This window comes from Carassius carassius, chromosome 25 (genome assembly GCF_963082965.1).
Source record: "Carassius carassius chromosome 25, fCarCar2.1, whole genome shotgun sequence".
Taxonomy (NCBI): Eukaryota; Metazoa; Chordata; class Actinopteri; order Cypriniformes; family Cyprinidae; genus Carassius; species Carassius carassius.
In genome coordinates this window covers 26,198,811-26,342,989 of record NC_081779.1, presented here as the reverse complement: position 1 = coordinate 26,342,989, position 144,179 = coordinate 26,198,811, and the positions used below count along the sequence as shown (strand labels likewise).

At 38.8% G+C, this 144,179-nt stretch overlaps 2 protein-coding genes and 1 long non-coding RNA gene across 10 annotated transcripts; 2 read left to right on the top strand and 1 right to left on the bottom strand.

Moving 5' to 3' along the window:
• The first annotated feature begins 13,077 nt into the window (after positions 1-13,077).
• On the top strand, positions 13,078-16,719 carry LOC132104779 (CCN family member 2-like). The gene is made up of 5 exons (XM_059510322.1): positions 13,078-13,192; positions 14,044-14,260; positions 14,402-14,653; positions 14,856-15,067; positions 16,083-16,719. Exons 1-5 carry the CDS (start codon positions 13,136-13,138, stop codon positions 16,386-16,388), a joined length of 1,044 nt encoding a protein of 347 aa, XP_059366305.1. The 5' UTR covers positions 13,078-13,135; the 3' UTR covers positions 16,389-16,719.
• An 11,628-nt stretch (positions 16,720-28,347) lies between these two features.
• epb41a (erythrocyte membrane protein band 4.1a) lies at positions 28,348-119,046 on the top strand. Of its 8 annotated transcripts, none has more exons than XM_059510030.1 (21): positions 28,348-28,501; positions 61,460-61,842; positions 64,002-64,463; positions 71,918-72,022; positions 72,505-72,547; positions 72,656-72,731; positions 78,727-78,945; positions 79,197-79,284; positions 80,584-80,736; positions 81,332-81,429; positions 81,519-81,694; positions 86,273-86,517; positions 86,813-86,887; positions 88,408-88,446; positions 90,902-90,964; positions 94,311-94,481; positions 110,029-110,157; positions 111,519-111,617; positions 111,993-112,073; positions 112,327-112,443; positions 116,670-119,046. In XM_059510030.1, exons 3-20 carry the CDS (start codon positions 64,056-64,058, stop codon positions 112,423-112,425), a joined length of 2,367 nt encoding a protein of 788 aa, XP_059366013.1. In that variant the 5' UTR covers positions 28,348-28,501; positions 61,460-61,842; positions 64,002-64,055; the 3' UTR covers positions 112,426-112,443; positions 116,670-119,046. The 8 variants fall into 8 exon arrangements, with proteins under 8 accessions (XP_059366013.1, XP_059366008.1, XP_059366007.1 ...); XM_059510025.1 differs by lacking the exon at positions 28,348-28,501 and adding an exon at positions 37,089-37,161 and having other exon boundaries at positions 61,442-61,842; XM_059510024.1 differs by lacking the exon at positions 28,348-28,501 and adding an exon at positions 40,629-40,785 and having other exon boundaries at positions 61,442-61,842.
• Positions 119,047-129,558: 10,512 nt separating this feature from the next.
• LOC132104777 (uncharacterized) lies at positions 129,559-130,356 on the bottom strand. The gene is made up of 2 exons (XR_009423598.1): positions 130,166-130,356; positions 129,559-129,877 (listed from the first exon to the last, which is right to left on the bottom strand). It is a non-coding gene; the product is annotated as an uncharacterized LOC132104777 (long non-coding RNA).
• Positions 130,357-144,179: the final 13,823 nt, after the last annotated feature.

Sequence of the window (144,179 nt, the reverse complement as noted above, 5' to 3'; positions counted from 1 at the left end):
TGGTCTGTATACGTACTGGATCAGGCTGACTGCAGTGACCCTCTGATCTGGATACAGACTGGATCTGGTGACTACTGTGACCTCGGAATAAGAGAGAAACAGACTAATATTAGTGTAGATACCATTCTTTTAATGATGTAGCAAGTACATCGGGTGTTATGGGAAGTGTTCCCGGTTCCGGTTAACCTAGTGAATGGCTAAAATTGAAAGGAAGATGCATTTAATAGAGACATCATCAGCAGTATTATCAAAAATGTGTTAGTAATAAAGAGACTTGGTTAAGAGATGTAATTAAATATATATTTAAAAATACAATCTTTATTTTGTTTCAAAATTCATTTGAAGGTGCAGTGTAAAATTATGACAATATATTAATAATCATTTAGTCATGATTAATTACAGAAAATGTGTAATTAATGCATTTTTATTTTATTTTTTTTTATTAAATGACAGACAACACAAATGTTAAACTTTCATAGACGTTGCTGTTGGTAATATTAATTCATTTTACTACTGAATATGCATTTAATTGTAATTAATTATTTTATAGACCCCCCCCCCCCCCATAAAGAGATTGGAAATTTTCAATTCTATAATCCGGCCCTCAGATGAAATTAATTGAATAGCCCTGATTTAAACCATGCTTATGCACTTCCATTAATGCCAACAAAGTGTTCTAGTCTATGCAAAATAATGTTGTGGTCAATAGTGTCAAACGCAGCACTAAGATCCAATAGCACTAAAAGAGAGATACAACCACGATCAGATGATAAGAGCAGGTCATTTGTAACTCTAAGGAGAGCAGTCTCAGTACTATGATACAGTCTAAATCCTGACTGGAAATCCTCACAGATACCATTTTTTTCTCTAAGAAGGAATATAATTTTGAGGATACTACATTTTCTAGTATCTTGGACAGAAAAGGGAGATTCGAGATTGGTCTATAATTAACTAGTTCTTTGGGGTCAACTTGTGTTTTTTTAATGAGAGGCTTAATAACAGTCAGTTTGAAGGTTTTGGGGACATATCCTAATGTCAATGAGGAATTAATAATAGTCAGAAGAGGATCTATGGCTTCTGGAAGCACCTCTTTTAGGAGCTTAGATGGAATAGGGTCTAGCATACATGTTGTTGGTTTAGATGATTTAACAAGTTTATACAATTCTTCCTCTTCTATAGTAGAGAATGGGTGGAACTGTTCCCCAGGGGGTCTATAGTGCACTATCTGATGCGATACTGTATTATTTTATCTATAATAGTATCGATTTTAGAAGTAAAGTAGTTCATAAAGTCATTACTGCTGTGATGTTGGGAAATGTCAACACTTGTTGAGGCTTTATTTTTTGTTAATTTAGCCTCTGTATTAAATAAATACCTGGGGTTATGTTTGTTTTCTTCTAAAAGAGAAGAAAAGTAATCAGATCTAGCCGTTTTGAATGCTTTTCTGTAGGATTGGTTACTTTTCTGCCAAGCAATACGAAATACCTCTAGTTTTGTTTTCCTCCAGCTACGCACCATTTCCCGGGCTCCTCTCTTTAGGGTGCGAATATGCTCATTATTCAAAGGTGTCAGACTGTTTTCCTTAACCTTCCTTAAGTGTAAAGGAGCAACTGTATTTAAAACGCTGGTTTTAATTTTATTTTATTTTTTAGGGTTTGGATATGCTAAGGAATTTGGATACATCAGGAAGATAACTTACAAAGCAGTCTTTTGTGGTATAAGTGATGGTTCTTCCATACTTGTAACAAGAAGTAGAATTTACAATTTTAGCTATATGAAGTTTGCACAAAACTAAATAATGATCTGAGATATCATCACTTGGCTGCATAATGTTCAACACTATCAACATCAATTCCGTGTGACAGTATTAAATCTAGAGTATGATTTCGGCAATGAGTAGGTCCTATGAGATGTTGTCTAACCCCAATAGAGTTCAGAATGTCTATAAATGCTGATCCCAATGCATCTTTTTCATTATCAACATTTTATTAAATATCAAAAATCACCAACTATTAAAACATTATCTGCAGCCAGAACTAACTCGGGCTTCCCCTGCAGCCAGAATTAACTCTTTTATTTGTTGAACCTCAATTAAGTTGTTACTCTTAAATTGGTTTGGACGTTTTTTGTATTTTCTAGTTCGGGGAACAGACACAGTATATAGTGTGATATCTAGGTGAAAGACTCTCTATGTGCTGAGAATTAACTGATCTCTAAGATGTGAGGCAGCTAGCAGATGGTCGGTTTAGCCAGTCTGTCTGCTTTCTGACCTGGGCCTCAGTTAGTCAAGTATAAACTCTAAGACTATGTGCCATATTTCTAGAGAGAAGAGCGGCGCCACCCCAGGAGGGATGAAGACCATCTCTTTTCAACAGGTGAGGTCTCCCCAAAAGCTCGTCCAATTGTCTATGAAACCTATGTTATTCTGCGGGTCACACTTAGACATCCAGCCATTGAGTGATGACAATCTGCTATGCATCTCATCACCACGGTAAGCAGGGAGGGGCCCAGAGCATATTACAGTGTCTGACATCGTGCTTGCAAGTTCACACACCTCTTTAAAGGGATAGTTCACCAAAAAATCTAAATTATGTCATTAATAACTTACCCTCATGTTGTTCCAAACCCGTAAGACCTCAGTTTATCTTTGGAACACAGTTTAAGATATTTTAGATTTAGTCAGAGAGCTCTCAGTCCCTCCATTGAAACTGTGTGCACAGTATACTGTCCAGAAAGGTAAGAAAAACATCAACAGAGTCAAGAACCGTTTCTGTCAGACACGTCCAATTCGAGAACCGAGGAGCTGATGATACTGTGCATGTGTAATTTAGCTTGAAGCGGACCAACACACAGAGCGTCTGAACCGAACTGATTCTTTTGGTGATTGATTCTGAACTGATTCTGTGCTAATGTTATGAGTGCGGGTAAACTGAAGGCTTGAATCAAGGGCAATCATCGCCAGCTGTGAATGTGCTGTTATTTCTCAGATGAACTGTAGAGAACAAGCAAAGTTAAGAAAATTGTTGTTAAGTTGACTTAACTTGTAAAACACTTATCAATACTCAAGTTTTTATATTAACTTCTAGTTACATAAACTAAGAGATAGAGAGTTTTATCAGATCAAAAAATGAGCTAACTTGCTGCATACTACACACTCATGAGCAAAGCGAGACTGTGATGCCAATAAGAAAATTAACATAGCTATCAATGTAAATATATCCATAAGATAATTATAATGTAAAAAGAGCAGGTTGACACACATTTACCACATATTCTTTAATGAGTGTCTCCATGTCTTCATTGAGGGAGATACTTGAGCCCCTCGGGATGTAATTGCAGTTGATTTTAGTCTTCATTCTCAAACATGCAGAACAACAAGATCCCAAAAACACAACATTAGTCATTGATTTACTCAGACATAAAGCTAAAGCAGAGTAAAAAATCTCACTCAACTAATGCTGCAACTATACAATAAACCGTGTCAATTGGTACATTATTATATTACAGTGATTTGTAAAGAAACATTTAAATTGCATGCAAAGCTGTTTTTATATTATTATTTTTTTTAAATACATTTCTTATGATATTACTTTTCTTCTCCAGTTTGCTGAAATACAAACATTTAAACAGTGGATGTCATTACTCATTATTTAAGACTAATTTATTTAAAATTACATTACATTATATATTAAAGAACAGATTAAGTAAAAAATATATAATGAATGTCATCTAGTGCATATATTTAGAAAAATTACACTTTTTATTTAATTTTTTTCTAGTTAAATAACAAGTTTAGAGTTTATGCTCACTCAGTGGCTTTTCAGGGACATTGTTTTGACATGTTTGACGTCTTGAAACTCTGAGCGATTACATTAGATGTGATTCTGTTTCTCTCAACACTTCTGACGATGGTTCATGTTTATTTGCTGTGGTGACTAGAAGTAAAGAGAAAGAGATGATCATTCATGTGAGTTCTGCACTGGTACTGAGACACTAAAATCATCTTTTACCTTACATTTTACAGCAAAACAGTATTTATTTTTTTAACTTTTATAGATACAATTGGCAGAATCTTAAAACTGACACTTTGTTTCATATCACAAGTAACAAAACTTACAGTGATTTATTGTGTTTCATTAAGTTTTGTTCATGCATCAAGTGAAAACAGCATCTAGCGATTCTTAGGATTTACACTGAGATCATTGTAACAATGAGAAACGATTAAAATCTAAAAACAGATTTCAAACCAGCCCCTAATTAGTACCATTAGTTAGCTAGTGAAATAAATAAACAGTCCGAGCATTGATATTAGCAACTGCACTAATAATATACACTGAGTACATATAAGATATATCTTACCTTGCAAATAGATTATGATCCAGGCTGCTCCGATGCATGAATGGTTCTACTTGCGCTGCTTTTTTTGAATTTGCACGTTCATTTAGAAGGGTATAACAGCAGCCTGGAGATCTCCAAATAGGGACGGGAACTCCAAAACGGGGTGGGAGCTCCAAAATAGGGCGTGGCTTGCTCCCATTGAGAGACAGGCACATGACACGCATGCACAATTTTTCCCCCAATCCACTTCAGTTTAAACTCCGCCCCAAAGCTGATTCTGAAGTTTTTATTGGTTGTGTCAGTTAAAAGTGTTTCCTACACTATACAAAAATGCTAACCCCTAAACCTACCCCACATCTTACCTTAACCAGAGATATTGACTGAATGGCGGGATTGGCGCTGAATAGTGTGGTAAAGAAAGTTCAGGAGATAAACAGTTAATAAGATTATGAGATATGATACTCACCGGACAATGACACCTTTTTAGTTACACCCAGCATAACTACCCCCTCCTAGCTTGTAAATTTCGTGCCCCGGGATGGCCCCGTTGCTTGGAATAAAACGATAGTGTAAAATCTTTCCCTTCCGCTGGGACGGCTCCTGAGTGATTCCCATTTACATCATGAAGAGGTTCAGACTTGGGTCCAAGCTTTGGGCTCTGCTCTCATGGAGAACATTTAATTATATAGCATATTTTATTTTAGATGAACTAGAAACAATGTTTAATTTATAAAGTTTTATTTTGAAATGTAAGTCAGTAACAATTGGCTGAAGCCAGAGCCAATGGTGAAAGTCTTTGCGAAAGGAGGCCCAGCCCCATTTTGGAGGTTCTGCCCACTTTTGGAGTTCACGCCCTATTTTGGAGATCTCCGGTCTGCAGTTATATCTACAGGTCCTTCTCAAAAAATTAGCATATTGTGACAAAGTTCATTATTTTCCATAATGTAATGATAAAAAATTAAACTTTCATATATTTTAGATTCATTACACACCAACTGAAATATTTCAGGTCTTTTAATGTTTTAATACTGAGGATTTTGGCATACAGCTCATGAAAACCCAAAATTCCTATCTCAAAAAATTAGCATATTTCATCCGACCAATAAAAGAAAAGTGTTTTTAATACAAAAAAAGTCAACCTTCAAATAATTATGTTCAGTTATGCACTCGATACTTGGTAGGGAATCCTTTTGCAGAAATGACTGCTTCAATGCGGCGTGGCATGGAGGCAATCAGCCTGTGGCACTGCTGAGGTGTTATGGAGGCCCAGGATGCTTCGATAGCGGCCTTAAGCTCATCCAGAGTGTTGGGTCTTGCATCTCTCAACTTTCTCTTCACAATATCCCACAGATTCTCTATGGGGTTCAAGTCAGGAGAGTTGGCAGGCCAATTGAGCACAGTAATACCATGGTCAGTAAACCATTTACCAGTTGGTTTTGGCACCGTGAGCAGGTGCCAGGTCGTGCTGAAAAACGAAATCTTCATCTCCATAAAGCTTTTCAGCAGATGGAAGCATGAAGTGCTCCAAAATCTCCTGATAGCTAGCTGCATTGACCCTGCCCTTGATAAAACACAGTGGACCAACACCAGCAGCTGACATGGCACCCCAGACCATCACTGACTGTGGGTACTTGACACTGGACTTCAGGTATTTTGGCATTTCCTTCTCCCCAGTCTTCCTCCAGACTCTGGCACCTTGATTTCTGAATGACATGCAAAATTAGCTTTCATCCGAAAAAAGTACTTTGGACCACTGAGCAACAGTCCAGTGCTGCTTCTCTGTAGCTCATTTCCTGCACACGCCAGTGCACGGTGGCACTGGATGTTTCTACTCCAGACTCAGTCCACTGCTTCTGCAGGTCCCCTAAGGTCTGGAATCGGTCCTTCTCCACAATCTTCCTCAGGGTCCGGTCACCTCTTCTCGTTGTGCAGCATTTTTTGCCACACTTTTTCCTTCCCACAGACTTCCCACTGAGGTGCCTTGATACAGGACTCTGGGAAAAGCCTATTCGTTCAGAAATTTATTTCTGTGTCTTACCCTCTCGCTTGAGGGTGTCAATGATGGCCTTCTGGACAGCAGTCAGGTCGGCAGTCTTACCCATGATTGCGGTTTTGAGTAATGAACCAGGCTGGGAGTTTTTAAAAGCCTCAGGAATCTTTTGCAGGTGTTTAGAGTTAATTAGTTGATTCAGATGATTAGGTTAATAGCTCGTTTAGAGAACCTTTTCATGATATGCTAATTTTTTGAGATAAGAATTTTGGGTTTTCATGAGCTGTATGCCAAAATCATCAGTATTAAAACAATAAAAGACCTGAAATATTTCAGTTGGTGTGCAATGAATCTAAAATATATGAAAGTTAAATTTTTATCATTACATTATGGAAAATAATGAACTTTATCACAATATGCTAATTTTTTGAGAAGGACCTGTACTTGTGTTCATTACCAAAGCCGCTTTACACAGCTCACTGTGCAGCACCGCCACCTACCTACTGGAGTATAGTAAACGATTCCATTTTTATGTAAACCAATCTCATACAATTTAACTAATTGGATCTGACTTGTTTCAGAGCCAGATGTATTTAAATCCTATTCATAATGTTTAACTAATTAAATCTAATAGTTTTGACAGTTGACATGACATACAAGAAAAAATAAATAAATTGTGCGCACAATTTACTAATTCATTCCCGCACAATTTAGCAAATCGAGGGAACGAATTAGCAAATTGTGCACACAATTTATAAATCGAGTGAACGAAATAGTAAATCAAGGGAACGAAATAGTAATCGTGTAAATGTTTTAGTACAGTGAGGGAACGTATTAGGAATAATTTTTCTTCTGCTTCTTTTTCTTCTTTCTCTTATCTGGGGCCGGGTTGTGGGGGCAGCAGTCTAAGCAGAGATGCCCAGACTTCCCTCTCCTAGACACTTCCTCCAGTTCTTCCGGGGGGATACCAAGGCGTTCCTAGGCCAGCCAGGAGACATAGTCCCTTCAGCATGTCCTTGGTCCTTGGGGAAGCGCCCGGAACACCTCCCTAGGAAGGGGTCCAGGAGGCATCCAGAGCAGATGCCCGAGCCACCTCAGCCAGCTCCTCTCGATGTGGAGGAGCAGAGGCGCTACTATGAGCTCCTCCCGAGTGGCCGAGGTCCTCATCATAAATATAATTCTTATTGCTAAATATTTCATTGTAGTTGAATACTATGAAGTAATTTGAGCATCATAAATATCACTTACTCAAGGAACCTGGCCGTTTTTCTATATTATATGTACAAATATGTACATATAATATAGGAAACCGGCCAATTTTATATATGGCACATATATAAAAAATCTATATCAAAACCTATATTAAAACATATATGTTTAGATAGATTCTTTCCATGTGGGTTCTTTCACAGCTTGAGAATATTTACAGCACTCCATAGTTACATTTCTGTTTTGAACTTATGTACATATTTCATGGTCATACCGTAGTATCCCAAAGCCAAAGCACAATCCCCAACCCACCACACTGGAGGAGAGGAAAGAGACCACAGCACACTGTGTGCAAATATAAGCACATTTTAGTGGGCTGCATGTTTAAAACTATTATAGAAGTCTGCAAAGCAAACATAGCTGAAAAGCTTTAACATATTGTAGAGTAGCAAGACATGTTCTGAGGTTGTTTTGTGGTAAATTTGTTTAATTAGCACGAAATTTGAACAGTTCTAAGTAGTTTCTGTGCCAATTTAAAAAGTTGTACACATCAAGAAATTGTCACAATTCGCTAGCAAGGAACGTGGAGACTGATCCAACTAAACTTTAATTCCATTAACAAAGGGAGACAAACTCAAGAACTAAGGACGACGTTTAACAGCGGCCCGAGACCTAGGGACTGGGAACACTTTAAATACACAAACATCAATGGGATACACCTGGGTGCAAATTAACTAATTAATAAGCTGGAAACAAATTCACACAACAAAGAAAGGAACAGCAAAGACCAAATAAGGACATGGAAACACACAAGGAGAAAACAACACAAAGAACGGAGTCTGACATAACAACCCCCTCTGGATGGCGTGTCTTCTCATCATATAACATCTAATTGGGAAGGGAAGGGGGGAGGGGGGACCGCGTTGGTGGTCCACTATCTCGTGTCTGTCCTGAGGGACCTCCAGGCTCTTAACGGGGGATCAGGAGCCCTCCCTGGGCTTAATGAGGGATCAGGATAGTGCTTATGTGGTGCTGGCACTGGAGGGTGCTCGAATTCACAGCAAAGCACTTTTGGGGAGCCGAATTTGATGCAGATTTGATGATGGAGAAAAGTCAGACTATTGATTCCCAAGTTCTTGTTGAATGGGTAGAATGTTGAACTGACATGACACTATTTACAACTATTTGCTTTTGGGCCATTCATTCATGCGACAACAGCATTTTTGGGGGCCTGAAAACAGGTCTCAAAATGCAAGTTTCTGAAAACAATACTGTTATCATCTCTATGTAAACTACAAAAGCCCACATTTTTGAAATTGGTAATGTCATGCTAATGTGCGTTACATGTTTAGACTATAGGTATGTGTGCAGGCTCGTAGTGTTTCTTTACAAAGTTACATCACCATCTACTGTACAGCATTTTTAGTAGTTTTCACCGATCCACAAGAACCAGGTCATTTTTACAGTGTTGTCGCTACTGCTCTATTGTGTAGTGGTTAGCGCTCCGGGCTTCTAGTAACACACTCTGGGTTCAAGTCCCAGCTGTGACAACAAGACTGAGCAATAATATTATGGAACCAGTAGAGGCTGAACAGATTCGTGGATCAAGTAAGACATAGCTGTTATGCTGTTAACCAGATTGGTTAAGCTTATTATTAGCTTTTAATTTGCTTATTATTAGCTATTAGCAATACCATTGTCCCAGGACTCCAATATTCTAGCGCCTTAGCATTATGATGGTAAGCCTAGTACCTGCAAGGGTTTCCTGACTCAAGTTTCTCTCATCTTTAATAACTTTCACTTTTGCTTATGAGAAGACTAAGATTGCTTATATAATCTCCCTTTTGTGGGATCATGCAATGGATTGGGCCTCTGGAGACAATAGTCTCCCATTTGCTTATATCTACAGGTGTTCAAAGACACTCTTCAGCAGGTGTTTGACCATCCAGTGAGTGGCCGTAGGGCAGCAAGAAGGCTACTAGACCTATGTCTTTAAGAACCGACTGACCAGTCACCTAAGGAAAGAGAGAGATGCATGAGAGAAGGTTTTTTTTTTTTTTTTTTTTTACTGTGGCTCACTAGGGGGTGAGGGGACCCTAGTGAGTGGGCCTGCATAGTTTGACACTCCTCACTCCCATTTAATTTTGTCAGCTACCCTCACTTAGGGGGATACTAAGGAGAAGATGATTACATTGAAAGCATTTGTGGATTCAGGTGCAGCCGACAATTTTTCTAAAGAACCCCTGATCCTGGATTACCCCTATTTGCAGTTTCACAACCCTCAGTTTCCTTGGTCCTCGGGAACTCCTGCACCTCTCCTGCTTCCTTCCTGGCTTGGAGTAAAGAAATTCAGGTAGCAGTTGGAGAGGTGAGTGCTTGTTCCTTGAATAACCAACAAGATTTGACACCTATAACCCGTAAATACTATTATTTGAGAGAAGTATTTAGCAAACAAAATGTTACCAAGTTACTGCCTCATAGACCACACAAATGTGCTATTAACCTTCTCCCTGGCACACTCTCTCCTAGAGATCATCTTTATTCCCTCTCTGCCCCTGAAAGTAAGACCATGAATGAATATATTATAATTATATATAATATCTTATTATTCGCTGGACTCCTGAAGCTTTGAAGTCTTTTTACAGATTAAAGAAACTGTTGTCTTATGCCCCAATCTTAGTACACCCAGAACCTGAACATCCTTTTATTGTTGAGGTGGATGCACCTGAAGTGGGAGTAGGAGCAATTCTCTTTCAGAGATCATTCATTGATAACAAAGTTCAACTGTGCTCATTCTTTTCCAGAAGCCTGTCTTCAGTTGAAAGAAATTACGATGTGGGATACTGAGAACTTCTAGCTGTAAAACTTGCACTAGAAGAGTGGCACCACTGACTGGAGGGGTCCAAGCATCCTTTCACTGAGTGGACAGACCACAAGACAGTGTCCTGCTGGTCTTCCACAGCTCCTGCCCATCCCACAGTGTCCCTGGTCTCAAATATCCATGGATTGTACTACTAGCATGCCAGTATCTGAAGGTAACACTGTTGTTAGAGCTGTAGATCTTTGTCGGGTTCGGGCTTAATTTATGTAATCTTACGTGGGCTCGGGCTTGTGCTACGGTCATGTGATGTGATTCGGTTAGCGCGAGAAAGTTACGAAAATGGAGAAAGATGCGAAAATGGATGCTTAGTAGGTGTAACGGAGGCTTGCCTCTGGTGATTACGTTTTGGTTGCACCAGCAACTAAAGCAAAGTCTTAGTTGTGGAAAAGTTTTGACCATGTTTATAATGAGAATAATAAGTGAATTTTGATGCACCATCAGTGAGCGCAGGAACACGCTGAAGACATCTACAGTGGATTCAATAATTTGTGAGTAAAGGTTTTTCAAATAATAACTAAATATTCATTGATTCTTAAATGCATAATGTAGACAGAGTACATACGCTAATGTTGGCATTATTCTTTTATTAAATGTCAGCTGCGAGGCAAATCAGGCGAAGCCTTTATCTCAATTTCGTTATTGCCAAATACCCATCTTAATTTAAAATTTATCTTAATATAATTTGTTAAAAAAAGACTAGTTTTTATTGGTGCGTCGGTCTATTTATAGGCTAAATGAGCCTATACCTATTTAGAGTGCTGAGATGTTAAGATGTCACAGAGGACTTATTTTATTTCTTTGTTCCAACTTCCAAGTGGCCTAGTCTATGTTAGTTATGAATAAATTGTGTTAAAACGTATAAATGACTCATTCTTGACAAAAGGCAAAGGAGCTGTGTGCGTGCGCACATTTGAATAATGTCGGGCTGTAAACGGGTTTGGGCTTTTAAAAAGCTGTCAATCAAAATGTACTTGTCAGGCTCGGGCCGAAACCTGTCGGGCTCGGGTCCTGTCGGCCTAACTTTTAAGGCCCGATTACATCTCTAACTGTTGTAACAATCATTACAAGAAGCAAACTGACAAGAGGAGTGTGACCCCACTCTTTAGAATAGGACAAAAGGTCAGGATCTCAGCTAAAGACTGGCCTTTAAGAGTTGAATCCCAAAAATTTGCCCAAAGATTTTTTGGCACATTTAAAATCACCTTATTGGTCAGTCCTGTTACATACATACCAGTTTGTCTTACCTAGATCTATGAGAGTAAGACCTACTTTTTACTTTCTCAATTGAAACCTGTAATAACCTCCTTCACCAGCTCCCGCCCCTCACCCTCCTCACATTATAAAAGGTGGCCCCACGTATACAGTGAAGAGATTGTTAAATTTAAGATGGCATGGCCATGGTTTTTTACTACTTGGTCAACTGGGAGGAATACGGGCTTGAGGAACATACTTGTGTGCCAGCACAACACATCTTGGACCCAGACCTGATTCAAACACTCCATCGCCTGCATCCTGACCGTCCTGGGCCATCTGGAGTTGGCCGTGAAGGGTGGGCCCTGTCACATGATGGTCTGTCCAGAAGAGGGAAACAGAGAGTGCCTTCCTCAACATCCTCCTGATTTCCTGTTCATTATTTGCTCAATTATATCACACTTGTTAGAGAATGTGTGTGTTTAAGACCTGCATTAGGTGTATTTGAAGTTCTTATGATTAGGCAGATTTATAGTGAATATATGTTCTATTAAGACCCATGTTTGGATAACTTAGAAAGACTTTTACACAGATCTTACTGACCTGCATGGGAACTATTCTTTAAGCTATTGGACATTTTGCCTGCAAGTCATTGTGGATTTGTACCTTCTTCAGCCCAGCTTTTGATGCTTGATTTTTTTTTTAGAACTTAAGGACTTACTTTGAGCATGCCTCAGAACCTTAGGAGATTTACATGCTTCAGGAAATAGCTGCAAGGAGGAAAAAATAAACAATTTCATTCTACCATGTTTCTTTCTCTGTACCTGGCACAGATGGATTTCATGAGCTTGTTTTGGATTTCCAATAAACTCAACTTCACATTGTCCTCTTTGTAATTTAGTCTCAACAAAAATGTAATCGTGGGCCGTGTCATATCCTCTGCCCTGCAGGCCTGTCAAGCATGACATCATGTGGTGGAAAATAATTTTGTATCAAAACAGTCTGTGTATATCAGTTTTGTTTTTGCTGTTAAATGCAGTGCCAGTCCAAACATGAAGCGTGCATGCATAGTTTTTGCAAATAACTTATGACATCTAAACAGTTGCATTTCAACAGTATCTGATGAACATTCTTATCTATGATCTGCCAAAGCATGTTGGACCGTCCCGATTGACTGGCCCACAATAATATTCAGATAAACAGTCAAACCATGTGCAGAAACCAGACTCCAGCCCCCCCCCCCCATGTGAACGCTCTGGAATCTGTAGTATGATTAATTGAAAGGCTGGTCGACAGCATCTCTTGAGTTTTCAAATATTATGGGAAACCATCTGGAATTGAAATATTTTCACCCCTCTGAAAATAGGGGTCGCGTGGCATAGCTTGACTCCGGTGGGCTACACCCCATTGTGGCAGTATTTAAAGAGGGGCTCTCTGCTCTCCACTCCACTACAATCCTGCAGTCTGACAGCAATCACACACACCAGAGAACCAAACCTGTGGAGTGTGCGCTTCTCTTGGAGGAAATGGCTGGAACAGTAATCACCAGATCATGCATCGTTTTCTGCTTGCTTATACATACGGTGAGGGAACACAACAATGATATATTGAAAGTAAAAGCTCTATTGCTATTAGCACTGTGCAGAATTTACAATAAGTTAGTTGATTTGATTATGTAGATTAACAATGTATTATTTTACTATCATTTGAAATGACATAACATACATAGTAATTAATCTGTGTGCTACTGTTTGCAGAGTGAGGCAGTTAGCCATAAGTGTAGTTTTAGGTAATTGGTTCAATTAGCTTTAATTAAGTGCATTCTAACAAAGTTTCCTATAATAACGTTTAATGTCAAGATTACACACTATACTGGTTTGTGCATGCATTTTTATGTGCATGCATTTATGTATAATATAAGTTGTATTTAATAAACATGTCTAATTTATCAACATTATTTATCTAAGTTAGAAATAAAACCAAGATTACTTGAGTAAGTTTTACAAGAAAATACTACTTTAGTTTTTCTACTTCTACTACTGTAAATATATTTAAATAAACTCACAGTTACTACCTATTTGTGAAATTTACTTGCAATTTCTGAGTGAAAATTGTTTCAGTGTTGCAGACACACTTTTAAAACCTTTCATATATTTCTACACCTTTCATTATTTCGAACATGTTTTATGGGCTGAAGTTATGCTAGCGTATTTTCAAAACATCACTAACCCACTTACTGGCATTAACTGTAATGCATATTATCTCCCCCTTGTGGCTATCAATAATATTGCATATCGATTTTCTGATAATGCAGTAGCAATTAATTTGTCCCAGTCAGACATAGACATTTTAGAATAATGTTGGGAGTTGATAAAAAATTATTATTACCACAGATTAATGAAAGAAAGCTAACATTGTGTCATCTTCAATGCAGGCGCTGTGTCAGGACTGCTCTCAGCCCTGTGACTGCCCGGCTGAGAGCCCTTTATGTCCTGTAGGCACCAGTCTAGTGCTGGACAGCTGCAGCTGCTGTAAGGTGTGCGCCCGACAGGCAGGAGAGCCCTGCTCTTTCCTGGAGCCATGTGACCATCATAAGGACCTGTATTGTGACTATGGAGTGCTGAGTGACACTGAGACAGGCATCTGCATGGGTGAGTACAATGTTGCGCTTTGGAATGTAATGAGGAGAGAATTGAAATGTTTATGTATGTATTCCACTACATCTTTTGTCCACAAGTGGGAGCCTCTTAGTGTTGTCTTAAATTATCTTATGGCTGTTTCACGTCTTGCAGCTCAAGAGGGTCAGACGTGCGACCTTGGTGGTGTGATTTACCACAGTGGTGAGACATTTCAGCCCAGCTGCAAACATCAATGTGTCTGCATAAATGGGGAGATCGGCTGTGTACCAACATGTGCAAGCAACATACGGCTGCCCTCTCCAGACTGTCCCTACCCAAGACACGTCCAGATCCCCGGCAAGTGCTGTGAGGAGTGGGTGTGCGACCAGATCCCACAGGAAGACACCTTCCAGTCAGTAATGGCTGGTAGGTCAATCGGCAAGTCAACTTTTCTTTCATTTTGCTTCACTATGTTGAAACAGCTGGCCTTTGAAATATTGTCCTTGATCAAGATTGTCTTTTACCAAAACAAACTCATTTTACTAGCCACACTGCATGAAAATATTATAACATGCTTTGCAAGTTGTCACTGGTGCATGAATTTAACATGCACTTCCTCTTCTTTCAGCATATAAAGAACTGTCTGGTCCGGATGTCCAGCCTGAGAGCGCGAGGGACAACTGCATCGTTCAGACCACTGACTGGAGCGAATGCTCTGCAACCTGTGGCATGGGGATGTCCTCTCGTGTAACCAATGACAATGGGCAATGCCAGCTGGAACTGGAGACCCGCATGTGCATGAACCGCCCCTGCAATGCAGAGCTGGAAAAGGACATCAAGGTAAGAGAGCACTAAGTTAAACCAAACATATATTGGCCTTGTTCTGCTCTGGATTGCTAACAGACTGTGTGACGTAAATGTCATCTTGAGAACTGATAATTTAAGCACTCAAAAACGTCAGTACGCATTGCCAAATCAATAGAGTACACTTCTAAAAAGGTTAGCACACTCAATTGTGGGTTATGGAACATGGAAAATGTATTATTATCCTGGCCTTAAGGCAAGTAACTATAGCTCCCTGAAGATGGCATGTGAAAAAAAATATAAATAAAATGTTTTAATCGATTTAAATTCAGTCAAGTTCTAGTTTTTAACCAGTTGAGTTTGAGTGGGAGACATTTATTAATGTCTTTTAATTTTAATTTGTTACTTATTATTATTATTTTTTATTATCCTTTTATGTTACACGTGACATGGATTTGTGTATTAATTTTTAAGTCCAAGTCCGAGTCTACCCTATTCTGTCCAAGTCCAAGTTAATTTCAGTTGTAGTTCCCCAACTCCAAATGAAACTAATTAGTTAATCATGCTAGTTAAACTTTCACCATGTTCATAGCTATTTAATGGCAGAGACTTTTGAAAGTACAGCCAAAGGTTTACCTTCCATGTCTGTGTTTTGCGTGATGTAAATCCACTGATATCCTAGTGCACCATCTGCATGCAGTCTGCACAGGCAACAGAATGCAAGTGATTTCAGATCTTAAAAAGAAAAAGCCCCTAGATCAGGGTTGTCAAATCCTGTTTCTGTAGGGCCACTGTCCTGGAGTAGTTGGCATAGTCACCATTTACACAAATATATGATAATGGGTCGATAATGGTATCGTTTTTAAAAACTCACACTTTAAAACCAGTTTTCAAAAGTTACAATTTTTAGACCACCAAAACGGCATCGTCATGTAAAGGAACCGCCAAAACGTTGTTTTTAGTTTTAATTTGTTTTTGGGCTTTTTTTTTCTCATTAAACCAATCAAAAAAACATGTAAAATATGAATAGCCCTCCTCTTTCTCTTTATAGAGAGGGAAGAAGTGCGTGCGGACCCCTAAGAGCCAGCGCGGGATGCGTTTCGAACTGTCCGGATGCCACAGCGTCAGGCTTTATAAGCCGAGGTTCTGCGGGGTGTGTACGGACAGCCGCTGCTGCACACCTCACGCCACCGTCATGGCCGAGGTGGAGTTCCGCTGTCCTGAAGGAGACTCCTTCAGGAAGAAGATGATGTTCATTAAGACCTGCTCCTGTCATCACGAATGCCCCCGTGAGAATGACATCTTCCTCGCCTCAAACTCACGGAGAATGATCGGGGACTATGATAATGACATGTGAGGAGCTGTCCCGTGTAACACACACACACACTCAAACACACTGACGATCAAAAGGCAGCTCTGTGTTTTACTGGACCTTGAAATTCTCACGTCACGTGATCCAAAAAAAAAGAGATTGTTTGACATGAAGTGGGCATTGATAATGGCCCCACAAACGTTTCTTCTCGTTTTGTGTTTTCTGAAGCTCTGAAACCATCAGGCTGTTTGACTGGTCCTGCTATAGCAGACCTGAAGCAATGACAACTTTGTGTTAATAGAATCCTTTACTCAGAAATTACAGTTCTGTTATCATTTACTCGACTGCATGTTGTTTCAAACCTATTAACGCTTATTTTTTTGGAGAATCTTGATTCAGGTCTTTTCCATACAGTGAAAATTCATGCCACATTTGTAAAGCTCAGAAAACGGAGCACAAAAAGCACCACAGAACCAAAACCAAACTATAGTCCATACCAGTGTTTCACTGTATTCTAGATTCTGATCTCATGCTATAATTTGTTATAAGGAACAGACTAAAATTTAAATTGATAACAGTTTGGTCACTATACAGTCGTGGCCAAAAGTTTTGAGAATTACATAAATAATAGTTTTCAAAAGGTTTGCTGCTAAACTGCTTTTAGATCTTTGTTTCAGTTGTTTCTGTGATGTACTGAAATATAATTACAAGCACTTCATACGTTTCAAAGGCTTTTATCGACAATTACATGACATTTATGCAAAGATTCAGTATTTGCAGTGTTGGCCCTTCTTTTTCAGGACCTCTGCAATTCGACTGGGCATGCTCTCAATCAACTTCTGGACCAAATCCTGACTGATAGCAACCCATTCTTTCATAATCACTTCTTGGAGTTTGTCAGAATTAGTGGGTTTTTGTTTGTCCACCCGCCTCTTGAGGATTGACCACAAGTTCTCAATGGGATTAAGATCTGGGGAGTTTCCAGGCCATGGACCCAAAATTTCAACATTCTCGTCCCCGAGCCACTTAGTTATCACTTTTGCCTTATGGCACGGTGCTCCATCGTGCTGGAAAATGCATTGTTCTTCACCAAACTGTTGTTGGATTGTTGGAAGAAGTTGCTGTTGGAGGGTGTTTTGGTACCATTCTTTATTCATGGCTGTGTTTTTGGGCAGAATTTTGAGTGAGCCCACTCCCGTGGATGAGAAGCAACCCCACACATGAATGGTGTCAGGATGCTTTACTGTTGGCATGACACAGGACTGATGGTAGCGCTCACCTTTTCTTCTCCGGACAAGCCTTTTTCCAGATGCCCCAAACAATCGGAAAGGGGCTTCATCGGAGAATATGACTTTGCCCCAGTCCTCAGCAGTCCATTCACTATACTTTCTGCAGAAGATCAATCTGTCCCTGATGTTTTTTGTGGAGAGAAGTGGCTTCTTTGCTGCCCTTCTTGACACCAGGCCATCTTCCAAAAGTCTTGACCTCACTGTGCGTGCAGATGCGCTCACACCTGCCTGCTGCCATTCCTGAGCAAGCTCTGCACTGGTGGCACTCCGATCCCGCAGCTGAATCCTCTTTAGGAGACGATCCTGGCACTTGCTGGACTGAAGCCTTCTTTACAAGAATTGAACCTCTTTTCTTGAAGTCCTATAAATTGTTGATTTAGGTGCAATCTTAGTAGCCACAATATCCTTGCCTGTGAAGCCATTTTTATGCAACGCAATGATAGCTGCACGCGTTTCTTTGCAGGTCACCATGGTTAACAATGGAAGAACAATGATTTCAAGCATCACCCTCCTTTTAACATGTCAAGTCTGCCATTCGAACCCAATCAGCCTGACATAATGATCTCCAGCCTTGTGCTCGTCAACATTCACACCTGAGTTAACAAGACGATTACTGAAATGATCTCAGCAGGTCCTTTAATGACAGCAATGAAATGCAGTGGAAAGGTTTTTTTGGGATTAAGTTAGGCCTAGTCCACATGGACACGGGTATTTTTATAACCGGAGTTTTTCCTCCTGCGTTTAAAAAAAAAATCCCGTCCACATGAAAACGCAAAAACATGCTATCAAGAGCTGTCAAGAGCATGCCACACCAGCAGGCAGCGATATAACCCAAATTGTAAAGTCACCTTGGCCAATCAGAAGCAGTCAGCAGCGCACAATCTGACGTCAAACACAGCGGATAACGGCGCACACTCTGACGTCGCAAGGCAAAAACCCCGGTTATACTGTCCACACGACAACACTGCAACCGGCGTTTCTGAAAATGCTCACCCTGGCCGTAGTTTTCAAAAATGTTCGGTTTCGGTGCCCTGAAACTGCGTTTTCGTGTGGACGAAAGGCCGAACCGCGTAAATAAAGTCACGGTTATAAAAATACCCGTGTCCGTGTGGACAGGGCCTTAATTTTCATGGCAAAGAAGGACTATGCAATTCATCTGATCACTCTTCATAACATTCTGGAGTATATGCAAATTGCTATTATAAAAACTTAAGCAGCAACTTTTCCAATTTCCAATATTTATGTAATTCTCAAAACTTTTGGACACGACTGTACACTGTCATTGTACAAAAAAGCTTGTGAAGATTCCTTTAAAAATTATCCTTTTGGCATGGTTTAGTCTGATGTTAAACAATTATATATATTGATGACTATTTTTGGGTAAACTATTTCTTTAATACATTGTATACATGAAGTAGCCTACTTATAATTAAATCATTCATATAATGAGTTAATTTCAAGAACGTTTTCTTCAATACAAGAATAGACTGAAATGACAATAATGTAATCATACATTTGATATGTAGTTTTCAGTTTAATTTATCAGCTGGGTTATAACAATTTACAATTATTTTTACTTTACAACAAGGAACAATATTTAACAACTGACCTTAATAATTTTGTATCTGCTTGAACCCAATCTGTCAAGTATGAAAATCACTAATGAGTCCTAAAGTATTTTGGGAAGAAACCACTCCATCAAATGAGATAATGATAATGAGATGTTGTTAACTGTTTATTTAATAGGAAATGAGTGGAAAGGAACTGAACAATGACGAATACACCTTGTGTAAATACTGTAATAAGACCGTGTACAGATTGTACTAATTTATGTAAATGTCGTTTAACTCTTAAATGTAGTGTTGTATGTGTATGGTATTACTCTGTGTTCATTCTAATTACCTGGCAATGATACCAGCGAGTTATTTTCTGATGCACTTTTATTTTCCAATAAAGAATTTATATTTATATATATATATATATATATATATATATATATATATATATATATATATATATATATATATATATATTGAGGATTATTGATTTCAAAAGTCACTTAATATGGCAAGAATTAAAAGCAAATGCACATTTAATGAGATTAATAAATAAGTATTAATAGACCATTTCACTACTCGTTCATGTAAGGAAGTGACATCTTTGGTAATTGGTCGTTTCCGGTTAGCTGGTTAGCTGACAAACACACACACACACACACACACACACACACAGATATTCTAAACATTGGCGGGAGACGGTTTATACCTGGGGTCTCCAACCTCCTGGAGAGCTACCGTCCTACAGATTTCAGCTCCAAACACAATCAAACCAGCTAATCAAGGTGTTCAGGGCTACTTGATAATTACAGACAGGTGTGTTGGAGCAGGGTTGGGACTGAATTCTGCAGGATGGTAGCTCTCTAGGAGCAGGGTTGGAGATCCCTGGTTTATACACAGTGATATTGCGACAGTTCATTTATTCTTGCGATTAAACTTGTCCAAATTAAAACTAGGACCATGCTGTTCAGTGATTGGATGCTCTCTCAGGCCAGGAACTAACTTGCTGTCAGAAATTAAAGTGTTTAGATTTCCAAAAAACAAAATGCAGCATGACGCTTGGATTGCAATACTGAAGAGAGAAGGCTGGTCTTTGCACAAATGTCATTTATTCTGAAGCAATAGTCTCATCCGTGCTCTATCAGGTATTACTTTAATCAGCATATTTGTGATATTTGCCTTAAATTGATTGCTGTTACACTTTTTAACTTTATGAAGGACAATATTTTCCTAAACTGATTAAATGTACATGTCACCATTTACATCTAATTCTTAAATTTGATCGATACATTAAGGTAGAATAATAAGACACTTTATGGTTGTTACTATTCAAATGAAATAAGTATCAACAAACTCCATCTGTCCAAATGCATAAATAATGTTATTAGATTAATGTTTTACTTTTTTGACATATATGAAATGTTGTAAAAATGAAGTGATACTTTTAAATATGATATTGATACCACTAGTAGCGGTGGCAAGTCACTTTCTTAATGAGTGAATCATTGATTCAACCGATTCGTTCAAATGGCTGATTCATTTAGTAATTGAAGCAAGTAACCGTTTTTGTAAATAGTTCACTAGATCATTGAATCGTTCTAAAAATTCTATATATTATATAAAAAAAAAATATATAATTTTTTTTCTTAGTTTATATTTTTGCCTTGTTTCAGTCCAAATATCTTCACTGGTTGAAGATACACTTCATAAAAAAAATTCTTAAATCAAGAAGCATTTAAAGTTAAAACTTAGCAAAATGAACTACTAATGTGGTAAGAAAATGTATTTTCCATTTTTTTTGGGATCGAAAAAGCGTATTTTTCTTTCCTTATTGGCAGATTTTTTTTGGCTTGTCCTTGACTTTTTTTATTTTATTTAAACACAGCAATACTTTTTACTTGTTTAGTAAATGCTTCTTGATATAAGAATTATTTTTTGAAGTGTATCTTCAACCAGTGATGTGTGAAAGCTGTAGCTTATCCCAATAATGTTTTTCTACTTTTGTTTTTAGGCAAGCCATCAGATGACCCTCTAAATCCAGACTTCATTCCATCAAAGCTTCCACATAGACCCGATCGCTCCAAAAAAATGGACCGACATCAACGGTCTCTGAGATGAGGATCAGCGGAATATGAGATGAGCATTACAGTTCCGCCTATGGAGGAAGTAGAGTGCATGGACACAGATGTAACAGAAGTAAAGTCCTACAGTGAAATGTGTGTTGGAACAGATATCACTATGAAATATATTGAAAAGATGGAGAAACTGAACACATCTTACAAAGAGCAAGTGAGAAGCCTAGAGTCAAAAGTTCAAACACCTGTGAGAGGAAACTAATGTGGATTTAAAGGATAATCAAATCATTCACTTTTACACTGGCCTTCGCTCATCCAAAGTTTTCTTCAATCTCTTAATGAAACTGAGACTTGGCCTCACTCATAGAGATCTTTCCTTTAGGTTTCATTGCAGTTGTGCAACAATCTTTGCCATATTTCGTGACTGGTTGAATGTAATGGCACAGCATTTTACCTCTCTAATTCATTGGCCTTCAAGAGAAGAAATTAAAAGAATCTTCCTACCCTCTTCAGAAGCCCCCCTTTCAATTCAGTGAGGTGTATCAGACTGCAGTGAGATATTCATTGATCGACCAACATCACCCAGTGCAAGAGCAATGACATAATCCAACTATAAGTCCCACAACACCATCAAATTCCTGGTTGGCATTAGTCCAACAGGGTAAATCACATTTCTTTCCAAGACTTGGGGTGGGAGAGCCAGTGACAAAACAATCACCAAATCGTCTGGTTTAATTGATCTTTTGGAGACATTGTCATGGCTGACAGAGGGTTCAGTTTCCCTGAGTATTTTGCTGCAAAAGGGGTCCAGCTACTCATACCAGCTTCAACTCGTGGAAAGACACAGCTTTCAGGACAGGAAGTGTCCGTGTCAAGTCGCATGTCAAGGATGAGGATTCATGTGGAAAGAGCTATTGGTCGCATTAAAAATTACTGTATTTTGCGACAAACACCTCCCTTAAACTTAGTCAAGAGAAGACCAAAAGACACGGTGGCAACAGTTGATGAAAATATTACTAATATGTTCTGCATTATCAAATTTGGAGAATTCATTAATTCAGTAGAAAAATATATCACAGACAAATTGTTATAAAACCTTTATTTTGATAAAGTACAGCATTAATATAAGTGGCAGATTTAGCACATGAGAAGTTCCACTGTATGTCATTTGTAATTTTTTTATTTATTTTCTAACTACGTACAGTTAAACATTTGTTTGTTAACCAGATTTTTTTCTGTCTTGCAATAAATTAAATGTATTCAAAATTAAATGAACTTTTAACAGTTCTAAACAGTCCTAATTAACATTATAAACTAAAGAAGGCTGTGTATGACCCTTTATGTGGCGAACACACTGAACAAAACCACTGATCACCAGGATGCCTACACATTTCAGAGGAAACACCTTTTGACAGACAGAGCACTGTGAGACAGATCTTTTCGACATTTTTACACAAGCAGGAAGCCTCTGCGAGTTTCTTCAGTTTGTGTGTGCAGATTTCTGTGAGAATGTGCTGTCTGTAGAAGAGATCAAGTTTTGGCCTGATCTGAGCCCAGTACTCTTCAGAGAACTCTTCTCAGTGTGGCACTCCTCTGTCGTCCAAATTACCAACAAACTATGATGTCTTGAGTTCACACACTGCCATTTGCCCCTGAACATGTGCATAGTATGCATGGTCTTTTTTTTAAGCTCAAAATTTGTCCCTAGACTTAAAATCTTTTTTTTTTTTTTTTTGATAGCATCAGGTATGGACATATTTGCATACTTTAAGGGGCATTTTATTTCAAGTGTAGCAGGTGGACAGCACTTGCAATGGACTATTCCATCTGGGCTGGCTCTTAAATGTGTAAACTTTGGACTACTAACCCAACTTCTTCAACCCTCACGCTGTCATGACAAGTCATCTGGTTTGAAGTAAAAGCTTCTCTAGCTAGTTTTTCATTGTTCTTACCCCAAGTTAAGGGTGGTGCATTTCTGTTGGATGTGTAGCCCTTGATTTTATATGTCAAGCTAGCTTTGTTAAAGTGACTTGCAGTGATTCGGCACTGTCTCTGCTTGAACCAGTGTTCACAAGAGGACTGACCCCTTGTACTCTCTTGGAGGTGCATGCAATTCTGTTCACTAAATTAGCAGGGATGGTTTGCAAGATTTTATCCAGCTCATTTTGTAGTTTACCTTGTGACAGTAAACTGTGCTTGTCATCAAACAACTGTTTAAGGGGCGCATTTTCAGTGCTGTCAGTACAAGGCGTTTCACTCTGAACCACTTGTGATTTCTCATGAGGATCTGCCTGAACTTTAGTGAGAATATCAACCCTGTCTGTGCTCTCCTGCTCTCCCTCAGATGCAGTGTTTGTGTCACTACCAAAAGTCATAGTAGTAAACAGTGCACAGTCTGGGATCTCATTCTGAAACACATTGGAGTCATAATCTAATTTATTTACAACAATTAATTCAGTTAGCAACGCAATTTGTTATTAACAGAGACTTTCCCAGCCATACAAGTGCAATGCCTACTAATAACCTCCCCGGTCACCTTAGCAACGAACCAAGCAGAATACTTTTTTGACAACATTTGACTTGCTCCAACCTTGCCAAACACAAGATAAACGTTGTTCACATTGTATGAACAAATGCTCTCAAATTTTCAGCTAAGGAAGTAATCGTAGGCATCCAGATAATCCATATAATATGCTCTTTAAAATACTATGAATCTGCCTTTTCTTTGTTCTTTGTTGTTGCAATTAAAAAAAGAACCTTAACATATGTTAAAATAATTAAATTAATAGTTGCAAAGGATTTTTTTATTTACTTGTTTTGCTAATCTTTTGACCTAAATAATCAAATCAGACTTTTGTTTTTGTACTGACAATTTGGAGGTTTACTTTAGATAAAGAAGAATTAGCAGGAATTCTATTCATTACTGTCTATATTTCATTCTGCATCTATAGTATATTTTTTTAGAAAACGTGTTAAGAAACAACGATTCTAACTAGGAAAAAAAATTGATTATTAGAATAATGTTTAACTTTTTGATTTTGTATTAGAATTTATTGTTACATATTTATTGAAAGGTTCATGCTTTCTCTCTCTCTCTCTTTTTTTAATACCTAACGAATTTAGGAATGGTGGAAATTTCATACTAGCAGAACATTTTCTTTCCAGATGAAACTGTGTGTGGAAACAGAGAGAGATGGTGTTTAATTTATATTTCTGGCAGAGGCTCAGGATGTTCTGCTGCAGTTGTTGTGTTATTGAGGCTGTAAATGTAAATTCATTTGGTGACCATGTTTTATTTTTCCAAAAAGAGGACAGTGGGGGTGGGGTTCAGGAGCGGGGTTTGCCTAAAACAGCTTACATAGTTTTGATTTTATAATAAAAAGAAGAAAACAAATAGAATAGAAAAAGAATGCTAGTGTTAGAGGGTGATTTTTTAAATAAAAAGAAAATAAGTAAGAAAAAACAGACAAAGAAAAGAGAATCCTAATGTTAAAAGCTTTTTCATATTAAAGGAGTCATACCCTCGTATTACCTTGGATACCTACTGCTGTATTATAGTCTTTCAGGCCCTTCTAAAAAAGAAAAGTGGAAAAAAAATAAACACAGAGCTCCTCAGACCCTTATTTCTGTAGGCATTATTGTCTCGCGAGATCTGATGCGATATTTTGGCTGTCGTGGACGGTCATTATAATAATGCAAATGAGGGGCGCGTTGATTGGTTGCAGGAAGGGGGGGGGGGGTTGACAACGCAGGTAACGCTTTAGCATATCATTACAAACTGACATCATGGCGCAAGTTGTGAATGAACGCGACCGGCTTCCCGGCCAGTGTATAAGTATGAGGTGCCGTTTAGGGCTTAAAACAAACTTCATTCACGCACACATATGAAACACGCTTGCATATATACTAAGTACTAGTCACACATACATGTATATGAACTATCCACGCACATAAAGTTACTCATATGAAACGTGAGCACAGCACACACACACAAATATAAGACGTGAGCACACACACACACAAACTAGACGGCGCCTCATATATAAGCGTTAGGCAATAAATAAACAATAACCGAATTCATGATGATCTCAGTCATTTGTTTTTTGCAAAGTATGTTAGCAGCCATTCCCCATACCTCGAAGCTAATACTCCCGCCAGAGTTGTGCCTGGACGCGTTCATTGAACGATAATTCATGAACTCGTTCATGTTTTGGACTGAACTGAACGTACTGCGTTACTGCCTGATGAACGTTACTGTGAAGTCGTTCATTCTGGTGTCTGTGAACGCCACGCTCTCTCAGTTTAACTTCGTTCAGTAGGATGCCAGATTTCTATAAAGCCTTCTAGGCGAAAACCCACCTAAAACCCACCGTAAACCGGCCTTAATATGTAGCGGAAAAAACACCCAATCTGGCAACACCAGACTCTCTTGTTCAAATTCGTTCATCAAAATGAACAAATCTTTTTTCGAGTCATTTCGTTCACTTAAGGGGCTTTAAATGTTACTATTAACTGGCAAATTCCCCGAACACATCAACCTACGCAATCTTGATCATATTCTGAATTAAGAAATCATTATAATGCAGTCAAAAGTCCGTTTTTGCAGTCCGTTTACAGGGAACATAAATAATTACTTCACCTCCGGTCTTTCGTTTATTTGTCTAGTGACAGACGCAATAGCATACAATAGCCGCATTAGCAGTTAGATGGTGTTTGTTACACACAGTAGAGCAATACAAACACAGTCTTACCGTTTCAATTGCAGGCAATTTTGTTGGAATGGCGCTTTTCCCGAGCTTCGATGCCAACTTCGCCTGATATTGCCCCAAATTTGTGAAGGATTTCGGCGTACCATGTTTAGCACAAACACGTAACGATAAGCCAGTGGGAAGGGTTGAAGGAACGGCGTCATTAAAAATGAATTTAATCCACTGGTCTCTGATAGCTAGGTCCGTTCTTGGTAGAGAAAACACATTTACATGTTGATTCTGGCAGTCAACCACAGAGCAACTCACGTGTGCACTTATGTTCCAGCATCTTTCGCGACTGAATATGAGGGGGAGAAGGGAAGGGCGAGCTTCCTGCTGCGGTGTCCATATATGGTATATCCTGCCCCGTCTTGACGTCAAGACGGGGAAGAAATCAAAATCTCGTATTTGAGTGCGCGTGCACGTGGGCTATTTTACAAACCCTGAGGTAAACAAACGCTTCACTTTTAAATATCGGCTTCCCGGCCAGTGTATAATCGTTAGGCAATCATAACATACATTGATTCTCGTGGAAAAGTGCAAATTGTGGGTCATGACTCCTTTAAATAAAACAAAGGGTTAAAATAGAAATAGAATATAGAGTGCAAATGTTATAGGTTCAAGTATTTTTTTATAAAAATACTGTTAATGCTAACATTAGAATAGAGAGTGCTTAACTTAGAGGGTCAAATGAAGATGAAAGATGTGTTTTTTTGAAAATGATTAAAAGGGTGGTTGACTTTTTTTCTTGGGTTGATTGTGTTTATGGGTTGTAGTGTAACATGTATTATTAATGCTTTGTTACAAAAAAAATTCACATAATTTACCTTTTTATTCCACACCAATCTGTCCCTTCTCTAAGAAACACGCTGATCATTTCCTGCTTTTATGAAGCCCCTCCCTCAGAAATAGGTGATGGGCTCTGATTAGTTAGCTAGCCCAGTGTGTTGTGATTGGCTAAACCACCTCTAGTGCATGTCTAAACATCCCGCCCCTCACCTTAGCTGCATGTGCTCCGGTGTATTGTAAACAACGACGCCAAAATTATGCAATATTATAATGTTTAAAGAAGTGTACTCACGGGAGTGAAATACATGTTTTGGGAGCATGCGGCAATGGTCAGAGATTCAGCGGGAGCAGGACTAAGAAAACAGCCAAATCTGGGACAATTTGGGTGATTAAGAAATCCTGGCCAGACACATTTGTTTTTTAGGTCCAAAAAGGGGACATGTCTGGGGAAAAGGGGACGTATGGTCACCCTACATTTACACCAGTCCATCTTTTTAATCTTGGTTACACTGAGTCAAAACAGAAGCGAATGGGGACAGTTTGGCCAAAACATTTCTTATTGTGTCAAAAGATAAACTACACTAAACACACTAAAGTTTTTTTTTGTAATGAATATAATGCTACAAGTAGCTTTACTTGTACTGAATGCTGAATGTTACTTTAACTTGAAAGTTTACCCAAAAATGTTAATTCTGTCATCATTTACTCATCGTCATGTTAATCCAAACCCATAAAACTGAGCTGAATGGTATAGATGTGCACTAATCAATGTATTTATCAATAAAATATTAAATTAAATCCCCATATAAAGTGTGTCTCTTCAGAAGACTTTGATTAAACCATTTTATTCTTATGAAAACTTTTACAATTGTATTTCTATAACTATTTGAAGATTTTTAGTCCACACGAATCAATCATTTAACGTTAAAGTGAAAATCAGTTTGTTTGTAAGAAACAAATCTATTGTTGTAACCTTTGCTTCCGGTCAAAATATGAATCCATAATCCATGCAACACTTCCTCCGGTGAAACAAACAAAACAAAAAAAAGAAAAAAAGAAAGATTTATTTGTTCAGAACTGTATTCACGTGTAAACGCTGATTGATCTGTGCTTATTTCTCTCCTGTTTCAGACAAGATGACTTTTTCACTGGAGAAAGCAATATCATGGACAGACGACTTTTGGATTACTCACATAATTAGCCTACTGGATTATTGTTATGTTTTTATCAGCTGTTTGGACTCTCCATTCTGACGGCAGCCATTCACTGCCGAGGATCCGCAGATGAGTTTTCATTTTCAACTATTCCATTAGTTGACATTATTTCATAACACAAACACGAATGACTTCTGAATTAATAAAGGCTTCATTTCCATTATACAAAAGATCATTTTCTTTTGTTTGTACAAGGTTTTGTAAGAGAAGCCCCACGGGTCCCTTTCTTAAGTTTCCAAAGGTTAAGTGTCTTGATCGAGAGCTCTTTGGTAGTCCATAGATTAACCCTGCTGAGGTTTGAACCCACGACCAGTTTCCAGATCTTTTACAACTACAGTTACTCACACAGCAGATCTGAACATCAGAGAATCATCAGAGAACTGTGACGCTCGCCTACGAAAGAGCACAGCGTCGACTAAAAAACAGTATTATTGCACTGGAAACCCACAGAACGCGGATAAAGGACAGCGCCTTTTCTTCGCCTCAGGTAAACACTTACTCTTTCTGGGTTCGCCATTAAGCCGGCCGGTCAGAATAGTGAAATATATCCCTGACTAGCGTTATTGTGGAGTACAGCAGAGGTGCGACTGGTTATTACTGAGGTGTACTGCTGAGTTACAGATAATGTTGCTATAGTTACAGAAGTGACCGTTAAGAGCGGTTCGCGCCTTCAGCTGGATCAGCGCGCGCATTTACCGATACAAATAAAACACATAAAAAAATTGTACAGCTCTATTTATTTGCGGAATCAGATAGGCATGAATATTCCGCTCATTGCTAGCATGGTTATTAGTATTGCATTATTCTGGCGTGAGATCTGTCATTTCGATGCGGTGCTGATTCGCCGTTGCCATTCTATGTTTTTATTTGGTAATGTCCGACCATTTCGATCAGTTTCAGTCGTGTAAAACAGATTTGATGCACATGGTTCCGCTTCAATCGGTGTCAGCGGCTGTGAGTTATGTAATATGCATTATTATGGTGTTATTTATCGTACTGCAGAGAAATGAGCAATCTCTCGCCCATCTCCCCCTCACTTAAATGTCGTGCAGATGTAAACATGTGCTTGAGTGGAAAAGAAGAGCAGTTTCATGTAAATGAGCAGTATTTAGATATTTTTGTTTTACATCTCTTTTTAGACATTTGTGCATGATCACGTGTTCATGGTAAAAAAATATTTGTTTGAATCATCCAAGTGATTAGAGTGTTGAGTATTCTTACATGACCTTGCGACATGTCATAGACTCCCAGATTATAAGAAAATTAATCTTCTTAATGGTGTGAATTGTGTTAGCATTATAATATACAGATGTGGCTGAAACTATCACTTTGGCTCACCGACCCCTGAAAAATGGGTTAAAATCAAACCCCTGGAAAAACAAGCTTTTTTATGGAACACGTGTACACTACAACAATTTTTGAAACTCCATAACCCTTTGAAGTGTGTTACATCACAGGAAAAATAGGGAGAAAGGGAGAAGAAGGATGTACTAGATGCATTATTAACAACCAGAGAGTTCACTAAGAAACAACACATTCAATATGCTGGGTTTATTCAGAGGGATGGATATATAGGTCATATGTAATGTATTAAAGTGAAGATTAGGTTCTGGGCATACACTAGCCTGGAGGTTTATTATGCTCAAAATTTAAATTATAGAGGGGAAAATCTCAGGTGGGCTTTGCTTTGTGAAGAGTGGCTGGAAGTGTTGGCAAGTCTGTATGGGTTATTTTTATGTAGATATTTTAGTGTTACAACTGTTTTTAGTGTTAAGCTTGAGATCAACAATGTGCTTTAGTTTTTTTGATGTGTTGTTGTAGTGTATTGTGTGCTTGTTTGATGTGCTCAGTATGGGATTTCAGTATTGTTATTTATGAGTCCAATTATGGCCATGTCGTCTGCATATCTGAAGATTTCATTGAGCTGTGATGGGATGTGAAGTGGTTTGTCTAGAGAGAAAACAGCAGATATGAATGTTAAGTTCTTAAAGCTGAATGCTGTGTCATATTCACTGCTGTTCAGGGTTTGAAACTTTAATCATTAGCAGTTATTTTTCCATCATTTTATGTATCATATTTTACCATCTTTCATTTATATACATGTAATGTAGTATATGAATTTATATTTAAACCTAACAGATTAATACGTCTGTGAAAGTTTTAGTTCTTTAACAGAGAGGCCCTGAAATCCTGCATAAAAGCAAATACACATCACTTCATTAGACCAAGAAGCATGCATTTACAAAATACAGTGCCCTCCATAAGTATTGGAACAGTAAAGACAAAATTGCTTTCTCTGCTGTGGAGTCAAGACATTTGAAAATATGATTAAAAGATGAATATGCGGCAAAACATTTTATTATTAGGTCTTTCGACACATACATGTTTTACCAAATAAAAAGAACAGCACTTTAAGAGTTCATCCCACTATCTGATGTGAGCATAAGTATTGGAACAGTTGAATTTAAGGCAGATGTCAAAGTTTAAAAGCTAATATTTAATTAGCATGCAATCAGAGCAGTGAGTCTGCAACCCATAGACATCACCAGAAACTTGGTCTTATGCTTCGAAATGCTTTTCTCCAGCCTTTAATGCAGTCGATTCCAACTGTTGCTTGTTTTGGGGAGTTTCTGTCTTTAGTCTCCTCTTAAAGGGATAGTTCACCCAAAAATCTATTATGTCATTAATAACTCACCCTCATGTCGTTCCAAACCAGTAAGACCTCCATTTATCTTTGGAACACATGTCCATGTCCAGAAAGGTAAGAAAAACATCATCAAAGTAGTCCATGTGACATCAGAGGGTCAGTTAGAATATTTTGAAGCATCGAAAATACATTTTGGTCCAAAAATAGCAAAAAACAGGATTTTATTCAGCATTGTCTTCTCTTCCGTGTCTGTTGTGAGAGAGTTCAAAACAAAGCAGTTTGTCATATCCGGTTCGCGAACGAATCATTCGATGTAACCGGATCTTTTTGAACTAGTTCACCAAATCGAACTGAATCGTTTGAAATGGTTCGCGTCTCCAATACACATTAATCCACAAATGACTTAAGCTGTTAACTTTTTTAATGTGGCTGACATTAAAGATCTTAATGTCATCTGAGTTAAAACAAACCAATATCCCGGAGTAAATCATTTACTCTAACAGTACACTGACTGAACTGCTGTGAAGAGAGAACTGAAGATTAACACCGAGCCGAGCCAGATAATGACTAGTTCACGAGTCAAGAACCGGTTGCATCGGTTTTCGGATCACCAGTAGTTCTTTCGGACAGATCGATTCAATAAACCGGTTGAAGAAAACGGTTCACCGGTTCTTTTGCGCTCGACGTAATGGCGTCATTGGCGATGATTGCCCTTGATTCAAGCCTTCGGTTTACCTGCGCTCATAACATTAGCACAGAATCAGTTCAGAATCAACCACCAAAAGAATCAGTTCGGTTCAGACGCTCTGTGTGTCGGTCTGCTTCACACTGAATCACACATGTGCAGTATCATCAGCTCCTCGGTTCTCGAATCGGACGCGTCCGACAGAAACGGTTCTTGACTCGAGAACGAGTCAATCTTTTGTTCATTATCTGGCTCGGCTCAGTGTTCATCTTCAGTTCTCTCTTCATAGCAGTTTAGTCAGTGTACTGTTTGAGTAAATGAATTGCTCCGGGATATTGGTTTGTTTGAACTCAGAAGGAGTGTCAGCCACATTAAAAAAGTTAACAGCTTAAGTCATTTGTGGATTAATGCGTATTAGAGATGTGAACCGTTTAAAACGATTCAGTTCGATTTTGCGAACTGGTTCAAAAGGATCCGGTTACATCGAATGATTCGTTCGCGAACCGGATATGAAAAACTGCTTTGTTTTGAACTCTCTCTCATAACAGACACGGAAGAGAAGACAAATGCTGAATAAAGTCGTAGTTTTTGCTATTTTTGGACCAAAATGTATTTTCGATGCTTCAAAATATTCTAACTGACCCTCTGATGTCACATGGACTACTTTGATGATGTTTTTCTTACCTTTCTGGACATGGACAGTAGACCGTACACACAGCTTCAATGGAGGGACTGAGAGCTCTCGGACTAAATCTAAAATATCTTAAACTGTGTTCTGAAGATGAACGGAGGTCTTACTGGTTTGGAACGACATGAGGGTGAGTTATTAATGACATAATTTAGATTTTTGGGTGAACTATCCTTTTAAGATGGTGAAATTAATGGGATCAGATTTAGATCTGGAGATTGATTTGGGCAATCTTAGACTTTACATTTCTTTGCCCTGATAAAGTCCTTGACTAAACTGGCAGGGTGTTTGGGTTCATTGTCCTGATTCAATTTGAAGTGCTTTCTAATGAGTTTGGTGGCATTTTCTTGAATATTGGTAGCCAAGATGATTTTGTACCCTTACAAATTCATTCAGCTACTGCCATCATACATTAAGTCATCATTTAAATGAAGAGGTCCTGTTCTAGAGACAACCATGCATGCCCATGCCATGACACCAGCTCCACCAAACTTTACAGATGAGGTTGTATGCTTAGGATCATTTGCAGTTCCCTTTTTTCTCTCCACACTTTTGCTTTCTAATCACTTAGATAAAGGTTAATCTTTGTCTCATCAATCCATCAACTGATCTCAGCCAATCAGATCATTGTTGGTTGCTGATGTCACCCGTATAGTTTCCAAACTCTTGATTTATCCATGCCCTTTGTTTTTCCTATAGTTCTAATTGACTTACTCTTTTCTTTTAGCATCCAAATTGATCGCTTTTCTTTCAGAGTCAGCTTCCTTGTCTTCATCCTGGTTTGTGTGTGTCATCATTGAATGCAAGACTTAGAATGCAGAATCAATGGATATAACTGATAAGACACATTCCCTGCCTTAAATATCTGAAGAATTAATGCAACAGGACACAGCTGAACACATAGAAAGACCTGTGAGGCAACTGTTCCAATACTTATGCTCACATCAGATAGGGAGATGAAACTCTAAAAGTGCTGATCTTCTTAGCTGGTGAAACATCTTTGTGTTGAATCACAATAATAAAATGTGACATTCTGTAGTTTTGTCTCATATTCATCTTTTAATCATATTTACAGATTTCTTAACTCCAAAGCAAACAGAACAATTTTTGTCTATACTGTTCCAATACTTATGGAGGGCACTGTAAATTATAAAAATGTAATAAAATAAATAAATAAAGCATTATATTAATTCAAAATGAGCCAAATAAAATAAAAGATATGTTGCTTTTCTGTTTAACAGTTAAAATTCAGTCAAAATTTTGTGATCCTTATTGTCCAAAATATGACTTTCTTTCTCCTGTGGAACACAAAATAAGATTTAAAATAAGTAACCAAACAGTTTTGCTGACCATTGACTTTTATTGTAAATAAATAAATAAAATAATAAAAAACGGAGACATTTTAATATCCTCTTTTTCAAGAAAGCTGTACAGATTTGAAATTTAATGAGTGTCAATAAAATATGCAGAATTTTCATTTTGGTATGAATTAATATGATTCCTTATACCTGTGGTTACTAGGTGCTAGTACACCTGTAATAAAAAAAAAAATTCAACAGTTGACAAGACTAAAATTTACATAAATTACTCTTACATCAGCATTTGAATAATTTTTTACGGTTTTTGGTTTAGGTATTTAATGTAGCATTCATACATTTTAAGTGTTACTCTAGTATGAAAAAGAAGCATACTTAGCATAGAGTACCTTTAAAAACTAGTGCTTATTGAAACAATAAACTTTAAATAAACATACTTGCAAACTCAATGCAATGTTTTAAGACACTTAATTTCATGTTATTTACAATTAAATAATAATAATAAAAATGCTATATAGTTTAAATTCATGTTAAATGCAATTAGTTGAACTTTAGCTGAAGAGTCCTTTTCTAACCCACTTAAGTAGTTTTTAAGTTCATCTTCAAATTTAATTTTATAATTATTCTAAATGGTCTGAAATGTGCACTGATGAATGTACTAAAGCATTTATGATACGTCAATACACTTTAATGTAATTTTTACTGAAACTTGTACATTTTGTATTTAAATATTATATGTGAATACACATTTATAATGACAAAGTTGCAATTTAGTTTACATTTAGTACAAGTAGAACCCTTACCTTGACTATTTCCACATAAAGTAAAAACTCAATGCCCCATAGACCACTGTATAGTTCTGATGTAAAGTTAGATGAAATAGCATTGTGTGAGGAACAGAATTTGAGTTATTTTTCTCTAAAAACCTTCGATTTATGTCATCTATATACCATTCGCTCGATCAATTCATGTTCTTCTCTATCTTTTGGAAATGGAATTCAGGGGAGCATGAAAGGATCAGAATAATGAAACACGAGGGGTTTGGTTTAATTATGGGCAACATTAAATATTGAACATTACTAGTGAGTGATAATAGCAAGAGAGAGTATTTATAGAGAGCTTGCTCATATTTTCAGTTTCTCTTTTCTCTCTGCTATTTTTTCAGTCTGCTGAGGTAGAGAGAACTATCAAAGTTGACTGAGTTTAGATTAGAACTTGGAAGGAACAGAAAAATCCCTCTTACATTCTTTCCTTTAGTACAACTGACCACACTTTAAATTGGCACAAATTACTTAATGGTTTAGTGCAGTGATGTTCGACTAGGGTGCAGCAAACTTCTAAGGGAGCCTAAAGATAACTTTTTCACCCAAGATGACTAGTTCACCCCAAAACAAACATTTGCTGAAAATGTACTCAACCTCAAGCCATCCCAGATGTAGATGAGTTTGTTTATTAATCAGATTTGTATAAATGTAGCATTTCATCACTTTTTCACCAATGGATCCTCTACAGTGAATGCATGCCGTCAGAAGGAGAGTCCAAACAACTGATAAAAACATCAGAATAATCCACACCAATCCAGTCCATCAGTTAATGTCTCGTGTGTCACACCCCTGGACTCATTATGTGTGTTATTGCCCCTGTGACCCAGTTCCTGTCCCCTGTGGTTGGTTAATTTGATTCCAGGTGCGTCTAATTTTTTCCCCAAGTGTTCCATGTCCCTGTTATATTAGTCATTCCTCTCACATGTGCTTCCCCCAATTATCTTATACATAAAGGTCCAAGTCTGTTCAGTTTGTGTTTGTCAGGTATGTTAGTCAGTATGTGTGTCTTCTTCCTGTGTTCCATGTTGGATTTGTAAAAGTTGGATTGATAAAGACTCTCTTGATTATTTTCGACTCCATGTTCCTTCCGGCAGCGTAACATGACAGAAGACCCGAGCTACAAAATTGAAATTGTGTTTCTCCCCTCCATTTGTTTTCTGGTTTTACTCAGTCCTTTTTTTCCCCATCGCCCCGAATTCCTCCTCCTGCTGGAGCAGGAAGGACATTCTCTCGAGTACCATACGAGGCAGTTCCTGTTGCTAGCTAACATCACCAGCTACCCGGACGACGTGATCTGCGCTATCTATAAAGCTAGCCTGAACGCCGAGTGCAGAGCATTGTCGTTTGAAGTTGGTCCTCGGGAGGAATTCAACGCCTTCGTGGAGTGGACTCTGGCGAGAAACCGGTAGCCATTTACTGTACCATCTGCCCCATTGAGGATCTTGCCAGGTCCACTCCAGACCCAGAGCCCAGCCCACCTTCTCCCCGATGTGCTGAGTGCATGCCCGAGCCCACCTCTGACGGAGAGCCAGAGCCCGCCGCAACCGATGAGCCATCGCCGCATGGACGACAAAGCTGAGGATCGCCGCGGAGTCAGACGCTGTGACGTCAGACCAGGTGTGTGAGCTGTATGGGACTGCCATCCTCCAGCATCGCCATGGTCTGAGTCTCCCTCACATCCGCCTCCAGCCTTGAGGCCTGGACTCCGCCTCGGCCCCGTTGAACCGTCGGCCCCACCATGGCTCCTAGCTCCCTCCTCTCCGCCGTGGTCCAGCAGTCCACAAGCTCTGCCTGGCTCCCTCGTCCCTCCAGCTCCATCTTGGTCTGGCGTCGACCATCCTGAGCCTAGGGCCTCCACTCCTCTGGCTTCGCCTTGTCCCTCTGGCTCCGTCAGGCTCCTTCATCCCCTCAGCTCCACCTCAGTTCTCTGTCGCTCTGGCTCCAATGCGGCCTCCTGGATCGACATCATCTCCTTATTGGTCACCGGCGCCATTGGTTCCACCTAGGACCTCTGGATCCTCCCCTTCACCCTGGCTCTTCGGCTCTCCGCCTCGAGCTCCTCCTCCACCTGCTCTGCCGCCTTTGGTCACCCCTGGAGTCGGCGGCCATTCCTCCTCCATGGCTCCCCCCACTTTCACCTTCACCTTGGGCCATCGGTATGGCTGTGGCCTGGGTCCTGCTGGGCTCCTCCTGTTCCAGGTCCCTCTTGTCTCCTCCCTGGCTCCTTCCTCCATGGTCTCTGTCTGCTGGCCCCCCCCGGTTGTCCGTCCTTCACCGGAACGTCCTCCCAAGTTTCCACCCATGCCTCCCTCTGTTGTTTCTATGGTGCGAGGACCAGTTGAATTCCTAATTTGTTGTTTCTGGTCATAGGAATTTCATGTAAATTAATAAATAGTAACGCTCCATAGGTATTTCTACGATATAAAAAAAAAAAAATCCAGTTACACCAAACTATATTTTATGGTGTAGAAATTGAGTAAAATTTATATTATCCCCCCAAAAATTCCAATAAATCCCTAGTTACTGGAAAAGTCATGGGGCCTTTGAATATTTTTGTATATCCATGAAGGGCTTTGGAGTCAATGTTTTTTCATACAAAACTGAATTGAAATGTCATTGAAATCAAATATTAAAATAATATTTTAAAAATATTAACATAAACGCAGGCCCAAGAATATCCAAAATGTAAGAATATTCAAAAATGAATGTCTTTTCAAGTGTCTATTGAATTTCAATAGTTTCATTGCACAAATATATACAGTATATATATATATATATATATATATATATATATATATATATATATATATATATATACTGAAATATGAATAATGATTAAAAGAGAAATAAACAAAAAACAAGTATACTTTAATATGTTATGTATTTCTTATAACATTTCTCTGCCTTTCTTTCTGTTTTGACATTCTGGGCTGGATCCTCCTTCATTGGCTGCTGATGTCGCTGGAAATGACGCGGTGTGATTTGTGGTGAGTCTGTCAAATTACTTCTAAACTTTAGGCTTCCCACAGTGAACTCCAATTTCTTTAATGCATTGTGTAAAGCAGCATGAAAGAAAAAATGTGTGCTCTCTTCTGCACTGATTTCATAAAACTTGCTATAAGACTTGGTGTCTGAGCAAGACAGCTGGAATCAGACCAGTGTATCTGTGCTTTCAGAGATGAGGCCTTAAACACAAAACCTCAGGCTGATAAAGAGACGCAGGTTATCAGCACATCACTGAAAAAAAGTAGCACACGGGTCTTCAAGCTAAAATCTCTGCTCATTTATGTCTGCATAATGATGATTGACCAAACGGATGATTATAAAAGTTTGCATTGCTGTTTCAGATGACGTGTAACACAGCTAACATAAAAAACGTAAAAAAAAAATGTAACAGGTTAAATGTTGATTTATTAGTAACTCAAACCCCTTTACTCTCTAATTAACCATTGGTTGTGCGCATCCACCATGTTTGTAGTTTTTTCTAAATTCTAAAATAAGTCTAAATAGTATCAGCAGATGGCAGCAGAGAGTCAGATGAGGAAATGGGGAACAGGTGGCCACTGGCTTTAGCTGCGGATTTACAACATGCCAACAAAAAAACAACCAAACACAGCCAAGAAAACATTATTCATCCCAGGAGGACACACTGACACTCCAAAACACCCAGCGGAACACATCCGCCGCTTTTTTTTTTTTTTTTTTTTTAAAAACACACACACACACACACACACACACACACACACACACACACACACACACACACACACACACACACACACACACACACATATATATATATAATATTATTATTTTTTTTTATAATGTTTTGTTTTGCCAAGCTGGTAAACTTTATATTTAATTTACTGACTTACAGATATGACTAATAAAAATAGCATTACATTGATGTTTCTTGTCATGTCTCTTATTATTTCTACTTACACTGTCAGTTAATAATCTGTAGTAATGTTTTTATATATATTTTACATTAACAACAGTACTGTGAAATATGTATTGTGATATATATTGCTGAAATGTCAGCATAATTTCTCCAGTCTTCAGTGTCACATGATCCTTCAGAGATCAGTATAATAACCTGATTCGATGCTCCAGAAACATTTCTGACTATTATTAGTGTTGCTGCTGCATTAAATGTAATACATTTATTCAACAAGAACAGACTTAATTGATCAAAAGTAACTGAATAAAGACATTTACAAATGATTTCTATTTCAAACAAATGTTGTTTATTGAATTTTCTATTCATGAAGGAATACTGAAAAAAAATATTACGAATGCCCCAAAACTATTAAGCATCTGTTAATCATTGTTAATAATTTAGCGCAAATCAGCATATAAGAATGATTTCTGAAAGATCACGTGATGCTGAAATTCAGATTCACAACGGAAATAAATTATGTTTGAACATATATAACAATAGAAAACAATAACTAAAGCAAGAAAATAAATATTTAACAATTGTATTTATTTAGCAGATAAATGCAGACTTGGTGAGCATAATAGACTTCTCTAAAAAAATTATTTTCTACTTTTATGTCAGTAATGATAGTGTTTATAAAGTGTTATCTGCATCACTATACTGTCTGTAAATGTAATGAAGTCTCTAGACATCCTGTGAGGCTCAGAAATGGGTTGTGCTTGAAACCCAGCCAGTGTGCTGGCGATTTTTGGCTTCACTAACGATCCCCAAAATTTCTTGGCCACATTAGTGTAAGTGCGTCTGCCATGACATCATTCATCGTCTCCTATGGCCTGTCAGGTTAGAGGTATTTGACTAATGATGTGGTGCTTGACAGAGCAGTAATTAGGGCTTTGGTGCCCAGCTGGTGCCACTAGCACAGATGTGAATGGAGAAGGTCTGGGGGCAGGGTGGAGATGCAGAAGGTTCTGGAAGGAGGGGGTGGGGTGTGACTGTTTCCCCTCTGTCGCACCCATCTCTAGGGACTTTGTCTGTCTGCGTGGTGCTGTCGTTTTGTTTAAGCAGATGTATGGTAAAGCACCTGCCCTTTAAATTAGTGAAGGGAAGGGCCAAGGGCCAATTCTCCTGATGTGGGAAGCCACAGAAGATAAGAATGTGACTGACAGAGATTCATATACTATGAATTTATTATCCAGTTGTTTTCAAAAAAGGACAACGTTTTATGAAGTCCCACTAGCTGCCTAAAATCATTAATATTTGTATCTTAAGTGGAAAAGAGCTCAAGGAAAGAGCTTCTAAAATTGTTTTTTTTTCTCATTGATCCCATAGAAGAACCATTTTTGGTTCCCCGATATCCTTTCAGTGTATCATTCTAAAAAGAACCATTTTTTTCTTAGTGTAAAGAACATTTTAACATTCTAAAGAATGTTTAGAATCCTTCTGTTTAGAATCTTTTGTGAGATTGAAAGATTCCATGGATGTTAAAGGCTTTTCATGGACCATCAATGCCAGTAAAGAACCTTAATTTTAAGAGTGTGAGCTGAATGCTTAAAATATACTTCCACAGCAAAACAAACAAATGTGCACACATAAAAGTGCTCATGTACTTTTTGTTTGTGTAGTCGCTAAGGCGGCACCATCATGCATTATTTACTAATAGTGATGGATGATGGCGTATTTTGAGGGCAGAGGGAACACACCCAACCCTCCAGTCACATATGTATCTTATTGTGTGCTTGTACAAAACACTGAGATTTACTACAATCCAGTGGAGACATTATATGTCCTTTAATGACAAGTGACAGCTGATGTAGCTGAACCTGATTTATGCCATTTTTGTGGCCATAATTTATTTAATGATTTTCTTTAAAAGGAATGGTAATAAAATAAAACAGTCAAACCAAAATTTATTCGGACATCAAAGCTCAATGAAACACAGACACACACACACACACACACACACACACACACACACACACACACACACACACACACACAATAATAATTCTACTACTACTACCAATAAAAACAATTTTATATATATATATATATATATATATATATATATATATATATATATATATATGTATGTATGTATATATGTATGTGTATATGTATGTGTATATATATATGTATGTGTATATATATATATATATATATATATATATATATAGGATGTTGCTGAGATGAAATAATGAAATCAATCCACTTTAGTCAACTACACATAACGCTATAAGATTTGTGTTTTTTTATTTTGTTTGGGGGATAAACATAAAAAAAAGAAGCTGTATGTTTTTCAGTCTTTTTTCCTCTTCTGGAAACAAAGTAGCATCTGAAACGAAACAGTTACAAAACAAATCCAGTTGATCCCGACTAACAAGTCTCCTTGGTTACCATGCTGCTACAGCCTTAGCGCCAGGGACCGAAGCTCAGTGTTCTCGAGTCTGATTGGCTCATTCCTACCTCTGCTCGTCTCCCATTGGTCGCCTTAACAAATACGCTCAGCTCATTGCATAGCGAGCCCCACCTTTCTACTAGAATCTAAACACCGTTTTAAAGAAGCTTGGATTATTTTGTACACGAGTTTGCTAGCGTGATATATTTGTGGAAAAGCGGCAGCTGGATATTTTGTTGTGGATTATTTCTACCCGTTGATGAACTGAAGGGAGAGGTAAGAGAGCAATCTTGCTGCCGGGTTGTGTATTGTGTGATGCTCGCCAGGACGGGAATCTGTTGACATGTTTTTTTCCTCACATACGCATTCCATTTCCAGACATTCCACTCGCGCGCACCTGCTCACCTCTCAAAGAGCGTTGTGATGGACAGCTGGCAGAAATAAACCACACGAGCTTTAAAGTTACAGCCGTTCCATGAGCACGAGCTCGGATTCATTGCATTGTTTAATCGCTCTGTTGGCGGGCTGTCCGCATCTCACAGAGATGTGATGCTTAATAACAACTCAGTTCATTTGTGAGCGCTTTGATTAAAAATAGTCGCGAAATGTGTCGTTTCTGTGCCCTTCGGTCGTGTGATAGGAAACTGTCCCGAGAGGCAGTGAGAGAATAAAGCGTATGTTTACTTGAAACAGGTGTATTTACTATAAACACTGTTGTTTTGCCATTTCAGGTTTATTAAAGCTTGTTGATCTTAACACGGTTGTAACTCGGTTTGATAGGGGTGGAAGAATTAGATGATCTAACATCAAGTTAAAAAGGCGCTCAAGTCACCTTTGTTCTCCTAGTGTTTCTTTCTTCGATGGAAAATGATTTGTCAGGTAAAACGTGCTTCAAATGGTAACATCCAAATCAAATTGTTTTATTCAATATTATTTAATAAACCTGGCTGCATTAGGCTACACCAACAGAGTTCATTTCTAAATGTCAGATCATATTTGGCTCAGTTTCACTTCAGATTGGTGGTCTACAGTAAAATGAAAGAAACATCCTTTTGCAGCATCAGTCTGCCAGAGCTGCTCACACAGTCTTGAAGTCATCAGATCACATGCAGATGATCCTGGAAATGCATTGCATTTCAAACCCAGAGGCCATGTTACTATGAAAGCTACCTTCAGTTTATTGTTTCTGTGCTTTGGCCTCAGTCTGCGCCCATTCAGAAATGTTATGCAATCAAACCCCATTTATAAATTGAAGTGATGTAAGCCTTTCCTGTGTATCTGTATGAAAGGCAGAAAAAAGGAGACCGAGATGTTTAATAAAAAAGCACCTTTTCCTTTTGACTGAGCAGCGTTCTCTCTTGAACATGCTCTTTGTTGTTGCTCTGAGGTGCTGCAGATGCACTCAGGAGTTTGTCTGTTTATAGTGCAAGAGTACCGTCACGGTTCCTTAAGGTCTTTCCGGTGTTTGTGTTTCTTGAAGGCTCAACAACTTCTGCATTTCAGCTCAGAAGGACGTTTAACACACCAAGGGTCTGTGCATTTATGGACGCTGTTATGCTAAAATGTGAAATTTGTGAGTTTACGAGCCCGACACACCTGGAGTGTTAATAGTTGACGTGTTATTGTTTGGGGCCCTGGGTCTTTAAAGTATAAGATGGTCCTGTTAATGCTTTCTGTTTCTCATTGTTTTTCTAATTCAAGTTTCTTAGTACATTTTTGAGTCATTTTTTCTTCTTTTTTGTTTAATGTTTTCTTCTTTTCCTCTCTTTCTGCTTTCCCATTGTGTCTTTCTGCTTCTCTATATGTTTTATTCTTGAGCGACTGCCCCCGTAAGGTTCGTGTCCATGGAGATCAGGTGCATTGTGGCGGCCTGCGCGAGCGACCATGTGGTCATTGATTGGTTTGATTGTTCTGAGTTTATCCCCCTGAGCCCCACTGTTTGTGTGTGTGTGTGTGTACGGCCCCAGACACTTCGCCTTTGGTTGTCCCAAGAGGAAACTCCCAGTTTTGTTAATTTGGTCCTATATGGTCTGTCCATTAGTAGTTTGCTGAAAATTATCATCTTAATTTGGTTTATCGGCCCTTTTCTTTGACTGAACACTTGTGTATTAAATCTAGAGGCTCTCAAAAAGTTAAAGTGTGTAATTTTTGCACCATTAGTGGCAACAAATGGAATTACAAAAACAAATACATTATCACTTTTATGATAATGCAAGAGTGAGTTAGAGTGTGATAAGGTTGCTTAAGTGTACATGTGTAATTATAATCAGGCTACAGCAGGTCATGTGTAATCCAACACGTGAAAGATCCTGTCTGGCCAAAAGATATTTTTCTGAATATTTTTTGAATATATTTTACAAAATATACAAACATGGCCAAACATATACTGCTATAGATTTTATATTTCAAATGTATTTAATTTATATAATTATGAACTATATCATATATCATAATACATATACTATAAATATGTTTATAATATTCCCCCATAAAAAATAAATAAAATCAAAAATATATATATATGATTAACATTTATTCAAGATTTATCTTAAGAATTGTTTATTTATTTATTCATTCATTTTTGTATGTATTGGGTGCATTTTTTTGTCCCTTGAGATATTTTGTAATAATATAGCATTTTATGGTTTCAACAAAGCAGGGGTGTTCACAAAACATATTTAGCATATATTTGAATATATTTTTGGACAGAATTTATTCATTTATTCTTTTTTCTTGTATGGGATTAAATACTTTTGGGGCAACTAAGATATTTTAAAAAGGTGAATCATCGATTGCTTTAGTTCAACTGAGACTTTTAAAGAGTATGTAAACGTATTCATGAAGTCAGCTTGCTAATAGTCTCAGCACATTATACAAAAAAGGATTTGGAAAATCAGAAAAAAATAGACACTTAAGCTTTAAATGGTCAAAATATATACTGTCTTTCTCCATGATCCTCATTTCTGTCGTCCATGCAAATAGAAATGCCTCATGCAAGAGTTTTTTGGGTGATTCATGGCTGGCTCTTGTCCTTGAACTGAAGCGTGAGCAGAAACCGGGCGTCTAAAGGTGCAGACCAACATAAGAGTGAGATCCAGATGCTTGTTTTCCCTTCATTAGACAGACAAAGAGAGAGACAGAGAGAGAGAGAGAGAGAGAGAGAGAGAGAGAGCATTTCTCTCTAATCCCACACAGGACCCCGATTAATTTTAAAGCCGATTTCCAGTCTTAAGCTCACTTTATGCATCCAGTTACAAAAGCGTACAGCACTTAGGCTTTCCACTACTCTGTTTACTCTGTCTTGCCATCGTTACGGTCACCGCAGTCCTAAAGTGCCTCTGTTGGTGTGGCATCAGTGGTAGGTGTGATTGGAGGTGTAAACAGTGGAAGAAACAAATAAGAGATGATGCACCCAGAGGAAGGAATATTTGTTGCACATACATTCAATCGAGAGCCAAAATTGTGTGCATATGTGTTTTAAAGGAATAACCTAGTTCAAGTTCAACCTAAAAATGAATGTTATGCTCATGTCAAATCCTGTATTACTTTTTCTTGAGGGGAGCACAAAATCAGGTATTTGGCAGAATGTTCACGTTGCTCTTTTCCATCTGATGAAAGTGAATGGATACCAGGGCTGTCAAGCCAAAAAAAGACTCTTGCACTAATTTTGAAATGATCTGAATGGCGTGAATGTGTTTGTGTATAAATGGTGTTCTGTCACTGTCAGCATTCGGGTTGTGTACACCTGCTCCTGTGGGGTTCCTGCTTTCCTTTTTATGCCCAATCAGCAGCTCCTGCTCCTGCCAGCCAATCACAGAGCAGCATTCCAGAGCTGGAGCTGTTTTTCCTGCAGATTTAACCAGAGACTTCCAGCACTCCTCCTCACCTTCATTTCTCAATCGTTAAAAAAAAAAAAAGAACCTTGTGAATTTTAGTTTCCTTTTAATAGTGAATATACATTTTCTAATTTCCACTTTTTGTATAGTGATATTTAAAGTATTTTAAAAAAAATTGAAATGCACTTTAAATTTGGAAAAGATGAAAAGTGTGTGGATGTAATATAATGAAACTCCATGACAGATACAAATAAATAATAGTCCTATAGCCTCACCAGAAGGTAGTGTAATTTAACCAGCATTGCCTTGTCTGTGGAAGTTTCAGTGGTTTTTACATCAAGATGCTGCTCAATGATGTGGCATCTTGAAACTTAATGATTTGTGTTGTGAGTGACGACACATTGACATTTCTTAAAAAACAAACAAAACAAAAACTTACCGACCCTAAACTTCTAAACCATAGTGTGTTTGCTCAAATATTATGGAAAAATATGATTGTTTCTAGTTTCCAATCCATTCCCACTGATGTTTTCAACACTATCACAATTCATTCTCACAGTTTTGGATTCACCAGATTTCACAGCAGTGTTCATTATATAATAGAACACAGAAAGATTGCTATTTTCAAGATTGCAAGGCAAGATCATTGTGCAGAACTGGCCCAAATGAGCAATTGTCAATGCACTGGACTGGGACGCGAGTCTGCTCTGTGACTATATAATATATCGTATGAAAATGAAAACAACTTCCGCTTTTACACATCTTTGTTTTTGAATGATCAATCTGTACTTCCTGGGACATTTCCACAAGAATCTCCTAATCAGCTTGACGTTTGTAAAAAAAAATACATTTAGTCCAGAAGTTAAAGTAGCTCTGTTTGAATTAATTACAGTGAAGCTGCACTACTGAATAAACACATACTGAACTTGATGATTATTAAAACAATGCTTTGTCAATCGTCAGAATTTATTCTGCTCTTTCTGAAAAAAAAGGTACAAAAGCTGCCACTGGGGCATGTACCTTATAAATAGGTACACCTTTGTACCTTATCTACCTCTAAAGGGTTACATATCGATACCTTAAAGGTCAATTTTAGTACCTAAATGGTACATATTTGTACTTTTCAAAAAGGTACCGCCCCAGTGACAGCTTTTGTACCTATTTTGTGAGAGTAACAGACATATATATAGGACAGACTGATTATTATGCCAATGTTTGGCTGTTTTGAGATGATTGCCATTGATTGATGTGCTTACTTGGTTAAATAAAAGAAATGTGATAGTTATTGAATATATATTAAATATCACCAAAAGGCTGAAGAATATTGCGGTATGTTTTATTTTAGCTCTACAGACCAACCTGTTTCTCTTCCAGGGCTAGTCTGAAGATAAGTGTGTGATGATAAACAGTATTGTTGAGTCAGTGACATCTGATCTTTGGTTCTCGTGGGACTGATGATGATCTGACTCAATAATTTGAGTGTGTGCTCCTCTGTGAAGGGTGCTGGAAAGGTCAGAGGCGAAGGGTCTCACATATTTCCACTCTGAGAGGCCAAAACACCCACACACATGCCATCTGTCACCACTGCACCATCTGACACGTGTGTGTGTGTGTGTGTGCGCGTGTGTGTGTGTGGCAGATAAGGAAGATGGCTACAGCAGCACTCAGATGTGTTGTGGACGTGTTTCCTGCTGCCATCTGAGTGCAGTCGACTGTAATACACTGTAAGTGTTGCAGTGAGATATAATTGGATGAGTGTGTGTGTGTGTTCACTGCACTTGATGCATAAGAGGATGATGGAGTGTGTGTGTGTGTACCTGTGCATTTAGGTGGACTGTAAAGGAATGGTGTTGTGCGTGGGCTGGCCTGTGTTGATGTCGAGAATGATCTGTGTGTGTGTGTGTGTGTGTGTGTGGATAATTTAGAGAGCTGTAATTAGATAAAGTTGCGGGTGTCCAATGGCAATAATGGGATAAAAGTGTGTTTTGGTTCAGGGGAGCTCGGGGAGTGTGTATTTAGAAATAATTATAAGTGATGTTATTTGCATAGGAGAGCTGTGTGATGTATATTGATGGATGGCGGATGAAGCAGGGAGATGGAGAAGTGTGTGTGTGTGTGTGAGCCGGGGGGAGGGGACTGTAGAGACTGGATTAGTGTCAGTGTTTTAGTGACCAAAGGATCCAAACAAAAGCAGAGATACACAGTTCGTGCAGTAGAGTGTTCTTAATAGTCATTATTACCGTCTTGTTAAATATTTATTTTATTATTTTACTACCATTCCCTACAAATATTTATTTATTTTAATTAACATATTTTTATGACATTAACTAGCACATCTTTCTGTCAGTATGCATTTTATTATTTTAACATTACTAGCATTTATTTGTTACAGTTATTACATTACAGATAAAGAGTTTGTGCAGTGGAGTATTCTTAATAATATTATTTACTCATTTAAAGGTAACCTATTATGCAAAAATCACTTTTATAAGGTGTTTGTTGAACATAGTTGTGTGGTCGCAGTGTGTGAAAAGCCTACAATGGTTAAAATCCACCCACTCATAGTTTTATAATCCCAATAAATCATAAACAGTCCCTCCAAATGAGCGGTTCCAAATCCCACCCATTTGTGATGCTCTGTGCTTTATTAGCATAGACCCTCCCCTGAGTGAGAAGCAGCAGTCTGCCATTACTGTTTTTTGGCTGTAGCTGCTGGAGGTACAATGTCAGCGCCGAAGAGGCATTACAAGTGTTGTGTTTCGGGATGCACCAATGAATATAGTAGGGCTGCAACTAACGATTATTTTGATAATCGATTAATCTGTCGATTATTTTTACGATTAATCGATTAATCGGTTTATGTACTTATATTTTAGTTTTTCGGATTTTTTCCCCAAGTAAATTATTAATAAATGGTCTTTATCCTTCAGCATAGATTTTTAAGAGATTTTAACCATTTTGCACTGTCATATCCTAATCAAAAATATACCTGGAGTTGTTTTATTGTGTTAGTAATCCTTTGTCGAACTCTTCTGCAATCAGAACACTGACCTATACTCTAGCAAATTTCACAAGGAGATTTCAAATAACGTTTTCACCATGGCAGTCCTTAGAGCTCCTAAAGTAGTTTAACATCCTGAACAAAGCTTATTATGGAATCTTTCAGAACATATTTTCACGAAGAATAAGGATAAAACAGAATAAGATTGCAGTGCGTTGTATTTTATTATTTACTGGGAAACAACTTTATAGCTTTTGCTGTGAAATTGTAAACAATCCTTCGAATAAAGTGCCAATGGCATGAAACCTGAATGGAACTCATAATTTAAAGTAAAATCCATCAGAAGGTTGTCCAGAAAAAAAAAATTGGACAGTCACACACAAAAAACCTGCTGTGTGAAAAAGAGCAGTGAATACTTAGAAAAAAAAGTGCATTTCAAATATCTTTAAACATTTACCTCTCTCATTCAGTCATAATTAGGCTGCACGACTGAATTTTGAACAGGTAAACGACAAACTGATCACAGAACATGTTTGTAAAGCTTTAAATGTTAACTGTTAAAAAGCAATGTTATCAGCTTTTACGACTAAACATTTGCAAACAACATTGTACTGGAGAATCTGCACAAATAAAAGTCTTAGGGGCCGTTCACATATCGTGCCTAAAAACACGTGGCGCTTTCTCCTTCTTTCCAAAGCGCTCGGGCAGAAGCGCCCCTGAGGCGTCTGCCTTTGATAAGCAACCATGACGTGCTCTCTCCTTGAAGACGAGGAAATTTCAGCAAAGGATAAATGGATTTGCAGCTCAAAAAATCACTTGCAGTAGCTCTGCTACTAAATTTATTTCAAAATGGAAATCCATATACAACTATGATCAGCTGTTCCTTTCATCTTGACTGAGCTTTTAACGTTGTTACGGGAAAGGATGAAGCTGATTGGTTAGTTCTTGTCACATGACCCGCGATGCGCTTGCAGCATTCTGAAAAGTTGAGATGTTTTTAACTCGATGCGGTGCGGTTTTGGAAATAACGAACTTGAGCGCGCAAAAGACGCGATATGTGAACGTCCCCTTAAACAGTGCAGTAGTGCAGAGTTTACAGGTTACTCTTCTTTTTTGAAGGCTCAAAGTAAAGTACTCCCAGTCTCCCACATCCCGCTAAATGCTGCAGAGACGCTCTTCTGGAAGCACGTGACATAAAACGAGGCCAGCTATTGGCTATTCGCTACTTCTCCGTCTGTACTGGCTGAGTAAAACCTCCGATGGCTCATTACTGCCACACTTTGGTCACCGCAGATTTGAAATATGCACGAAATGAGCCGCTTACGGCAAATAAAAGTTATTTAGCAACGAATCGATGACTAAATTAGTTGACAACTATTTTAATAATCGATTTTTATCGATTAAATCGATTCGTTGTTTCAGCTCTAGAATATAGGAGTCTCCAATGACCTCTGAGGACATGGTGCTTCAATTTCATCTTCAAAGGAAAATTCTTGGGAAAAACACTAAAATCCTATATGTTTGTGCAAATCATTTTACGCCAGACTGCCTCACAAACGAAGGTCAGTTCAGTGCTGGAGATGTGCAAAGGTTGATCCTGATAGATCCTGATAGGATCTAGGGCTGCAACTAACGATTATTTTGATAATCGATTAATCTGTCGATTATTTTTACAATTAATCGATTAATCGGTTTATGTACTTATATTTTAGTTTTTTCCATTTTTTCCCCAAGTAAATTATTAATAAATGGTCTTTATCATTCAGCATAGATTTTTAAGAGATTTTAACCATTTTGCACTGTCATATCCTCATCAAAAATATACCTGGAGTTGTTTTATTGTGTTAGTAATCCTTTGTCGAACTCTTCTGCAATCAGAACACTGACCTATACTCTAGCAAATTTCACAAGTAGATTTCAAATAATGTTTTCACCATGGCAGTCCTTAGAGCTCCTAAAGTAGTTTAACATCCTGAACAAAGCTTATTAAGGAATCTTTCAGAACATATTTTCACGAAGAATAAGGATAAAACAGAATAAAATTGCAGTACATTGCATTTTATTATTTACTTGGAAACAGCTTTATAGCTTTTGCTGTGAAATTGTAAACAATCCTTCGAATAAAGTGCCAATGGCATGAAACCTGAATGGAACTCACAATTTAAAGTAAAATCCATCAGAAGGTTGTCCAGAAAAAAAATAGGACACACACAAAAAACCTGCTGTGTGAAAAAGAGCAGTGAATACTTAGAAAATAAGTGCATTTCAAATATCTACATTTACCTCTCTCATTCAGTCATAATTAGGCTGCACGACTGAATTTTGAACTGGTAAACGACAAACTGAAGGTAAACTTCACAAACATGTTTGTAAAGCTTTAAAATGTTAACTGTTAAAAAGCAATGTTATCAGCTTTTACGACTAAACATTTGCAAACAACATTGTACTGGAGAATCTGCACAAATGAAAGTCTTAGGGGCCGTTCACAAATCGCGCCTAAAAACGCGTGGAAAACGCTAGGTGCACTGCTTTCTCCTCCTTTCCAAAGCGCTCGCACAGAAGCGCCCCTGAGGCATCTGCCTTTGCTAAGCAACCATAACGTGCTCTCTCCTTGAAGACGCGGAAATTTCAGCAAAGGATAAATGGATTTGCAGCTCAAATAAATCGCTTGCAGTAGCTCTGCTACTAAATTTATTTCAAAATGGAAATCCATATACAACTATGATCAGCTGTTCCTTTCATCTTGACTGAGCTTTTAACGTTGTTACGGGAAAGGATGAAGCTGATTGGTTAGTTCTTGTCACATGACCCGCGGTGCGGTTGCGGCATTCTGAAAAGTTTAAATGTTTTTAACTCGATGCGGTGCGGTGTTGGAAATAACTAACTCTAATAGGATCAATTAGCTAAAGCTAAAGCTACCAGCTTTGTCGTTATTTTCATTGTTCCGTGCTCCCCATTTGTGTAATTCATAAATGCACATTTATTATGCACAGTACAATCAGATGACTGACTTTTAAACTTAGTATGTTTTCTGTAAAGATAAGAATTTTTTTCTCCAGTGGCAGTTTTACACACACACACACACACACACGCGCGCGCTGATTTTAAATGTGTGTACCGGTACTTTTACGACAGTGATTCTGTATTCCCGTTTAAAGTCTGTTGTTGCCATAGACACGCAAAACGCACACACACACACACACAAAAAGCCTTCGCGGGAGTTTGACAGGCGATTTCATAGTAGATTAACATGGAGGATTTGAACTTGAAAAACGGAGTGTACAGACATCTTTTTGTAGTCAAACAACATTCTTTGATATGTTCATTTATGTGGTTTATTTGATTTTGATGCTATAAATTAACTAGAAGCAAGAGACGATCAGTTAGTTTTTAACTGATGATCTAACTTACAGCGATCTGTCTAACTTACAGCGACACATTCAAGAGCCACAAAACGGTATTTATTGTTTACATTTCTTTAAAAAATGACCACATTTGAAAGGTGAAATAACCAAATGAGACTTTGTTTCATATTAAAAGTAAGCTGGTAATGTTAATGTCCTGTCTGTCAGCATGTTGTCAGTGCCCTCTCTGTTCCGCGATATATTGTTTACTCCCCCCTCCCCCCGTGTTTCTGTTAATGTTACGATTTCCAAACCTTAAGTTATAGCTCACTTTAGGAATTGACAGTTAAAGGGTTTTGATGCAATACTTAATGGTTTTTAACGGATTACTTAAGTGTAAAACAGCATTTAAAGGAAACTGTAATTTAATTAACGATGTGTGAAAGACCGTTCTTCCCCAGTCTCATAAAATAAATTTGGGTCGCACATAAATTGACAGGGTCGGTCGGAAACCGGAACCAAACAAATTTTTTTTTTAGGCCTCATAGATCATGAAGCTCCGCCCTCTTCTGCACCAGCTCATTTGCATTTAAAGGGACAAACACGAAAACTGTGTGTTTTGGCTCATACCCTAAAAGTGGCAATTTCAACAAGCTATAAAAAATTATCTGTGTGGTATTTTGAGCTAAAACACACACTGGGGACATCCAAGAGTTATTTTACATCTTGTACAAAGGGGCATAATAGGTCACCTTTAAATGTTATATATATTTTTTATTACCAATACTATTTATTTATTTATTTATTTATTTATTCTCTCTTGATTAATATCCTTTATTTTTTTATTACATTTATTAAAACATGTTTTTTTTTTCCTGTCACTGGCTTATTTATTTGTATGTCTGCTTTGTTGTTTGCTTATTATGTTCATTAATGTCATGTTTTTATTTCTATATTATTATTTTATTATTAGCAAGTTATTTGAATTTTGTTGTGTTTTGTTTTGTCCTGATAAACTCAGCATTGATGTTTTTGTCTGATGATGTGGCAGGGTTCAGGGCTTCAGCATATCTAATCTGTCTCTGTCTCGGTCAGGTGTGTTTGTTTCAGTCATTGTTTGAGTAAACCCCTGCCGTCACACCCTCGGCCCCTCCTTCCCCCACCCCACACCATTAATAGCGGCCCTACAAAAGCATCGTAAAGCACAAATGCATGTAGACAGGCCTCATGTTGAACAGGATGTTAGTAGTGTGACAGCGCCTGCAGAAAGGATAACGTTGATTTGTGCGAGGTATTGGACAGCCTGTGGGGAAAGAGGCTTGTGTTTGTCTCTCTAATGGCAGAACAGGCCGAATTATGTCCTAGGGATCTTCCAGACATCCACACACTCTTACTGCTCACCTGTTCCTCCAGGCCAGCCAAATTAGATGGGCTGAATTATACCTCTTTCCCACAGACACAGCGCCAAATACAAGACAGTTCTGGGTCAGGAAAATGGTCTCTGCACCTGCTGGTCTCAAATCAGGAACTGACTCAAAACAAAACTAGATCTAGATCATTATTATCAACCAAGTTATTCAGACTGGAAGCAGTCGATTGACATGAACCACATTACTGTTGTTGTCAAATTACACACAGACTCTAGACACTTTATTTAAATCTGTTGACTTTAGCAGTCTTTGTCGCATTATTTGCCATTGGTGATGATTCAAAAATGGGAAAAACACTTTTCAGTTTTCCCTGATGTTTGCATGGCTGTAACTCAAGAAGTATTAAATATATCTTAAAATCCTTTTAGATTTTGGTTCTTAATAAAGTTTTGTCCTTACATGGTTAATTTCCAGGTATATTGGGATTGCACTGTGGCTCCGTGAGTAAATTCCTAAGCTTTTCAGTGGTCAAAAACTACATGTGGGTCGCTTTGCATACAACTAATACTAACTGTCACCATTGGCGTTTTATGGAAAAAGACCTGAAATAGACCTGAAAATCTCTGTGTAAAATTAAATAGGGGAATAAGAAGGGAAGTCGTGGCCCAATGGTTAGAGAGTCGGACTCGCAATCGAAAGGTTGTGAGTTCGAGTCCCGGGCCGGCAGGAATTGTAGGTGGGGGGAGTGCATGTACAGTTCTCTCTCCACCCTCAATACCATGACTTAGGTGTCCTTGAGCAAGGCATCGAACCCCCAACTGCTCCCCGGGCGCCGCAGCATAAATGGCTGCCCACTGCTCCGGGTGTGTGCTCACAGTGTGTGTGTTCACAGTGTGTGTGTGTTCACTGCTCTGTGTGTGTGCACTTTGGATGGGTTAAATGCAGAGCACGAATTCTGAGTATGGGTCACCATACTTGGCTGAATGTCACTTTCACTTTCACTTTATAATGATGCTGCCATCTTTCTAAAGTAATTTTTTTAACCCCTCCTAATTTCTGGTAAAAATAAAATTTTGACCCCTCTCTGCAAGTATAAATTTAGCACAGATATATTTTCAGTCGCAGAACATTCTCTGACTGAGCGCTTCAGAGTTTCACTCTCCTTCAACTGATCTGTGATATTTTTCAGTTCATCTGAATTGATGCAAAAGCGCACCTGTTTGACTTAACCCTCTGAAGTCTAAGGGTATTTTTGGGGCCTAAAGAAGTTATGTCATGCCCTGACATTTGTGCTTTTTTTAGTTTCTTATACACATCTAAATTGCTAAAGTCTAATCTCACTGTAATCAGCACATACTGGGCTATAATAATATGTGAGCAGCATGTATGTACAGTACAGACCAAAAGTTTGGACACATCTTCTCATTCAAAGAGTTTTCTTTATTTTCATGACTATGAAAATTTTAATTTAGTTTAGTCTAAATCTGTATGGGACAGAAGAACAGCGTGAGAGCTTGTTTGATGAAATCATGTTCTTTGTAGTTTCAGTGATTCTCTTTTGATGTAATTCAGGTGCAGCTGGTTTCCAGCAGCTGTGTGACCAGCTTGTTGTGTTTGTCCAGGGCGACGCTGACACTGACACAACGGCACAATAAATACAATGAGATTCTTGGAGTTAAGGTGCAGTCACATTAGCTTTTCATGGCAAAAAAGATCCAGTAATGTAGCTATACATGAAGCACAGTTACACAGTAAAAGTTATTTTGTAGAAAGTAAAAATCACCAAATTCTTTTGGTGAATGCGACAAATTCACTTGACCAACTTTAACCTGTTGTGAAATCTGCATGGGGAAATGTTTCAACCTCAACAAGTTTTGCTAATTTTCAGGCTGGTCACATGAATTCATCACGTTGAGCTCTGTTAAGTGGTGGTTCTTACATCTCTACGCTATTAAGAAGAGAAAACTGACCATTTTTTGCTAGCAAAATTTGCTTCAATGTGACCACTCCTTTATAATCATGTAATAGTCAACATGTAAAACTTTTGTGTCCTCTAACAAAAGTATTGTTTTCCCTGAGAGACTGTGCATATTTGCTCACAAAACTTTTGTGTTGACTCACAAAACTTTTCACAAAACTGGCTCAGAAAATGTTTGCACAGGTAAATGTTATGTAATAGTAATGAGTTCCCAGAGAAACTTTGCACTCACTCACAAAACATATTGCTCACAACAGTGCTGCATCCAAAAGTAATGTGTTCCTCAGAGAAACCTTGCCTTTGCTCGCAAAATGTTTACGTACACTCACAACAATATTGCGTCCCATCAGAAAAAAGTATTGCATTCCCCGAGAAACGTGGCTTTCGCTTGCAAAAAATGTACTTTTCGCTCAAAAGTATTACATTTTTAGGTTTTGCCTGAGAAACTATGTGTTCCCCTCGAAAAACTGCTGCATTCTCTTGCAAATGTATTGTTTACTTTCAATAGCATTGAAATATAGTTTCAAAAGCATTGAAATATTGTCTCATATTTGTGGCAAGCAGGGCGGGTAAAAGTTTAAAACTTTTCCTTTTTTTGAGTAAAAGTTTTAAAGTATTTGATACAGATGGTATAGAAAATAATCCCCCCCATAAAATATATATTTTTTATACTTTGCAGTAAATTAATTTTATACTTTCCTGAAATGAAGACAGGCAGTTTTTGCTTCATCCACTTTGTGCTCAGTTTTGCTGTGCTTTGGGTCATTGTCACCTTTTTCCCATTGACAGCTTTCTGGCAGAGGGCAGCAGATTTTCCTCAAGAATTCAATGGTCTTTTGACCCATTCATTGTTCCTCTTTGACCCATTCAGTCCCTGAATGAGGAGTGGTTTTTTGTCGCAACTCTGCCTTTCATCCAGTTTGGAGGAGCGTCCTGATTGCTTTAGTTGTACTATCAAGGTCACGTTATTAAACTTGTATAAAATCAATGTAACATTTGTTATCATGCTGATTTCTGGAGAAAAGATGACACTCTTAGTGTGATATAGGTCAACTATATTATTATTCTATAAATATAAAAGACATACAGAGGCATTTTTTGTCTCATCTTGAATCTCATGGGCATTATAAATGTGCTTCAATAGACTAAAACACATGGTGTATGCGTGCACTCTTATTTGTGTTTCTGTTTGGTTTTTGTGATATACTCAATAATGTCAGATCACACATCGTTAAAACAACACTTACCATATTATCGCAGACGATATATATCACAAACCCCAGCCTGGACTTGAGTGGAAAATGAAAAGAACTAGTTTGCACATGCGTAAAGGTGTTTTTTAGGAGTCTTAACTTGCAAGCGCCAGACCACTGATTCTCAAACCTGCTTTCTTGCAGTCTGTGTTCTTCTGACTTTATTTTGTAGTAAGTAACGAATATCCTTCAAAGTATCAAATATATATATAAAAGTATACATTTTAATTAGGAAATACATTGGAGTAAAAGTAAAAGTTGACAGAAATATAAAAACTCAAGTAGAGTACAGATTCTCCCAAAAATACTTAAGTACTATTACATTACACCACTGCGATATGATGTTAAAATGTTATTTTCTTGACCAGTTTTGTGAGAGAATTCAAAAGTTTAGTGAGTTAACACAAAGTTTATTTGGGAAAACACAAAACTTTTTGGTGAGAACAAAAAAGGAAGGAAATAATTTTTTTTTTCCATCACATGTCCCCTTAGGGTCTCCATAGTTTCCATAGTTTGGAAGATAATGCAGTTATGCTGCTAAATTAAAAGATGTTTAAAGTACTGCATATTAAATTTAATTAATAAATTAGGATGTTCTAAATAAACTAGTTAGCTAGTCATTTTCAGAATTGCTGTTGAACAAAATCGGAATCATAACCAACTATCAGATTTCATGATGCTTTCGATTGCATCATGTCATGAAGTGTTGTAATCAGATTGAAGAGTAAGTTAATTAACGGTGAACTCAAGCCTTGTCACTGTGGCTGAATGTGTGAGTGACACAGCCGACAACCCAGGTCAAGCTGAATCGGGTACTTTAAACACCACCTACCCATAATGCTTTAGTGTGTAAGTCTGCTGTGATGTCATCAGGCCTGGGGTAGGCTGGCTCACATGCAGCTTTACTGAAGATGGTTTGTGTGTATCTCATTGGATTAGATTTAAGACTGAAAGAGTGATCTTGTCATAATCGGATATGGCTTCACTGATTATTTCGAAATAGACTGTTGCATTCTTAAAGAGCACATAAGATTTACTTTGTCGTGTGTCTGTTGTGTATGTGTGTGCGTGAGAGAGAGAGAGCGTGAGAGGTCCATTCACTTGTTGTTTTTCTGTTGTTAACACTCAGGGTTCAGTGGAGATGCACAGAGGGCTGTAGTTATGTGGCAGTGCTCTCAGCTCGTCTCATTTATGTCCGGTCCTCTGGTTCGCAGGAGTGATTGAAAAAAATCTATTCACTTTTTCGAACGATTCTGCGTCGAATCCCGACTGTTTTCAATGAAATGTTTGTTTTATTCTAAAAAAGTAATTATTTAATAAGCTTAAGTAAATAAATATAATTAACAAGAATTTACATTACATTTATCAGACACTTTTATACAAAGTGACTTAAAGTGCATTCAGGCTATGCGTTTTTTACCAGTATGTGTTTTCCCTGGGAATTGAACCCACGGTGTTTTGCATTGCTAACGCAATGGTCTACCACTGAGCCACAGGAACATTTAAATGTATTATTAATAGGAAAGTTGACCCAAAAATGATTTGTCATAATCTACTTATATTGTCCCAAAACCATATGACTGACTTTCTTCTGTGCAACACAAAAAAATATATTCTGAAGAAATGCAGTTACTGTTCACAGGGACTGAAGATGTTAGGCTTCAAAAAGACACATAAGCACCATAAAGCATTACAATAGAAAACTATACATCAGATATACTACATTTTACATCTTTAGTTAACTGACATCTTTGTGTGTTGAATGGAACAGTACAAAATTTGAATTATTCAATGAGTCGCTCATTAATCAGACATCAAGGCGTCTCTGATGAAGGGTCTGAGTAACCATATGGGCAGCTGGGCTCGTGGCCAGGGCACCATGTCCTGAAGGGGCAGCAGTGCAGGCTCTTTCACAATGAATCTACAAATAAATACAGTTTTGCTGGATTGGGTTTGCATATTCTTTGCATTAGAAAGTCAAGAAATTGTGCACAATATTGGTCCAGTAAGTGTGGACGGACACATATCCTGTCAAACTGCCCACACTTGCGGATCTTTGTATCTGATCACTTGTCTACTTACAGTACATTTCCTATATTTGGTCCAGGTATGAATATCACAAGTGTGTGTAGAACTGCTGATTAGCTAATGATACACACAGAGTTGTAAAAATGCAGGAGAAGTTTTTATTTCGATTTTCAACTATGCACTTTAAAATAATCTTGTAAATGTCTGATCAGCAGTCCTTATGTATCAGACGACACAATTTAGTGATTGTGATGCTTCTAATTAAGTGATATAAAATAGGTGCTAGAGTTTTACAAAATACATATGTTCATTTATATACATACTCATCTCTACACCAATACAATGTGCAATAGGGCTGCACGATATTGGGAAAAAATGACATTGCGATATTTTATTTTTCTGCGATATATATTGCGATATTTTTTCTTACAAACAAAAGTGGGGTGAGCACACTTACATTCTCATTTTAAATGATTTAAACATCGACACCATCGCGTCAATTGATTAATATGCGGGAGGGAGAGAGAGCAAGACAGCGCTCCTGTTGTTTGAAGACGGCTCGCTCTCTCTCTGTCTCTCTCGCGCACGATCTCTCTCTGTCTCTCTCGCGCGCGCTCTCTCTGTCTCTCTCGCGCACGATCTCTCTCTGTCTCTCTCGCGCGCGCTCTCTCTGTCTCTCTCGCGCACGATCTCTCTCTGTCTCTCTCGCGCGCGCTCTCTCTGTCTCTCTCGCACACGCTCTCTCTCTCTCTCTCTCTCTTTCTCTCTGTCTCTCTCTCGCGCGCGCGCTCTCTCTCTCTCTCTCTCTCTCTCTCTCTCTCTCTCTCTCTCTCTCTCTCTCGCGCGCTCTCTCTCTCTCTCTGTCTCTCTCGCGCACGCTCTCTCTCTGTCTCTCTCGCGCGCGCTCTCTCTCCCTCCCTGTCTCTCTCGCGCGCTCTCTCTTTCTGTGTCTCTCTCGCGCTCTCTCTCTCTCTGTCTCTCTCGCGCGCGCTCTCTCTCTGTCTCTCTCGCGCGCGCGCTCTCTCTCCCTCCCTGTCTCTCTCGCGCGCTCTCTCTCTCTGTGTCTCTCTCGCGCGCGCTCTCTCTCTGTCTCTCTCACGTGCGCGCTCTCTCTCCCTCCCTGTCTCTCTCGCGCGCTCTCTCTTTCTGTGTCTCTCTCGCGCTCTCTCTCTCTCTTTCTCTCTGTCTCTCTCTCGCGCGCGCGCTCTCTCTCTCTCTCTCTCTCTCTCTCTCTCTCGCGCGCTCTCTCTCTCTCTCTGTCTCTCTCGCGCGCTCTCTCTCTCTCTCTGTCTCTCTCGCGCGCTCTCTCTCTCTCTCTGTCTCTCTCGCGCACGCTCTCTCTCTGTCTCTCTCGCGCGCGCTCTCTCTCCCTCCCTGTCTCTCTCGCGCGCTCTCTCTTTCTGTGTCTCTCTCGCGCTCTCTCTCTCTCTGTCTCTCTCGCGCGCGCTCTCTCTCTGTCTCTCTCGCGCGCGCGCTCTCTCTCCCTCCCTGTCTCTCTCGCGCGCTCTCTCTCTCTGTGTCTCTCTCGCGCGCGCTCTCTCTCTGTCTCTCTCACGTGCGCGCTCTCTCTCCCTCCCTGTCTCTCTCGCGCGCTCTCTCTCTCTGTGTCTCTCTCGCGCTCTCTCTCTCTCTGCCCTGTTAAACTTGCATGTGTTTTTCAGTCCTGTCAATGAAAAAACTTTCACTCTATGATGGTTAAGCTGTGCAATTAATCTGCGAATCACATTCGTCAAGGGCCGGGGAGCAGCTGGCCCGTACAGTTAATGAATAACAGATCAAGTACGACAGCCTACATCGCACATCCTGCGATGTGACTATCGTGGATTCGTACATCGCGATATCGATGCTTAAACGACACATCGTGCAGCCCTAATGTGCAACACTTTACAATTTACTACCAAATTATGTGTAATAAGTAATTAAACTTAAACTGTAAAATATTGTGAATTCTTGTATTTTACAATCAAACTATGAAAAAAATATCAAATTAGATATTTTATCAAATTATCAGGTTTTACTACCCTTTTTTTTACACTTTTATGTAATATCGAATGTATAGTTGTACAGTGTATAGTTTAGTTAGCATAGTTTTCCTCATGTTTTGCTACCAAATATCAACTTATCTAATATCTAAAAGTTTTCCTTGAATTCTTGTGATTTTCTTGAACCCGGTGAACGATGGGATGCACTTAGCCTCAAAAACGAAGTGATGTTAGAGATTTAGCGTGGGTTAAGGGCACCGAGCATCGTTTTTGTTTTTTTTCAGACAAAGACAGTGTTACGCACTTACTTCCTATTGCATGCACACATTCTGAAGTGCCTTGGCCACAAGTGTGGTTACTTAGGATCAGGGCTTGAAAACGGAAAAAAAATTCAAGCGGTTCACTCCGAGCAGAATCGATATTTTAACGTTTCTGTTCTGCGTTCCTCTGATATTATTACCGTTCAGAAACCGGTTCAGGTGGAAGAAAAACCGGTTAATAACGTTATTTAAAAAAAAAAAGTAAATATTATTTGCCTATATTTTGCCTAATAATAATAATAATAATAATAATAATACAATAATAATAAAGTGTTTTCTTTACTCAAAAAGAAAAAAATAGAGATCTAACGCTTAGTCACAGCCAATACAGCATCATCTTCTCTAGATTTTGGCCAAATGTAAGAAAAAAAAAAAAAAAATCTATCAACACTTTAAAGACATCAAACTATTTTTAAGATATTTAAAAATGTTTGCTTCATTGTATTAAAAAAAAAAACACTTGCACAAGATTGCGTTTTGAGAGTGAAAAAAAAAAAACGTACGTCACGGCTCACATCGCATTTTATTAGCCCTATTACTTCCGAAATAATGAAGGCTAAAATGCCTGTAACTAGTCTAAACTAAAATGTTTAAAACATTATAAAAACAGTTATTAGTTTATCTCCAAAGCAAATCCTCTAAAGTTATAGGCTATAAAAACGTTAATCCAAAAACAAATTAAAGGTGAAGCTGATGCCTACCTCTCTCTTTCGGCAGGAATCCAAATGTTTCCATGTTCCCGACATATGTGGATGCTAAAATGTTATTTATTATATAGCATTTGTACTTTCAGTTATTATTATTTAAAATAATCTTGTCGGTTAACGGTTGTTGGTTAGGAAAAAATAACTAAATTAAAATCCCTAGTCAGTAATGTCACAGTGCAAAGAATATAGAATAATAGTTACTGTATAATAAGTAACGCTGTATTTGAGTCCGAAAGTCGGACTCCAAATTTCATTCTAAGAATTACTTTGAGGTTAATACAGCAAATGAAAATTGTTCAGCTTATGGTAAATTTGAGAAGCTCCGCTTGGCTATTTTAGTTCCCCTCACTCCACAACAAATCATTTCAATTAACAGTATTTAGAAAAGAACAGGAATTAAAAATATAAGAAGCTATAGCATATTAACGACAAACCAAAACTAATTAATTTATGCCAAAACTAAACTCAAACCAACGTTGGGTCTCATTCAACACAAAATCAAATGTTTCAGTATTCGCGATGTATTTGAATGCCAAATGATTATAAAAAATAGGCTATAACATTATAGTTTGTTAATTTTAATTTTAATTTAATAGTTTGTAATGTTTGTAAACATTTTGTGTCTGCATTATGTCTATTTCTGAATGAAATAATCTTTTTTTTCTCTCTAAAAAAAGTATATATATATATATATTATATGCCATTGCGACTTACCTATGATGAGTACCCAGCTGAGCGGACATTTCACTCGTTGGCTTCATCACATTTGCGTATGCCGTACTGCTGGAATTGGTGAATTGGTTGACAGCAAATTTTAAATATTAAATGGAACGATAAAATAACGTTATTAACCAGTTATCGGCCATTTCAAATTTTCGATTTCGATTCGATTCGGAACTATAAATTTGATTTCGTTTCTGTTTCTGGTTCTGTTCCTGTAAAAATTTCGTTCGTTTCCGGTTTTCGTTTTCGTTCCTTGAACCGGTTCAGAGCCCTGACACATCCTGTGAAAATCCACTAGAAATAGTATAGCTTCCTGACAGTTTTAAAATACTATTTTTAACATTGCTGTAAAACAGATACGTGACTTTAACTGAACGTCTCTTCCTCCAGTGACTGCCATGACCACAGACGAGGTGGAGAGCGTTCATAAGAAGCAGGTGTGCGAGCAGCAGCAGGAAGAGGAGAACCCCGCTGTTCAGGAGCCAGGCCCCACTGACACCGCTCAGGACAGCTCCTCTGGCACCTCGCCGCCCCCCGGGGGCTCGGAGGAGGAACAGCAGCTGAAGCCGCGCCAGCGCACATCCGCTGGCCGCGGCCTCTCCCGCCTCTTCTCCTCCTTCCTGAAGCGCCGCTCACAGTGCTCGGACGGCGAGGGGGTGGAGACAGAGAGGGCCCGGGACAAGGACAGCCAGGAAGAACCCAAAGCTCCCATAGCGGACCCCGAGCCAGAACTGCGCATAGAGGGCGATGTTGCTCTAGACCAGCACTCAGTCAGCAGTGCTGAAAACCAGGTGAGAAACAGAAACTCATGTGTACAGGTAAAGGTTACATTTCTTAATTGTGCTAAAATCACAGAGTCAGATTCAAAGGGTTCATATGACGTTGCCAAAACAACATTATTTTGTGTATTTGGTGTAATGCTAGGGCTGGGCAATATCTAACGATATGATCAGGCGCATCTAGTCAGTAAATATGGTTCCGTGATTACCGCTAAATCTCCATCACCTGCTTATAATTGAAGCGGCATTTAATAGACAGAGCCGTAGATCACTTACCAGCTACGCAATATCGCATTCATTATCGAAGGCGATTCATCTGGGATAATGAACGTGATATAGCGTAGCTTGTCAGTGATCTTCGGCTCTGTCTGAAAACACAGACACCGTCAAAATGTCTCATTAGAGCGGTTCTAATTAAACATCAGCATTTCCCTTCAAATCTGTTTTGGCTAAAATAAAAGTGCTCCACATGAATAAATGCTAAGTCTTCTGAAGAAAAACAGTAAAGCATCTCCAAGACTTTTAAAAGTCAGCGTAACCCTCAGCCTACTGGTGTGTAGGCTAACTGACAGATACGACCTCAGGGTGACATCTGGATGTTCACACTTTTATCATGTAGCAAGGGATGTCTGTGCAAAAGCAACTGAACTGTGGGGCTTCACACATCTCACATTCACACGTTGTGTTACGGTCACAAACCTCTGTGCAGCTCTCATCTGCTCCAGCAGCACAGTACACTAAAAGCTTTCTGAGAGGTTGTTCATACTGAACATGCATTAAAGAAATTTAGTGAATTTCATTTCATTCTGACGTCAGGAAAGTTTTTCTGAAATAAGCCAAAATGTGCCTTAAAGTGATAGAAACGCATATATGACATGTTTTAAACAGTTGGACGTGGAGGAGGAGGCAACACATTGAGAATTAATTTACATTAATGCATTTGGTCAACTGTGAACAATCTCAGCTTTAATCAAATAAAATAAATAATATAAAATAATCAGATAAAACATTTAAGGCAGCAACTGAACTTGTCTTCTCACATAATGGAATTGGCTGTACAAGTCATTGAATTGAATCTTTAATGAAATCTACTTGGCATGAACTGATTGGTCTCTGCTGCATAATGAGCTTTTTGCTCAACATTTAAATTTTGTGGTTCTGAAACCCTCCACCTCCCCCAGCACCACCTGTATAGATCTGCTATAAGCGATTTCCTATGCTATTTGTGCAGCAGCAGTATGTCTTACATGCTCACAGAAGCATGTCTGTGGATGTACTGTCAGTATCGGCAAGACTTTGTACTTGCTCTGTAGGAGCAGCCATTACCATGCCAGAATATTCCAAGAGTTATTAATGAATATAACAAATTTTGAAGTTATGGAAAACACTACCATGACTTATTGATCCTGTAATTATTGGTGGTCTGCTTTAAACCATGAGGATACATTTGCTAAATTTGTCATAGTCAGTGTTCGTATCATCAGAGATTGAAAAAATGGTTTTTAGTTTACACAGTTTGTTTACACATTCAAAATGATTTTTATTGTTAAGCAAGATGGCCTAATTATTAAAAAAAATCGGAAAGAATCATTCTGTAAGAAGCCCTGATTTTAGTAAAGGTACAACTTTGTCATTCTCCAGCAAATTAGTTGTGTAATAATAATAAGAGGAATGCATATGTTTAAAAAAATAAGGCTAAGATCTAATACAAAAAATAGATGCATATCTGTCAAAGGGGTTAATCTATGGAATAATTTGCATACGGAATTTAAATTGTGTAATTCACTTTGTAAATTCAAGAAAATGTTTAAAAACAAGGTGATTAATAATTATTTAATTTAACGGGTATTCAAAGGGAAGAGAGGAAGAGGGGAAGGGGAGAAAGGGAAAAAAAGATTTTTTTTTTTCTTTCTTCTTTTTTCTTTATATACTTTGTATATGTATATGTGTCTTGTATTAATCACTACTAGTGAAAAAGTGCCGCTCATTTGATTGATAAATATGTACAAAGGGTAGGCTTAATAAGCAGAGGCTTCAGCCTACACCTTTTCGGTTATTATGTATAACTTTATTTATTTTTGTATGATTGATTGTCTGTGAGGACCGAATTAAAAAAAAAAAAAGAATCTAACTTTCGGATATATAAAATGTTTAAATTTGTCTTCCTCCAGCAAATCGTAGCGGATCAGAAGGAAGACGCCGAGCTGGAGTCCGGCAAGGGAGAAATGGGGGAGAAGGGGGAAAAGAAGGAGAAGAAGAAAGAAAAGAAGGAGAAAGCAGACAAGGAGAGGCCGGAGAAGCCAGAGAAAAAAGAGAAAGCAGAGAAGAAAGAGAAGAAGGACAAAAAAGAGAAGAAGGAGAAGAAAAACGAGGACAAGGCCAAAGGAGAGGAGGGAGAGAAAGACAAGGAATGCGAGAAGGAAAAAGAGAAAGTAGAGGAAGAGGCCAAGCCGGAAGATGCATGTGCAGCAGAAACAGAAGTAAAGGAGGAAGGAGAGATAGAGGAAGCGAAACAGGAGGAGAACACGGTGGAGGAGGAGGAGGGGAAGAAGCAGAAAGCATCTCGCCGGCCCAGGATCATGCACTGCAAAGTCAAGCTGCTGGATGATTCTCTCTTCGAGTGTGAGCTGGAAGTAAGCGACATACGCACACACACAGAGCACACAACTCCTGCTTTTGTTGCTTATCGAGTGCAGCGTATCGTCTAGTCCCAGGAGAGCGACTCTGAAACTCAAGCGTTGCTCAAGGGCTTTTACTTCCTTTGCTAATTAACTCTCAGACTACTGAGAGACTGTTTCTGCTGATGTGACATTTTGGCCTGTTTTTGTCGCCATCGTACAGTGTGGATCTTGTCTCTACAGAGATAGCATCCTAAGAGAAACAGAACATCCTTATTAACAGCAACTTGACCCGCAAGGCTCGCTTTACCTTCACAGCTGTTTCTGCTGTTAGCATGTTGCATGCTAAGCTAACAATTTGATTTCCACACAATGGAATACAACTATTTTTATAGAACATGAACTGTATATGTCAAAAAAAAGTATGTTTCAAACAGCAGTGTGCTACTTTGTCACATGACCTCTCTACTTTGCATGTGAACTAGTTATCATCTTGTAAAAATGTCTGTCTTTGGCAGTCCCACAATAGTAATGAATCAAAAACATGATGTCCATAATAACTTCCAGTTCATTCACCCTGGAAAGTGAAGTCGTACACATTGCATTGTGGGATTTCGTATCCAGCACAATGTGTTCAGTTGCATACTTTGGAATATGTAGTCATCTGGGTATTCCATGCGTAAAGGAAATTTGCTTAATTCAAGTTTATTTGTATAGTGCTTTTTAAACATACTGTGCACAGAGTACATTTTAAATTATGGAAGCACATTTCTGGCACATATGAAAAAAAAAGCATCATAGTCAGGGCATAATATCTCATAATTTGCACTTTTTATGTCATAATCATGAGTAATGGTTATGAGATAAATAGTTTAAATTAGCTTCAAAAATGTTTTCAAATTAACATCATTGTACTGACTTATCATCATATCTCATCATTTCTGGCTTTTGTCATAACTGATTCTTAATTTTATCATTTTGATTTACTAGCATAATTATGACTTTTTATGTTATCATTTCAAAATTGGTTGTTATAGTTTTAAGGTATTTCTCACGATTTTGACTTAGTATCTCATAATTTTCACTTGTTCTCATAATCATGAATCATGATTATAAGATAAATAGTTGAATTTATGGGATAAAAGAGTTAAGAGTTATTTTATCTTATAATTTCAACATTATGACTTTTGTCATCATCTTATTTATGTCATGTCACGCTGGTAAATGAAAGATCCAAATGCAGAGATAACAGGAATAACAGTCTTTAATGAAAAAATATATAACAAAGGCAGTCCGTCCTTTCAGCACACAGAACTGGTAAATAGAAACTTGAACAAACGGAAAGACTCCTGTCTTGATGAGTAACAGAACAGGACTCCCTTGTAGCAGACTCGAAGCTCAGGAGTAGATAACTCAGGCAGGGTGAGAGAACCACATGGGTCTACAATCAGCAGCAACAGCAGCAGAATACAGCAAAAACTTAGGGGCTAGACTGTTCCAGGCAGACAAGACAAGAATAGGTGAGTACCTCTCAATACAGACAGGATGTAACTGCTGACAAAACGCATGACATGTAACAATAATCCAACCAAGAATCTACCCGAGCAAACACCAGATAAAGGGTGAACACTTAGGGCAAAGTAGAAACAGGTGTCATAGCAAATCAGCGCGAGCGCTGATTGCAATGACAAACAGGTGCATGAAGAGAGAGAGGTCAGCGGGACAGACAAAGAGTAATATAATAAGCTAATAAGGTGTGTGTGTGTGTGTGTGTGTGTGTGTAAATGAGTGAGAGCGTGCGAGAGCGAAAACGGAAGAAAAACCTGACTCATGACAGTACCCCTCCCTCAACGAGCGCCACTAGGCGCTCGAGGAAGGAGCCTGACGGGACCGGTAGAAGTCGTCAATCAGCGAGCGGTCCAGGACATCCCGGGCTGGAATCCACCGCCTCTCCTCAGGACCATACCCCTCCCAGTCCACCAAAAACTGGTGACCACGCCCCCGGGGACGAACGTCGAGTAGCCTTCGAACTCTGTAAATGGAGGCCCCCTCGTCAATAGGAGGAGGGGGAACGGAGGGACGTGCGGGCGCACGAATAACGGGTTTAATGCAAGACACGTGAAAAACCGGATGAACACGGCGCATCTGACCAGACAGTCTTAGCTTTACAGCGACTGGACTGATGACCTTAACAATAGAAAAGGGTCCAATAAAACGAGGCATGAGCTTGCGAGACGTCTCCTGAATAGGCAAATTGCGGGTGGATAACCACACCCTCTGACCGCAAAAATATCTGGGAGATCTCACCCTGCGGCGATTAGCGGCACGACGAGTACGTTCCCTAGTCTGACATAAGGCAGATCTCACCCTCCTCCAGGTACGCTTACATCTCTGAATAAAAGCCTCGACGGACGGAACCGAGGCCTGAGACTCCTGGGCGGAGAAAACAGGCGGTTGGAAGCCAAGGCAACCCTCAAACGGGGATAACCCAGTGGCGGACGATGGGAGAGAATTATGAGCATATTCGGCCCATGGTAACTGCTCGCACCAAGACGCGGGATTCTGAGAGGTAAGACTACGCAGCATGCGACCAAGAATCTGATTGGTCCTCTCGGCTTGCCCATTGGTCTGTGGATGGAATCCTGACGACAGACTGGGGGAAGCCCCTATCTGGCGACAGAACTCCCTCCAGAACAGAGAAGTAAATTGCGGACCTCTGTCAGACACAATGTCCGAAGGAAGACCATGGATCTTGAAAACGTGATCCACCATAATCTGTGCGGTCTCCTGAGCCGACGGTAATTTAGGGAGCGGAATAAAATGCGCAGCCTTAGAAAAACGGTCCACGACGGTGAGAATGACCGTATTGCCAGACGAAGGGGGAAGCCCGGTAACAAAATCCAACGCAATATGCGACCAGGGACGCGAAGGAACGGGAAGAGGTCTGAGAAGACCCGCCGGAGGATTATTACTAGACTTAGTCTGAGCGCAGATAGAACAAGAAGCAACAAAACGACGAATATCGCGCTCACGAGTGGGCCACCAAAATCTCTGGCGGATGGCCGCTAAAGTACCTCTAACTCCGGGATGCGCGACTAATTTAGAAGAATGACCCCAGCGAAGAACCGTCGAACGAGCAGCCTCGGGTACAAACAAAGTTCCCTCAGGAGCGCGGGGCGGTCTTGCAGTGTGAGAAAGAGCACGCCTGACCGCTTGTTCCACTCCCCAGACGGCTGCCCCGACCACACAGTGCTGAGGTAAAATCCTCTCATCGGTCGAGGCACCCTCTGATGAGTCAAACTGCCGAGAAAGGGCGTCAGGCTTGAGGTTCTTAGAACCGGGTCTAAATGAAATGGAAAAATCAAAGCGATCAAAAAATAATGCCCAGCGGGCCTGACGAGCGTTAAGACGTTTAGCAGAGCGAATGTACTCCAGGTTGCGGTGATCCGTCCAAACAATGAATGGTACACTGGCTCCCTCAAGCCAGTGTCGCCACTCACCTAGCGCCAGACGGATAGCCAAGAGTTCTCGATTACCCACGTCATAGTTGCGCTCCGCGGGCGAAAGACGATGGGAGTAAAATGCGCAAGGATGAACCTTGTCATCCTGGGAGGAGCGTTGCGACAAGACAGCTCCTATCCCAATTTCGGAGGCATCGACCTCAACAATAAACTGACGTTCTGGATCAGGAGTGATCAGGATGGGCGCAGACGTAAAAAGCATCTTAAGACGGTCAAACGCATCCTGAGCAGTCTCAGACCAAGCAAATTTGGACTTGGACGAAGTGAGAGCGGTAAGAGGGGCGGCAACCTGGCTAAAGTTACGAATAAAGCGCCGGTAAAAATTCGCAAACCCCAGAAATCGCTGGAGTGCGACTCGAGAATCGGGAACAGCCCAATCAAGAACTGCTCGAACCTTGTCAGGGTCCATACTAATCCCCTCCGCTGAAACGACCGAACCGAGAAAAGTAACCGATTGGGCATGAAAAACGCATTTCTCAGCCTTGACGAATAGGCGATTCTCTAATAAGCGCTGCAGGACACGGCGAACGTGTTGAACATGTACCTGGAGAGAGGGTGAAAAAATTAAGATGTCATCCAAGTAAACGAACACGAAAACGTTAAGCATGTCTCTTAAGACATCGTTTACTAATGCTTGAAATACAGCGGGAGCGTTGACCAAACCGAAAGGTAGAACCCGGTACTCAAAGTGACCGACAGGAGTGTTGAACGCGGTCTTCCACTCGTCTCCCTCCTTGATACGCACTAAATGGTAGGCGTTGCGCAAGTCTAATTTTGTAAAAACCCTTGCGCCCTGTAGGATCTCAAAAGCCGACGACATAAGAGGCAAAGGATAACGGTTCTTGACTGTTATGTCGTTCAGCCCTCGATAATCGATACAAGGACGCAAAGAACCATCCTTCTTCTTTACAAAGAAAAACCCAGCGCCGGCGGGAGACGAAGAAGGAGTAATGATCCCCGCATCGAGAGATTCTGTAAGATATCCTTCCAGAGCCTCTCGTTCGGGCGCCGAAAGAGAGTACAGTCTACCGCGAGGGGGCGTGGTGCCAGGAAGGAGCTCGATAGAGCAGTCATACGGACGGTGAGGCGGTAAGGATACCGCCCGGGAACGACTGAAAACCGCCCGCAGATCATGGTACTCCTCCGGGACACCAGACAAATCATCAGGCTCCTCCTGGAAAAGAGGAACAGAAGACACGGGAGAAACAGCGGAAACCAGACAATTTACATGACAAGCTAAACTCCATGAATGAATAGACCCCTTAACCCAATCAATGTGAGGATTATGTTGGATAAGCCAGGGATGTCCTAAAACAATGGGGGTAAAGGGAGACTGAAAAACATAAAATGAGACTGTCTCATGATGATTGCCGGAAACAGTGAGACTAACCGGACTGGTGACACGACGAACAGAAGAAAGCTCTCTGCCATCCAGGGCAAAGACAGTGGCGACATCAGTCAAATCAACTAAGGGAATCTTGTTCTCACGAGCCCACATCTCATCGATAAAATTGCCCTCCGCACCCGAGTCGACGAGGGCAAGACCGGTAACAGAAAAACCAGCCCAACGGAGAACAGCGGATATAGTGGTTCGAGACCTTGGTGATGAGGAGATGACAGAAGCGCTCACCAGTACTCCTCCGTCTACTGGCGAGCTTTGGCTTTTAAACTGCAGGATGAAGCGAAATGGCCCGCCGTACCACAGTAAAGGCAGAGACGGTTAATAATTCGCCGCTGTCTTTCCTCCGGGGAGATGCGTACGGCCCCCAGCTGCATGGGTACAGCATCAGGTTGGTTCTGAACAGAAGCAGTAGCAGAAGGAAAGTTATCACAGGATGTGAAAAGTGGAGAACGAACTCGACGCCTCTGCTCGAAACACTTGTCAAGGCGGATGGCCAGGTCGATAAGTTGATCGAGCTGAGTTGGCGACCCCCGCGCGTAGATCTCCTCCTTAAGGTCTACATTCAACCCTTCAAGAAAGCGAGCAGTTAGTGCAGGATCATTCCACTCACTTGTAGTAGCCAGAGTCCGGAACTCTATCGCGAAATCTGCAACAGATCTTCTGCCTTGACGTAGCACAGCAAGTAGACGTGATGCCTCGCTGCCGAAGACGGATCTATCAAAGACCTTGATCATCTCATCCTTGAAAAGAGTGTACTTGCTGCAGCATGCAGATTGCGCTTCCCAAACTGACGTACCCCACTCGCGTGCTCGTCCCGTGAGGAGAGAGAGAACATAAGCGATGCGGGCCCGATCCTCTGCATACGTCTGGGGCTGAAGGGAAAAGACAACTTCACATTGGATGAGAAAAGCTCTGCACTCCGTAGGCTCACCCGCATAACAGGAGGGATTGTTGACTCGTGGCTCAGAGGGCAGCTGACGATTGTGAGACATGGCAGATTCCTGATGCAGGTGAAGTAAACGGGCAGATAGATCAGCCACCTGAGCTGAAAGACTCTTAACAGCCTGATGAGCGGCGGCCAACTCCTGCTCATGTTTGCCAAGCATAGCTCCCTGGATCTCGATCGCCGACCGGACAGGCCTCTCGTCTGCTGGATCCATGTTGGTTGGATTATTCTGTCACGCTGGTAAATGAAAGATCCAAATGCAGAGATAACAGGAATAACAGTCTTTAATGAAAAAATATATAACAAAGGCAGTCCGTCCTTTCAGCACACAGAACTGGTAAATAGAAACTTGAACAAACGGAAAGACTCCTGTCTTGATGAGTAACAGAACAGGACTCCCTTGTAGCAGACTCGAAGCTCAGGAGTAGATAACTCAGGCAGGGTGAGAGAACCACATGGGTCTACAATCAGCAGCAACAGCAGCAGAATACAGCAAAAACTTAGGGGCTAGACTGTTCCAGGCAGACAAGACAAGAATAGGTGAGTACCTCTCAATACAGACAGGATGTAACTGCTGACAAAACGCATGACATGTAACAATAATCCAACCAAGAATCTACCCGAGCAAACACCAGATAAAGGGTGAACACTTAGGGCAAAGTAGAAACAGGTGTCATAGCAAATCAGCGCGAGCGCTGATTGCAATGACAAACAGGTGCATGAAGAGAGAGAGGTCAGCGGGACAGACAAAGAGTAATATAATAAGCTAATAAGGTGTGTGTGTGTGTGTGTGTGTGTGTGTGTAAATGAGTGAGAGCGTGCGAGAGCGAAAACGGAAGAAAAACCTGACTCATGACATGTCAGTTGTTTTTGTTAGTTTTAACTTTTGTCATTTTGACTTTTTCTCTCATGATTCTGATTTACTGTCACAATTATGACTTTATTGGTAATTTCAATTTATGTAATAATTTGGACTTTTCATCTCATAATTATGTCTTAGTATCTCATCATTTCAACTTTTTCTCTCATAATTTTGATATTACAATTCTGATTTACCAAATCATTCTTTTTTTCATGTGTGGCAGAAATGGGTTTCCATACTATATAGCAGGTTTCCTCGAATCTTGCCCTGGAGGGTCAGTGCGCTGCAGAGTTTAGCTCCAACCCTGATCACACACCCCTACCTGTGATTTGAAGACCGTGATTAGCATGCTCACGTGTGTTAGAGTAGGGTTGGAGTTCAACTCTGCAGGAAAGTGGATCTCGTGGGCCAGATTTGAGCATCCCTGCTATAGAGTGAAGGAATAGGAAAATGATATTACAGTAGTATGCTACTCTGTACATTACATCACTTGCTAATAGAGCTGATCAAGTCATAAACCTAAAACTCTGAAGACAATTTCAAGCCATGGGTTCCCTCAGAAATGTCTTGGACTCTCATGTTTTGTGCTAAAAAAATATACACAGTCATATCTTTTTACAATTTGGAGTCACTGTATGCTTAAAAATCATGTTTTCACTAACAAGTATGTGTATAAGGACTACAGTTGTTGTCTGACTGAAATACTTCTGTGTTTTAACTACATGTCTTTGTTTTCAGAAACATGCCAAAGGCCAGGATCTGTTTGCAAAAGTGTGTGACCACCTGAACCTATTAGAGAAGGACTATTACGGTCTGGCCATATGGGAGACGCCAACCATAAAGGTGCTCAGGCAGCTTTTCTTTCTTTCTTTCTTTCTTTCTTTCTTTCTTTCTTTCTTTCTTTCTTTCTTTCTTTCTCTCTTTTTTTGATACAGCATGTTTTCTTCAGGTTTAGATAAGCTTTTGGATAGTAATTACTGTCTAAACTGAAAGACATGCTTTTCTTATAAATTATGGCCGTATTGACTTGCATCATAAGTTCTGATAGCAGTAAAACTCTAACATTAACTAACTTTAAAGTTTTAATAATCATTGTACTGTAATTTTCAAAAATAAATTGCATGCAATAAACAGAGCCGTTGTTCACTGACAAGCTGCGCGAAAACAAGATCATATTTTGCACAGCTTGTCAGTGAACAAGTGACAAGATGCACTTTAAATATCGCATGCGATTTATCGTGTAGCCCTAGTGTGGATACTAATATAGCCATAATTTAGTTCTTGGTGTACACAGGCCTTTAGATACAGCTTTGTTTGTCTTTCAGACATGGCTGGACTTCACCAAGGAGATCAGGCGGCAAGTACAAGGTGAGTAGCATCATGCCATTCATCTCTATGACATATGAAATAGCTATCAGAAAGTCAGTGTCTAGGTTTCCGTACGTCCTGTTTTAAATTATGTTTGTATTTATCTAGGCAGCAACTACGATTTCACATTCAATGTGAAGTTCTACCCCCCTGATCCAGCCCAGCTATCAGAAGACATCACCAGGTGAACAGCACTTTATTTTATGTATAATATAGAGCCGCCCACGCTTGGGCCGTGAACGCCTCCTGGAGGGCCGCAAAAAACTTTAAGTTTTTCACCCGTGGGCCGCGAGGGCCGTGGGACCAACCAAGTTACAGACACTAGAATGACCACTGTTATCCATGAGACAGTTACAACACACCATCCCACCACTAGGGGCTGTAATGCCTCAGTTGTTTAACATGCGCTAATAAGCAGAAGAAGACACTCAGTCAACCGTAGCCTGAAGCAAAAGTTACGCCTGTTTCACCTGATTTCCACTGCACACGTCTGTGGCGCGTTACGGCTCCGACGCGGCTACCGGAGCTGATCGCGGTCACTCTAGTCTATGCTTGTGTTTACACCAGACGCTCCGTGGCACTTTTCAAAAGCGTCCCAGAAGTAGCACTCCGCGCCGCTTTGCTAAAGTTAAGCGCTCAGTCTATTTCTGACGCACCCCGCATCCAAACCGCACAGCAAATACAAAATAGAAGTCAAAAAATCATGTGCATTTCAAAATAAACACCCTGTGCAGACTCCCAATCATATTTCACATTATTATATTCATGCTAGGAGGCCAGAAATAGATGACAAGAGGTTCATCCTTAAAGTTGAAAAACCTCACATTATTATATGACATCACAGATCCCTTTTTACAAGGACAATAAAAAAAGGAAGTGGTGTGGATTTTAATTGCATGACTGGAATAAACATAATTAAACCGGACAAAACATTAACATTTAGCCAACACCATGTTAGAACAAAAAGAAATCAAGAAAAGCTATGTTGGACCATAGATTGTAGTGTTGGACAGGCAAATCATGTGTTCTCGCGAATCCTACCGCTGTGCTTCTGATCCGCCTGTACCGAGTCTATTTTTGCTGTGCTGCATGCGCTGAATTAAAGTGACAGCGCATTGTTCACAGTAAAAATGAACATGGATTGACACGGAAATGCAGTCATTTCACAATACATTTATAGAATTAAAGCCTACTGTTTCGTAGACAACATATGGCTTTTTGGCTAGGTTTAAAACAATAAAAAGAGCACCTTTAGGCAAACAGGGAAACACAATATATGCACTTTTATGGAGGCAGAAAAACAAAGCTCATTAAGACCTGTGGGATTGCTTGTAATAAAGATTTAAATGCACAAGGCACCAGAGCCGACTGTTTCTATCAGTGGTGAGTTTTAATTTTAAATGTTTGTGATTGCCTTACAAGAAAATTAGGCTAAAAGTTGTATTTAAATGTGTTGCCTTGCTTGAGCAACTTATTATACAAACCTAGAAGTCAAGTGCATGAATAATACGTTGTTTATATTTTAATTTAAATATGTCTATGAAAGATTGTTACTCTACTGTGATGAAAGAGTATCACAATGCTGAAAAAGCTTTTTTTTGTTTGTTTTAATGTATTTTTTTATGAACAAATGTTGTGTTTGTGGACTAAACAGCCGCAGATCAGTAGCAGACTGCAAACGCGTCCTGTGTGAAAGCACAATGAGTCCGTTCTGCTTCTGCACCACACACATAACTCACACGGACTGCATAAGCACTGCAGATGGAGTATGTGTGAAACAGGCGGAGACATTTTTAAAGTGGAAAAAGGGAGACCAAATCATATCGCGGCCATTGCCACAGACATACAGCATCAGTTGCAAGAGAGAATAAAAAGCAGCCCATTTTTATTTTATTTTTTATTAAACAGATTATAAAGCTATATTTTTTCATTTGCATTTTATTTCAATATTCATTTACAACTTATTTAGTTTTAAAAATATTATTTTGAATTTATTTATTTTAGCAAAACATTTTATTGTTTTTATTTTATTTTTATTTATATAATTTTTGTATTTTTTTGTAAGTAAAATCTGTCAAATCTTACAGATTTTGTGTGTTAATATGCCTGACTTGAGCCTTTTAATTTTGTTCTTGATGCAGATTGATTTGTTCCCTGAATTGTTATGTGTTTGGCATCTTGTTGTATGTGCAGGTTTATATACACAAAAATAATGAACTGTTAAACTGCAAGTGGCTTTCATTTAGTTATTGAATACAAATCAAACAAAGGGTGAGATCAATAAACCAATTCAGTGCTAATATTTGATTGGGCCCTGGGCCACTTTGTACTGTAAAATTTGGGCCCCGATATCAAAAAGGTTAAGAACCCCTGTAATATGCTAACTGGTTAGATGATTTTACTTTTAAAGGAACCTCTTCAATCACCCGTCCCTTTCCCTATCACTTCCTTAATCCTATTCCTGATCTCTAGGGTTATAGCCATATAGAAATAAAATACCGTATTTTTCGAACTATAAGTCGCACCTGAGTATAAGTCGCATCAGTCCTAAAATACGCCATGATGAGGAAAAAAACATATATAAGTCGCACTGGACTATAAGTCGCATTTATTTAGAACCAAGAACCAAGAGAAAACATTACCGTCTCCAGCCGCGAGAGGGCGCTCTATGTCTTCAGTGTAGACTACAGGAGCACTGAGCAGCATAGAGCGCCCTCTCGCGGCTGGAGACGGTAATGTTTTCTGTTAGTTCATTTCTCTCGGTTCATGTCAAATTAATTTTGATAAATAAGTCGCACCTGACTATAAGTCGCAGGACCAGCCAAACTATGAAAAAAGTGCGACTTAGGCTACGTTCACACTGCAGGGCTTAATGCTCAATTCCGATTTTTTTTAAAAATTTGATTTTTTTGCAAGGCCGTTCACATTTCCAATTAAATGCGATCTTTTGTGATCTCCTGTGTGAACGTGAAATGACCCAGAAGTGACCCGCATGCGCAAAGGAGTACTCAACGCTCAACGACGTCACTCGTTGTTGCGGAAGTAGCTAACCTTAAACATGGATGTCAACAACAGTGTAGTCAACAGCGGAGCTCTTTTTGCAATATTAAAGTTATTTTCCCAACGGAGCCAGCACAATTACAATCTTCTCGTTTTAAGAAGAAAATTAAAAAGAAGGAGGAGAGCAAGGTTTTTGGCCATGGCGTTTTGTGGAGCAGTGTTAGCAACGTCGGTACAGAGAAACGTGTGGGTGCGGAGTCGCAGCCAGGAGTGGTGGGATACTGATGTGAGTGGCTTCACTAATACAGAATTCATCAGTTTATCTTCTCGTTCCCGCCTACTTCAACGCAGAATTATGACGTTTGTAGCGTATCAATGACGTACGGGTCGGATACATGTGGCCTGGCCATTCAGACGGAGGTCGCATTTCAAAAGATCGGATACGTATCGGATTCAGGACCACATACCCAAGTGGCCTGAGTCACATTTGAAAAGATCGGATCTGTGTCGTTCAGACTGTCATGAAAAGATCAGATACAGGTCGCATAGGGGCAAAAAAATCGGAATTGGGTCGTTTCAGCCTGCAGTGTGAACGTAGCCTTATAGTCCGGAAAATACAGTATATAGTTCAGTCATGAAACTCTAGATGGCGCTGGCTGATGGGGTGTTAACTGATAATATTCAGAGAGTAAAACGACTTGGCGCAAGCTGATTGGTTCATGCTGCATATGCAACCAATGAGCTTACTGCCTTGTATTTAAATTGCTGGCTAGTGTTCACTCGAGATTCCTGCAGCGTGCTTTCAGAGTTCTCCGAAACCCTCCACCTTCCCCAGCTCCACCTGTATAGATCTGCTAAGGGGTTATTTTATATGCTATTTGAGCAGCAGCAGTATGTCTTAAATACTCATGGCACCGTATCGCCATATGCACTGGCAGTAAAAAGTTCCTGTATTTGCTTGTAGCAGCAGCAATTATCTACAAATACAGCAATAACCAACAGCAGCAGCAATTCAGCAGCAGTGTAGCAGATCTGTTCCGGCACGACCAAATACATTAACATATCATATCCACCACGATTTTGTGGTATGGCTTAGTGGGATTATTAAATTGCAAAGGCTGTGATTTAACTAAATAAATGAGTGTTGTATAATAAATGTGTTGCTGTATATGTGTTTTAGGGTGAAGTGAAACACTGTGATTATTTAGTGTAAACCGAGCCTGGGATGCTGAAACATCAAATTACACAGTGCCGTGCTTCACTCTTGAAGGGTTAGTGAACCTGAGAATGAAAATTTGTCCATCTTCTACTCACCCTCGAAGCATCCTAGGTGTATGTGTCTTTCCTCTTTCAGAATAATCCAATCAGAGTTATATTAAAAATGTCCTTGCTCTCCCAAGCCTTTCAATGGGAGAAAGCAGGTGTTTGTTGTCAACTGTTCAGAAGACGTGAAATAAAGCGTGTGCATCTGTAATAAAACGTCCCTCACATGGCCCCCTGCAGCGAATCCATGCATTTTTATAAGATAAATATCCAGATTTGAAGCTTAATAAACACTTTTTTTCTTACTTCTGCTGACTGTTGGGAACTGGAAGACATGCAGGCAGATGTTGTAGTTTCTCAGCGCTGCGTGGTTATTGATGAGCGCAGAGATAGATAAAAACAAAATGCATGAATTAGAAGCACAAGCGAGGATTTGTAAAAATAAATTTAAAAAAAATTTAAATTTGAAATGAGCTAAGAGGAGACTGGTTTTCCTTTGCTAAATTAAGGAAACTTTGTTTCTTCTACGTCCCACAGTCAGTGGATGTTAGAAAAAAGTGTTTATTACACTTCAAATCTGGATATTTATCTTATAAAAATGCATGGATTCACTGCAGGGGGCCTTTATTCACCCCCCGGAGCCATGTGAGGGACGTTTTATTACAGATGTGACAACAAACACTTGCTTACACACATTGAAAGGCTTGGATGAGCAAGGACAATTTTAATATAACTCTGATTGGATTATTCTGAAAGAGGAAAGACACATACACCTAGGATGCGTCGAGAGCGAGTAGAAGATGGACAAATTTTCATTCTCAAGTGAACTAACCCTTTAAATACACATTGCATAAATGTATTTATTGAAATCACAGCAATCACAGTACGTGTGTAAATGAACACAGTGCCAAGCTTCACAAACATACAACATATTTATTTGTTGGCAATCCGATAAAATAAACATTTCATAGTGTAATATAAAAAAAAATAAAAACATTTATAAATACAAAATTTTACTTACAACTTGCAATATATTCGTATATTAATATTTTTCACAATAAGAAAAAATAATAATAATTATTATTTTATAGTCATATTGAATGGGCCAACAGTGGAAATGCAGAATATTAAATTTAGTATTCTTTATTTTTTCTATCTTTATGGCTACTGAAAGAGGTTTGAGATGGTTTACGTAAAGATTATACCCAAGTGTGAACATGCACATTTTTGTTCAGTCCTGAACTTTAGTTATAAAACCATTTTTGTATGTTTTTATATTTAAATGCATTGCCCTTTGAAATGATCTCAATCATTGTAGACGTTTTCCGATATTGTGCAGCCTTAGCTAGAAACAAATAATTTATCAGGAGTAACAGAGTAGTGGAAAACCCTACTACAGTACCTCGTGTAAAAAATACATTCAGCAGTGGCACTGCAACTTAATTTAAAAGTGCCACCAAAAAGAAAAAAAAGGTGCTTTTTGTGATTTGACAGTTGGAATCACAACTAGAATAGTTCAATTCATTACAATCCTCATCTTTACTGATATCCATTTCCTGCCATGTAAGATAGTACTCTCTCTCTCTCTCTCTCTCTCTCTCTCGCTTGCTCACTCACTAATTTTAAAACTAATCTCTGATACTTGCCAGATTAAATCATTAATAAAACTGAAAGCCTCCTGCTGTTTCCTACCAAGTGATCATGCAATTCTCTACTTTCATTATCACACTCGTAAATTACAAAAGCCCTCTCACCCTGAATAATCACAGCGGCGCGCTGACGTCACTTTACTGTTGTCATGATAACAGGTCTGGACTCTTGTGTATTAGATTTTGCAACAACATCTTGTCCTAACTTGCAACATGTGATAACTTGGCACATAATATCTTTATGTCTAAATGATTTGCACTCTGCAGGTACTACTTGTGTTTGCAGCTGCGGAAGGACATCAAGAACGGCCGGCTGCCCTGCTCTTTCGTGACCCTGGCCCTGCTGGGATCTTACGCCCTGCAGTCTGAGCTGGGCGAGTACGACCCCGAGGTGCACGCCATTGACTACGCCAAGGAGCTCCAGCTCATCCCAGGACAGACCAGGGAGCTGGAGGAGAAAGTCATGGAGCTGCACCGCACATACAGGTGATCCTGACTGTGTCTTACTGCTGGGCTGATAATTTACACACATATATATAATCTGGTCATAAATGGATGTTTGGGAAATATGGGTTAATACAGGCAAAATAAATGCACATTTACAGGAGGTTAAGATTCAAATATAGGTATTTGCACTTTGCTTTTCTTTAGCAAGGTTATGTTGTTATGACACCTGAATAGTGTATTTTGTAAAAATGCATTTATTGTTATTTTTGTTTGTTTTAATTTTTCTACAGATCTATGAGTCCAGCTCAGGCTGATATGATGTTTCTAGAGAATGCTAAAAAACTGGCCATGTATGGGGTTGACCTCCACCAGGCGAAGGTACAGTAGATCGACACCTTTCATAAATATGATGAATAATGATAAAAACAAACAAACAAGCAAATAAATAATATTCATCGAATTTAAAATAAAAATCCACATTTGAATGCAAAAACGTTATCTATATGTAAAAACGTATATCGAGACTTTATGGTGGGTTTTTGTTCCCCTTCCCACTGCATCTCATGTTTTTAAATTAAAAAATGTATTTAAATAAATGTATGCCCTTTGTATTTAACTATGCATGCATACATGATGGTGTTTTGTTTATAGTTGTTTAAACAACTTAATTATAATTGGTTCATAAAAATTATTTTAAATATTATGTATTTTTTTCCACAGTCATGTTTTCTTACTCTTCGAATAAACATGCATTAGTAATATTTTGCTCGATGCGCTCTCTTGTGAACTTTTCTTCACCCTAACTGAAATTATGCATTTTAAATTAGAATATAATTTGAATTTTGATCATATTTAAGTACAACATGCGAATTTAGTTTTTCAGCTATTTTGACAGCCCTAATTGTCATACTAAATATTAAATGAGTTGTTTTATTGTATTTTTTTTAAGGTTTGTAATGCATTCTGATATTTTCTTTACAAAATAATGAGATAAACTTGAATATCAAATAAATAAATGTTATTTATAAACATTCAATAAATAAATAAATAAAATGAAAACCTATGTAATTTACTTTACATGAAGTTGGTTTTGTAATTATTGATTCGCTTTGGATAAAATGTTTGCTAAATGCATAAATGTAAATATAAATATATAGTTTTTTTTACATTAATTTGCTTGTTGACTGGATATTAATAATAATAATAATAATAAAATATTTACATTACATAAATACATTAAGTCTTCATTTACTGAGGCATGCTGTGACTTAAAATACATTCAGTTACATGTCCCAGTTAGACAGTGTGCCTTCCCCCAGCACTGATTCTTCATCGATTTGAGCTCTCGTAAAATCATCTGTCAGATGGAAATATCCTTCATCTCACAGGAGTGCTTGTGATGTTGCATGTCCTCTGATTTGGTAGCTGAAACCAGGTCAATCTGTTGGCATCAAGCCACGGATTTAAATAAATTAATGGAGTTCACTTTTCAAAAGAGAAGCAAGGACGCCCCGTAGTGGTGGAACTGTGAAGATGCAAAATCTTTGTTTATATGCTGGGTCAAAAGATATATATATATATATTATTATTTTTTATTTTTTATTTTTTTTTTATTTATTTTTTTTTTGACTTATGTTTATACTTTTTTCCCCTGTTCTTTTCTCATCTTTCTGTCAGGATCTGGATGGAGTGGATATAATGCTGGGCGTTTGCTCCAGTGGCCTGATGGTGTATAAGGACAAGCTGAGGATTAATCGATTCCCCTGGCCCAAAGTTCTCAAAGTCTCCTACAAACGCAGCAGTTTCTTCATCAAGATACGGCCATCTGATGTAAGTGTACATAGCCTTAGAAATGCCTAATCTATTCAGCTCGCATTACCTTTTATTTTGTTTTGATGTAATTTTTTAATGCTTTTTTTATATATATATTTTTAATTATTATTTTTCTTTCTTTATTTTCTTTATATTCTTAATCATTCATTTTTATCATTTAAAAATATTTTTTACATTTTATTGCTCATTTCTGTTCTTTTAAATAAAACTACATATGAAAATATAATCAAACTTTTATTAAAAAACAATTTTACTGTTAAAATAATTGTATTGTATTCTTTCAATTTTAACCATTGTTTTATAATATTATCCAGATATTGATGTTTGAAACATTAAATAATTTATTTATTTACATTGTCAGATGTTTGTTACAACATATAATAATAAAATGTTGTTTAAATGTATTAAGTTGTCTATTTTTCACTCAATACAGTTAACTGGAAATTTAAATCTAATTGCATTATCTTTATAGTCTCATATATATCTTTAAAAAGAGACACATATACTCACATATATTAAATATCTTTTTTTTCCATAGTTATTAATTTTAGAATGGTATTTCAGACGGTCTTTGTTGTACTGTAATTTTTAGCTGGAACATTACGAAAGCGCCATTGGCTTTAAACTACCCAACTACAAGGCCGCCAAGAAACTGTGGAAAGTGTGTGTGGAGCATCACACATTCTTCAGGTATGAATGTCAAACAGTACATCATCAGAACATGCATTCACATCTTAATTTCGTGAATTGATGAGTCCACCTGAACTCTGTGGTCTCAGGTTGACGTCCACAGAAGCGGCCACCACTCCCAGGAAGTTCCTGGCTCTGGGGTCCAAGTTTCGCTACAGCGGCCGAACTCAAGCACAGACCCGTCAGGCCAGCTCCGTGATCGACCGACCCGCACCACATTTCCAGCGCTCCGCCAGTAAGAGGGCGTCCCGCAGCTTAGATGGAGGTGTGTCAGCAGTCATTCTTCTCGGTTACACTTTATTTCGATAGACATTCTATGAACTATAAGTAACTTTGCAACTCCATGTCAACAAGCAGTCATTAGAATATTACCGTATTTTCCGGACTATAAGTCGCACTTTTTTTCATAGTTTGGCTGGTTCTGTGACTTATAGTCAGGTGCGACTTATTTATCAAAATTAATTTGACTTGAACCAAGAGAAAACATCACCGTCTACAGCCACGAGAGGGTGCTCTATGCTGCCCAGTTCTCCTGTAGCCTACCAAAGACAACATAGAGCGCCCTCTCGTGGCTGTAGATGGTAATGTTTTCTCTTGGTTCTTGGTTCTAAATAAATGCGACTTATACTCAGGTGCGACTTGTAGTCCGAAAAATATGGTAATAGACTGTTAGGTTAGGGTCAGTAACATAAGTTGATGTGCACTTCAACCCTCTTTGTTGGATTCTGGCCAGTCACTGCCTGTCACATCGGGGAGTTCGATCACGCTTTTGCTCTGTTTGGGATCTCTTTTGCTCTTTCTGTCTCCGTTTCTCAGTCTCCTTTCAGTTCTCTAATGCACTTCTCATGGGGAGGTTCAGACTCTTTGTGTAAGTTGTGCTGCAAGTATTTGAGCTGGGAGCAAACCTCATTTGTCTCTGCTGGCTTTGCGCTGAAGGACCGATAGACTCAACATCCAGGCTACTTCTATTAACAACCTGATGCTGGACAGCTTTCTCAGTCCTCAGGTGTGGGTTTTGAGTCTCGACTCCTGCTGACCTTTTTGGGATAGACATGTTAAGTCATGTTGACAGTACAGTCTATTTCTGAAATGTGCATGTGACTCAAACGTGTGTCAAGTCCATTTCACACTAATGCTGCTCTATAGGATGCCTCCATTTGGCTGAATAAAAAAACAAAAAGCAAGTCATACTTCATGGGAGAAAAGTCAATCCCAGAATGCAGACCCTTGTGAAAAAGAAGTACACTTTAGCAAACATTTAAAAAGAGTACTAAAATAATGCAGTGAACTGAATGTGTTATGTAATGTTTTTACACATTATTAATTACACACGTTATATTTTTCATTTATATTAAATGCCATTTGACCGAAGTACATGTTTATATGCAATTTCATAGCCTGTGTGGACCGTGACAGCTCACTAGAGTTTGGATCGGAGGTTAACAGGAGGTGATTTCTTGTGATATTAATAAACTCTGCTTGCTTTAGGCAGTGCAGGAGAGAAATCATAGCAGGACTGCGATCCAGAAAAACACCCCTGGTTAACCCACTGATAATTTGACCATTTAGCCCATTTAGAACATGGATGCAGATTTAATTACTTTCTGCAGACTGTAGGTTATTTACATACTTTAAAAAAAAAAAAAAACATGAATCTTACCATATTCAGTTGAAGCAATCAACACATGACCCTCTCTGAGATGCTTGTAGAAGACAGATTGCTGTTTTGATTAGTAATTTGATTGACAAGCTGTTTACTGAGACATTTAATTGAAGGTAAGTTTGGTTTTGTTAATTCTTAACTCCCAGAATGCACTGGTGAAGACTTTAAAGTCCTGAAGCAGTTGTTTTTGTGTTAGGAGTTACAGCCCAGAGCGTCTCCCACAGTGTGACAGGAGCCTGATCAGTTCAAAGTCCTAGAGCTGTATCGAAAAAATATATATCATGAAAAAAATATTTTTTCTGCTCTGAGCTGCACTCTTCCTAAAAGCCTTCTGATTTGAGGTGGAGCTAATTACCCTCAGCTTGAACTTCTTTCCTCCTAAATATTCAGCTTTTACAAAAACATTTTTTTTTTTACTTGGCCTTGTGCAAAAAGTAGTGCACTTGATTGTATTGAATGTGCACTTGTAGTGTACTTCAGCTCTTTAAAGTATATAAAAACTATACTTGCAGAATATTATATTATATATTAATGAAATAAAATGTGACTTGTGACTTAAAAAGAAACACGTTCATTTCTTAATACTCTTAAGCAGACTTTTAAAAAGTGCACTTTTTAATGTCAAATTAAAAGTTTAAAGTTACATTTTAAATCAGTTTGATAATCTCTTGTGTATATGTTGATGTGTTTCAGTAACATACTAAAGCACATTTTATGTACATTCATGACATACAAATGTCAATAGAAATGCCATTAAATTATAAATTAGTTAATCATAAAGGCATGCCTGTACATTAAGCAGTACATTTTAACCACATTTTAATAAAATCACTGTATGAAATTATATTTAAAGATGTATTTAAGTCTTACTTAAGTGGTTTATAAAGCACTCTCTCATTTAGCTAATTGCTTCATTTATATGCTATTAACATGCAATGCAATTAATGCAAATGCAAGTAACAGTACTTTCTTTTCAAACTTAAAATGTAATTTGTAAGATATTTGCAATATCTCAGTAGTTTTCAACTACTTGTAAATCATGAGGAAATTCCCATTCTAAACAGTGACACGGGGCAGTGCAGTCGCCTGTCAATGACTTTAGTTCCCCTTTGTAACCGCCTTACTGATGTAGAAACCACATGACAACAGTGTCATGGACAAATGCGGAAGTAGCTTCGTGTCAAACTTCAACTAGAAAGAGATGCCGATCTCGCTCGTGTTTAACTCGACAGTTGAGTTGTTTTGATGCGTATCTTTACAGAAAACGTATGCTATTATAACGATCAACAAGATTAGTATTATGGGGCATACACGCCAAACGCGGGGCATCGCGTCTCTAGACCCGCGCGAGGACGCGTCTGATCCATAGTCTGATCACGTGTTTGCATTGACTTTGTATGTAATCTACAGTACTCGCGTAGATCGTTGAACTTGCGTTAAATCCATGATTTATCTTTGCGCAGGGGCGTAGTTTGTGGGGGGGATGGGGGGGAGGTAACCCCCCCAATATTCAAATCCATCAGTTACAACCCCCCCAATATTTCAACATGAAAATCACAGTAGATCAAATGAAAAATATAATATAAAAAAATAGAATTCATTTATTTTGTAAAAATAATTTTGTTCTTAATCAAATATGAGTATGTCATAATAAATCAGACAAAAAATACTCCCCCTCCATTGAACCGAGTGGTAACGCCCAACCAATGAGTCGCACTTTCACCAAAACAAGCGAGTGGTGTTTGAATGGGAGAGCACACGGTTAATGTTAACGCCAAAAATGAAGAGAAGCGCTGCACAGCGGACTATATTTAACTGCTGGTCAGAGAGGGATGCAAAAAAAAGAAAATAAAAAGCATGTACTGAGAATGAGGTATGAGAATATTGTGTAATAGTTAGTACACACCACATATATTTTAGCTAGCTAATCCATTGCAATGTATTTAGCTATAACTATCAGTATAACAAGTTACCAAAGCAGCTATCTGTTTTGCTAGTATATTTTTCAATAGTGTCTGTAATTATCAACGACAAAAGTATTCACATCGGTTTTGTTTTCTTACTAAATTAATCTGACTTTTGAACGAATTGGGTGAATTAACGATTTAAGTGGCTAACTCATTAAAACAGTGAAACACTGCCGCCTACTGGCGGTTTCAATACTTAATTTCTTTCTTTTGATAATCTCTACTATGTTAGAATTTTATGAATGATGATTATACACAAATTTCATAACGTTATGAGGTGTATAATCTCTTAACATGTTTTTATAACAGATTCGAGGTAAATATAGCTGCAGGGTAGAAAAGTCAGCAGAGGGAGAGGAGGAGCAGGTGATCAGGTAAAGAAGATGCCATTCAATCAATAAAATAAAATAGGAAACAGTATAGAAAAACAGCAGCTTTGTAAAGTTAGGCTATACATTAATGCCTTTAATGTTTTAAAGATGTGTTTCCCTTTAAAAAAATTAAAATGCATTAAGGTGGAATGTAAAAATCTTAAAATAAATGTCTAAATGTTGTCTCTTTCATATTTGTATATGTTGTAATCAGTTAAAGCATGTTGCCAGATAGATAGATAGATAGATAGATAGATAGATAGATAGATAGATAGATAGGAAGAAATAAATTATCCAATAACAATACTCATAAAAAAATTTTTTTTTGAAAAAAATAACGGGCAGCATACAACGTTCAACCCCCCCAATGTTCAAACCAAATCTACGCCCTTGTCTTTGCGTCTGATTGATGGCCGTCAGCGGTTGGGTAGAAGACAACAAATCCCATCATTCCATGCTTCTTCTTAGAGTCATCAAACCATGTGATTGTTATTGTTTTGGTAGTGCGCCCTCTTGTGGCAGGTAGTAAAACCTATACCTTAAAGTATCTTCTCTTTCATAAGGTTGAAAGGGTCAGTGAGAGTTGCAACCAAATTAGAACTGAATTTTCAAATAATAATGAATGTGTATTACTATGTTTATTTGCCTTAAAAATTTAACCATGTTTCTTCAGAGAATCAGAGATTCACAGCAAACACCTAAACTGGTTTAATTGAAGAAAGAACCCACACGATTAGCACTCTCTACAATATGGTAATGTGAATATAGATTTTTTTAGTCCATCACATTAGTGTAACATACCCTTTTTCTTTCTCCTCTGTCCCAAACAATCTTTCTGACAGCCATGGTCTCGACCCCGGATAAGAACGTCCGTCCCGTCAGCGCTCCCATCATATCTCCCATCTCTCCAGGTGACGTGGCTTCTTCCCCAATAGCATCTGCCGCTCGCACTGACCATAAAGAGACGTCCACGCCCATGGGCCGTCCACGCTCCACTGAGAGGAAGAGTGAGGTGAAGGCAGAGGCCCATGTGACAGATGGCTCCAAAACACACAGCACCAAAGCAGAGGGCACACCTGAAGTCAAGGTATGACACACACACTTCAGCTTTTCAGGGAAAACTTAAACACAATTTAAGCAAATCTTATGATCCTTGAAATATTTTCATAAACCTACTTGACTGTTGAATTGTTGGACTAAGTGATCAGACAGCAGTAAATTAATAAGCCTCAAGTCTTATTCTCACCTAGATTGGCATAAAAAACCAGCGCAAATTAGCAGCAAAAAGCATCTTTACTTGTGACCACAAATGCAAGGCAGCCATGATATTAAGGTCTGTGTGAGACAGCAGGAGTATGTGTACTCTCTCTGTGCTGCTGCAGACGGTAGCCCGGCGAGAACGACGGCACCGTGATGCCCCGCTGGTGATTTCCACCAATGGGGAGAGAAAGAGCCAGGTTTGTGCTCATGATTTCAGCCAATCACATAAGAGCATGTACAACAGTGATTTACCCCTAGGTTCATTAAGATGTTATTATATGCAAAAGAAACTGACCCCTCACTAAGCTCCACCCATTTATTTTTATTTATTTATTTATATGCAAAAGAAGTATATTAAGTATATTATGTTATTAAATGTACCTTATTACACATACGCAAGTCAACAGTTTGCAACAAGTCTCTTATGCTCATCAAGGCTGCATTTATCTGATCAAAGATACAGTAAAAGCAGTAAAATGTAAAATAATCTTGTAATGTAATTTCTTCCTGCAGGATAAATAGCTGAATTTCCAGTCAACAGTGTCACATGATCTTTCAGAAATCATTCTAGTATGCTTATTTGAGGAACGAGAAACATTTAGGATTATTATCAATGTTGATAAATGATACTTTTTAATTCACTACCATGCAAAAGTTTAGACTAAGCACAGTTTAAATAAAAAAAGGAAATTAATACTTTTATTTGGTAAGATGCATTAAAAGGATCAAAGGTAATGGTAAAGACAATCTTACAAAAGATATCTGTTTCGCCCATTAAAGAATCCTGAGGAAAAAAATAACACGGTTTTCAAAAAAATATTAAGCGGCAAAAATGTTTCCAACATTGATAATAATAAAATACATTTTAACATACTGAAACAGAAAACTGTTATTTAGATTGCAATATTATTTGACTATATAACGGTTTTACTGTATTTTTGATCATACAATGTAGCCTTGGTGAGCATGAGAGTCTCTTGGATAAAACCAAATGCATAAAATTAAAATGTAAAAAAATAAGTGTTGGATTGGTCAGTAATGTAAAGGTGGGGCTTAGCAAAGGATCGATTCCAAAAGCAGCAATAGCAGTATTCGCGTCAGGGTTATTCTGTGATAACAACCAGCTTGATGTACATTATCCCGCATATTACACGGCTACTTGGCACATAAGTAAATAAGTAGACACGAAATATTGATTTGAACACAACACTTGAACCCTGAACACAGCAGTTGTGAGCAAGCAGCAAGTTCAAACTAGATGGACATTTAAGAGATAAGGTGCAGTTACACAACATTTCACCACAAAAATAATTATGACAATTAAAATCTCACCAGTTTGTTAGTTATCTTATAATTGTATGAAACGAGAAAGCGAGTCCACGATACCAGGATGACATAATGAAAAAACTGTGCACAATTTTGAATAGAGTTTGAATATTTTATTAACTAAATAAATGCAAGACTTCGACCACGAAAAAACTGTTCCTGGTAAGTGTACCATGCCATCTTTAGTTACCCAGATGAGCCTGTGTTGTTAGTTTTTACTGGTTGTTATCGAGGAATAACATACCTCGGAATGTTGTGACAAATGAACAAATGAACAACTGAAGAAATTAAGTTTTTTTTTTTTTTTTTTTTTTTTTTTTTTTTTGTAGCAAAGTGGTTTGTTTCATGAATACTTACATGCTCTCTTCCTTCCCCTCTGGGGGCTGAACAGTCGCCACGGGTGGACAAAAAGATGGTGCGCATGAGGAAGGTCAGAGCTCGTTTCCGGACTGGTATCGCAGCATGATGACGATGCTATTGTACTCATCATCTCCTCACTGCCCATGTTTTACAACAAATAGATCATTTTATTATTGTTTTTTCATCTGCTTTGGCTGTTATCTTGCTTGCATTTGTATGAGTTTGGCTGTACCAACCAGCACTGTAGCTGCCAGATATGAACTGTACCTACTCCAGGCAGAGACAGTGAGTCAGTACAAACTGAGGTTTACGGAGTGAGGAAAGTGTTCATTATGAGTGAAGTACAATGAACTTTGCATTTTAAATTCTATTTCATTGTGGCATTTACTCTAGCATGCATTGTATTTTATATGAAAAAAAAAAAGATTTTTAGGAGAGAAACTGTGTTCTTCTGCTGCAAAGAGTTGCTCCAACTTTAAAACTGAGAACTGAAAAAAAAAATTAATAATAATTGTAGAAAATACTTTTACAAACATTTAAATCTAACTTTTGATTTATAAACCTTTAGAGAAGCAATTTTAAACTTCACATTTAATGTTTGTTCAAATCTTTAGATCTGTCAACAAAAACATATTGATAATGTATAACAGAACTGCAGAACTAAATCAATTATATGTTTGCCCTTTATATACACTACCAGTCAGAGGTTTGAACATACCTGTTTTCCTGAAAATTCCTCATCCTGGATGATCCCAGTAGTTTATATTTTGAAAAGAGGCAGGGGCCAAGCACCGAACCCTGTGGTACCCCTGTGGTTAGTTGATACCTCATGATCCCCTGAAGAATCAGCCTGTAAGGTAGGACTTAGGAGCCTCTCTGCACTTGTTTGTGATGCCCGAGTTGGAGAGGTTAGAAAATAGACAGTGTCAAAGGCAGCATACAAGTTCAACAAAATGAGGATGGATTATATACTGTACTTTCCACCAACAAAAGCTTTAGTCAAGGCTGTATCTGTTGAATGTCCACTTTGTAATCAAGTCAGGCAAGTCAAATCCTCACTGATTGCTGTCCAGCAGCTTGTTCTGTGCGAAGAAAGAAGAAAACATCTTGGTCAGGTTTTCGCAGTGAATTGGAGAAGAGAGACTAGTCTGCAGGTGGTTTGGTATTTAATGTTGGTTGCTAAAGTATGCTTGAATGTGTTGGGAAAAGTGCCAGTACGTAGTGATCCATTTAAGATGGATATGAGTGTGGGTTAAAGTGTAGGAGAGATGCCGTGTAAAAGATGGGATGGAATTGGATCAATGGGGCAGGTGGTAGGATGGTTGGAGAGGAGAACTTTAGAGACCTCTGCCTCCATGAGAGGAGAGTAGAGATTTGCATGCAAGTTGTGGGTGTTTGTTAGTTTGTTGGGTTGAGAATTGGCTGCTGCTGATTGTTACTGTATTTGTAAAAAATTGGCAAAGTTGTCAGCCATTAGGGACAATGTGGGAGGGAAGAGGTAAATGCCTCCTCAGTTTGCGAGTGTCAAAAGTATTGCCGATCTTGTCTGGTTTAATGCTTTTGTAGAGATAACATTGACAGAAAAAGAAGAGAGGAGAGCAAAGTGTCTCTTTTCTAATATGGATTAGCTCTCTAAAGATGTGCTTTCGCCTCACAGCACACACAGTATGTCATTCTCAAAACCATTTAAAACACCTTTCAAACAGACCTAGACTATACACAATTGTCTACATTTTTATACAGAACCATAAACTAGTACAAAACACACAATACATTCCATGTGTCTAAGACACTATCACTTGTATGTGGGGCCTGAGTTGGTACTAAAATTCAGATGAGCACAATAAAAGATTATTAACAAAACTGAAAATAGTACAATTTAATTTGAACTTATTACAGTGTTTTCCTAAACATACAGAACTGTTCCTAAACATACATTGACTGTATTAAATATATATAGTGAGATTTGATACACTACAAATGCACATTGAATACAATAAGCACACTTCTGTTTTTCACTAGATCAAAAGCTAAGACCACCAGAAATTAATATTCAGTAACATATGTCCAAACCTTTTACTGTTAATGTAGTTTTACATACTGAAGATAATCACAAAATGTAGAGCAAAGACACTAATATACAGCTTATAACAAGACAAGATTTACAGAGGTTGAGCCAGTGTTGCTGGGTGAGGATTCGGTTTTGATAACACAGCAAATACACAGTGTTTCATCAATAATGGGGAAGAGGAGCTTTATTTTAACTTGATCTCATTACAATTTTTATAACTTTGCCCAATGCACAATTACCCCTGACCTTGCAGTCGGCCCTGACTTCTGACCTCTCCACTCTGACTAGCTGCGGCTGCTGCGGTTCATCCAGATTTGATTTGTGTCCATCCCTCCATGTCCCCACACACTGGATGCAACTGCAGATCAAACTTAAAAAGTTATCCAAGAATCATTTCACGACTTTCTCTTCGTTCAAACACTGCCAACTCAATTTCTTTTCCTGTTCTTCACAGAAAAGAGCTAAGAAAATTGATGGTGAAACTATTTATATCAGACATAGCAATTTAATGTTGGAGGTTTGTATGGAAACTCTGGAAATGTCTTGTTTTTGCCACTGCATGTCTCACTGCATGAAATTCTGTTTCATCTTGTTTCTTTCTTCATTCTTCTCAATGCACTCTCTTTTGTGTTTTGTTTTGTTAGCTTAACCCTAAAGGCTTGGCATGCACTATTTACCTCACTAACTGTAATGCAAGTACTCACTTCTATTTATTCTCTGTTTGCTTAGCACTATTTTATTAAATATATGATTGGGAATTTAGTTTTTTGCTTCTTTTTTAATAAATGTGTTGTTGTTGTTTTTTTATAATTGAATGCAAAATTGAGCTGATCTAAACATGTAGCCTGTAGTTGGATCACATAAAAAAAAAACAAAAAAAAACCTTTTTACAACATGTTAGGCTCTTGAACGCCTTTTATTTAATTTTAACAGTAAACTCTGTGCCTGCTCTGTTCCAGCTTTCTTCTATAATATAATATTTCTAATGGGCTTTTCACACTTAAAATGAACCCTGAGTTATCTTTGTTCCCTGATCACATAGTTCATACTTTACCTTGAATTGTTAAATTAATCCAGAGAAGACAGATTTCACACTAGAATTAGCCTTGTGGTTTGGCCTACAAATTTTTGTCATGGCTAAACAGATCTATACTATCGATTGGACAAGTAAACTGTGTACAGAACTGTCCGCTTGTGAAATTGTCACCACATAAATCTGCTTACATACAAAAATAGTAATGATACTGTCTCTTATGTCTAGATGACCTGTTTTCTGTCACCATTTAACATTTTAATGGTTTCCTGTGACACTGAAACGAAACAGCAGCTGTACGAAGCATGGATATTTAATCAGGGAATTGTTTAATTTAAGATTGGTTTGTAATTGCTAAACTTCTTGCTGTAACATTCTACCTCATTGTTTCACACTGTCTGGCACCTCAGATTGGGGTTAGCACTATAAAATAGGTGCAGACCTGCTTCTGAACCAGGATTTCATGACTCAGGGTTTAAAGTGGCCAGATGTTTACCCAGGGTTAAACATACTGTGACAAGCCCATGACTACACTGAACTCTGTTGTTTAGCCAAATATATAATCATTTGCTGTACATTTAGCTCAGTAATGCATGTTTTTATTGTTTCATTTGTTATCAGATCACATGATTATAATATTACTGATTTGTAGTGTTACATATTATACAGTCTGTACAGTCTGTCCCAGTCATATATTTACATATACTGTAGTTACTACAAAGACTGTTTCCACTGTTGTGAGGTCTGATGAATCTGATAATGAGTCTGAAAACCAGATGGATTCTGTGATATAAACCCCTTCATACACCCAATGACCTCTGTATCTAACCATATATCACATAAAACTGTCTCCATCACATACACTATCATTATATTAAGTGTTAAACAGTGTTAATCATATGCTGCAGTGAATTATGACAGCATATGATTCATTAAGTGCACGAGTTTTGCATAGGTATAGACAAACTTGTGAAACAGCATGTGTAGAGATCAGAATCCAGTCATTTGACCCATGCCTGAACCCAAGCTTTGTTCACTCTGTAGCTTGAACAGTTTATCTAATCTTAAAACTGCTGAAGTGCTCACATGATTACCACCTCATCTATCTCCTCCTCTAATAACAAATGAGCATTTAGAAGAGTTCATTAATGATCTAAAATCCAAAATTCTGTCTTTTACTAACCATAGTGAGCTGCCTGACAGACTAGCTTTTTAAGTGAGCTCCAGCAAAAACATACTTACATCGATTCATATAGAGTTGATATTGGTTGATAAATATTGTTGTTAAACTACAGACACAATAATTTAATATATATATATATATATATATACAGTTTATATTATAGTCACGGAATGGTGTGGGAGAGAAGCACATAATGAGGGAGATGATGATACAAAGTCTTTAATAATCCACATAGGGGTAATCCATGGGGAGAAAGCAGAAACACACGTACACATCGAAGAGACCGAACAACCAAACACTGAACTGAATGCAACTTATATGGTGAACATTAATGAGGGTAATGACAAGACACAACATAATGACATATATGTATGTATGTATGTATGTGTGTGTCTATATATATATATATATATATATATATATATATACTGAATTGCCTTTTATTTTTTGTCTAGTTTGGCAGCTCACTAGAGTTTTGAACAGAACCATATTGTCTTAGTGCAATCCTTTTCATTTGCTATCAGTTTGCCACATAACAGGTTCAAACAACTAACCTGTAATGTAATGCAGTAATCTTTATAGCTTGTAACCGAAACATTGCTTAAAAGGATTAGGCCATGATGTGAGGAAACAGACAAACATCTTGTCTTTCTAGTGTCAGCTGTCTGTCTGAAAACAGGGCTGTAGATGATGAGGGCTGGTTTCTCATGAGAGTGTTTCATTCTTGCAGATCAGTTCTGCGGGGCACTAAGACACAGGTCTGGTTTATTTTCAAAATCTGTAGTTAAATTAATAAAGATTCACTGATATTTTAGACTCTCTCTCTCTCTCTCTCTCACAATCTGTCTGTGCACACGTGGATCATTTGTTTTGGGCAATCACAAAGCCTCCTCTCTGACATGAATACCGGTATTCAAAAAACCTCATCGTGTCTGAGCATAGCTGATTACCCAATGCCACTGAGCGGAGATATATATATATATAATACTTGCGGCCTGATTTTTCTCCCATCATATATATATAAATACAGGTAAAATGCAGATTTTTCTCCCATCATATATATATAAATACAGGTAAAATGCAGATTTTTCTCCCATCATATATATATAAATACAGGTAAAATGCAGTTAGAGAACTGTGAACGTGGAAAGGAGATATCTGTGTCTTTGTGGCCAGTGGGCAATCTGTAAAATGGCTTTGTGTGTGACATTCACTTGACTGTAAATAATGTAACTAAGGATGGGGATCACAGGAAATTTTCTGATTTTGGTTCCTTAACGATTCTGTTAAACTGCAACCTCTCAACCAACTCTAGATTGAATTTATTGACATTCAAGAATTGTTAATGGAACCAAATATCTTGAAATGAGTACAGTAAAAATACTAGATTTTCAACCTTAGATGTGATGCCCCTGAGATAGTTTGGAGTAAAACAGTGCCTTATGTCAGATCATCTTACTAATGAGATGTTTTCATTGGGTTATTTCCCTCTTAATTTCTGACCTTCATCTTCCTGTGTTCTTTCTTTTTTTTATCTCAATTTTGCTGTCGGTTCCCAAATTTCTCTTCTGCTATCCTCATTTTCTTTTTTTCTTTTGACCTTTTTGGTATGCGTTCTCTCTGCCTGGACCTCTCTTTCTCTCCCAGGATGTGGATAAGACACAGACAGAAATCATGCGACATCACACCAGTATCAGCGAGCTCAAACGAAGCTTCATGGAGTCAGTGCCCGAGTCGAGGCCCAACGAGTGGGACAAGCGTCTGTCCACCCACTCGCCCTTCCGCACTGCAAGCATCAACGGCCATAAACAGCCCGACGTGAGTACTGGGGTTAAAATTTATGTTTCACTGTTGGATTTAGAGCCTTTGTATGCTTTTATGTTGAAGATAAAGACTAACGTCTTGATGATAGATTGCTGGTTTTATGAAATGGAGGTAACTTTGCCCATCTATTGGTATTTAGTTGTGTAGTATGTGAACTGAAACAAAGTTTCATTGACGGGGTCTCATGTCAATACAATGGCCATTTTTGGGGAAGAGCTAATGATTGTTTTTTCCAAAGTTTGCCAATTTAGTTGCATAAAATCTTTAGATATTCAGAGTTTGTTGTGAGTAAATTAGATATCAACAAACAATGGGTATATTATGTTTACTTTTCTTTTCTGAGTTATCTCTGTTTTAAACATTTGGATGGATTTCAGTGCTGTTTTCAGTTATGTTTTCTTTATCTTTTCCTATTTAGTATTGTGGTATCATCAAAGTGTTTCTAAATTGCTGGCCTCTAAGTAATGAAACAAATACACACAAAGAGAAAAATAAAGTCACTTTTTATGTCAGTTAGCCTGTCTTTTCCTTTGTAAGTTTATAATTGTTTAATATTAATCATAAAATATTCTTCTGCGATGACCGACGAATTGGGATTTTGCCAGAGAGACCAATTCACTTCGAGTGTAACTAAATGAGTTAATGTACTGTACATTGGCATGCGGTATTTCACATCTGGCTGCCACACCCCGCAGTGAGGGTATAAAAGGCAGCAGGTGCACCGCATTAATTCATCCTTTTGCTTTTGTTACGAGTGATTGCAGAAAACGAGTGCGGGCTTACTGTACTGCAGTGGTGGTCATGGTCTCACGGGAAAAATATTGTCTTTGTGCAGACAGCCACACCAGAAGTGTGTGGTGGCCAGCCTCTCTGCATGCTTCAGTCAAGTCAAGTCACCTTTATTTATATAGCGCTTTAAACAAAATGCATTGCGTCAAAGCAGCTGAACAACATTCATTAGGAAAACAGTGTGTCAATAATGCAAATTGACAGTTAAAGGCAGTTCTTCATTGAATTCAGTGATGTCATCTCTGTTCAGTTTAAATAGTGTCTGTGCATTCATTTGCAATCAGGTCAACGATATCACTGTAAATGAAGTGACCCCAACTAAGCAAGCCAGAGGTGACAGTGGCAAGGAACCAAAACTCCATCGGTGACAGAATGGAGAAAAAAACCTTGGGAGAAACCAGGCTCAGTTGGGGGGCCAGTTCTCCTCTGACCAGACGAAACCAGTAGTTCAATTCCAGGCTGCAGCAAAGTCAGATTGTGCAGAAGAATCATCTGTTTCCTATGGTCTTGTCCTGGTGGTCGTCTGAGACAAGGTCTTTACAGGGGATCTTTATCTGGGGCTCTAGTTGTCCTGGTCTCTGCTGTCTTTCAGGGCAGTAGAGGTCCTTTTTAGGTGCTGATCCACCATCTGGTCTGGATACGTACTGGATCCGGGTGACTGCAGTGACCCTCTGATCTGGATACAGACTGTATCTCGTGGCTACAGTGAGCTCGGAATAAGAGAGAAACAGACTAATATTAGCGTAGATGCCATTCTTCTAATGATGTCTAATGTTCTAATGAATTCAGCACAAAAGAGCAATCTCTAAAAGAGCAACTTGCATGTTCTCTTTGTGGGGACATGTCCATCTCGGAGTTGCATAAAAAACTCAGTTATGTCAAACATGGCGGAGTCCCTCTGCCTCTGCTGCGATCCAGTCAGAGGTGATTTGAGGATCATGGTGAGGGCTTCCCCAGCGGGATTTCCTCACCCCTCAAGCACTTTGCAGCCAGTGGATTTTCCGATGGAGCATACTGGGCCCTCTGCTAGACAGAGTGCACTATCCGTATCCCTCGGTGTTCCCGCTGAAGATCAGATGTCGATCCTTTAATTTAAAGGCGAGCTTTCTCTCTATCCAGGGATGACGACCCGGCTGTGTTGCCCCCTTTGGGTGTGGTAGCGTTGTCCAAACCAGACACAGAGATGACGGAAGGGTCTTCTGCTTTCTCAGAGATGGGGCACCTTCTGGCACCCGCGTCTCGACCTGTGGAAACTCCACATGTGATCTCTGGATGGGAACCGGAGGTTCTAGGTGACCTACCACAGGAGGTCGCACTCACTGTCGTTTCAGTATGAGCTCCATCACAAGGCCTATGCTCTTAAGTGGAACCTGTTCGTCAATTGGTGTTCCATTCACCACAAGGACACCTGAAAATGTTCGATCAGAGCCATGCTTTCCTTCTTGCAGCAAGGTTTGGAGCGTAGGCTGTCGCCCTCCTCTCTTAAGGTTTACGTTGCTGTTATTTCCGCCCACCACAACCCAATAGAGGGGTCCCCCTTGTTCTGTAGTGTACATGCACTGCGACAGTATGTAGATAGAACTCAGAGCTTTAGGACCACAGAACAGCTCTTTGTCTGTTACGGAGGACAGCAGAAAGGGAAGGCTTTCTCCAAGCAGAGGATGGCCCACTGACTAGTGGATGCCATCACAGGTGTGCCTTGCCCACTCAGGCTGCATGCTAACTCCACTAGGGGTGTCACATCATCCTGGGCGCTGGCTTGTGGTGCCTTGCTAGCAGACATTTGTAGAGCTGCAGACTGGGCGACTCCTAACACATTCAGTAGGTCCTATAGCTTACGTGTCGAAACAGTTTCCTTCTGTGTTTTCACCACAAACAGATAGTGGCACCAAGAGGCCTGGCTCAGTGTTGGCTTGCGATGTCCTTAATGCTTAATTCTCCAGAGAGTTCACTGACCGGGCAAACCCTGTCAAGTCTTCCAGCTCTCCGGCGGCCAGATGTAGCAGAGCAACCGGCACCAGGCCTTTCAGCCAGTGAGCATGTTTACATGCGCACCAGTAAGCTGATAACTTACAAATAGCAGCTTATTAAAATAACCAGTTTCCCCGTTTACATGCATCAGTAACCTGACAATGCAAGTAAGCTGAGTTTACATGACTTCATTAATAAATCAAATTATTTCCCTGTGGTGACGTCAAAATATATGGTCTGAGGCTAGTGCCCATATGAGTGACCCTGTTGGGTATAGTTACTTTGGCCATGTTTCCCCTGGCAGATCACGTTCTGCCAGATCATGTTCTGCCACGTTCCGACTTCTATAGGGAAGTCGTGGCCTAATGGTTAGAGAGTCGGACTCCCAATCGAAAGGTTGTGAGTTCGAGTCCCGGGCCGGCAGGAATTGTGGGTGGGGGGAGTGCATGTACAGTTCTCTCTCCACCTTCAATACCACGACTTAGGTGCCCTTGAGCAAGGCATCGAACCCCCAACTGCTCCCCGGGCGCCGCAGCATAAATGGCTGCCCACTGCTCCGGGTGTGTGCTCACAGTGTGTGTGTGTGTTCACTGCTCTGTGTGTGTGCATTTCGAATGGGTTAAATGCAGAGCACAAATTCTGAGTATGGGTCACCATACTTGGCTGAATGTCACTTCACTTTCACTTTCACTTTTTCATATTTAAATGATGAAGCCTGAGCCATTGTGCAGTGGGGCCCTACAGGGTTACTCCACATGAATAAATGTCAATTAACACCCTCTGGGAGGAGGTGACTCCGCAAAAAGCTCCTTTTTCAGTTAGTTGCCAGAGCAACACTGAATTAACAAATAAAACAGTTTTTAATTTTTGCTAACAGTACCTAAAATGAATTGCAATAAACACACATTTTCTCAGTATGATGCAGCTTTCTAGTCATAGTCTGTTTATAGTAATGTGACAGGCAGTAAATTATACTAGCTCAGAACCTTACCCTTGGATCTGAATGTTTGCTCTGACAGCCTGTTAAAATCGTTCTGAAAGCTCAGCTTTCTTTCTTCTATGGAATACAAAGGAGAGGTGCTCTTTTGTGTATGTGCTGGGTGCTCTTTTTCATGCAATATTTCCCTCTAAGAAACAAAAGAAAGGATGCAACAATGCCAAGAAGCAGTCTATATGACATATGCAATACTCAATGTTGCTAATGTAGCATGTTATCTGAATAAGCAGTTCTTTTCTAAGCTTTCAGTATGTGTTTGTGTGTGGGCACATGTGCACACAGGTGAAGACGCCTCCTCTCCTACCCTTACACAGAGTAGCGGGGGGTATATCAGAGGTAAACATACTCTCATTTGGTCATTACTGCCAGGGCTGTCCAGCAACCACCCCTGAAAAGACTGGCGTTTCTTTATGTAGATAAAGAACTCTCACTCTCTCTGAATCTTCTCAATGCCTGTGGCTTTTATAGACCCACTGACCACACCCTCTCCCAAAGCCATGCCCCTTTACTACTGCTTCTGCTTTCTGAATGGCTACTGCTGGCTGTCCTCTGCTTTGACATGCTGATCGCATGCCTGGATTACAATACATAATGTCGCTGCATGAGTCTGTTAGTTCACTGAAAAACCAAATTAGGTATAAAAAAAGAAAGTGGTAAAAAAGCAAATAAGAAAAGCAAACATTAAAAAACTGACTCCTCCTCCTCTTCATTTCATTGTCTTTTCCCTCTTTTTTTCCTCTTGTTCCTGTCCTTCACTGCTTCTCTGTCCTTGTCTTCCCTTTGTTTACTCTCCACAATCTCTTCTCGCAAAGTCTTGTCCTGGATCACAGTCCATTCCTCCTCCACTTTTATCCATACCTCCATTTCGATCTCGATCCTCCTCCTCTCCACAAGCAGGAGTGTCTAGAAGCACCCAGAGAGGGGCCCCACGGCCTTCTTCTGCTGAGGCCTACTACATCATGTATCAGGGTGTACTCACACTAGGCACGGTTGCCATGAACCGGGCCTGATGCGATTGTCCCCCCTCCCCACTCCCCCTCTGGCCTGCACTCACATAGGAGGGTTTCAGCATTCGTGCCGGAGCACGCTTACGTCATTATGGTGCGCGACGGTTTCGGGATAAACAGGAAGAGCGGCGCTCTCTGAACACAATGGAGTCCATCGCTCTGTTTCTTTGTGGATAATTTTGTGTCGTTTGGTCCACGGTGGTCCACAGCCCTCTCACAGCCTGTTGTTAAACAGATGTGTCGCCTTAGTGGCGCGAAAATTTTCACGTAATCGTGCTGCTCGTATGAGGAGGTTTGTAAGGTACCAGCTGAGCTTTTGGAGCGTCGCAAAACCGTGACGCCACGCGTCCTGTTCCGTGCTCCAGCACGGTTAGCGCTCACACTGCATGCGAACCGCGCCCGAGTCCAACTGAACCGTGCTCTGGCCCACCTCTTCCAAGCGGGCCACGGCCGGCCAATCGAGCCGCGCCCGGGCACGGTGCGGAGCTCTCACACTAGTCAAACGAACCGCGCTTTGGTGGTCAAACGCACTCGGGCACGGTTCAAACTGGCTAGTGTGAGTACACCCTCAGTCTCAGACCTGAATGCACTAAACTGCCATATCACACACTCCTTTCAATTCAAAACATAAAGTTTGTACTCATTCTCTCAAATTCTCTCAATACAACGTGCACTTGTATTTAAGATTTCACTTTTGAACAAAACTGTGTCTTTTATGTTTATCAATAGTTTTTAAAAGCACATGTCCAGTGCTGAACATCTCTGTTAACACTAGAGATGGAAATTGTAAGGAATGGAAAGAATTTGGTTTTGATTCCATCTAAAAATTATTGGGAGTGAAAATGTCCATGGCTGATTTACTGACAATGCACAAATTAAAGAACACAGACACAGCCAGATCATTAATGACCAACACAATCTACCAAGAGCAGCACAATTTACCATCTGCTTAAAGACGTGCTTTTTTGGAGCATTAATTAATGCTGCAAATTACAGTAATCTGTTGAATGCAAACATTAGTAAATCTCATTGCATGAATATTTTAATAATCTCCTCCCATAAATTTCACATTCAATAAGGTCAGATGCAAAAATAACTGTATCCAAGCCTTTTCAGTGCTAATTCTTAACTGTGCGTCTTTAGTCAATCCTGACAGTACTATTTTAACACCAAAAGACAGTTTGTGCTCCCAAAAGCATCCTTAGCCAACTAAGGTTGTGAGTTCCTACGTTAGCAACATAGTTCAACAATTCTGTTGTTTAGCTATAGATTCAATCAGTAACTGCTCTCGACCTGTGGTTAGAAGCATAGATAGTATGACATGGAAATAGATCTTGAGCAAAATAAGCAAGACTGTAACGTGTAATCTGTAACTTTCCGTCCATATAGATTTTAGTTAGTCAAGAGAATTAAAGCACAATTTTTAAAGATTGTATGTAATGTACACATGTACATACAGTAATTGCTCTAGTACCCCACAAACCCCTGAGTATGATGTAAGAGGGAATCTGCGACTGGATAAAACATAGCTAAATAAAGAAAAACTATGGAGAACAAAAATACCGAAGTAGTCCTCAGATGCCATGTTCATTATTTACAACAATAATCTGATATTAATTTGAAAAAGGAACAAATAAAATGGACAACAGATAGTAGACAGTTACTAGGTTAATTTTTTCAATGATGGCATGGTAATTAAGCACAGTCACACCGTTGTATGGGAAATGCACCCCTTACCGATTCAGTTAATCAGTCATGAGTTAAGAACCAGTTCATAAGAGTCATTTGTCCATAAATCAGATACGGGTTGTGCTGTCTGTTTTTGCGATCGGTCAGTGAGAACAGCAAAATCTTTTATCATATTCGATTCAGACCACAAACTCGCTACTAGAAAAATGTATTTGGCTTTGGTGCTGCAGATTGACTCAGATTGACTCGGTTTCACTGTTTTGTATTGAAACTATAATTGGTGTTCAAGAACTGAACAGAAATGAACGTTGTGAAAAACATTAACAATTTAACCAATTCTAAACGTTAGTTATTCTTTGCGGAAGTAGTTAACTCTGATCTAGCCAATGACCGAGTCTAGTTCTGTGACAGACACATCCACTGATCTGATCCTCTGAGGATTTCGCTTAGTGACCCGTCTCACCCAAACCCTGGCGGTTTTTATGGTGTTGTTCTGTCACTGACGGATAATTGCACTGCCAAAACAATGTATGATGCCAATCTTAATGCAAATCCGGTGTCCACCAATGCCATAAAAACCCTCAAGGCCTTTGCTTCAATCCATCTGGCCCGCTTAAACCACTCTGGCATCCTCTAAGCTCAGATCCTGAGCCCGGACCCTTCATACCTACCCAGAAATCTCTACTACCCCTCATCAATCTCTCCCTATGTCTCTCCCCACTCCACATGTCTGTTCATTGTTCTGTGTCTCTCTTGGTGTCCTGTTGTTGCCCTGCACAGAGATGGCACATCGAGGCGACAGCAGGTAAGGGTCAGGTGGGCACCCGTGCCAGGAGGCCCGCCGCTGCTGCAGCATATGGAGGAGGATGACGATGATGATGATGTTTTTGATGAAGAAAAAGACACTGAGGCTCAGGGACATGCCGTGTCCACAGAGGAAGAGGCACGTTTTTGCCAGCAGTACCCAGTGGTACTGCACCACCCCCATGTCTCCTTCCTGTTGAGCAGCCTGCTGGTCTTGACGCTGATGATGTGGTGGCTTGTTTTTATTTGAGGGACAGTGAAAGAAACGAAATAGATATCAGGGAGACAGCAGCCACTCTCAGACTAATCTTATTTGGATTATAAGACAATAAGGAGGGAGAGAGGATGAGGTCCTTCCTGTTTTTCTATTTATTTCCTCTGGGACTCTTAATGATTTCACCATTTCACATTGGATGTTGATGGACAGCTAATAGTTTTAAACAGTTTACATCCTGTGACACAAAAACCCTGGATGCAAAAGCACTATGTTGTCTTAATAGGACATAATGATTTATCAAAGCCAACACATTCAAAATAAAACATCTGCTCTGACTAAGGTCCATTCCATGATAAAGACAATCCAAGGTACAATCAATAAATTGTAAAAATAGTGAAATAGTTTCAGGTGTACATAAAAGTCTATTCATTTCAAGTTCCAAGCTCAAATGTCTGAAACTCCCTAATGTTGCTTTATTGTGCACTCTGAAACCATATCCACTGCAAATCTAATTTTCTTAATTATGTTCTTTTCACGGTCATCTATAAGCACAATATATTTTGTGATTTCTTGGTTACAGCCAAATTATCTTTATTTCCAGACAAACTGCAAATGCTTTATTGCTGCTCGTAAGAAGACAGGAAAATCTATATCTAATATTCCAAAACATTCATAATTAATCCATTTTCCTCAGTCTAACTGAGAGCATGTAATCCATTCTGTATGAAAGCAGTTTATGGAGATGTTATCACTTTCTTAAATGTCTTTCGCAAGAGATTCTTGGTTCCCCGGATGGTATATAATCCAAAACAGTTTTCCAAAAAAAGTACATAATCTAATTAGATTTTTCAGCCTTTGCCTTTTTTCTCCATTATCTTATTAGAGTGAGTTCAAGGCTACTTGAGAGTTTTTGGTTTCTGAGATTGAGCTCTTTCTTTTGGCTGATGTTAGACTACTTTGAGGTACTTTAGTTTGGCCCTTTTTAAATGCACAATAACTAAAAGGAGACTTGCAGACTGATGCGAGTCATCACACAGAGCTCTTCTTTTGAAAGCACCACATGGTGAGCCCACGATTTGGCTTGAATTTGTCATTCCCACACACTAAAAAATGTTGGGTTAAAAATAACCCAACCTGTAACCCAACTATTCCCTTCCCATCTATGGGTTATTTCAACCCAACCCATTGGGTTAAAATCCTGTTGGGTTAAAAGTTACCCAACAGTTGAGTTAATTATTTATACTAATTAACATCAGTATTTTTATTAAAAATGCCTTAATACAACCATATTTTGAAACTACTTTTGTTGTAAATTACAGAATTTATTTTAATATGCAAATAACACATTTACTAATATATTTTAAAATATTTTATTTAAATGTACAAGAATGTGTAAAAATACAACTGACATTTTCAAGATGTACAAATGTGTCAATTCATATTCATATCAAAACACACAAATGTGCAAATACAGTTCACAGCTGTGGCCTAATGGTTAGAGAGTTGGACCTGTAACCCGAAAGTCGCAGATTTGAGTCTCGGTGCTGGCAGGAGTTGTAGGTGGAGGGAGTGAATGAACAGCGCTCTCTTTCACCCTCAATACTCATGGCTGAAGTGCCCTTGAGCAAGGCACTGAACCCCCAATTGGTCTCCGGACGCTGGATCTATAGCTGCCCACTGCTCCGGGTGTGTGTTCACGTTGTGTTCACTTCTCACTGCTGTGTGTGTGCACTTGGATGGGTTAAATGCAGAGCACCAATTCCGAATATGGGTTACAACACTTGGCAAATGTTATGACTTTCAAATAAAATGAACATAACATATAGTGATAACAAAAAATAATCATAAAATCAATATACTAGCTGCTGGACCTACTGATGATCAATAAAATAAAAAAGTTTTTTATTGATTACTAAATACAAAGTTTTTAAGGAGGAGACAGTGTGCAGAAGAAACTATTAAAGACTGTGTGTTCCAAAAACTCTCAAATGGGAGCAGAGGACTTTGGGTAGTAGATGTCATATACAAAGAAAAGTTTGAAACACAGATCGACTGCTTGTAGTATCGTCTTCTGTTCCATCGCCTCCGTTTAAAATAATAAAAACTTGGGAGGAGTTTTCCTTGTCACCAAGCACCAGGACATGTGGATTCTGGCTCATGATTCAAGAACAGCACTAATAAGTGCCAACCTTAAAAGAATAAATAAAACAAAGTTCAGTTAACATGCATTGTGATGATATTTCATTGATACACTCACTTTACAAATCAGTGAATTTAAATGAGTTAAAAGCTATAGCGAATTTAAATTAGTTAAAGTGATAATTCACCCAGAAATTAAAATTCTGTCATCATTTTTTTTTCAAATATCTTCTTGGAACGGTGACTTGACTACACAGGGCACTGTGAGAAAGCACAAGTTTAAAAAAAAAAAAAAAACTAAGCTCACAGTTTAAATTTTTACAGTCTTTGTGGGGATCTACTATCATTTGCACTAAGAGACAGACTAAACCAGTTTTCACTTCCTCCAGAAAGTTTGTGGCAATATTTCAGAATCAGAATCAGAATCAGAATGAGCTTTATTGCCAGGTATGTTTACACATACAAGGAATTTGTTTTCGTGACAGAAGCTCCGTAGTACAACAGAATGACAGCGACAGAACATAAAACACATAATAAAAGAATAAAAAGATACAAAAAATACAAATAAGTAGATAAGGAATGACAATATACAAATTGAAAATAGTAGGCAGGTATATTACAAAAATGCAGTTATGTATGTACATGTATATTATGTGCAAAATTTAAGTGTATACTAAGTATGTGTGTTAGATAAATAAAGTGTAGTGTGTTCAGTGTGTATCAGCTGTTCATAAGATGGATTGCCTGAGGGAAGAAACTGTTCCTGTGTCTGGTCGTTCTGGCGCTCAGTGCTCTGTAGCGTCGACCAGATGGCAACAGTTCAAAGAGGGAGTGTGCTGGATGTGAGGGATCCAGAGTGATTTTAACAGCCCTTTTGCTCACTCTGGATAAGTACAGTTCTTGAATAGATGGGAGAGTTGAACCGATGATTCGCTCAGCAGTCCGGACTACCCTCTGTAGTCTTCTGAGGTCAGATTTAGAAGCTGAGCTGAACCAGACAGTTACTGAAGTGCAGAGGATGGATTCGATGATGGTGGAGTAGAACTGTTTCAGCAGATCCTGTGGCAGGTTAAACTTCCTCAGCTGGCGAAGGAAGTACAACCTCTGCTGGGCCTTTTTCACAATGGAGTCAATGTGAATGTCCCACTTCAGGTCCTGAGAGATAGTGGTGCCCAGGAACCTGAATGACTCCACTGCAGTCACAGTGCTGTTCATGATGGTGAGTGGGGGGAGTGCAGGGGGGTTTCTCCTGAAGTCCACGATCATCTCCACTGTTTTGAGCGTGTTAAGCTCCAGGTTGTTGAGAGTGCACCAGACAGCCAGCTCTTTATCCTCCTGTCTGTAAGCAGACTCGTCACCGTCCTGAATGAGGCCGATGAGTGTGGTGTCATCTGCAAACTTCAGGAGCTTGACAGAGGGGTCCTTAGATGTGCAATCATTAGTGTACAGGGAGAAGAGCAGTGGGGAGAGAACGCAGCCCTGGGGAGCTCCGGTGCTGATTGTACGGGTGCTGGATGTGTATTTTCCCAGCCTCACTAGCTGCTGCCTGTCTGTCAGGAAGCTGTTGATCCACTGACAGACGGAGGTGGGCACGGAGAGCTGAGTTAGTTTGGGCAGGAGGAGGTTTGGCATGATCGTGTTAAAAGCCGAGCTGAAGTCCACAAACAGGATCCTCACATAGGTCCCCGGTCTGTCTAGGTGTTGCAGAACATAATGCAGTCCAATGTTTACTGCATCGTCCACAGACCTGTTTGCTCTGTAGGCAAACTGAAGAGGATCCAGCAAGGGTCCAGTGATGCCCTTCAGGTGGGCCAGCACCAGTTTTTTAAATGACTTCATGACTACGGATGTTAAAGCCACAGGCCTGTAGTCATTTAGTCCTGTAATTTTGGGTTTCTTTGGGATGGGGATGATGGTGGAGCGTTTGAAGCATGAAGGGACTTCGCACAGCTCCAGCGATCTGTTGAAGATCTTTGTGAAGATGGGGGCCAGCTGGTCAGAACAGGATTTCAGACAGGCTGGTGTAACACAATCTGGGCCTGGTGCTTTTTTCCTTTTCTGCTTCCGGAAGACCTGGCGCACCGCACCGGTTGATTGGAGATGTGTTCAGGGCGGGTTGCAGGAGCTGTTAATGGTGTGAACGGTTGTTTGGAGAGGCATTCAGGGTTGGTTGCAGGAGTTGTTATTGGTGTGAACGGTTGTGTGGAGAGGCGTTCAGGGCAGGTGATGGGTGTTCTTTCAAACCTGCAGTAAAACTCGTTCAGATCGTCTGCCAGTCGTTGATTCTCCACAGTGCTGGGGGGTGGTGTCTTGTAATTGGTGATCTTCTTTAGACTTTTCCACACTGATGCTGAGTCGTTCGAAGTGAACTGAGTCCTTATTTTTTTAGAATAATTCCTCTTTGCCACTCTGATCTCCTTTTCCAGTGTGTATTTAGCCTGTTTATACAAGATATTGTCCCCCTTCCTGTAAGCATCTTCTTTGGTCTGACGGAACTGTCTGAGTTTTGCAGTTAACCACGGTTTGTCATTGTTGTAATTTAGTTGAGTCTTGGTAGGAATGCAAATATCCTCACAGAAACTGATATATGATGTTACGGTCTCTGTGAGTTCATCCAGATCGGTGGCAGCAGCTTTAAAAACACTCCAATCAGTGAGGTCAAAACAAGATTGTAAATCCTGCTCTGCTTCATTAGTCCATCTTTTTACAGTCCTTAATACAGGTTTAGCTGATTTTATTTTCTGCCTGTAGGTCGGTATAAGATGAACCAGAAGGTGATCAGAACATCCCAAAGCTGCTCGTGGAACAGAGTGATATGCATCCTTTATTGTTGTGTAACAGTGATCCAATATATTACTGTCTCTTGTGGGACAAGTAACATGCTGTCTGTATTTTGGCAGTTCACGGGAGAGATTGGCTTTATTAAAGTCCCCGAGAATGATTAAAACAGAGTCCGGGTGTTGTTGTTCTGTCTCTGTGATCTGCTCAGCGAGTTTCTGTAAAGCCAGACTTACTTGCGCTTGCGGAGGAATGTAAACACTAACCAGAATGAGCGAGTGAAACTCCCGCGGTGAATAGAACGGCTTGCAGTTGACAAACTGCATTTCTAGATCAGGACAGCACATCTTCTTTAACACAGTTACATCTGTACACCACCGTTGATTGATGTAAAAGCATGTCCCGCCGCCGCGCGATTTCCCCGTTGATTCTGCGTCGCGATCCACTCTAAACAGCTGAAAGCCCGGCAGATGGAGCGCGCTGTCCGGTATGGCGTCATTCAGCAAGTTTTCCGTGAAACACAGAGCAGCAGAGTGTGTGAAATCCTTATTTGTCCGAGAAAGCAGAAGGAGTTCGTCCGTTTTGTTGGGTAGAGAGCAGAGATTTGCCAGATGGATGCTAGGCAACGGCATTCGAAATCCGCGCTTCCTGAGTCTGACGAGCGTGCCAGCTCGCTTTCCCCGCCTGCGCGTCCTGAAGCATTTGATCAGTGCCGCTGCTCCTCCGATAACAATATTCAGTAAAACATCTGAATAATTGAAATCCGGAAAAACATCTTGTAGTGCGTTCTGCCGAATGTTCAGCAGTTCATCCCTGGTGAAACTGATTGCATGAATATAACTAAAGACAGGACAAACTAACAAAAAGACAAAAACATAAGCAGAGCACGTCACGGAGGCAGCCATCCTGTACCGGCGCCTGTCCTAGATGTGGCTAATGTGAGTAAATTTTACCACCCTTTACCCTTTAACTGATTTGGACTTGTAGGGAGGAACAAAAGTACACTGTAAATGAAAGGAAGCTTTGTTGGACGGAATGTGGCAATACACTTATTTCACCTCATTTGTCTTTTTTCATAATTTTTGGAAGTCATAGGTCTAAGTAAAATTGAAAACTTGTGTATCATTAATTTAAATAGGTTACTTACCTTGAAATGTTTCAGTTAACAGGCAGAAATTCTATTGTGGCAATTTTTCCTTCACGAAAAAGTCCATTGTCTAAAACATAAGTATAAACACATTTAGTACAATACATTTAAAAAACATGTCAATCAATCTAGCTTCATAAGAGAAATTGCTGTAATTATAGGGTATTCTAATAGATGCATAACAATATTCAATATGAATAAACCATAAAAACACTTTTACTGTACAATTAATTAGTGCTAAGACGATTATGGCTTCTGTTTTACGCTCCCCTCTTAAAGGTTGGTTGTAGGAGTATTGTTATGTAAATTTGGGGCACTGGTATACATTTTCGCTGAAGGAGCGGATTGCCTCACGACTGCGCGCTTTTCTTTCGTCTGGGCTTTTAACTTTTATAACAGAAAATTGCAGGTTCATTCAAACGATTCTCACGGAGTCTGTTGTCTGTTGCATGACTGATGTGTGTGAGCTCAGATCGCGAGTCGCTCGAGCAGCTTCTTTCACTGGTCCGATCCAATAAATGGTCTGTGCGGCTTTTCTAGCTTAATTCTAATGATTTCGTCAAACTTTCACATTTCACCAGACATTTTTATTAACTTTAAGTAATACTTGTCTGAAAAGTTTTGCAGCTAATCTTTTAATGGGTTAATGCTCGCGAACAAACAGGAATAGCATTCATTTACAATCGATCTGATTCTCTGGGGGAAACAAACGGACTAAAGGGAATGAAAACTTTTTTAACATATAAGAAAATAATAATTATCATATCAGACACATTACTTAATGTTATAACAGTTATATACATCATACGATTATATTAACAGTTACTTACCTTTCATAATCATGCGGGCTGCCACTGATGTCCGCGGTGAGTCGCTGACTGGACCGTTAAAATTTGAACGGAATCAAGCGGGAAACATATTTAACCCAACAGTTGGGATATAACAAAAAATAACCCAACGACGAAAAAAAAAATGACCCAAAAAATTTTAAGATAACCCAACACATTGACCCAATATGTGTAACCCAATGGTTAGGTTAAAAAAACAACCCAACGTTTTTTACTGTGCATCATCATCTGCCAACCTGACATCGCCATTATTGGATGAAAATAATATTTGACTTACAATGTGCTAAATGTTTCTAAATCTAATTATTTTTGGCTTGTTGTGCTTGTAGATAAAAGATGAAAAAGCTAAACCAAATCTGTGATGGTTTTTAAATGCATAATCTGCATATCTGAGCCAAGAATTGTGGGTTGAACGATGGGCTGAACTATGGGCTTCTAGGCGAGATAAAGGCTTAATTCAGGTCCTCTCAGTCATGATGATGTACAGTATGTGGTTTTGGAATAAACACTCCACACTCTTAATGGAGGAGTGTTTGTGGAGCTTCCTAATGGATTTTGCTCCACTGGGACGCACTTCTCTAAAACATAATTTCATTCCAACTGAGACTGATTATGACAGAAATCATTATTTTCAATTATTTTCCTGGCAATTTACAGTAATATACTTATTTTGTGAGCAATATCATGCCATCTTTTCTTAGGCTGCATATCCAGAAGTAGCTGAGAATCGTTTTTTACGTCGTATTACTCCAGTATTAGTCAATAGCAAAATTGCGATATCATAGATTAATTGTAATCGATATCGTGATTGTGATATGTTTAATTAATTGGACAGCACTCATTTCAGCACACATTTCTCTTTGTTTAATATTAACTCAGCTGGGTGGCAAATTTATACAACTAATGTTTAAGAAATACAGTCAATAGAGATTTGTACTCTTTTACACACCATTAAAGAAAATGATTTGATTGGAAAGGGTGATAAAGTACATATGAAATCATTGAAGTGGCTATATTTTATACCTGTTCTAGCCCATTGCTTCCCCACCCCCAACCATTCAAAGTCTCACTAGGCGCTCTATGTGAGGTGAAGTTAATGTAGTGAGAAAAGTGATTCTCTTCTTACTCTCCACCGTGTCTTGACCCCTTTCACAGTCTCCTGTGGTGAAGATGAAAACAATCACCATTTCTGATGTCACCAACTCCCTTCGCAGCGAAATCACCAGCAAGGACATCCCCATTGTGCATACAGAGACCAAGACCATCACATATGAGTCTGCACAGGTGAGCCGAGGCTTTTTTAATCAACCTTATTGCTGACATCATTTTTGGTTAGTCTTTTGCTGTGCCAGTGTTTCCATATGCCGCACATAGAATGAAAAATTAACTGGGATGCAAAATATATCAGCATCAATACATGTTGATTACCACATCACCCAGTAGTAGGGATTTTGTTAATAATCAAACACTAATAATCAAGCATTGGTTGATATTGAATAATTAATTGGACTTTGGTAGCAGTGCACGTATCGGCACACATCTGCATTCAGAACAGAATATATCACTTTCATAACCTTCTATTCTGTACTGTATGTGTTCAGTCTTTGTTACAATCTGTCACAGTGCTGTCATTTTCTGAGTGAGTTTAGCTAATCATTAAGATCTGTTCGTTTTCTCTCTTCGAGCTCTACTATATATCCCAAGGCCAGTTTTTAAAAGAGTTTCTAACCAGCACACCAGAGGTCCCACTGCTGTAATAATGAGGGCTTTTATTTATTTTTTATTCTTTCAATAATATATCAGATTACAGAAGAAAATCACCTATCTATCATACTGTATATTATAATGCCTGAATTCATAGACTGAATTCGCTTGCTGGCTGTGCTATTTTACAGTAAACTCAGTGCACATACCCAATATGAATGTGCAACAGGACTGTTAAATAGATCCAATAGTAAAAAAAAAAAATATATATATATATATATATATATATATAAAATAAATCTGCTAACTCACTTTTAGCATATAAAACTAAATTCTTCTTCTTTTTTTTCTCCCCCAAACCAAAGTTTTACATGGATTTTATTTTTCATATCTATTTGCAATACTAAAAAAAAAAAAAAAAAAAAACATAATTCCTATATAATAATACACTTTTGATTATTTTAGTAGTAATCATTTGTTTTATTATGAAGATCCCAAAAAGTACATGCTGATAGAAATAATAGGCCTATAATGTGCACTCCCAGAAATAAAGATACAAAACTGTCATTGGGGCAGTACCTTTTGAAAAGGTACTAATATGTAAAATTTCGATACTAATATATACACTTTAATGTACTTACACGCATCCTTTAGGGGTGAATAAGGTATACCAATGGCAGCTATTGTACCTTTTTTTCTGAGAATGTGGGAAAAAAAGTAATTTTTAAATTCTTTTGTGAGAAAATTTAATAGAACCCACAAGTTTTGCAAGCAAAAGCATTGAAATATGTTTTCTTCCTTTCCATGTCACATCCCCCGCCCCCCAGCCCCATGACAGTGTCCCCTTTGGGGCTCTGTAGGAAATAGCTTTGGATGGAAGCAATAAATGACAGATGTAATGGAAGAGTGTTGTAAGCACATGTGTGTTTGTTTGCCTATAGTCCAACACAATGTCAGAGAAGGAGTCTGGGATGCTGCTGAGTGCTCAGACCATCACGTCAGAGACTGTCAGCACCACCACCACAACCCAGATCACCAAGGTACAAACCTACACCATCACAAAAGATCCTGCAATGTCTGCCTCTTAAAGAGGAATGGATGGATGTTAAATTATCATATTTAAGCACAATGTAAAACGTATAATTTGATGAGCAGAACTTAATTGCAAAAAACTTTAAAATATCCAACTTACAACTGATTTGCTTGTGCTGCATACTGCAAGGTAGGGCACAATTGTGCCAAGAGGCTGCGACCATGTGATAAAGCCGTTGTTAATTACAGTTTATATCACCATTCCATAGTATCTTCCCATTTTCAAAGTTAGTCAAGAATTGCTGTACTGCACAGATGAGATATACACTTCACTGTGTTTCTGGCTCTCTCATTCTCTCGTTCTCTTCCCTTTCTCTGCTCAGACGGTGAAAGGCGGGATCTCAGAGACCCGTATCGAGAAGAGAATCGTAATCACTGGAGACACTGAGATTGACCATGATAAGGTGAAATGCACCTACAGTTAACAACCATGACATTCTCATAAAAAGCTTTTTATTGGACAAAGATTATGTCTTCAATATTGGTTTATTTTCCTGAAAGAGAACAATTAATTGCATATATCTGCGAATATATATATAAGACCACAAAGGTAACAAGAATGGATTAAAAGCCACAAAACTTCCATTTTGATTTCATGGGGCCTTTAAATGTGTAAGTTTAGTGGTCTTGTTGAAAACTGTCCTCTCTGCTCTCCAGGCTCTTGCTCAGGCGATAAAGGAGGCGAAGGAGCAGCACCCTGACATGTCTGTGACTAAAGTGGTGGTGCATCAGGAAACAGAGATCACCCCTGAGTAACTCCTGCATGAGACACAGGTCAGTTTCCTCCTGCACAACCTGACTCATTATTGGACCGGTGTCGCAAGCTTTTCACATCAGTGATTACAGCTAGAGAGATTAAAATTATATGCACGTATTATTGTATTTGAGAAACATTGAAGTAATCTGCATGCTAAACGACATCTTGCGGTAATGCATTCGCAACTCAGCATGTTTTATTCAATTATGATCAATATAAGAAGCCAAACAATGGAAAAATGAAGTGAGTGAAAAATGCTGCATGGTGAACTGAAAGGTACAGTTATCTAAAAGAGTAAAACCTGTAAATTATGATAAAAAAAGCTTAAAGTAATGAAAAGTTACTGTGTTATTTTTTACCCTTTAAATAAATAAATAACTGATCTTCCATTTTGTCAGCCAGCTGTTAACTGAAGACTGCTGTTAATATTCAGTGACATAATGATAAGCTGCTCCAATAAATCTACAAAATAAGATCAAATTGCTTAGATCTAGTGACCGGCCGATATTGATTTTTTACAACCGATACCGATAATTTGCATGTTTAAGTTCCCGATAACAGCAGTCAGGCTTGGCAGAGCAGTCTGATGCCAGGCCCAGTACAGGGCCAACTAGGAGCAGCATCAGCAGCACAAAGATGAATGGCTTTGTAGAAAATGATTCTCTTAAACCCAGAGATGATTGGCCTCCCAAGTTAGACCCGTAATGTCGTGACGACATAATGTCTCCATTCCCTCCATCAGGGAATGAGGCTTACGTACAGTACTTAAAGGGACACTTCACCCATTTGCATTTAGCTTTGTATTGTTAGAAACCCAGTCATATATTATAATGATCATGGATTTTCCCTTTATTTTTCCCTGAGATGGGAGAAATAAGGATTTAAGTGTTTTACTTCCTGCTTATTATGACGTAAAAATCATCATTTTGCGTCATAATAAGCAGGAAGTCAAAATTCATTGAAAAGTGTAGAGACTACAGAGACTAGCTTATTATTATTCCAGGGGGTGGGACCCACTCACCCTACAGGCCTATTACAGATCAGTGGGTGGGACTAAACTTACAGAAACGAAAATGAAAATCCGCCATCTTGTTTGGAAGCTATGTAGCTAAGCTAACAAGCGCTTATGGAGTCAGATTTTTCGAGAATGGCTGGAGGAACAACTCATGATACGGCAGAAGAGGATTTTCTGTTGCTCGAAATAGATGTTCGTGGCTATCTATATGAGCCACAATATAGCGCAGAGCAGCTGAGGCTGATGGAGGAACAGGAGGCGGCCGGAGACCTGCCTGTCACGTCCGAGGAGCCCGGGCGTGCTCGAGCTGGTGCGGACTGGTGGTGGCTGTGCTCTCGTTGTGCGCCTACGGACACAGAGCTCGAGTCCGTCTGCTGCAAGAATTTGAAAGATGCCAATTTCTCCTCGAAGAAATGTCTGAGGCAGACAAGGACACGGATGTTTGCGTTGTGAACCATCCTAGTTTCGCCCCGCATATGGACAGAGGCGTCCTGGAGACATACTTCAGAATTCCGAAGGTAAACTGGAAACGCCAGCCGAAGCCTGCACAAATGGACGTCTAACTGTAAAATAAGTGTTTCAATTTTATTTATTATTCATTTCGTGAAATGTACACAATTTCTTCAAGCATTATTATCACGAAATGATTCCCGGTTAATAAGTTACGTAACGTCAACTGTAAACTGTTTGTGCAGTACCTTTTTTAATGCACAAAAAGCTTACTGTGGCATTGTTTACTACTGTGGCACGTAAATACCATACATCGCTAACTGTGTCCTCAATGTCTTGTAGACAATATCGCCTAACAGCGGTGTTCTGGATTAGTGGGAGTGGCTTGTGGAGCTGTGCAAATGTGTTGCATTGTGGGAGTTGTGGTTTTACATACAAATGAGCCCTAAAGTTACTTTCTGTAATAACTCGGTCAAAAAGGCACCAAATTCGAAAGTTTTAATAGATTTCGACTACATATATGACCCACTTTCAATGAAGATCAATGTTCCCACGGGTGAAATGCTCATTTAACCGAGACATTATTTTCCTCATAGAAATGGATAATGAATTTTGGAATGAGGGTGTCAACGTGATTTCAAGACAATTTCATGTCAAAAAGACCCTAAGGATATACATTTCAGATCTATGGTTTCATCCAATACCATGCTTTCACTCATATTAAATATTGCATGTAGTGAATGTACAGTACAGTACAGCAGCAGTGACATCTCTTTCTCTCCCTCTGTGGCCCAGACCTTTTAGTGTAGCTCTCCAATAGCACGGGGGTTTAATGGGTTTGTGGCATGTATGTAGGAGCCATATAATTGGAAAGTCATGTGACCAACTGATAATGGGAGTGTCATTAATTAAGTGGGTTAAAACACCTGTTGTGTGTGTGCTTTCACTTGGAAGAATGGGGTGAGTGCTGGAGCACATATTTTGTTGACCGTACAAACCTGTACAAAATAAAACAACGTTTAAGCTTTCAAAGAAACATGTCACAAATGTCATTCCTCCACTCAACTCCTTAGCGGTCTTTGGATTGTTTATATGTGCCGCTACAATGTATTTAAAGCTCTTCTCTCATGGGCCATACAGCCACACCATCTCCCATGATACATTAAACTCATACAACATTTCTGAGTTTCTCTTTCAGAAGCAGTGATGAAATTGCTTACCATCTAAAACAAATAACAAATATCCCCTATAAAGATGCTAACAACAGAAACCCTCGGTATCAAACCTCATACCAACAGAAAGAAGTGCATTGGATCCCAGAGAATTAGACACAGACACTTAAGCTGTATGATTTACTACAACCATTAACAGTGCTCCAATAAAAACCTCAATCCCTTAGAAAGCAAGGTTATACTGTCATATTTACAGCCGTTATACATGTGTGTAGCAGAGTCGACGACATTCAGCACTTAAACATTCAAGTTCAGCTCTAGAATTTCAATCGAGGTAGCAAAGAGGATGCAGAATCTAATTTAATATTAGAACTTATTAGATATTAGATGATACCTCAAATTAATTAGATTGCATTAGATTATATTATTGTTCTGTGTTGCTAATGACACCTGTAGAAATTTGTATTCAATTTACTTTACTATCTTTAATAAATTACTATTTATTTTTTGGCCCATGATGAATAAAATGTTTTGAATTAGCTTATCATTAAATATTTTCAGTTTTCATTCAAATTTTCTTGAATTTTTTGTAATTTTGTTATGCGCTTTTGTCAGTTAATTAGGTTTTTTTTTTTGCTTTAAATATTTCTTTTAATGTATATTTATTTCAGTTTTATATTTCTTTTCAGTAATTTTTGTACTTTAACTTATTATTATTGCAATCTTTTTTATCTAATATGAAAATTTTATTTTATTTCAGCTTTTTTTATTATCAAAAAATTATTTTACTTTGTTAACAAAAACAACACTGATAAAGACCAGCACTTCTTTTGCAGAATCATTTAATTGACCCCAAAATTTTCTAAACTGAGTCAAACATTGAAATCATGGTAGCACTTTATTTTAAAGTCCTGTTCCTCATGTACATACTATACGATATATATACAATAACTATGTAATAACTAGGTACCAACCCTGAACCTACCCCTAAACCTATCCCTACCCCAAGTAGTTACCCTTATTACCAGAACTTTCTTAGATAAATGCACTGTAAGTACCCTATAAGTACATGCAAATACACATACTGTAAAATAAAGTGCAACCGAAATAAATAAATAAATACATAATCAACAGAATGGTTGGATTTTGAACGGCTTTTGATCTGTTTTAATTGTTTAGACTGTATAGAAGTTAGCTTAGAGAAATGTGTAAAAAAACATGAAAAACGAGTCCATAAAGTGAAGCGTCTCTAAATGTGGGCTTTTTAGACTGTTTGTGTGAGGCATTGGGCGTCTGGTGCTGTTTAACCAGCTATCAGGGTGGTATGTATACAGACACAGAGCTCCCAGAGGATAATGGGTAATGCTACCCTGTTAGTTTGTTCCCACAGTGCCCTGTTTTGTGTGTCAATAGACCCATTTGACCCCATTCGCCCTGTTCACTATTATTTCCATCCTGCTCAGGTCTGCATGTCTGCAGGTCGGTATCCGTCACTGATTCTGTCACCCATTTGGGATGTGTTTACTTTTTGCTTAACCAGAAATGCTGTCCTGTTTTGTTTGTCTTGGATGATTGTTAATCTAGCTTTGATCTTAAATCAACGCAGGGTGAAAAAACGGGACCAGTCGGGTTTATGAATGTTAAAAGACAACGTAAGATCCCTCACATCCAGCCTTCTACCATCAACCCACCGAGTTCCTCTCACGGACAAACTTCCTGTAGCAGCGCATGTCCCACCCAACCATTGCCATCTGAGACACCACTTTCCAGACCCTAAACATCTGTTAGATTTCAAGCGTCTCATACTGCAAACTGAGCATCCAGCATCTACTCCTGTCCAGAAGCAGAATTCAAAGTGCAGTTCTCATCCACTTCTCAACACCTCGGACAGACTTTTTCCAAAAACCCTGCCTGACCTCCACCACGTCAAAGTCATTCCACGATGGACTGAACCATGTTACAAAAAAGTTTTCTAAAACAGTGGCTAAAGAGCAACTTTTTATCTCAAATTCATATGGTATTTTAGGGTGGATCGTTAAGGGATGGTTCACATAATAACAACTGGGCGGCAGGAATTTTCTAAAGTGTCAATTTGTTGTTTAATTTGTTTATAATTTTTTTTTTTTTTTTTTTTGCAATTGGTTGATTATCTGTCATAATCTGAATCGCTTAAAAGGGGATGCAAAGCTGTATGGAACAAAAAAATGGAAGTTTAAAAGCTGTTCTTTTCCAATCTTTTTCAAGAAATTTGAAGACTTAAATTAAGGTATAGTTCTGTCATTTTTTACTCAATGTCGTTTTCTAACCAGTATGGCTTACTTTTTGATATATATTTTGAGAAGAGATTTTTTGGTAATCATTATCACCAAAACTGTTTAATTACCAACATTCTTCAAAATATCTTCTTTTGTGTTCCATGCGCCATAAAGTTTTTAAATGAATTTGTGGTGAGAAATTTAGGACAGAATTATTTATTTATTTATTAAATTTTTTAGGTGAACTATCCCTTTAAGTTGTTGTCATTCTCTAATTTCACTTCCGGCTACTTACATTTATATTTAACAGGTTTAAAGTCAATAATGTTTGAACGTGCAAATAACATTTAAGTTTTGTTAAGGAGGGGAAGATTTTAGTCATTATACATTTCAATTGTTCTTTAAACAGAACTATAATATGACTAATGGTGACTTTTATTGTGATCAGTTTTTTTTTTTTTTTTTGGATCTAGACAGTTCCAGCCCCTTTCGCTTCCACTGAATGGAAAAGAGCAGCATGAACATTCTGTTAAACATCTTAATTCCTCAGAAAAAAAGAAAGATTTTGAAAGACGGAAGTACACAGAGAATAAATGACAGGATTTACAGAATACATCATGTTGTAAAGTCACATATTTTATGTTCCTCTTAAATGTGAAAGTATTATTTTGTTCTCGGTGTAAAATAACGTGTTGTTTTTATTCAGAATGCTGGAGCAATTTCAGATGATCTCTTGTGTTTTTAAGTTACATTACTTTGCATATTTGTTGAAAGCTTGAATCATTTTTATTTTGTTTTGTTGGTAATGTTATCCTGTTTCATCATGGATTGGGGGTCCGACGAAGATGGGGTGGGGTATTATAGTGAAACTACACTCTTATGATATTTCTATTTATTTTCATCAGTTTTGTTTCTTGTTTGTGTGTGTACTTTGCATTTTAGATGCCCTGCTCTCTTAAATTCAGCTTTGATGTTTTGTATTAGATCCAGAATCCCAAACACCACCTCCTGCCAGTTTTTAAATGGGATTTGCAGGGACAACTCTGCTCATCTTCAGCATATTTCTACTTTTCTACTAGAGGGGGCAGTATGTTCTTACCCATGAGGTCTATAGCAGATCTGCAAAGCCTTCAAAATGAGCATTCACAAACAACCTGAAATGGTTTTAGATGAATTGCAATCGATTAGCCATGAACGGATCTAATTAGCAGTTATGGTAATTAATTGTGAAAGCAATCAGACCTGTTCTACAGCAAATTATAATGAGTCTCAGTCATGCATTGAGCCATTCAAATGCCTCTGTTTGATTTTAAAGGTCAAGACTTGCAATTCAGGTGCTGTAATTCAATTCTAGAAACTTAAAGTGGGAAATTGAGGATTTTATTTTGTGCATCAACACTGCCGGTGGCGTAACGCGTACTGCCCCTCCCCGTACTGTCCTGATTTTAAATGTCTATTTTAAAATGTCACGCTTTTTTAATAGTTCAAATAGTATCCTGTACAGAGACCGAAGTGTTGTATTTCGTTCAATGTGTTGTTTTCTTCATTGTGGCACTCCTTTCTTTTGCTAGTCTGGGTTGAAGAAAAGAAAAGAATCTTATGTTTTTCCTCAGAGGTTCTTTTTCTTCTCATCACATCTCCTCTTTCATTTGCCTTCACTGAAAAAAAAGACAAATGTACTATATAGCACCGTGCACTGAATAAACTCCAACTTAGACACATTCTTCACACAGTTTCATGAGTGTCAACTTTCTTCACTTTCTTAATACAGGTTTTCTTAAGAGTGTTTACTTTGTGCATGTTATTACATTCGTAATGTTTGATAAAAATGAAATAAATTCCTTTCTGGTTGTCATCAGTCCTTCTTATTAAACTCCTCGCCTCTAGCCAACACGTTTTACACAATCCAATCAATTCCCAACAGATAAAAAGTACTAAACAATATTTTTTCCCGTTAACACATTTCAGAAGTAAAATGGGATGTAAATGTGATCTACTTCATGTGAATTTGAAGTCATGTTGGAGACTCCGGATAACGATTTAATAATTTTGGGGAGTTTTTAAAGAAAAACTCATACAGTAACCCAGAAATGAACTAGAAATGTTTTCTGTATTGAGCTGCTGCTCTGTCATGCAGGCATACACATGCATATATAGTATGTGTGAAACACACTCATGAATGCTGCATTTTTGTCACAGGTTATGCTTTATTACCAGTGTTTAGCTTGATGAAAGCAGGCTGAAGTTAATGACTTTGATTGCAGTGGATTCACTCATAATCCTGGAGATGGGCTGAGATGAACTGAACAGAACGACACCACAGAGAATGAAACAGGATTTATCAGCAAGGTCATAGAGAAAATTGGAAGAAAAAAAACAGCTGGAGATCACAGTGGTCTGCTGTTAAAACAGAGAAATATTGCAGATTTTCTTGTCTTTGCTTCATACTTGCATCATGCATATATGTTTCAGTTTAGCTGCCTAAAAATGGGCGACACAACAGATGGAGCTGTCAAATTAATTTATTACAATCCATTTAGGGTTCTTACTTGGCAAAACATTACTGTATATTTAGAAGGTTTTTTACCTAAGACCATGACATAACATCATTTATATCAGGGTCAGACTTAAATTCAGTATATACGTACAGTAGTCTAAAAGGTGTTATGTTGACGTTTCTGATTACTTTATTAATATTTGGAGCTTGGAGGGTGTTAGTTTTGCACCCTATTCCAATTCACATTATTTATTTCTATTTTTTTAACATGTAAGTTTGGATTTAGTAAATACCAAATCATAGCATGCTGAAAATAGCATGACATGGCATAAAAGCAATAAGGATAGAAATATATAAAAGAGGATTTCCCTATCAAAAACAAGGAAGTTAAAATGAAAATATTTCATCATTTAACATTTTTGTCATCATTTCATCATGTCTTCATTGAGAAGTCAAAATGAGAGAAAGAATTTAAAAAAATTGCAATTTGTTCCCTAAAATAAATCATAAGAACTTACTGTTAACGATTGTTATGCTATTTGGATTTTGCTTGTAAGTAAAGGCAAAATCCCAAAACTCATCTACCAAACCTACTCAAAAGTAGCCTAGTGGAGTACAAAAACTGTCAGAAAAGTAAAATTGCTTCTATTTTTTGAATACACGATTGCAAATGATTTTATACATATTAAAAAAGATCTCTTTTGCTTTAATGACAGAAGTTGGTACAGAGACATTCGAAACGTCAGTGTCACGTTTGATTATTGAACTACAAATAGTGCAGATTCTTTCTTTGTGAAGTACATATGTTACAGAGCATATTATAAATGCTAATTAGAACACAACTTTAGTGTTTCATGTTCTTTTATAGCTGCTTATTCCACTTGAGATTATCCTCTTTATATCATATAGGATGGCACACACCATCATGTTCTGATCATGTCAGCTGGAGTGTCTTGTCTTCAGTCTGTCAGAAGGGATCAGGGAGGATTTTTTAAGAGCTGTAACTCATGAGCTGAAGTTAGCTTGATCCAGGCAATTAGTTTTCCTGGAGCTGTTATTCATGGGAATACTCTGAATGTTTTGAATGTTTAATCTCTGATTGCCAATTAGCATCTCGCTAAAGGTCATTGAGAGGGCTGGCCACAACCACTGTAGCATTATTCATGATGTTCATCCAACCAATAGGATTTGAGGCTTGAGTCTTACTCCTGAACATCTGTTCGCGGGGCAGATGGATTAAACGCTGAACCATGGCACCTGAAGTAAATTAGTTCAGTTAGCGATGGATGACCTTACTCTGCTGAATACCATCTTAGATTTATCTCTAGAATGCTAATAAATCTTAAAGAAATGTAATATATTATTTAAATGATGTATTATTAAAGTTTGGGAGTAGCGTGTAAGACACTTCACACAAGTGGAGCGCACTCAAGTTAATCAACACCAATGGGTATAAAATAGACTGTATAAAAACATGGACATTGTGTCCCTGACGTCACCCACAGATTTCTGAAGAGTGTTTTTTAAGCTCAAAGTGAGCGGAGCGGGCCATCGCCATCTTGGCAGTGCGTCAACACACGTTACTCCTGGATAATCGAAAATGGGTAAAGAGGCGGGAACTGGTTGATAAAACCACACCCACCTAGCTCGACGACGGTGACAGCAGCGCAATTCACCTGTCATTCAAGTGGCCGCACTCTTAATTATACAGAATTTTAAGGCTTGATATACAAACCCGATTCCAAAAAAGTTGGGACACTGTACAAATTGTGAGTAAAAAGGGAATGGAATAATTTACAAATCTCAAACTAATATTTTATTCACAATAGAATGTAGATAACAAATCTGATGTTGAAAGTGAGACACTTTGAAATGTCATGCCAAATATTGGCTAATTTTTTATTTTCATGAGAGCTACACATTCCAAAAAAGTTGGGACAGGAAGCAATAAGAGGCCGTAAAAGTTAAATGTACATATAAGGAACAGCTGGAGGACCAATTTGCAACTTATTAGGTCAACTGGCAACATGAATGGGTATAAAAAGAGCCTCTCAGAGTGGCAGGGTCTCTCAGAAGTCAAGCTGGGCAAAGGATCACCAATTCCCCCACTGCTGCGGCGAAAAATAGTGGAGCAATATAAGAAAAAAGTTTCTCAGGGAATAATTTAAAAGAGTTTGATATCATCATATACAGTGCATAATATCATCCAAAGATTCAGAGAATCTGGAACAATCTCTGTGCGAAAGGGTCAAGGCCGTAAAGCCATACTGGATGCCTTTGATCTTTGAGCCCTTAGACAGCTCTGCATCACATACAGGAATGCTACTGTAATGGAAATCACAACATGGGCTCAGGAATACTTCCAGAAAACATTGTCGGTGAACACAATCCACCGTGCCATTCGTTGTTGCCGGAAGCCATATCTAAACATGATCCAGAAGCGCTGAAAGGTATATCCAAGTTCTAGAACAACATATGCTGTCATCCAGATGTCGTCTCTTTCAGGGAAGACCTTGCATATCCAACATGACAATGAGAATGGGACAACATTCATATTCCTAAACTTGAGAAACTTGTCTCCTCAGTCCTACGACATTTGCAGACTGTTATAAAAAAAAAGAGGGAATGCCACACAGTGGTAAACATGGCCTTGTCCCAACTTTTTTGAGATGTGTTGATGCCATGAAATTTAAAATCAACTTATTTTCCCCTTAAAATTATACATTTTCTCAGGTTAAACATTTGATATGTCATCTATGTTGTATTCTGAATAGAATATTGACATTTGAAACTTCCACATCATTGCATTATGTTTTTATTCACAATTTGTACAGTGTCAAAACTTTTTTGGAATCGGGTTTGTAATTTAAATGGGTCATATGATGTGATTAAAATTTTCCCTTTCTCTTTGGAGTGTTACAAGCTCTTGGTGCATAAGATCTCTAAAGTTGCAAAAAAAAGTTGCCTGTAAGTATGTTTTATATTAAAAGAATTTTGCCACTTATTCAAACATGAGTTTTAACCTTTCCAGTGGTGAGTTGAAAATATTTTAGCGGGCCCCCAGAGTGAGTTTTTTAAGTCAACCGTTATCTTAGAACGTTTCCCCTTACTGTTTCCATGATGATGCATCAGCCTTTGTCACGTGACACACGAAAACTGCATGACAGATAGATTGCTTTTGTTTTTCCTTTTTTATTTAAAATATTCACAAATTTGCATACCATGTCATGAACAATCTGATATTTCGATTCATAAATATGTGTAGATGAATGTGTTTGGTGGTTTAAAACCTTTCTAAATGATCTTGATCGTGATCTGTAATGTGAGACGGGCGCCGCCATGTTTGTTCGCGCGGAGTCCAGTCAGTTGGATTTACAGGACTTGAATTCATCAATTTCTCCCGAAATAAAAGTAATACGTGGCCGTTGAACTGGGTGAAGAATAGAGTAAACTTTATAGTTACTTACACTATGTGTATCTGAAATGAATAAAAATTAAATCAAATTAAATTTGAATGAATTGTTATTGTTGCTTCCATAGACATATGTGTGTATTTTTCAAACTCTAAATATATTATTTTACTAGTACTTATGTGTATTTAAATGCCTGAAACCTAAAATATGCATTATGTGGTTAAGAACACATAACATAGTTATGATAATATGACAAGAGCAGTGCACTGGCTCAGTGCCAGCCAACGCGCGAAAATGCAGTTTGAATTTGGCAGTTATGCGATGTCACCTAACGTTCTTAATCCCATATATGGGACCATACTCCCAGGGGCACGAATAAAAATCCTATATGTCAGACTGTACCACTCAAAGGGTTAAGCAATGTAAAGTTACGCTTTTATTTGTCATTTCGCGGATCACAAATGCAAAGATTGTTTTATGTTTAAGGGGCCCGATACGTAAGGCGTAAAAACACAATTTAAGTCATTATAATCAGTAATTATGTCCCAACTTGATACAACAAATGCCTTGTTTGTAATGGGGTTTTATTTGTTTGGTGAGGGGCGTAACATTTCTGTCACATGTTTGAGATATTCAGCCAATCACAATGCACTGGATAGCTGGCCAATCAGCGTTCACCTTGCTTTTCAGAACGATGAGATTTGTAAATATTTACAGGTTTCAGAAAGGCGGGGCATAGAGAAGCAACAAGTTTTTTTAACCTTAAACCGCATAAACACATTGCATTACACCAAATACACTACAAATTGTTCTTTTAAGCAACATCATATAACATAATTTAAACGGATGAGTTATAAAAAAAAAAATTCACCCACCTCACAGTTGTCATGAAGGGCAACGTTAGCTATATAGACCAAAACCATATTTTTTTACCAGGCTGTAAACACATTTTTTTATTCTGTAAAGTTGGGCATTTTTACATGGGGAGTCTATGGTAGTAACTCCCTTTTGGAGCCAGCCTCTAGCCGCCAGTTGATGAATTGCAGTTTTAGTCACTTCCGTGTTGTTTTCACGAGAGAGATCGGGAGGTTGCCGCTCTCAGTATAATGACTTACCTCTATCCATTGATGGTTTATCCACTGCCCCATCTTCTCACTTTGAGTTCTCACATAAGAAGTTTTCAAGTTTTAGTTGAAAACAATGTTGTTAAAACACCCTCTTAACCAAAACTCTTTGAAAACTTAAAGTAATTCATACGTCGCACATACTACTGGGGCGATTCCACACTCTAATATTCAACAGGGCAGTGGATTAAAGGGTTTGGGACTCCAAACATTGCTTACTCTCAAAGTAGGTACAACATGTGATGAACTTCAAGAAATGAAGAAAGTATATTTTGTAATGTATGCTATTGGCAAATTTGGCATATCTAAACCTTCAGGTATTCCTGTGGCCTCAGAGCAACTGCCATTGAGATGAACGGGAATGCGACATGAATGCTACATGGAATTATAATTGTCTACATGAAACTGAACATCTGGGATGTCAAGGTTGAAGTTTGGCTATTTTTACAGAGCTTGTTAGAGGAATTCCCTGCTGTTTTACACAGAATATTTTAAATGTTAGCGTCATGTGTATCGCCCATGTGTGAAGAGTGATTTAATAATGTAATGAAATAATGTAAGCTTCCAGCATGAACCACAAAATGAGCTGTCAGGCGAGCAGCACATGGTCTTAAATTTATATTCATGAGTGCACTGAGTAAAATGATTATTATATATATATATATATATATATATATATATATATATATATATATATATATATATATATATATATATATATATATATATATATATATATATATATATATATATATAATGTGGATCTGCCCAGTCGTGATATCCAAGGGTCCAGAAAAGGAATGAAAAAAATATATCTACTTTTTTTTCTGCTTTAACTTTAGGATCGTTCACACTTAAATGAAAAAGGAGGATGTTCTCCCAACCTAGTGTTGATTTTCCTAGAGTAAAAATGTGTTTGCTGAATTTGGCTGTTTTTGGACCTGTTTTTGGAACAGTCCAAGTAGGTCTACTGTAACATGAAAGAGTTTTTTGGGAGTTCTGACATATTTGTCTTTGTGGAAATATGGAGAGAGCTGGACGTTGATATTTCTCTATGCTGATGAACAATATTCGAACAGAAGTTCTGTCCTCTTTAACAGTTTAACAGTCTTTAAATTGTTTTCTCCTGTCTTGGCATTTTGTGAGTTGGGTCCTAAATACTGCAAGAAAAAAGAAGCTAAGGCCAAAGGAAGTTCTCTGTTCTAGATTTAAAACATCTTTTCTGTGTGAAATCATTCCAGAGAGACTATTGCACAGGCATTATTATGATGTTGGTATCCCCCCCAAAAAAAGAATATAAATAATAATAATATATATATATATATATATATATATATGGTGATGTTATGTGTTGTTTTCCTGCCCTACAGCTAGAGAACGGTGTGTGCTCAGCCAGCCTGCTTACATAAATACAACCATTTGCTTTGGTTGAATTAAATTATTTATAATAAAAATTTGAGTATGTTTGACTCTTAAAATAATTTTCTACTGAGAAGCCTTTCACTGATCTTTTCAAATAAAAGACCTTGATGTAACTGTAAGATTAAAGCTTCCTCCACTGTCCAGAATATATATATATATATATATATATATATAGAGAGAGAGAGAGAGAGAGAGAGAGAAACTAAATTTTAAAAACTGGTGGAGTCTTGAAGGTAAAGTAAAATGTGAATGATTCACTGATTCAATACAAAAAGGGTAGAAAATTATGAAAATAAGTGCCAAAAATGTTTAAAATTATAAGTATTAATTATAACATCATTATTACATAAAGTATTCCTTACTGTTGTTTAATGTTAGTTAATGTATTAACTAACTTGGACCTTATTGTAATGTGTAAGCATGGTAGGCTATACTGGCAGGCTATAGCCTATGTTTCACTATGGAGTGGAGCATTTTTCATTTTAAGGCTTTAATATTTCAAATTGTATTTACCTTTTATTTTCCTGCTATTAAGTTTGTAAGGTCAAAGAAAGGGAAGCTTCAATTTCTTTTCTTTTGAGTATATGCATGCTGTATGATTTATTTTGTTTGCTGATTCAATGACATGGAAGTGGCCCCTGGGTCTCAACAGCCAACAGAAACAATTCAACAGCCAGTAATGATCTACTCATCATATGCTGACAGACCCTCTCAAGAGCTCAGGTGACTGTGCACACACACGCTCTCTTTAATTACAGTGACTGATCATAAATACAGCAATGAAGCCATAGTGTAGAAGAAAGACTGAGACTTAATCCCAAAGGAGAAATTCAGGTGCAAAATTATCAATATCAAAAAATTATCAAATCAGCATCCATAAAAGCCGCCCTGCATTTGCAGAAGATGCAGTCATACTGGACATTACTTTAAAAAGGCAATAGTATTATATTTTGACAATCTGCATACTGTTGATACTATTCAGAGAACCCCACAGGCAAATTGCATTTTTAACAAATATTGTTTGAATAAAAAATACAATTTGCGAGATTTGCATCACACACCCCTACGCATAAAGCTTATATATAAGTAAGAGCAAGTGCAATAACACATTCAGCTTTTTGCTTTGGAGAGGAGTGTGTTAAGAGGAGTTTCTGTGTATGGAGTTGGACTCATTTAACCTCAGTCAGCTTCACAACCGAGTCCCGAGAGAGGCATGGCAAAGCAGAACGCACCGGTTTACCAAACCTTCAGCCATTGGTAGGACTTTGCTTTTTTATGGGCAGGGATTCCCCTAGTGCAAGTGTCCAGGCATGTTGTTGTCTCAGCAAATGCCTCTTCCATTGGGTTGGGTGCCATGTGCAATGGCATGCAGCTTCGGGTTCCTGGACAGGACCTTGACTGCATTGGCACATCAATTGACCCAAGTTTCTTGCCGTTTGGCTTGCTCTGCGCCGCTTCAAATCACTGTTACACAACAAACACGTACTGGTCCACACAGACAACACAACGGCCTTTGCATACATCAACCATCAAAGTGGTCTACGCTCCCGTCGCATGTCGCATCTCACCCGCCATCTCCTCCTTTGGAGTTAGAAGTATCTGAGGTCGCTTCACTTGTGAAATGATTAATAACATGCATTTCAACATGCAAAAAACACTTTTCATGGAAAAACTACATGTGAGTGTATACCATTCAGTGTTGGGAAGGTTACTTTGGAAATGTAATAGGTTACAGATTACAAGTTACCCTGTTTAAAATGTAATAGTAGTGTAACTTTTTCAATTACTTTATTAAAGTAATGTAACTAATTACTTTTGAGTACTTTTTGATTACTTTTCTAAATTTGTGAAAATTAAAGAATAATAAATAAAAGCATATACATCAACTTAAATACAGTTATCTAATAAGAGTGTGATGTATTCTGTGTAATAAACTCCTGAAACATTGGTGTTTTTTTGAAACTGCTGTCTCTTTGTATATGATGATAGCTTTCTCAAAATAAGTAAAATGCACATTAAGTGACACAAAGCAGTTCTAGAAATTATGTTTATGTGCTCGTGTACTCCTATATTGAGGCAGCAGAGGTTGAAAACACTGCGAGCTTCAGTAGGCCTATGTGTAGAAAATGAAACCATGTCTTTGCCATTCATTTACAGGAGAAAAGTGAAGTGACATTCAGCCAAGTATGGTTACCCATACTCAGAATTTGTGCTCTGCATTTAACCCATCCGAAATGCACACACACAGAGCAGTGAACACACACACACATACTAAACGGACTGGGAAAAAAATCAGACTGGAAAATTCAAACTCATACAAACAAATTCATGGACAAAACTATTTTTTTGTATGGACCTGACATAAAAAAGGTTTAAATCTTTAATTTGGGGACATGCAAAATAATTAAAAGTTCTCTCATGAACTGCACCTTCACTTCCATTTTTCTCTTCAGTCTCTTTATTTTGCTCTGTTATCCATCTCTCTCATGACTTTAATACTCAAGATTGAACAAAACTATACTTTACAATACAATACTCTACAATACTACAATATCTTTATAGAAAAATCCTAATACTGTACATGAGTCATGTTTTTCCCTTACAAAAGTTAAACATGCTTTTATTAGCCTATATAAAAGTAAAATAACCTTGTTTTGTTTTTGTTTTTTTTTGCAAATGGATTTGTATTTATTTTTAAATAAATACATTTGTAAAATAATTTTACATTTTTGGTTACCACATTTAAACAATAGTAACCATTTTCTCTGGATTTATAGTTAAATATTAAAATGTTAATTTTCGTAAGGGTTGTGTTGTCTGTCGTAGCTCCCCCTAAACCTATGAAAAAATCGGATTTTCTTTCAGCTAAATTCCTACTGTAACATTACAACAGATAATAATGATGTCCTTTATATAGTATTTTGAGTGATGACTGATGAGCAACGTGCTGCTGCTTGATTAAATAAATAAAAAAACAAAGACAAAAAAGCATCTTTACGGATGAAACCGACCTGAAACCCTGAACAGTAGTTCTGCTTCTCTGTTCCAGCTGTGCGCTTCCACAGTCCACTCTTTTCTCTCTCTCTCTCTCTCTCTCTCTCTCTCTCGCATTGATTATTCTGAGTCTGATCCAAACCGTTTGGCGGAGGCGCGGAGAGCGCGCGAGTCATGACTAACACTTCATGACTTATTAGAGATTTAATTATCAAATGGCGGATTCGCAAATGATTGCTTTAGTACATTCGGCAGGCAATTATACAATAATGATATTAAATAGTGGGGCAAAATCGGCTGTCAGGCCACTGGGAATTGTCCCGGTTCTCCCGGTGTCCAGTCCGCGCCTAATTTCCACAGACACGCAGAATGTGCAAGTCATATATTGCATTTTTGGGGCTTAATATTCACAGACACTAGTCGATGTCATGTTTTGATTCAAGTGTACTGACCTACTTTTGATTTAGTCATCCAAAATGTGGCATATTCCGTCCGCGTTAGGCATTCCGTTTTTATGAATGACTGTATTTCCGCATCCCGGAAATTATTAGGGCGGTATGTCTCAGAATAGTCAGTGCAATTTGGGAAAGAAATCAGTTAAATCTGTATGTGGATGTGTGTAAATATTCAAATGTAATCCCCTTTGTAATCGTGAAAATTTTCATAAGTAACTGTAATTTAATTACTCATTTTTTCGTAGTAACTGTAACTAATTACAGTTACAATAATTTTTTAATTAAATTACGTAACGCCGTTACATGTAACTAGTTACTCCCCAACACTGCAGATGACACTAATCATTTATTAATAGGTAAAACATTTTAAATTAGCACCAAACTACTGACTGCACCTTTTTATCATAAATGATAGCTTTTCTAAGATAGTGTCAATAATCTCACAGAACAGACATACTGCATACATTACTGTATATTATTGTATGTTAAAAACTGTGCATGTACAAACATTAAACCATATCATATCAATTAGAAGTTTGAATAATCGAGTGAGTGTTGATACTTCAGTTGCTGCCCAACACTGCTGGTGTCTCTTGTTTGTTTCATGAAAAAAACTCTCCTTGTTCAATGTCAGTTACTCCTCACTGAGAGAGCCTGCAGCAGTAATGTAGGCAGAAGTGCATGAGGAGACATTACACTGTCTGATGGCAACCGACAGCACTGTGCAGGAATAAAACAATGCCTGGAGGTGCTAAATACTATCTTATAAAGGCATTTTCAGTTAAATTTAATCAAGCTTCGGAAATCAAGGAACAATACTGTATAAAATAGTATTGCCTTATGAGTAGACATTAGAAAGCTCACTAGGTTTTGCAATAGAGCTTGACTACACTAACCTGAGTATGAAGAATATAGATTTTCAATTCTGTTACTGAACCTCACCTGTGTTTGCCTCACACTGAACTCTGGAATCTGTTTAGTTTGGCTGGAATGAAGAAGAGGAGCAGAAATGCTCTCTCATTACCTGCAGTCTGAGCCCTTGAGACACTTTGCTCCATATTGAAGCTTGCATTTGCAATATCATTCAAGCTCTGCTGTTTATACAGTCTTTGTTTCTTTCTTTCTCTGAATTTCTTGTCAGGCACAGAATTATTTTGTACGGAGCCCCGCACCTGACATGCAAGAAAAAATAAATCAATTGTGCGCATGATTTACTAATTCGTTCCCTCAAATTACTAAAACGTGCACACGATTACTATTGCGTTCGCTCGATTTACTATTGCGTTCACTCGATTTGCTAACTCGTGTGCACTATTTAGCAAATCGAGGGAACGAATTAGTAAATTGTGCGCACAATTTATAAATCGAGTGAACGCGATTTAGCCTTATATATTTTTCCTGCGTGTCATGTGCGGTGCTCCGTAATTTTGGAATTCCAAACATGCAGTTTTTTTGTGCATAATAGTAATACACAAAAATATGAAGCTAAAATCCATGTGTGTTTTGATTATGCAGGATAGTGATCAAGGGCCATGTGTTTGAAGTTGTTTTGCATAATGTTCCTGGTTTGGTGTATGCTTGTTTTGTGCATTGATTAGAATAAAACTTAAATATGAATTAGGAAACTGAAACATCTTTCAAATATGTGCAGAAGACATAGTTTGACATGTGCTCACTGTAAAAAGTGGTACCCTGCAATATGTAAATCAATCTCTGCAACAACAACCAAAATTTTTTACAGAATACAAATGTCCCTGCTTCATACTAAAGGAAAAAATGATAGCTTAGGTAATGAACAGGTTGTTTCTGCCAGTAATCGCAGCTGAAAGACTTTAAGTCTTGTTCACTTCCCTCTTCATTTCATCTGGCTTGGAGCAGAGTCTCACGGGCTCTGGTCCAGGTGCGGTGGCACCGCTGGACAAACGCCTGAGCAGAGGGCACCGCGACTTCAGATTCCAGACTAGGAAAAACAGGTGGCTGGTAACCTATACTACACTGAAACGGAGAAAGGCCCATGGCTGACACTGGTAACGAGTTATGAGCGTACTCAACCATAGAGAGTTGTTGGCTCCAGGAAGAAGGATTCTTGGAGACTAAACATCGCAACGTTCTCTCTAAATCCTGGTTGGCTCGCTCAGACTGACCGTTACTCTGAGGGTGATAACCCGAAGACAGACTAACCCTCGCTCCTAACAATTTACAAAATTCTTTCCAAAATTTAGATATAAATTGGGATCCCCTGTCAGAAACCATGTCTACCGGGAGGCCATGTAACCGAAAGACGTGATCAATAACAGTGACCGCTGTCTCCTTGGCTGTAGGTAATTTGGGCAAGGCAATGAAATGTGCCGCCTTCAAGAACCGGTCCACTACGGTCAAAACGACTGTCATGCCATTAGAGGTAGGGAGGGCGGTAACAAAATCTAGAGCGATATGGGACCAGGGTCTCAAAGGGACAGACAGCGGTTGAAGAAGCCCATCCGGAGGTCGGTTAGACGACTTACCACTGGCACAAACTGAGCAAGCCAAAACAAAATCGTGAATGTTGCGAGCCATCAGTGGCCACCAGAATCGTTGCTTTACAAAACCCTTGGTGCGGCTTATCCCTGGATGACAAGCTACATTAGAGCAGTGACCCCACTGAATAACGTCGGACCGTAACTCCTCCGGCACAAATAAACGATTCGGTGGGCACCGGGGCAGAGGCGTTACCCCTTCTAAGGCCGTCTTGACCTTCGATTTGACCTCCCATACGAGTGCTGAGATGAATATATTCTCAGGTAAAATGCACTCAGGAGTCACTGGGCGTTTGGAAGAATAAAAAAGAATCAGGCTTGACGTTTTTGGAACCCGGGCGGTACGACAGAGAAAAGTTGTGAGTCTTTTAGCAGTTCTAATGTATTCTGACCAGACGAAACCAGTAGTTCAATTCCAGGCTGCAGCAAAGTCAGATTGTGCAGAAGAATCATCTGTTTCTTGTGGTCTTTTCCTAGTGGTCCTCTGAGACGAAGTCTTTACAGGGGATCTGTATCTGGGACTCTAGTTGTCCTGGTCTCCGCTGTCTTTCAGGGCAGTAGAGGTCCTTTCTAGGTGCTGATCCACCATCGGGTCTGGATACGTACTGGATCCGGGTGACTGCAATGACCCTCTGATCTGGATACAGACTGGATCTGGTGGCTACGGTGACCTCGGAATAAGAGAGAAACAGACAAATATTAGCGTAGATACCATTCTTCTAATAATGTAGCAAGTACATAGGGTGTTATGGGAATTGTTCCCGGTTCCGGTTTACCTAATTAATGCAGCCTAAAAATCCTTTAACGGATTTGGATATTAAAAGCATATTAGTATGTTATGTGTAAGCCAGGTTAAAGAGATGGGTCTTTAATCTAGATTTAAACTGCAAGAGTGTGTCTGCCTCCCGAACAATGTTAGGTAGGTTATTACAGAGTTTAGGCACCAAATAGGAAAAGGATCTGCCGCCCGCAGTTGATTTTGATATTCTAGGTATTATCAAATTGCCTGAGTTTTGAGAACGTAGCGGATGTAGAGGATTATAATGTAAAAGGAGATCATTCAAATACTGAGGTGCTAAACCATTCAGGGCTTTATAAGTAATAAGCAATATTTTAAAATCTATATGATGTTTGATAGGGAGCCAGTGCAGTGTTGACAGGACCGGGCTAATATGGTCATACTTCCTGGTTCTAGTAAGAACTCTTGCTGCTGCATTTTGGACTAGCTGTAGTTTGTTTACTAAGCGTGCAGAACAACCACCCAATAAAGCATTACAATAATCTAACCGTGAGGTCATAAATGCATGGATTAACATTTCTGCATTTGACATTGAGAGCATAGGCTGTAATTTAGATATATTTTTGAGATGGAAAAATGCAGTTTTACAAATGCTAGAAACGTGGCTTTCTAAGGAAAGATTGCGATCAAATAGCACACCTAGGTTCCTAACTGATGACGAATTGACAGAGCAACCATCAAGTCTTAGACAGTGTTCTGGGTTATTACAAGCAGAGTTTTTAGGTCCTATAATTAACACCTCTGTTTTTTCAGAATTTAGCAGTAAGAAATTACTCGTCATCCAGTTTTTTATATCAACTATGCATTCCATTAGTTTTTCAAATTGGTGCGTTTCACCGGGCCGCAAAACCATGTTTTCTGATGATATCTCCCAAGGGTAACATATAAAGCGTGAAGAGTAGCGGCCCTAGTACTGAGGCTTGAGGTACTCCATACAGCACTTGTGATCGCTATTATACATCTTCATTCACTGCTACGAACTGATGGCGGTCATATAAGTACGATTTAAACCATGCTAATGCACTTCCATTAATGCCAACAAAGTGTTTAAGTCTATGCAAAAGAATGTTGTGGTCAATTGTGTCAAATGCAGCACTAAGATCCAATAAAACTAATAGAGAGATACACCCACAATCAGATGATAAGAGCAGATCATTTGTAACTCTAAGGAGAGCAGTCTCCGTGCTATGATACGGTCTAAATCCTGACTGGAAATCCTCACATATACCATTTTTCTCTAAGAAGGAATATAATTGTAAGGTTACCACCTTTTATAGTATTTTGGACAGAAAAGGGAGATTCGAGATTGGTCTATAATTAACTAGTTCTTTAGGGTCAAGTTGTGGTTTTTTTGATGAGAGGCTTAATAACAGCCAGTTTGAAGGTTTTGGGGACATATCCTAATGACAATGAGGAATTAATAATAGTCAGAAGAGGATCTATGACTTCTGGAAGCACCTCTTTTAGGAGCTTAGATGGTATAGGGTCTAACATACATGTTGTTGGTTTAGATGATTTAACAATTTTATACAATTCTTCCTCTCCTATAGTAGAGAATGAGTGGAACTGTTCCTCAGGGGGTCTATAGTGCACTGTCTGATGCGATACTGTAGCTGACGGCTGAATGGTTGCAATTTTATCTCTAATAGTATCGATTTTAGAAGTAAAGTAGTTCATAAAGTCATTACTGCTGTGGTGTTGGGAAATGTCAACACTTGTTGAGGCTTTATTTTTCGTTAATTTAGCCACTGTATTGAATAAATACCTGGGGTTATGTTTGTTTTCTTCTAAAAGAGAAGAAAAGTAATCAGATCTAGCAGTTTTTAATGCTTTTCTGTAGGATAGGTTTCTTTCCCGCCAACCAATACGAAATACCTCTAGTTTTGTTTTCCTCCAGCTGCGCTCCATTTTTCGGGCTGCTCTCTTTAGGGTGCGAGTATGCTCATTATACCATGGTGTCAAACTGTTTTCCTTAACTTTCCTTAAGTGTAAAGGAGCAACTGTATTTAAAGTGCTAGAAAAGAGAGAGTCCATAGTTTCTGTTACATCATCAAGTTGTTCTGAGGTTTTGGATATGCTAAGGAATTTGAATACATCAGGAAGATAACTTAAAAAGCAGTCTTTTGTGGTATAAGTGATGGCTCTTCCATACTTGTAACAAGAAGTCGAATTTACAATTTTGGCTATATGAAATTTGCACAAAACTAAATAATGATCTGAGATATCATCACTTGGCTGCATAATTTCAACACTATCAACATCAATTCCATGTGACAGTACTAAATCTAGAGTATGATTTCGACAATGAGTAGGTCCTGAAACGTGTTGTCTAACCCCAATAGAGTTCACAATGTCTATAAATGCTGATCCCAATGCATCTTTTTCATTATCAACATGGATATTAAAATCACCAACTATTAAAACTTTATCTGCAGCCAGAACTAACTCGGATGTAAAATCACCAAACTCTTTAATAAAGTATGTATGGTGCCCTGTATACAGTAGCCAGTACAAACATAACAGGGGATTTATCATTAACATTTGTTTCTCTGGATAATGTTATATGAAGCACCATTACTTCAAACGAGTTATACTTGAAGCCTGCCCTCTGAGAAATCCTGAAAACATTGTCATAAATTGAAGCAACACCTTCCCCTTTGCCTTTTAGACGTGGCTCATGTTTATAACAGTAATCTTGGGGGGGGGGGGGGTGGACTCATTTAAAATAATGTAATCATCTAGCCTGGGAAAACCCAGACTACTTCCTGCGAATTTCAATTCTCTCTACAGAATAGTCTGGCAAAGAGGACTATCTAGCTCGTTTCTGTGCCGCCGAAATCGCGGCACCAATCAGAAACGTTGAGGCGGGGTTTACACGATGACGACAGCGCAGCGGAGTGGCGGTGGACACCAGCTATTATCATATTTATTTTACAAAAATGGCAAAAGTCGTTAGAAGCCATTGCAACATCTTACTCGAAATCAAAAACAATCTACTCGAAATCAAAAAGCTATCTGAGTCTCATATTTCTCCGTCGCTCTGCATACGTCATCTCCTTCATCGCTCTGATTGGTTCTAGGTCTATCCAATTGCGCCCAGAGGCATTTGAACGAGGTCCGTCGGTGACGCCCCTTTAGAAACGAGACGTCTAATAGGCTTTGCCAGACCCTAACTCAGTTTCAACTGAAAAGGGTCTGGTTTTAACCAGGCTAGTAATCATCAGGTTTTAGCCAGGTTTCTGTCAAATAGAGCACATCTATTTTATGATCAGTGATCATATTATTTACAAAAAGTGTTTTCGTAGAAAGGGATCTGATATTCAATAAGCCAAGCTTTATCATTTGTTTATCCATATTGCATCTGTTTTAAATTTGTTGAACCTCAGTTAAATTGTTAATCTTAACTTGGTTTGGACGTTTTTTGTATTTTCTAGTTCAGGGAACAGACACAGTCTCTATAGTGTGATATCTAGGTGAAGGAGTCTCTATGTGCTGAGAATTAACTGACCTCTGTGACGTGAGGCAGCTAGCAGACGGTCGGTTTAGCCAGTCTGTCTGCTTCCTGACCTGGGCCCCAGTTAGTCAAGTATAAACACTAAGACTATTTGCCATGGGAGCCGAAACGAAGCGGCTCTTGAGGTTGGAAAATACAGTTTTAACTGTATTAGACCACCTGAACGGAGTACTGGGGGAGGTCAAGGTGGTCAGAGGTGAGACTAGTTGGCTGAAATTACGAATGAAACGTCAATAAAAATTGGCAAACCCCAGAAACCGCTGTAGGGCCTTACGAGATCTGGACTTGGCCAATCTATCACAGCCTTAACCTTGTCAGGATCCATACGTATTCCCTCAGAAGAGACGATCTATCCTATGAAGGGAACCGACTCCATGGAATATGCATTTCTCCGCCTTGACAAAAAGACCATTCTCAAGTTATCGTTGGAGCACTCGTCTGACGTGTTGCACATGTTCCTGGAGAGATGAAGAAAAAATCAGTATGTCATCCAGGTAAACATATATAAACTGATCTACCATATCTCTCAACACGTCATTCACGAGTGCTTGGAAAACCCCTGGTGAGTTGTAGAGCCCGAACAGCATCACCAAATATTCAAAGTGCCCTCTAGGGGTATTAAAGGTGGTTTTCCACTCATCCCCCTTCCTGATGCGGACCAAATGATAAGCGTTACGTAAATCCAATTTTGTGAAGATGGATGCTCCCTGTAACCTCTCGAATGCTGAAGATATCAACAGCAAAGGATAGGTATTCTTTCCCATGATGTTGTTCAACTCTCTGTAATCAATACAAGGTTGCAGAGAACCATCCTTCTTACCAACAAAAAAGAATCCCGCCCCCGCTGGAGAAGAGGAAGGGCGGATGAACCCCGATGCCAAGGAATCAGAAATGTATTCTCCATGGCCTCCCTCTCCGGAATAGAAAGAGAGTAAAGCTTGCCTTTAGGCAGAGACTTACCTGGAACTAAGTCTATGGCACAGTCATAGGGAAAATGCGGAGGGAGAGAAGCAGCACGGGACTTACTGAACACTTCCTTCAGGTCCAGGTACTCCGCGGGCACGTTTGACAAAACCATGGTCTCCTCCTGAAAGACAGAAACAGACACAGCAGGACAAGCAGAAACCAGACAAGACTCATGACAATATTCACTCCACAAGGTGACAGTGTTGGAACCCCAATCCACTCGTGGATTATGCTTGACCAACCAGGGATGACCTAAAACGATAGGTGCTACAGGGGAGTCCATGAGGAGTAAGGATAGGGTTTCGGTGTGGTTGCCTGGGGTGAGCAGAGTTATGGGTTCAGTGGTGTGGGTGACGTGTGGCAGTTCCTGGCCATGGAATGCGGTGACGTGGATCTGATGGGACAAGGGAAGGACAGGAAGGTTCAGGTGACGTGCAAGGACAGTGTCAATGAAATTAGCTTCGGCTCCAGAATCCAGAAGGGCATGACAGGTGTGAGTGTGGCTGCCCCACCGCAGTTTCACTGGAAGGACAGTCGATGATGTTGTTGAGGACTTCCCGGCGGAGATCCCACCCAATAGTAGCCTCAAACTTACTACCGGGCTGGCTCTTTTACCGGACATGTGCGTAAGTGATGTCCCGAGCCACCGCAGTATAGACAAAGTCCTTGGGACCTCCGCCTCTCTCTGTCCTCCCGGGATAGTCGAGCTCTACCCACCTGCATGGGTTCGTTATCGATGACGGGACTGACCATGTTCTCTCGACTCGAGTTACCACTCTCCAGAGAGTTGAGAAGGTGTGTGTGACTGGCCTGCGCTTCCAGACGGTTAATCCGAGCATCCACACGGAGCGCCAAGTCGATGAGGCCAATGAGACCAATGAGACTGGTTGGTAACTCGAGGAGGTAGATCTCCTTATGAACACGATCGGCCAACCCATGCAGGAATCGATCCCACTGCACCTCCTCGTTCCACTTTCACGCGGCCGCCAAGGTGCGGAACTTGATGGAGTAATCCGCTACGGAAAGGTCCTCTTGTCTGAGATCCGCGAGCTGTCGAGCGGCTTCCTTGCCGGCCGCTGCCCGGTCGAAAACTCTCCTCATCTTCTCAGAGAGGGCGTGGAACGAGGTGCAGCATGGATGGTGGTTCTCCCACACCGCCGTCCCCCATGAAGCGGCCCTGCCGGAGAGTAACATGAGTGCAAATGCTACCTTGGACTCCTCCGTCACAAAGGTGCGAGGCTGTATGGAAAAGTGCATGGAACACTTGGTTAGATATGTTCTGCAGAAATCTGGCTCACCAGAATAACTCTCCGGCGCGGTAAGACGAGGTTGGGGCTGGAAGTGGTCATCGGAGAGGTCCTGGGGGGCGGGCAGTGCAGGTGGTGCAGCGGGAGAGGTCAGCTGGTGGATTTGCTGGGTAAGCTCAGACACCTGCGTCACCAGCGCTTGGACAGCGGGTCCGGTGTTGACAATACTCTCCTGCTGCTGATCCATACGGGTGACGCTGTGATGGATGAAGTCGGTGGGAGAAGTGGTGCTCGTTGCTTCCATAGTGGGTCAGAGCGTTCTGTAACGAATCGTCAAATGAGTAGGAGGAAGCAAGTGCGAGTTATGAATGTTAATAATAGAAAACATACAATAAACACGAAGACAGGTGATACTGGTAATCTTGACGGGAATGCAAAGTCCAGGAAGAGGCAGAGCTCACAGATGATCCGGGGTGCGATGGTGAGTTGGCAGCAGGAGAGTGTGACACAGGAACTGCGGGGGGAAGAGCCATGAAGGTAAGTGGTGCGATCCAGTGAAGAGGTGGAGTGGATGGGGTTCCGGGAAGACAGGACAATCCAACGACGAGAAACAAACACAAGGAAGGTAGAACATGAGACACGGAATGACTAACAACGCTCTGACAAACACAAGACGCTAGACAGGGCAATATATAGGGAAGGGTAATGAGTGGCAGCTGGTGATGATGAACAATTAGCGGAGACACCCACATGAAACAATCAGTGCTGAAGCAAAACACACACACTCCACCCACATAGTGCAAATCCCGAGATCACGGTTTACCAACCGTGACAGTATTGCATATCACTGCCTTGCATTGCATCTGATTAGGATATGTTTAAGGTTATTTTAGATTCTTTATTTTCCATCATGTTCAAACAACAGCCAATAACTGTAAAGTAGCATCTTGACTAACTTATTCCTTTATCATAAACTTTTTTAACAATGTAATAAAGCTGTGATGAACATCCAGCATTGCTGAAGCACACACAGGCATTCAGGAGTCATTCATACAATGTTGTGTGTGCTTGGTCTGGTTAAGGTTATGCAGTAGTGGGCAAATGAGTGTCATTACTCAATAGGCTCAGTGGGTCTTGATCTGATATGTGCTTCTCCTGGCACATAAAGATGACATCATAGACCTCATCACTTCAATCCCATGTGTGTCATCAACCTCTCTCCACACATGCGTCTTTTAATATACTGTATTTTTCTAGAAACACAAATGTTATTAAAAGAGTCAGAACAACATTGAGGTGCAACTGCGGCCTGTGGGTAGAAGTGCGCTGAGGCTGCCAGCATTGTTTGATAGATCACCCCCATTAACAGTGGTGTAACTGTGCACTTGTGACATTGCAAAGTCATTATTACACTTAAGTGTAGTCATTTACTGGATTCAGCTGCACATGAGCACTCTTAAAAACAAAGGCTTTTAATTGACTCAATGGTTCCACAAAGAACCTTTAACACCCATGAAACTTTCAATTGCACCAAAGGTTCTTTATAGCAGTTCTATATTTTTCTATCTATTCAAAGCAAGGGACTGTTCTTTGTTTTGGCATATTGCATGTTCAGATATTCATAAAATACAACATTTTGGGAGCTAAAGGTTTTGTGAAAATGATCAAAAATTCTGTTGGTGGCTGGCGCCTTAAAAAATAAAAATAAAAACCTGGTGGAGAAAGAGTTTTATGATGTGGAAAAAAAACAAAAAACAAATCATAACAAACACACACTGAAAGATTTAAAAGATTCCTCTCGGTGATGGTTCTCATTAAGCACCACTGTGCTAGTTGGTATTCACTGCAACACAAGCTTTCTGCCAGTCACACACTGTTCTGTGTGTACATGTGAGGTGAGTGTGTTTGTGTGATGCCTGTGACCCAGACGCTTCCTAAACCATCCTGTCGCATCTGTTGCTAAAGACAGCCAGATATGTGCTCCCATCATGCTGAATACCCAGAAAGCTGTGCAGGAAAATCAGCCAAGCCCAGAAAGCCCTATGAAGCCTCATGTTTCAGACTCTATTTCTGGAGTGTGTTTATGGAATTACGACTTGTGTGTTGAGTTTTGTCGATGAGTATTTGTTTGGGTTTCGTCTGAATTATTATTATTTTTTTGGTCTTTTGGATGTCGGAGCATCATATGCGCTTATGTGTGTGTATATGCATCTCTACCCCTCCCGGCGCAGTTCCACCGTGTTTCCTGTACAGTACACATTGGCAGTGTTCTGCAGCAGATTGTTAGTATTATCATCCCACAGAATTTTGCCAAGAGTAGAGCCATTTATTCTGATCTCAGCTCTCTCTCCTTCATCTCATTCCAGTGCATTTTTCTGCTTTGTATGCTATTCTGTTTCATACTGATTGCATCATGTGGTTTACAGAGTAGGGATTGAACAGTTGCACCAATTTTCTGTATGATTTTCACTGTAAAGACTGGCATCTCATTCACTAACTTGTAGCAATTCAGTGCTGAAATATGGCTGAGCCATTAATATTAAAATAACATCATTTTTTTTTTCAAAACAAGCACTAATTTCTATGTAAAATAGGCATTATAGCCAGCATTATTATTATTATTGAAATGTTTCTGTAAATGTTTTCTGTGTCCTTTTTGAGCACTTATGCTTCACTGAGACTTGAGTGTCTGTAGACATAGAAGAGGCGGTTGTGTTGACATTTATTTATTGGAATTTTGAGGTGTTCCCTTTTATTTTTATTATAGAACATAAATGTGATTGCTGTTCTCACAAATCAACTCTCTAAGGTGTTAAGGACTAGTGCATCTTTGAGCATACATTCATTATGAGTAAAATACTTAAGTACTGTTAAAATCAGATACTCTTAAACTTTTACTCAAGTCGTTTTATAATTGTTGACTTGCAATGGAGTCATGTTCACTGTAAGGTATCTGTACTTTTACTCAAATATGGATTTCAGGTACTTTTTACTCTTTTTTGACATACTGCATGTTCAGATATCCATAAAACAAAATATTCTGGGGGTCATGAAAGTTTTGTGGAAATAATCAAAAGCAAAAACAAATCATAATTCTAGTAATTAGTAACACTATTCCATTTGTTGACATGAAGAATCATAAATTAAAAATGAACAATATTTTTACAGCACTTAATAATCTAAATGCATATTTGTCAAAAAAATCTAAGAAACATTTTAATTCTTCATAAATACTTCATTCATAAATTATATATTCATAAATACTTGCAACATTTTAATTGCATGTTTCAGCATACGGTATATGGGAAAGCAATAGGAGGCAGGACAGGACATGAAGCAATATGGGAGAGAAAGAGATGGGATCAGAATCTACCACAGACTGGGACTAGCTTGACTACCATGAACGGGTTGCCCAAAGTGCAACTACAGCATATTTTGCAGCTCTATTGGCTTCCAGGCCAAAAATAAAATGTATGTTTTTATATTGCATGTGAATAAAAACAAATTCTTGTGAGATCATAATGGTGCAGTATGCCAGATCACGGTAGTCTGCTGCTGCTTCCACCAAATCCAAGTATTAGCCATTTGTGATTATGCATATAAAACATTTTTTGGCATTCAAAGAACATTTCAGACTCTTTTTCTCTCTAAAAGCCTTGCTCAGCATTGCTCGTATTTTTGGCAAATATATAATCTATTCAGATTTCAAGTGAAGCTAATGTAGATTTGCAAAGTGACTCATAAATTTGTGCAGGACTGCAAGCTTGCTTGATATCACCTGAACTGAAACGGACTGTGTCCGTAAACAGGTCATGATCAAATATTACCAGACCTGGTTGTGGGTTATAAATATAGGTTAAACCGCACATCACTAATGTATTTTGATTTAGTAACAAGTCATCACATCTGGCACATGTGTTGGTCATTGAGTTTTAGGTGTGAGTTCATTAGGGTTTATACACAATGAGAAGTGCATCGACCAGTCGGTAGAACTGATGGGATGATGCAGCCAAAGGATAATGGGGTTAGTATCACTGTAGGGTGCCTTTTGACATCCTGTACATAAATAACTAATTTGCCATGATAAATTAAAAATGACTATGAAAGGGTGTGTTATATAAGGCTAAGTTTTTATATTCATAACCAAAGCATTACTTGGCTCTTTAGATACATTTTCTAGATTGTTTTTGTTTTGTGCAAGAGGATGCATGTTATTTTGCTATGCCCCATGCACTGCCATTTTTAACGGCTGAGGTGAGTAAGTTGGTGACTTTGCACACTTGCTTTGCCAAAAGCTTAACATGTCCGCCCTGTCGGCATAAAATGTGCCAGAAATGATTTGAATACAGTATTTTCAAAATATGCAAGTTTAAATACCAAATTCTCTTCAACAACCAGACTAATTATTAAGCAAGTTACAATTGTTTTGTAAGCTAGTATGCTAATTGAAAAATGTCCACCAAGTCAGCCAATTAGACTCGATAGAGTGGACATAGCATTCATTTGTAGTTAATTTTGCTAAAAACTAATATGAACACATATCAGTGTGACTGAGGATGTAATTCTATTATGTATTATCATTAATTTATTATTATTTTTTTAAGTTGAAGAAATGTTTAATTGTCATATTTTGTCATAATTTGTGTGTTGTGCATTATATGTCCACCCCGTCATGTGCTGGTCCACCCTGCCATCTGGATATTTAAAAATAATAATAAAAAAAAATTATTCAATCATATATATATATATATATATATATATATATATATATATGATTGAATAATGTTTTATTCAATTTTTTATTATATATATAATCTAGTGTGTAACTACTGTAGGTTATGGGGCAATAACATGCGAAAAAATAAAATAAATAAACAGCATCCAAACATCAGTTTTCTCCAAATAAGAATATATATATATATATATATATATATATATATATATATATATATATATATATATATATATATATATATATATATATATGTGCAAATTGTATGAGTTTCTTTAAAAACATGTTTTACATTGAAAACAAAAATTTGAATCTTATCTTAAATCTTAATTTGTATCTTATGGTTTATGCTTCGAATAATGGCCCATAAGTATCTAAATATATATATACATATATATATATATATATATATATATATATATATATATATATATATATATATATATATATATATATATATATATATATATATATATATATATATATATATATATATATATATTGTGTGGGAGCTCAGCTAATATGTTTCTATAGCACTTGAGTGTTTACTATTTATGACATGACATAAAGCAAATGGGAAATTAAAACCAAATTTTTTGATTATTGTGAGGGTTGAAAGGCACTCTATGGACATATTGACCCAATGATGATAATCCTTTCAAGACACACTCGTTAGTATTTCAGTCTATCAGCCAGAACAACAATCATATATGGGCAGGAAATTATTTCAAGGGAATCCATTAGCTTGTCCAGTGGGACCATCGGGCTTGTCAAGTACCACTGTAATTTCTCCATCTTATTGAGAAATTTTTGTATCAAAATATCGAATTTTACAGCCACTGTCAAATTACAAGGGTGTGTATAATGGATGGGTAATATATCACAGTATGTGTCAGGATCATGGACCTGTTTGTCACGTTGTAGACAGACAGAACGGCGGGAAGACTGGTAGATAATACTGTGGTAGAAGAGAGTAGTTTGAGTCCAGTGTCTAACGAGTAGATCTGACAGTGTTCTGATGAAAGTGCTGTGTATATATGGAGGTGCGTTGATGAGGAGCGGCAGGTGCAGGTGATCAGAAGGCGGGTGATTGGGAACGAGTGGGCGTGGTGATGGAACCTGACGGTCTGGATGTGTTGCTGACAGTACCCCCTCCTCCACGGGCAGCTCCCGATGCCCGGG

Excerpts from the sequence above, each read along its gene's own strand:
- LOC132104779 (XM_059510322.1), top strand. The coding sequence starts at position 13,136 with ATGGCTGGAACAGTAATCACCAGATCATGCATCGTTTTCTGCTTGCTT. Across the intron at positions 14,261-14,401 it reads TGAGACAGGCATCTGCATGG|CTCAAGAGGGTCAGACGTGC; the intron begins GTGAGTACAATG and ends CACGTCTTGCAG. Across the intron at positions 15,068-16,082 it reads AGCTGGAAAAGGACATCAAG|AGAGGGAAGAAGTGCGTGCG; the intron begins GTAAGAGAGCAC and ends TTCTCTTTATAG.
- epb41a (XM_059510025.1), top strand. The coding sequence starts at position 61,450 with ATGACCACAGACGAGGTGGAGAGCGTTCATAAGAAGCAGGTGTGCGAG. Across the intron at positions 61,843-64,001 it reads TCAGCAGTGCTGAAAACCAG|CAAATCGTAGCGGATCAGAA; the intron begins GTGAGAAACAGA and ends GTCTTCCTCCAG. Across the intron at positions 72,732-78,726 it reads CTATCAGAAGACATCACCAG|GTACTACTTGTGTTTGCAGC; the intron begins GTGAACAGCACT and ends TGCACTCTGCAG.